Source organism: Papilio machaon, chromosome 5, assembly GCF_912999745.1.
Source record: "Papilio machaon chromosome 5, ilPapMach1.1, whole genome shotgun sequence".
NCBI lineage: Eukaryota > Metazoa > Arthropoda > Insecta > Lepidoptera > Papilionidae > Papilio > Papilio machaon.
The window spans coordinates 8,959,473-9,101,854 of NC_059990.1; the positions used below are offsets into that span (position 1 = coordinate 8,959,473).

The 142,382-nt window shown below is 34.0% G+C and overlaps 17 protein-coding genes across 21 annotated transcripts in view; 8 read left to right on the forward strand and 9 right to left on the reverse strand.

The window, feature by feature from the left end:
• Positions 1 to 35,188: 35,188 nt before the first annotated feature.
• Positions 35,189 to 39,869, reverse strand: LOC106709568 (calumenin-B). Its single transcript, XM_014501389.2, has 7 exons — positions 39,647 to 39,869; positions 39,348 to 39,570; positions 37,737 to 37,896; positions 37,239 to 37,365; positions 36,239 to 36,360; positions 35,766 to 35,881; positions 35,189 to 35,660 (listed from the first exon to the last, which is right to left on the reverse strand). Exons 2-7 carry the CDS (start codon positions 39,563 to 39,565, stop codon positions 35,435 to 35,437), a joined length of 969 nt encoding a protein of 322 aa, XP_014356875.2. The 5' UTR covers positions 39,566 to 39,570; positions 39,647 to 39,869; the 3' UTR covers positions 35,189 to 35,434.
• Positions 39,870 to 40,286: 417 nt separating this feature from the next.
• LOC106709579 (ubiquitin carboxyl-terminal hydrolase 46) lies at positions 40,287 to 45,088 on the forward strand. Its single transcript, XM_014501401.2, has 8 exons — positions 40,287 to 40,509; positions 40,692 to 40,772; positions 42,088 to 42,304; positions 42,814 to 42,894; positions 43,202 to 43,389; positions 43,578 to 43,835; positions 44,356 to 44,499; positions 44,861 to 45,088. Exons 1-8 carry the CDS (start codon positions 40,465 to 40,467, stop codon positions 44,969 to 44,971), a joined length of 1,125 nt encoding a protein of 374 aa, XP_014356887.1. The 5' UTR covers positions 40,287 to 40,464; the 3' UTR covers positions 44,972 to 45,088.
• A 561-nt stretch (positions 45,089 to 45,649) lies between these two features.
• LOC106709584 (60S ribosomal protein L21) lies at positions 45,650 to 46,722 on the reverse strand. 2 transcript variants are annotated; one of them, XM_014501408.2, is made up of 3 exons: positions 46,634 to 46,722; positions 46,306 to 46,442; positions 45,650 to 46,024 (listed from the first exon to the last, which is right to left on the reverse strand). In XM_014501408.2, exons 2-3 carry the CDS (start codon positions 46,432 to 46,434, stop codon positions 45,674 to 45,676), a joined length of 480 nt encoding a protein of 159 aa, XP_014356894.1. In that variant the 5' UTR covers positions 46,435 to 46,442; positions 46,634 to 46,722; the 3' UTR covers positions 45,650 to 45,673. The 2 variants fall into 2 exon arrangements, with proteins under 2 accessions (XP_014356894.1, XP_014356895.1); XM_014501409.2 differs by having other exon boundaries at positions 46,585 to 46,652.
• Positions 46,723 to 46,947: 225 nt separating this feature from the next.
• Positions 46,948 to 51,436, forward strand: LOC106709548. Its single transcript, XM_045677962.1, has 8 exons — positions 46,948 to 47,128; positions 47,208 to 47,614; positions 47,721 to 47,783; positions 48,059 to 48,184; positions 48,718 to 48,922; positions 49,165 to 49,287; positions 49,672 to 49,925; positions 50,446 to 51,436. The coding sequence occupies exons 1-8, from the start codon at positions 47,045 to 47,047 to the stop codon at positions 51,434 to 51,436; spliced, it is 2,253 nt and encodes a 750-aa protein (XP_045533918.1). The 5' UTR covers positions 46,948 to 47,044.
• A 319-nt stretch (positions 51,437 to 51,755) lies between these two features.
• Positions 51,756 to 52,824, reverse strand: LOC106709587 (nitric oxide synthase-interacting protein homolog). The gene is made up of 2 exons (XM_014501412.2): positions 52,053 to 52,824; positions 51,756 to 51,983 (listed from the first exon to the last, which is right to left on the reverse strand). Exons 1-2 carry the CDS (start codon positions 52,733 to 52,735, stop codon positions 51,797 to 51,799), a joined length of 870 nt encoding a protein of 289 aa, XP_014356898.2. The 5' UTR covers positions 52,736 to 52,824; the 3' UTR covers positions 51,756 to 51,796.
• A 205-nt stretch (positions 52,825 to 53,029) lies between these two features.
• Positions 53,030 to 54,583, forward strand: LOC106709606 (growth arrest and DNA damage-inducible proteins-interacting protein 1). The gene is made up of 3 exons (XM_014501449.2): positions 53,030 to 53,389; positions 53,693 to 53,928; positions 54,354 to 54,583. Exons 1-3 carry the CDS (start codon positions 53,086 to 53,088, stop codon positions 54,555 to 54,557), a joined length of 744 nt encoding a protein of 247 aa, XP_014356935.2. The 5' UTR covers positions 53,030 to 53,085; the 3' UTR covers positions 54,558 to 54,583.
• Positions 54,584 to 54,941: 358 nt separating this feature from the next.
• On the reverse strand, positions 54,942 to 79,476 carry LOC106709607. The gene is given in 20 exon segments (XM_045678095.1): positions 54,942 to 55,116; positions 55,420 to 55,530; positions 55,611 to 55,809; positions 56,075 to 56,231; positions 56,530 to 56,678; positions 56,801 to 56,890; positions 57,076 to 57,134; positions 57,335 to 57,519; positions 57,796 to 57,970; positions 58,151 to 58,327; positions 58,711 to 58,898; positions 61,807 to 61,971; positions 63,082 to 63,211; positions 67,769 to 67,898; positions 71,304 to 71,483; positions 75,674 to 75,849; positions 76,305 to 76,565; positions 76,713 to 76,901; positions 77,097 to 77,329; positions 79,131 to 79,476. Coding segments are annotated over 20 exon segments (3,243 nt in total). The 5' UTR covers positions 79,291 to 79,476; the 3' UTR covers positions 54,942 to 54,987.
• A 373-nt stretch (positions 79,477 to 79,849) lies between these two features.
• LOC106709578 (clathrin light chain) lies at positions 79,850 to 84,035 on the forward strand. 2 transcript variants are annotated; one of them, XM_045678093.1, is made up of 6 exons: positions 79,850 to 80,097; positions 80,807 to 80,950; positions 81,560 to 81,671; positions 82,140 to 82,151; positions 82,740 to 82,928; positions 83,871 to 84,035. In XM_045678093.1, exons 1-6 carry the CDS (start codon positions 79,935 to 79,937, stop codon positions 83,875 to 83,877), a joined length of 627 nt encoding a protein of 208 aa, XP_045534049.1. In that variant the 5' UTR covers positions 79,850 to 79,934; the 3' UTR covers positions 83,878 to 84,035. The 2 variants fall into 2 exon arrangements, with proteins under 2 accessions (XP_045534049.1, XP_045534050.1); XM_045678094.1 differs by lacking the exon at positions 82,140 to 82,151 and having other exon boundaries at positions 83,871 to 84,032.
• Positions 84,036 to 84,840: 805 nt separating this feature from the next.
• Positions 84,841 to 86,264, reverse strand: LOC106709591 (phosphatidylinositol N-acetylglucosaminyltransferase subunit A). The gene is made up of 2 exons (XM_014501417.2): positions 86,227 to 86,264; positions 84,841 to 86,139 (listed from the first exon to the last, which is right to left on the reverse strand). The coding sequence occupies exons 1-2, from the start codon at positions 86,233 to 86,235 to the stop codon at positions 84,841 to 84,843; spliced, it is 1,308 nt and encodes a 435-aa protein (XP_014356903.2). The 5' UTR covers positions 86,236 to 86,264.
• Positions 86,265 to 86,645: 381 nt separating this feature from the next.
• Positions 86,646 to 90,799, forward strand: LOC106709549 (alkylated DNA repair protein alkB homolog 8). Its single transcript, XM_045678096.1, has 8 exons — positions 86,646 to 86,793; positions 86,930 to 87,164; positions 87,388 to 87,705; positions 88,027 to 88,186; positions 88,706 to 88,967; positions 89,698 to 89,853; positions 90,020 to 90,184; positions 90,371 to 90,799. Exons 1-8 carry the CDS (start codon positions 86,698 to 86,700, stop codon positions 90,767 to 90,769), a joined length of 1,791 nt encoding a protein of 596 aa, XP_045534052.1. The 5' UTR covers positions 86,646 to 86,697; the 3' UTR covers positions 90,770 to 90,799.
• Positions 90,800 to 90,913: 114 nt separating this feature from the next.
• On the reverse strand, positions 90,914 to 95,012 carry LOC106709615 (TBC1 domain family member 19). Its single transcript, XM_045678067.1, has 11 exons — positions 94,827 to 95,012; positions 94,484 to 94,618; positions 94,212 to 94,386; positions 93,812 to 93,899; positions 93,665 to 93,725; positions 93,210 to 93,440; positions 92,892 to 93,029; positions 92,628 to 92,790; positions 91,746 to 91,855; positions 91,252 to 91,343; positions 90,914 to 91,181 (listed from the first exon to the last, which is right to left on the reverse strand). The coding sequence occupies exons 1-11, from the start codon at positions 94,926 to 94,928 to the stop codon at positions 90,926 to 90,928; spliced, it is 1,551 nt and encodes a 516-aa protein (XP_045534023.1). The 5' UTR covers positions 94,929 to 95,012; the 3' UTR covers positions 90,914 to 90,925.
• A 298-nt stretch (positions 95,013 to 95,310) lies between these two features.
• On the forward strand, positions 95,311 to 97,039 carry LOC106709616 (protein yippee-like 5). The gene is made up of 3 exons (XM_014501466.2): positions 95,311 to 95,496; positions 96,385 to 96,544; positions 96,854 to 97,039. The coding sequence occupies exons 1-3, from the start codon at positions 95,379 to 95,381 to the stop codon at positions 96,939 to 96,941; spliced, it is 366 nt and encodes a 121-aa protein (XP_014356952.1). The 5' UTR covers positions 95,311 to 95,378; the 3' UTR covers positions 96,942 to 97,039.
• Positions 97,040 to 99,518: 2,479 nt separating this feature from the next.
• LOC106709617 (tyrosine-protein phosphatase non-receptor type 11) lies at positions 99,519 to 103,952 on the reverse strand. The gene is made up of 2 exons (XM_014501467.2): positions 103,617 to 103,952; positions 99,519 to 101,916 (listed from the first exon to the last, which is right to left on the reverse strand). Exon 2 carries the CDS (start codon positions 101,814 to 101,816, stop codon positions 99,933 to 99,935), a length of 1,884 nt encoding a protein of 627 aa, XP_014356953.2. The 5' UTR covers positions 101,817 to 101,916; positions 103,617 to 103,952; the 3' UTR covers positions 99,519 to 99,932.
• A 1,592-nt stretch (positions 103,953 to 105,544) lies between these two features.
• Positions 105,545 to 109,923, forward strand: LOC106709551. The gene is made up of 11 exons (XM_045678059.1): positions 105,545 to 105,574; positions 105,644 to 105,895; positions 106,051 to 106,300; positions 106,579 to 106,751; positions 106,921 to 106,966; positions 107,065 to 107,173; positions 107,944 to 108,161; positions 108,346 to 108,419; positions 108,717 to 108,871; positions 109,307 to 109,472; positions 109,687 to 109,923. The coding sequence occupies exons 1-11, from the start codon at positions 105,545 to 105,547 to the stop codon at positions 109,921 to 109,923; spliced, it is 1,710 nt and encodes a 569-aa protein (XP_045534015.1).
• A 746-nt stretch (positions 109,924 to 110,669) lies between these two features.
• LOC106709565 (arylsulfatase I) lies at positions 110,670 to 119,694 on the reverse strand. The gene is made up of 12 exons (XM_045678167.1): positions 119,580 to 119,694; positions 117,642 to 117,801; positions 114,585 to 114,744; positions 113,998 to 114,092; positions 113,693 to 113,760; positions 113,190 to 113,343; positions 112,758 to 112,915; positions 112,403 to 112,551; positions 111,821 to 111,960; positions 111,591 to 111,747; positions 111,237 to 111,356; positions 110,670 to 110,948 (listed from the first exon to the last, which is right to left on the reverse strand). The coding sequence occupies exons 1-12, from the start codon at positions 119,667 to 119,669 to the stop codon at positions 110,741 to 110,743; spliced, it is 1,659 nt and encodes a 552-aa protein (XP_045534123.1). The 5' UTR covers positions 119,670 to 119,694; the 3' UTR covers positions 110,670 to 110,740.
• A 6,304-nt stretch (positions 119,695 to 125,998) lies between these two features.
• LOC106707285 (calnexin) lies at positions 125,999 to 138,170 on the reverse strand. Of its 3 annotated transcripts, none has more exons than XM_045678164.1 (14): positions 138,031 to 138,170; positions 137,686 to 137,793; positions 137,174 to 137,200; positions 136,167 to 136,334; positions 135,689 to 135,838; positions 133,773 to 133,981; positions 131,860 to 132,067; positions 131,045 to 131,165; positions 130,482 to 130,624; positions 129,838 to 129,954; positions 128,432 to 128,572; positions 127,191 to 127,319; positions 126,482 to 126,675; positions 125,999 to 126,127 (listed from the first exon to the last, which is right to left on the reverse strand). In XM_045678164.1, exons 2-14 carry the CDS (start codon positions 137,791 to 137,793, stop codon positions 126,061 to 126,063), a joined length of 1,782 nt encoding a protein of 593 aa, XP_045534120.1. In that variant the 5' UTR covers positions 138,031 to 138,170; the 3' UTR covers positions 125,999 to 126,060. The 3 variants fall into 3 exon arrangements, with proteins under 3 accessions (XP_045534120.1, XP_045534121.1, XP_045534122.1); XM_045678165.1 differs by lacking the exon at positions 127,191 to 127,319 and adding an exon at positions 127,712 to 127,837; XM_045678166.1 differs by lacking the exon at positions 137,174 to 137,200 and having other exon boundaries at positions 126,001 to 126,127; positions 138,031 to 138,169.
• Positions 138,171 to 138,547: 377 nt separating this feature from the next.
• The window catches only part of LOC106709564 (N-acetylgalactosaminyltransferase 6), a 6,567-nt gene continuing 2,732 nt past the window's right edge, over positions 138,548 to 142,382 (forward strand). The window contains exons 1-6 of the mRNA XM_045677930.1: positions 138,548 to 138,742; positions 139,108 to 139,267; positions 139,348 to 139,399; positions 139,477 to 139,788; positions 141,613 to 141,801; positions 141,935 to 142,112. Of these exons, the coding sequence (XP_045533886.1) occupies positions 138,720 to 138,742; positions 139,108 to 139,267; positions 139,348 to 139,399; positions 139,477 to 139,788; positions 141,613 to 141,801; positions 141,935 to 142,112 (914 nt within the window). The 5' untranslated portion in view covers positions 138,548 to 138,719. The remainder of the gene's footprint in view (positions 138,743 to 139,107; positions 139,268 to 139,347; positions 139,400 to 139,476; positions 139,789 to 141,612; positions 141,802 to 141,934; positions 142,113 to 142,382) is intronic.

Consider the following 142,382-nt stretch of genomic DNA (forward strand, 5'->3'; position numbering starts at 1 on the left):
ATCCGAAACAAGATTATCAAATGCACGCACAGCGAATGCAATACGTTGATTCAATATTTGCTCAATGTAGCGTCCCGTTCACTCGTGCCGAATAACACAACGAACTACGTGCAAAGCGATAACAAACATGTTTGTCTGACAACAAAAATCAATTTTAATGTTTTTATCTCTATTACTACTAGATACAACTCAGGTAAGTCTATTCTGGTGCGTGGTTTCTTCTTCTTTTCTTATCTTTCTTAGCTGATCCCGCTAATATCGTTCTTCTGCCGCCCTAATCCAGCAATTTCATCCAAAACGATGCGGACCTACGGATCCATCATCTTAGCTACGTGGACCTTCGCGGCTACCATTTGAAAACTTTTTGTACGTGTTTCTTCTGGTGAGTGTGTGTGCTGGAGACCTAATTTATTTCCCCTTTCCGTTCCCATTCTTTTATTATAAGGAAAGGATAGGAAGGGAAAGTGGAATTGAAGGAAAAGGGAACACTTAGGAACGGGATATATCCTTGTTCTGTGCGACCTCCATCGATTAAGGGTAGGCAACACTTGTTCATGTAGATACTAACTATTATCAATTGAGTTTTATTAATGAATCAAAAAAATGTATACCCTAATTAATTCGATCACAATATGTCAATTCCGCGGCCGCAACAGTGCAAACCTGACCCAAAATGTAATTAATTACTAAACTTATGCGATCATTAATATTTATTAGCCTTAAATTTACGTAAAAATTTCTCACATTCGGATATTATTTCAATAACTTAATGAAGTATTCTATATCATTTGTTTTTCAAAAAATATAAGCTCAAATAAGAATACCAAAAAATACATTCATAGCCTGTTTGAAAATTTATAAAACGAACACATTCTTTTAACTTTATGATATAGTGTAACACAATTGTTACATAACTAAATTTCTGGTTGACCGTGTCCGTTTGACCAGTTCACTAACTCTCAATAGAAAGAATATAACGAGTTCCCAACGATCTTATACGAAATCTTACAGTTGCTGCGGATAACTTGATTTGTGTTGATTGAGGAAAAACTTTAAGTTCCACTAAGATTTCTTTTATATTAAAAATGTTAAAACTAAATACGATTTATGCGTTAGTACATAAGTACAGAACTTAATAATTCATGGTTCAAACAAAGATCGTTGTTCGTCGTTGGAACGTTGGAAGGAATCCTTTTTCCTATCTTTTTATCAATTCTTTGCAAAAAAAAAAACTTGAAATGAATCGGAAGATAAAGTTTTAATATTTAGATAACTTGGAGTATAAAATGTGCAAAATTAATAGTCGATCTATTAAGCATTTAGTTGATTCATCGAAGATGGAAATGCAGATATTTTAAATCCACTTCAATTATTTAAAGCAGCTAAGCTGGTTTCTTTGGAACCGCGCCAAACGGTGATATCCCGTGATATTCTTGACAGGGATTTGCACATCTTAATCTCACTTTAGAAACGACACTAGTCATTTCTTGCAAATTATGAAATAGTTTGCTTTTAATTACATTTTAGGATCATAAATATTTTTTTAAATATATTAAATTCGGTTGATTTATTGTCATAAAACATTTTATACAAAGGTAATTAAAATCTATATATATAAAAGAAAGTCGTGTTAGTTACACTATTTATAACTCAAGAACGGCTGAATCGATTTGACTGAAAATTGGTGGGCAGGTAGCTTAGAACCAGGAAACGGACGTAGGATAATTTTTACCCCGTTTTCTATTTTTTTTCCGCGCGGACGGAGTCGCGGGTACAAGCTAGTAAGTTATAAAGAAATGGTTTGATAGTCAAAATAGTAAATGAGGGGAGTATCAACGAATACCTACGATACTCTAGGCATCATAAATAATAAGAAATTCTAATTTCAAATGTTGAATAAATGTATCACGTCATCTGTCACGTATCATACAATTAACCTAGAACTTACAACCATTTCATTATGACTAAATATTTGATCTATTAACATAATGGAAGGACAGAAAGGTGTTCAAAAACCTTTGTTCCACCTTGTAAATAATGTAGTAATATCAATAAAAGGTGACCTTAGGTTTTGAGATCTTATTTATAGGGTTGCCGTCCCTTTTGTCACTTGTTTACATTGTCTTTATACTTAGAGGCATACTATACATAATGTTGGATTTTTAACAAGGAGTCGTGTTATTTTATTATAATGAAGTGATGCAAGTATTAAAAGAATTAACATATTCCCTTTATATATTTTATTCCTTTCTATTTTATCCATTCGTAAAGTTTTACATATAAAAATTAGATTTTTTTTTTCCTACAACTATTGTTATTATGTATGACGTCGACGAACGCAAACGCACTAGTAAGCTTGTCTTTTACCTATTACATCCTCCTTTAAAAATGCTGCCATTAACTATCGTCTGCTTTATTATGTCATCTGAATATATGTGCATACTATTCTATCAATCTATTGTCTCATTCCATCTTGTCATCTGAAGTTGTGTAGATGTACTGTGATCGTCTTATTATTATTAAAAATTCTAAAATTCCTTACAAACTCCTTACAAGCACCTGAGAAGTTTCGTTTACAATCAATTATTTATCAAGTCTTAAAAGCATCTTGGAACGCCCATCCCAAGTTTTAAACTTTATAATTTAATATACAAACAATTTAAAAGCTATTATGTACAAAGCTTTCACACACCTTTGAGTATTTAAAAATTCAGAACTAAAGCAGAACAGAACTTTAATAGTGGTAGATCCCGCAACAACAATATTTATTGGGTGCACGAATGGGCCGGGTCAACCGGTACAAAACCACGACCACACAGAAGACAGTCGTGAAGTGGAAGTAATTCCGCGTTTCGTCTGATGATTGTGGTGCCGAAAGAATAATTTTAGTCTTCTTTCTTTTAGGAAGTGGATTTGGGGGAAGAGGGGACGCATAGAGAGAAATATCCACTTTCTGTACTTCTTGTTCTTCGTTGAATAAAGGTTGCCTTTATCATCTTCATTTGCAAGTGTCTATGGCAATGGTCGCTATTTCGACGAATTCTGGTGGCCGTTTGCTTGTTTGCCACCTTTAGATAAAAAAAAATGTCAACTGCTTAGTTTTAAAACAATTATTAAAAGTTAAAAGATTTATCTAGCTGTAATAATCAAAGACTGGAAGCACTAATTCTCTGAAGGCTGTATCCACGACGCAATCAGGTTATTCAATTAACCTATTTGGAGCCTAGATATATTATTCACTAGCTTTTACCCGCGACTCCGTCTGCGCGGAAAAAAAATAGAAAAATAGAAAATTATCCTATGTCCGTTTCCTGGTTCTAAGCTACCTGCCCACCAATTTTCAGTCAAATCGATTCAGCCGTTCTTGAGTTATAAATAGTGTTCTAACACGACTTTCTTTTATATATATATAGATTACTAGCTTTTGCCCGCGACTCCGTCCGCGCGGAATAAAAAATAGAAAACAGGGTAAAAATTATCCTATGTCCTTTTCGTGGTTCTAAGCTATCTCCCCATCAATTTTCAGCTAAATCAGTTCGACCGATCTTGAGTTATAAATAGTGTAACTAACACAACTTTCTTTTATATATATAGATAGATGAATACCCAGCCTCAAAAACAATTCCATTAGCTGTTCTGTAATTCAGAAGAATTTATTCTCTGGGTTTATAAAACAGTGCATTTTATGTTATGTTATTTTAAAGCAATTTTTATTGATTTTGGTTTACACTAACATATAAGTTTTCTTCATACATTTTAATACTATATATACAGTATACTATATGTTAATTTACATAGTTGATTGAAAGAAGGGGCCGGTGGGGCACAGGTTGAAGTGCGTGCAATCCACTCGGAACACAAAGGAACCAGTTTATTTGGAATTGTAACATGTGTTCCTTGTTAGAGGCGACGCGTTTAGCGTTTTTAATTTTCTTTAACTACTGAAATTCAAATTAGAATTTAAAAAAAGAATTGAAATCTACTGTACCAGTTCCCTGATCTTTTTCATAATCTTGAGAATGAATCTTGTGGCAACATTTCGTTTTTATTTTGCGTTTTAGAATACTATCAGATCATACAATGATCGTGTTGAAACAAGAAACTAAAAAAGTTGCGAAGCTATAAATCCTACTTTTTTCTTTATCCTTATTCCCTTAGGGATGGAGGTCTCACTTAAGTGTTTTTACCTCTCGTCCCCCGACGCTACGGCTTTATAAATTGACGACATTCGCGCTCCGAACAAATAACACAATAGCTTTGAAGGTCGATTTGACGTTGTTAGACGGTTTGTCGTGCTTTTATTTGCGACAACTCTTTTCAACTTCTATCCGACAATAGAAGGGCGGGATTTACTATCATTAAAAAAGATTTAGTCTGAATATTTAATATTTATTTCATGTTTTGATCATACTATTTTTTGGCAACATTTACAAATGTGTTGCCATCATTGATATTGTTTTTTCCCTGCAATAACTATAAAAATATATGTGTTCTGTTTTTTTTCGAAGTCAATGAAAAAGTACAGATGCCTTAGGTGTGACAATAGAAAATAAGGCAACACATTTTAAATATTCTTGAAATTGTTAAGTAGTTCTCATACGTGATTCATTTTTACGGTCGTCTATTTTGATAAAAATTTTAAAAATGAATGGTACTCATATCTCACCTTCACCATATAAACCATACTTTATTTAGATCACATTATTCTTGGTAAGGTATGTTTGCAGTCACTTACTTCTATCCGGTCTTATATTCCACGTTATCCTGCCTTCGATAGTCCGTCGGACAGTTAAATGAATAAATCTTGTTTTTTTCAGGCTAAGAATTTATAAATAATTTAGTAGAGTACAGACCTATTTCGAATTCAGAACCAATAGACAGGTATCCTAAAGAAATTGCTCTTAAACATGTAAATTTTAGTACCTCCGTACCTTTTATAAGTCATATTTTTATCAAATACTGCTGGAGCACGTATTTTATGTTAAATTTAAATCATACTTTGAATTTCTAAGTAATTAAAATACGGACACGAAATAGTGATGGGTAACAACATTTAAGCGGAAATTGTGGAATTTTTCGAAACATTTTCTGTGAATTTTAGGCGTAAAGCATGTAAATAAATAAACACTTATTTTAAGAGGAAAAAATATGTTTTATACGTTTCTATGTCGTGGTATGCATTTATTTATTAATGTAAAATAATATACTCTTGATGGCGAAAGTCGTTGGAAAAAGAAGTGTTGGTCTTCGAAAAAAATCAACCAACATTAGAGAATACACTGGAATTCCTTATGCAGCCCAACTGTTCCACCTCTCCCAGGATAAAACAGTAAGCTATACTGACCACCAACCTTAGATAATCGGAGAGGCACCTCAGTTACCTTCTATATAAAAGAACACGTGTTAAATTATTTACAAATCATAGTTTTTAAAACACGTAACATTAATAACATCGTGATAAGAACTAACAAGCTTACCTTTTTTGTAGACGTTACATTTACTTTATATGAAAAAGACACTAAGTATAAGAGCGTTGTTTTAATAGATTACAAAATAATAAAGTCTGACTGCGCTGAGATAATTTGCAATGATTTACGAGGTTGTTGTTTATGATTGTTAACGTTGAGAAGTAAATGGATTTCCACTGTAGCAGGGTTAATAGGTTGTATGGTTTAATGTGAATTATGGTCACATCTTAATCATGTCCCATGAAACATCAAAATGATAGTGACAGAGTCGAATACAATGTATGTTGTCACATGGTTAAGCACTCATTTATTCATTATAAAAAACATACCCTACATAATACAGGCGAGAAGTAAAGATGATAGATTTTTCGTTTCTGAACATATACGGATAGTGTATAAGTTCAAAATACACGAGTAGTAAAATTTGTGTATGAGAAGGTCAGTTAATGACTGTAAATGCAAATAGAAAATCTAATCATAACCTTAATCACACTTAATTCGAGTGTTTTAATTTTATAATTAATTTTATACAGCTTTATTGATAATATCTTCGAAATACGTGTGAAATTGTAAGCAGACAACGAGTATTTGTTATTCAATAAATTTACATATTCAATTGTCACAACGAGGACGCTTTATACATTTAAATGGGTACCCTACATCCCAAACATTAGATGCCCAAAATGTGGAGACAAACATGAAAATTGTTTAACGGAGGCATATACATGTATTAACTGCAAAGGTGCTCACATGGCTCTCGATAAATCTTGCCCAATATTCCTTAAAGAAAAAAAGATTCGGAACATAATGAGCCGTCGAAATGTTATGTATAGAGAAGCCTTAAATATATACCTTAGGGAGAAGAAAATATGTTATACAGAGGAAATAACTCCAACCATAAATTTAAACAACGGAAGTAATACTCATAAAAAATCATACAGAGATGTACTCCTCTCTGACAGCAGCGAAGAAATAGATGCAGTGGTAGAAAGCGAAGATCAATACAGCATTAACAGGCAATCCAAGGTTGGAAAAAAAAATAAGAATAAACAAAAAAAGACTAAACGTGATGACCAAAATCATGTAGACATGAAGAATATACCCATGACAAGTGGAGTAACAAAAAATAAAAAGGTATTAAGAACGGAAACCAATAGGAATGTAGAAGAAGATCAACAAAAAGAGAATGAGTCCAAAGTTGGAAAGATATTTAAAAAGGTAAAGAACATAATTTTATCTACAGAGAATACAGAAGAAAAGATATTAGAAATACTAAAAGTGATATTCCAAGAGATGAAAAAAGTTTTCATAAGTTTTATTACGGAAGAAGGTATGATAAACAAACTTTTAAGCGTTTATAATGGATAAATTTCTCAAAGACTTTAAAATAAACCTATTGCAATGGAATTCACAAAGTTTTAGGCCTAAGTTGGTATCTTTTGAAGCTCTTTTAATACAGGAGAAAATTCACATTGCAATGTTAAGCGAAACTTGGCTATTAGAAGATTCAATAATTGCTCTCAAAGACTATAATATCTTTAGAAAAGATAGACGTGATTCATATGGCGGAGTAGCTGTAATAGTCCATAAATCAGTTAAAGCACAACAATGCCCAATCACTACGACTAACACAGGTATAGAAATCATTCATGTTAAAATTTTTAACTGCAAGATTATCGAAAATGTTATTTCTATTTACTGTCCATCTTCAGTTAGAACCACTCCCCATGATTGGTATAGACTTTTTGCCTCGCTTCCAAATAAATGTGTGATAGGAGGTGACTTTAATGGTCACCACACGAGCTGGTCTTACAAAACGGATGTTAGGGGCACTCAGCTTTTTGATAGCTCTTTGGAAAGGGGATTTGTATCCATTAACAATGGAGAACATACTAGAATTAGACTTGTTAATGGTGTTCTCCAAAAATCCTCACCGGATATTACATTCGTATCTGCAGACATTTCTGTATACTTTGATTGGTCTGTAACAAATGAAAGTTTAGGTAGTGATCATTTAATAATTAAGATAAGTGCAAAAACTGGTAACACTGTAGGCGTCATTCAAAAAAGAAATTTTAAAAAAGCTGATTGGAGTTCATACCGTAAATCTCTAATCGACCAGTTTGAAAATCAAGACAGTTTAAGTAATAGTGATGTCCAAACAGCTTATAACTATTTTGAAAGTGAAATTAATAAGGCTGCCAACAAATTTATACCGCTTTCAAAAATCTGCACTGACCCTGAAAAAAAGTTTAAACCAAAAATATATTGGAACGAATCCCTGTCAAAACTCGTAGCCCAACGCAGGTTAGCTTTAAAAAAATTTAGGAAAAACCCAACCCCTTTTAAATTTAACCATCTTCCAAGAAAAAGTGTCTGAAACTGCCAAGGCTATCAAAAACGCTAAGAATAAAAGTTGGAAAAAGTTTTGTGATAGTATTGATGAAAACACTACGAGTTTTATGTTGTGGAATAAGATGCGTTGGATTAAAGGTATAAGTTCACAAAAGCAATACCCGTCAGAAGAAAAATTATCTGAACTTCTGCACAGTCTTGCCCCTGATTCAGTTCTTCCCAATACGCCTACATTTAAATCGACTAATGTAACTTTAGAGTCTAAATTCACTATCTACGAATTAGAAAACAACCTGAAAAAAAAAGACACCTCACCCGGAAATGACAATGTATCTTATTCTATGATTTATAACCTTCCTGAGCCAGCTAAGCATTTCTTGTTAAATTTGTATAATTCTATTTTCTCGTCCGGATGTATACCTACTCAATGGCGTGCCGTGAAAATTATACCGATACCAAAATCGGGCAACAAGGATAAATTAAGACCTATATCTCTTATTTCGTGTATTTGTAAAATATTTCATGCTATGATTACCAAAAGATTAGAATGGTATATAGAGCACAATAATATTCTATCCAATCACACCCTCGGTTTTCGAAAATCCAAGTCTTGTATAGATTGTATAGCACGTTTAGTTTCTCATATTCAAATTGGTTTCTCTAAAAATATTCCAACATTAGCGTGCTTCATTGATATTGAAAACGCTTATAATAATGTTCCTGTTGATATATTAGTTAAAATTCTTGATGAACTTAAAGTTGGGGCACAATTTTGTAAATATATTTGGGCATTCTTAACACAAAGAAACTTATTAATAAACTGTCAAGTAACTAAGGTATCAATAAATAGGTGGACTCATAGAGGTCTTGCCCAAGGCGACCCAATGTCTCCTTTGCTATTCAACATAATTACTTCCGGATTACATATTCCGTCAGAACATTCTACCCTATGTCAGTATGCAGATGATTTTGTAGTTTACTCGTCTTCCAAGAATCTCAATGATTGCAAATTACACATTCAAAATTCCTTGAAAAACCTAGCAATTTCACTTCAAAAATTAGGGTTGGAAATTTCCGTTGAAAAATCAAAATGTATGATATTTAGCAGAGGGATAAGGCGACAAGAAATTAGGTTAGAAGTAAGTGGTAACAGAATATCTCCTGTAGATAACTACAAATATTTAGGCATGTGGATGGATAGAACATTGAAATGGTCAACACACATTAAAGAAATCTGCCAAAAAGTAATAAAATATATAAATATACTAAAAGTTTTGTCTGGATCGGGTTGGGGTATCCACCCGCAACATTTACGTAAATTGTACTTAGCACTTGTGAGAAGTAGATTAGATTTTGGCTGTTTTCTATATGATTCAAGCGCTAATAGTAATATTTCTAAATTAGATAAAATTCAAAATCAAGCTATGCGCATTATTGGTGGATTTATCAAAACAACACCCATCCATGTAATGGAAAGTGAGTTATGCATAGTACCATTATTTTTAAGAAGAAAAATGTTAGGATATAAGTATTGCTTAAAATGTAAATCGACATCTAATAACACTACAATTGAACTACTATGTAAATTAAGCAATTTGTGCCAGTTAAGCTATTGGAGAAAAAAAAGAAACCTCTTTTAGTTGTAATTTACGATGAAATCAAAACAATTAGAACATACTTTTCAGAACAACTTCCTTTGTTTTGTCTAAATACATGGGTATCTAGTATTAACCAAACACATGTAATAAAACCTTTTTTAGATTGTTTGAATAATGCTAAAAGATTCCAGGAGATTAATTCATTAAAATCAAATGTTGAAACAGAGCTAAATAATAAATACGCGGAATGGCAGAAAATGTAAACTGATGGCTCTAAAGGTTCAAATAGTTTAGGTGCAGCTTACTCGTATCCATGTTTAGAACAAAAATGTTTATTAAAAATTTTAAATCCCGTCACAATAATGTCTGCAGAAATGGTTGCTATACTAGAAGCTTTGAAATATGCGAATGATATTAACTTAGTAAAAGTAGTCATTATAACCGATAGCAGAAGTGCGCTTCAACACATTGCTCGATGCACCTCTGGAGTCAGAGGAGTATCGATAGCATATTCCATTCTAGATGAAATTTTAAAATTTCAAACAAGTAACCGAAGCGTAGTACTTCAATGGGCACCTTCACATATCGGTTTAAAAGGCAATGAATCAGTAGACACTTTAGCCAAACTGGCAGTTTCAGAAGGAACAGAGTATGACATACTCCCAGATCACTCTGAAGTATTGTCCCACTATAAAAGATTATGTTTTACACTTTGGCAAGAACATTATGATCGCAGGTCAAAGGAGAAGGGTATCTGGTACAAAACCATCCAGAGTCGACCACCTCGAATCCCTTGGTTTGACAGGTGTCGTTTAGGCAGGTCATTGGTTGTTTTAACTCTTCGCCTTCGTTCTGGACATATACCGTGTGCCAAGTTTGCTTTTCTAATGAAAATAATTCAATCACCTAACTGTGAATCATGCGGCGTGATCCAAGATGTGCAACACGTACTTGCTGAGTGTTTCGTGAACGAAGAGGAGAGAAAAGAATTATTTAGAAAGCACAATTTGTCGAGACTCAATGTTGGCGAACTTCTGTGTGCCTTGGCCCAACCATTGTCGGACCTAGCAGACGGAGTCCGCAGCATGGTGTTGAAGGCCATATAAAATTGTAAATACTTTTTCTTGTTATCATTATTTGCTTTTATTTGTTGTTGTTATTTTCTTGTAAATGTATGTGTAATGATATTGTAAGTTGTTTCCTATGGGACTGACATGTTCATATGAACCAAAGTCCCTATAAAAATAAAGAGAAAAAAAAAAAAAATGGGGTGATGATGTTGATATACGTCAAAAATTATCCACCTTTGCCTATTTATTTCTCTTTTCCATTGATTTCATAAAATTATGAAATGTATTTTGATTTTACTTTAGTTTAAAGTTTATTTGAGGAGTCACTTAACATCAGGTTTGACAACCTCGTTTACTTCTTTCCCTCAAAAGGCAGAGAAATAGTAATAATATTCTGACAATGTCATTCCTTTTTACATTAATGTTAAACAAAATGGATTAAACTCTTTTTTGAACAAGTCACACGGGATGTCGCTAAAAGAACCGCGCTTGTTCAAAAATTAAGAGCGAAGAGTGAACTAATTTAACTGGCTGTGTAGTCGCGCTTTGAAAAAAATTCCGTCGACGAAAAAAGCAAACTCGATTTGTAGAAATGAACTTGTGAGCGCGTCTCACTTAAGTAACCCAGAAAATGTTCCACTTTGCTTAAAATTTGTGCAATTTCACAGTCGGTGGAAAGGACGTTCACGAAAAAAATATTGCAACTATTACGCAGTTAGCAAACCTTGTTACTCAGTATCCTAATTTTAGTGATAAAATATTGTACGAATCCGGAACCTAGGAGTATTTTTAATTATGAATGTCGATTTCTGAATCGCATGTGTTCCCTATGTACAGTTTTGAATTGGGGTTTTTTAAGAAATTTACGTGAACAACATGTTACTTTAATGCAAAGGACTTCTCGTTCATATTTAGTGAGACAGGTTAAAAATATAGGACACCAACTCTAACATTACTAACACTAATCTGAGAACCTAGCACAAATATTTGCGAGAAGTTATTAGTATCGTCAACGATAACATTTGTATTAGATTTTTAAATGGAGCGTAAAATACAACGACACATAACATACAAATTTTGACATATTTTGTGGATGACGTTACGAAAACGCATATCTAAAATATTCATAATAGAACCTTTGCTCGATATATTCTAGAATATGATACCCTACCAACGCTGTTATTTTATAGCTTTATTTACTTTGTATCAAATCAAATAGAGTAACTCAAGTATATTTAATTTGTAGTAGCACACCCGCTGCAACTAGCTCTCTGTGCGATTTGTACAATAATTTAATACCTCGCTAACGACATAATAACAGACATTCCACACACGCTTCAGCAATTATTATTTCCCAAGTGTATTATTTAACCTTACTACAAATTACGATTAATTGTTAGCACCTTGAAACTTTGTGCTGACTCACTTCTACTGCGTAATTTACAATATAAGTTATACTTTAGTAAGTAACAACGTACTTCTAACTGTGGTTGAATAAAACCTTAAATTGAAGTTAATTTCATGAATTATAAATAGATCAATTAATATAGAACTACCTACAAATTCATTAATAATCCAGCTTAAGTCTTATTAATTCAGAATTACGGTTGAAAATTATACAATTTTAAAAATATGAAGTAGAGCATTTTTTCAACTGACAAGGTTTGCTTTACCCTGATACTTATCCAATTCAATGTGACCTGTATCCTAAATGGCTTGACATATTTTGCTCACGTCATTTTGTTCGCTTCTCCGGATCGTCGCGAAGGTGCAGTTAGTCGTTTTTTTTTAAAATGAATATTATAGTTTTAATTAACTATGAGTACGTGATCAAAGTGGATTAGTGGTGTGATACAATCCATACAGATTGAGATTAACAGCGGGCTTTACAATCACGCTATTCGCTAAACAGCAGAGCTTATTTCGCGCACATATTTCACAATAAGCCCGGGTGATATATTAAGCCACCTACAGTGAGAATCAATTTACTCCATTAACCGCACCGACCTCTAATCTCCTAAATCATTATAAATTATCACACCCATCGACCTTTATTACATTTTATTTTCAGTATCCCAGAAATTACCATCGATTATATTTTTTTCATTCGAAAATTATTTAGTACAAGGCATCCAATTCGTGGAAGGTTTAGGGGAAGGCCTATCTCCAGCAGTAGTCCAACAAAGGCTGATGATGTTGTTGACCTAATTCTGTCATATTATAGCGTTCAAATATATCTACGTATCTAAATAATAAAATAAATTTAAACGAATAGCAATGTAAAACCAGTACTTTATAAACGCAAGTACTTACGATTACATGACCTTTTATTACCTCACGTTATTATTGCTAATTGGCTTCAAACTTGTCAAAAGGACTCTTACCGACCTATTTAAACTCAAAAGAAAAATTGCTATTAAAGCTTAAATGGGTATATTATTTGTTTAATAGACTTTAATTAGTAGTTTGGAGTGATCCTCAATCACCAGTAGACTGAATCAGTCCTCCAATGCACTTTCAGCTGAACAAACTATAAAGTAACTTGTGGAGAGTTATCGAAAAAACGCGGAACCGTCACGGGTTTTTTAACATTCAAAAGCCGCTAGTACTTTGAGTTAACATCAGTGCGTCAGCTGTTATAGAATTAACAGAAAATGTTCGATGCTACGCGAATTCGTTGACGCGTAGTCAAAGCTACGAGGCGTATCGCGAGCAAATTGAAACCCGCCTTTGATCTCTGCCTAACACAGACTAGACGATTTAATTACTATTGCTGAATTAATTCCCTACTGTTTCATTTGTCGCTGTTCTCAGCTTCCTAGAACTGAAAAACAATTACATATTATTAAAGTTGCGTTTGTAAGAATCTCGAAAACACTCGCAATGCAAGCGGATACTACGAATTTTACTATAATCCCTGTAAGATATTAAAAGCCTTAATGTTATATTTTATAGACTTTGGATAGTGAAGGATTAAAATCCAATACTTATTAACTTGATGCTAAGTAAACAATCAGCTTAATATCTGCTGTATTAGAAGAACGGGTTGCATTTCAAAACTTTATACAAGATTTTTTTTCTAGAATCCCTATTCTAGTAAGTAATCCGAGATATAGATTTAAAATTATTCAAAATTACCATAACTTGAACGATGCGGCATAAATTATAATAATATTTAAAAGTTTTAGAAAATTAGTAGTCGAGAATGGTAAAGTTGGAGCAAATAACAGTAACAGAAAACGTTAGAGTGAAATTATCAAGAAATTTAATAACGCCGTCGATAAATCTATCCGGCGTTCCCTCGGCGCTCAGATAACAGAAAATAAGTTTAAACGAGAAAAGTTGCCGAGATAGAATCACAAGAGGCAAACAGACGGAGATGCCGCCCAACACTTTTAATTCGGTCGCCTTGCTTACTGCCACCAAATTATTACAACCGCTTCTAACATCGCGAATAACCTTGTAAACTTTGCAAATATTTACACAGTACACACTAACTTAGAAAATTCGTACGTAATACTTGTGTATCTAAATTACTTAAGAAGTTCTTTTCAACTTTAACCGACATATTTTGTCAGTCAGCAAAGACATTGTCCGATACTACAGGGTCGTATAACAACCTATGATATATTCTTTGTCACTTTTTTCTTTAATTAAAAACATCTCTGGGCAATCTAATATGATAAAATTCTTATAAAAATAAAAGCATTAGTAGGTGTAGTTTACTTGTAGAGTTCCTGCTTACGTGTTAAATAGTAGTAAGAAGACTTCTTAGTACGTGATATTCCGTGTCAAGTGACGTCATTCACACTGAGTATACAACTATTAACACTAAGCAAACAACTTCAGTATTTAATTTCATACGCAAAGCTTATGTTCAGATTACACTGCTACGGGTATTTTCTAGATTATATTAAAAGTAAGTATATTTTTCTGTATCGGAATTATTAGGACAGTTTAAGATCACCGATATTCTGTATCGACATAAAAATTAAAAATACAAATAGAAATTTATGGTATGAAAATTTATCACTTATTTTGGTAGAAAAGGGACTGTGACCGCAAAATAATACCCGTCCCACTACCCTAAAGAAGAGTCCCCGATGACCTCGAAACTAATCGTTGCCGACACCTGATAAATTGTTTGAGTGAGTAACCATTTTATATTTATTTTATCTATGCTATTATTGTAAAGAATTTATAGTTTGTTTGCATTAGATAGGCTCCAAATCAAAAAAAAAAACAAGTTCATTTATACAATTGATTATTATTAACCTTCGTTTTTTTACGAATTCGCAGAAATTATTCGCAAGATCCCCGCAGTCAGCGGCTTTCAATAATCGTTTTGGGGGTATTTTGCAATTAAGAGCGGCGGTGGTCTGATCACCTAAAGATTCCAAACTCAATGTAATATCAACTAATTTAATGACGGCACTCGGTTATTAAAATTGCTTAGGTTTCAAGTACGCTTATAACTTTAATTAACCTTTTAACATCGATTTTGCTCTACCATCGAAACCTTGTCTTCATTTAAAAAAGTTGTCTACATTACTTACTGTTATGACTAGTTTTATTCCATTTGTTTAACTCTAATATTTGCCATTTGTATTTTCAATTCATTTGTTTGTTTATTATAAAATAATACATATTAAATTAATGATGGTAAATTTCAATTAAAGCTTATGAAATGCTAATATTTTGTTACGTTTTGGTTAGCAATTACGTTTTATTCAGCGTAAACAAAACCGCAGAGTTCATAATGGACTAGAGCGAATAAATTACGAACAATAAATAAATATTGATAAACGTTTCGTTAATTTATTTGATTTTCTATTACTATTTATTTTCCTTGACAAAACAACAAAACAATTTTACGATATTATATCGTCGTCCCTCACAATCTCTTTGAAATAACAGAGAAAGCAATATGAAGAATTTACAAAGGAAAACAGTGGACTGTAGCTAACAATTGGACATGTTCTATTTCTTAGTTTAATGAATGGTGGAATTAACAATTTGAATTAAAATACAAAAAGCTCAGGGATAAGATTATATAAAAACTTATTAACGCTATCGATAACCCTCTTCTACAGTACACGACTAGAAGATAAGAGAAATAAGTTTGAACACGAAAAGTTGCGACATAACATTACAGAATATTCGGCATTGTTGGCCCTTCATCGCAGTCCCTAATTATTTCATTAAAATTGTTATTACAGTCTTCAAGCGGACATTTTGTTCATGTTACTGTACTAATAGTTGTACAATTCTGATGATAACATGTGAAATGTACCAAAATCTGTTTGTATTGCAATAAAAGCTGTCAAACTGAAACACCAATATAATGTTAACTATGAACGATTCATAAAAAATCAGAGTTTTATGGTTATTAACTGATATGCGAGCTATAAAAATAATGGAATTAATGCCCCGTTTTCTGTAAAATGCAGAGCTTTGTGCTAGTCTGTTTGTAAACCCAGACATAAAACGCTTGTTAAGAATTTTAATCAAAACTGTTTGTATTGTATCATAAAGTAAATGTTTGTGAATCACGTTTACAGCTTCCACGTTAATTATTCAAATAAATTTCTCATTTCTACAATTATTCAATTCGAATTAGAATCGTCGACGAGCAAAGCGTATTTTGTTTGCCGCGAACAAAATTAAATTTGTGCTCGGTTTGATGTAATTGAGTAGGAATCACAACAAAGATATACTGTTATGTTTATTTTGAATAATATACAAAATTCACGTATTTTTTTTAAGTCTACGCAGCAGCCTTTATATTATACATATATACATTGAGCAAGTTGCTCTTGCTAAACCTCTGGCCGTTAGGAAGTACGTTACTATAATAAAAAAAAATTACCCTACGGTATAAATCGCTTCGAAAAATCTCATTCACGGTCTGCCTTGTTAGGAAAATACCGCTCTGGCAAGAGTAGATTATGTCGAACTCGCACTGACTAAAAACCTTACAGTGTTTCTCATAGTCATGATGGCCGGGCTACGGAAACGAGTTAATCGCCCTAACAACTTTGTCGAAAAACCGTGGAAGCCAGAACAACGGGTGTATCGATTTTATAAGTCTCCAGCGATCCATCTGGTCTTAGGCTCCGATGCCTACGCCAACAGCTGCAGAGTGGTGCGTTCATTAGTCCACATACAGCCCTACCGGGTCGCATCAGCGGTGCAACCCCACTGAGCCGTGGAGAAAAGGCCTCCTCTTCCTCAGCGACACCTCGTTGTCTGCGGAGACGGGAAACCTCCCTTCAAGACCTCGCAGATACCGACACGTTTTCAGAGTTAACTCAGAGGAGTCCACTCCAAACGTCTACCCACGGCCGGCCCTGCACCACGGACCGGCCCTGGATTCCTCTTAGCTTCACCGTGGGGGGGCCAAGTCACATCCACGACAAGGCGGAACCCGGTCAGGGGGTTCATTCACGACCCTATCAGTTATTATAAATACTCAAAGTTCGTTCATCCTTCCGTTCGCAATTTTCAATGGAAATTGTCGACATTTTACGCATCAGTTCGTTTCTAATTTTCCGACATTGTTTTAGCGAAATCGGTATTTGATTGCTTCGGAAATGGAAACTCCATTTGACTAATAATAATCGTTCCGACAAAATTTTATATGAATCTCGCACGACACGGGGAAAATATTAATACATGTACTCAAATATTAATAGCACAATATACAAAGCGGAAGCGATTTTTAATAAAAAAAATAAAATCTAACAAAGCTTGAAGCAATGAAGGGCTTAATATTTAAATGTTTGGATGAAAGAAAAACTGTTTTTTTTAAATAAAACGAACAAACGATTTAACAGTTGTTAAGTGAACACATGCTAACATTTCGCATCGCATAGTAATAGAACTCATTAAAAAAATATATAAAACTGTTTTAACATAAATCATTAGGCACAAATATTTATGTTTAAAATTAAATGTAGCTTCGATTTCCTTTCCCGTATAATAAATAATTTCAGGTTCAATTAAAGCTTTGGTCATTGACTTGCCAACGGCTGATTTCACCCGCACGTCTCGCTTAAGCCTGACTGATATATGGATTAAGTCGCCGAGGAATCCATTATCTGTGTTAACAGACTCGCCGTATAATGCTGTGTGCGCAAGGATTTCGTGTCTACAAATATCTGACGAGCTTTTAAACATATTTGACATCTTTAATGCACTTCGTCTCTACTTTTTATGTAACTTGAAATATTTAAATCTTACTAATATTATAAATGCGAATGTTTAGATGGATGGATGTTTGTTTGAAGGTATCTCCGGAACGGCTCAACGGATCTTGGCAATGAAATTTGGCACAGACGTAGAACATAGTCTGTAAGAACATATACTTTTTTAGTTTTTTTTAATGCCGCGCGGACAGAGTCGTAGGCGACAGCTAGTTAAAATAGAGTTAGTATATAACAGAGAAAACTTGTTAGTAAATTTAGCTTCGTAACATTTAAAGTGAACGCCGCAAAATTAACCGTAAACGTTGTTCTTTAATTACATTGATTAATGAAATTAACTATTTAATAGTGAATGTTTTCCCGCACAGATTGTTAAATGTAAATAAGTTCATTTGTTTATTAATTAAATTAATTCTAGAGTCGATTAAATTCTATTTACTAAAAAGACTGGCTGTTATGTGAAAAAAAACTTCTTCATTTGTTTGTACAAACTATATTTGTACAAAATGATTATATGCAATTATAAAATAAATAAAAAAAGAATTAAAACATAAATATTGATTTCCAAACAAACAAATATGAAAACCCGAAGGTAGTATTCATGCAACTGGTTTCAAGTTGTATTTTAAGAGAAATATAAGCAAACAATGGATTTTAATTAGTTGAATTATGAAAGCATTACTCTTAAAGAAAGGTTAGGGCGGTCTTTTTGTGGTAGCAACACAAAAGACAATAAGTTTAAACGAGAAAAGTTTCCGAGAGCGAGCAAACAAGCGGATAAAGCGCTTTAAAATTTGACTGCTCGTCAAAAATATTATGAGGCTACTTTTTACCATTATTCATATTAATTCTAAACTATTACAATAAATAAAACATATTAATAAATGTTTGTAAAATATATGAAATTGAAAAATTAATTCTGGCTGAATTAACTAATCATTACAAAGGAAAGAAAAATAAATATTTTTACTTTTTTTCAAACAGATGAAATGAAACATTATATTCGCTTAATTATACACGTCAACATTATTTTGATTTTTTTTTACATTGTTAGTATTGGCCATTACATTTGTGGCATTTTGACTCGAATGTCCCCGTGCTCAGTCTGTCTGTCAGTTGAGTGATGTATGGATTAACTTATCGAGAAATCCATTGACTATGTTAACAGAGTCGTGTATTAATATAAAAATGTTCACACATTTCATATATTTCAAAAAATAATCTAGATTTTTTGTATAATCTATTTGTTGTATAATTCGAAGATTTTTATGATTTTTAATTTTACGCTAGCTGTCTTACCCGCGACTCCATCCGCGCGGAATTAAAAAAACTTAGGCTACTTATAGCCTATGTGTTCTTCCAGATTACGTTCCGTGCCCAAATTCATCAAGATCCGTTGAGTCGTTAAAGACTATTTTAATGATTCTCTAAAATTTCATAGTCTTTAAAAGTCGTTCGTTGAGGTAATTATAATTTATGCTCTATAATTGAAATCTATTTCTTCTTGTAAATAGATCTAATAAGTTAGATATTTGAACTCCTTGAAGACTTCACAAACAAAGATGAAAACTTGATCTGTAAGCGGCCCGTATCACGTTTCGTAATTATATATACTTTTATTTGCTCCAAGTATTAAATAAATATTTTTGCAATGTACGTAAAACAATCTGTTTGAAATACGCGCTCTTTTTATTTACATTTTAAAAATTTAATTAAGGACTGCTTGTTATATCTGTTAACTTATACATTTAGCATATTTTTTACACTGTTTCATTAATCCAAGTTAAATATTCTTTACTTTTTTTTTAATTCGATTATGTAAACATTAACCTAAATATTAAACGAGTATCGTCGTAATGACCTTAAAAAGCAAGTTAAACTGTTATAAAATCTCACCAAAAACTTGAATGTAAAAAAATCTACTTTCACATTTCAAAGGTAACACGGCAACTGAGGCGGCGTCTTGAGAAATTAATTAAATAGTAAAGTGCTAAGGGTAGGATGCGGTAAAGTAAAAGAAGTAAAAAATAATTACGTGTAATTATACATCGTTCGGTGAGCGCAAGAGGCTGTTGTAATAAAAAAATGTCTTGCCCCAAACGCTTCCGGCGCTCACGTTGATAGGTCCTGTGTTTTTTCCCTTGTAATTAATTTGTCAAAGAAAAATTTAAACTTCCTTACTCTCTTACAAAATAACTTCTTTTGCTAATTAAAATCTATATTTTAATGTAAAATTTTATTTTATGTATACTAACAAAATTTAGTTATATTTTATTACTTCTAGAATATTATGGCTAGATAACATTGGAAATAACCAAAGGTGGGCATTAACTCGTTAATCCGTTAATCGTTAATTAACGAAGTTAACATTTTCCTTAACGGATTAACTTTTAAGTTAAATTCAAAAAGTGTTAACGCTCTTGTTAACTTCCGTTAAATTCTACTTCCGTTAATTTAGTCCGTTAATTGTTACAATAGACACTTATTGACGTGTTGTCATTTTATTTAAATTATGCATCAGACTACATTCGTAAGTTCGGCTATGTTCGGCGACCGTCGGCGAGTCGAATGGTGAACGAGAACGAGAGAGAACGAGAACGAGCGAGTGTGATGCATGTTATACAATACACCGAGCGGCCGGGATAGACGTGATCAAAAGAGTACCACAGAATCCTTGTTCGAAAATAGTGACGATTTAAACAAACTTACCTCTATCAAATATTGCGAAGTTTAGGCGCTAGACACCTTCAAAGTTTATTAATTATTTCCTATTTCCACAAATGTCTCGAAAAGTCTTTATTACATTTTATTCACATTAAAACTGGTTTTCATTTATTTAACATCACTTTTTTTAGAACAAGACTTTGTTATAAAATCAATATAAGGTTCGAAAACACTTTACTCTTAATACAATAATTGTTATACGTGAGACGCAAAATCTATTAAAAAAAGATAAACTCTGCGTTGAATAGCAATCAAAATAATCGAGAGTGCATTACTCTTCAACGTCGTACCTAAAATACAACTAAACTTTGTTGCAGACAAAATGTTTATTTTAATTTTGGAGTTTAAAGACAACAAAAAATATTAAAAAAAAATAGTTTATGGTTCATTCGAAAAAGCGTACAAATAGGATTTTTTTTGTCATTGCGTAGATAGGAAACAAACAATGAAAAATAAATTTAAAAATTCGAAAGACGAAATGTGCACGCAATAAACGTTCCTCAAAAACAAAAGGGATTTAGGTGTTTATTACCGTCGTTTGTTTTTTTGGGGCTTCTTCATAGTCAACGAAAAATAATTTTACATTTTAAAAATATGAACAAAGGATCAAATGGACAGCCGCACAGAGAATACGATAACGAACTCGATGGATTTATGGCCCCAATCCTTCTAATGGTCGGGGATGCACGTGCGCTGCGCAAAGACAATAGCGAAGATAATTTGTTTGTTTACAAAAAAAGTATACGACAAAACGAGAAAGAATGAGGAAAAAGATAAAATAATTATGTTAGTGAAATAATGTTAAACTGTGTTATACTAAATTTAATATATGAAATGTCGCCACAAAAAGACATCGATTTTTTTACGTATATCGAAAGTTTATTTTAAAATTAATCGAATGTCGTTGAAAATAATCAAAACATATTCTTACTAATTAACTATAACGATTTTATAGGTGATAAGAAAGAGAGAAGACATCACCCGCGATCGGTTGTTTTCATTATGTCGTGTAACTTATGCTCTATACACTGAGAGTAATTTAACTTGATTTAACATATAACAATAGATCGGACGATAGATCATTAGATGATAGAAGTTATCGAAGGCATCTCAGTTGTATAGTTTTATGTGTTGAGATGTATCACTGGATTGGTTATATAGTTTATTTATCTATGTTATGATAAGTTTCCTCTGATGTTAGAAGTTTTATTAATAAATCTATATTAATAAATAAAAAGTACGTAAAAATGATAAGTCTGTTCGTGGGTTCTTAGCTAAAATAAAAAAAAATATATGTATTACCAAATTATACATAAAATTAAATGTTCAGTTGTTGGAGTATGAGCAAATGAATATCCGGGAGCAAATAGTAACAGATAAATGTAAATACTGCACAAAAGTTTTGATTGTTTTTTTTAATATTATCACATGTCACTGTAACTGTTTAATAGAAAATTTGTGTTGTCTAAATTTAGTTAGCTCTCTAATTCCGTGACGTCGGATTGTCGATAAAAAAATTGACTGAAAAAGTCAATTGTCCATCATTGTCAGTGTAGTATATGTGTGTAACTAGTGCATGCTATGTCATTATTATGGTACAGGCATTAGTACATCGCTTCTACTGTCTAAATTATATTTTAGTATATTATACTAGCTGTCGCCCGCGACTCCGTCCACGCGCAGTTAAAAAAAACTTAATAGGGTTATGAAAAATACATGTTGGCCGATTCTCAGACCTACTGAATATGCTCACAAATTCATGAGAATCGGTCAAGCCGTTTCGGAGGAGTACGGTGACGTTAACTGTGACACGAGAATTTTATATATTAGATAACTAAACTATAGATAGGATTAGCGATCGCCCGAGATTTCGTAAGCGCAGTAAAAAAATAGCCTAAGTTCTATTGAAAGTCTCGACAAAATCGGTCCATACGATTCGGAGATTATTCGTATGGCCATTTCCCGCTTGCGCCTTATACTCGTAATATAAACAAAAATTAACTTTAACTGTTAACTTTAACTTGCGTTAAATTTTCGTAAATTAAACGCTTTAACGATTAACGAAGTTAAATTTTTATTTAACGAATTAACGATTAACGAAGTTAACTTTTTGATTAACTGTGCCCACCTATGGAAATAACTATACATGGGAAATGACCTTAAGCCTCTGCGTTAAGTATATATTATACGTAATATTCGGGTTCATTTTAGTAGGTCGTATGATTACTTCGTACTATAAAAGGCTCACGTAACACAAAAACTATTCGTACCCGATGAATCTCGCTACCATTTTACGGGTTGACGTTAAAAATTTGTAATTTGATTACGTCCAATTTTTACTGTCTGCTGCTCGCTGAGTATTGGAGTCGCTGTGTGCATTTATTGCATTAAAATGGTAGCAAGTTATTGGAAAAAAATATTTCTACGCATCACTAATTTTTAGACCATTTTTGTGTTAATATTAGATACTTCATTTTTGCAGAGTTCTTTAAGGACCATTGCTCATATTGTTCCATTCAGAGTATGTCACAAAGTAAGTGTTGTAAATTACATTACTTAAATAGTTAATATCAAACATAGACGTGCCTTACACAGTTATTACTGAGCTTAAGAAATCAGGCGTTCAATATATGCGACTCTTCGAAAACCTCGCGTTAAATTAAATAGAAAAATATTTTAGCACACTTGTAAAGGTTCAATATCATAGAAAATAATATGATGAGATTACATTTCACATCAGATCGCACATCTATTGGGATCAATTTTAATCTAAATTCCGCCGAGCCGCTTCTTTGAGTCGCAAAGCTTCGCAAAAGCTCGCTCCAATCCACTGATTACGGATCCCGTCATATATGTTTATGAAGGAACTCGGGACATGTAATTGAAATCATTTCATATATGATATCACATGTTTCCACATCTACATCTGATAATAAAATTAATATTAAATATTTCAAGCAATTCGAGTAACAAGAAATATTACGTAGATATTTCATTTCTACTTCTGAAACGGTTTGAACGTAACTTAGTTTACAATGTAATATTAATTTGCACATATTTTGTATTCCATTCAAATTGAAAAATATATATATATCTTTAAAAATACATAAAGAATACACTTTTTTTGCTGAAAGTCAAAGAAGCAAACCAAAAATCAATAAAGGCTTGAAACACAAAGAATTCCGCTCGGATTCAATTTCGAGTTATAAATGAGATAACCGAATTACTTTGAAACGTTTTGCAATCCTTTGTTCGCGGTAAATATTTAGAGTTCGCTGGTGATATTCATTAAGCCGGTACTAATTGAACAAAGTCGCTTTAGTGCCTCTAAATTTAATTCTGTTTGTTCGTTCTTTACTGTGAAAACGTCATTTTTATTTAGACAATGTTCAATGATACACTGTTCATAAAAATGAAGCAATCCCTAGTTATTTTAATTCTTCTAATTTATTTTCTATAGGTGTTCTACAAATTGCTAGACGAGAATACAGCTTCAGTAGCCATTTTTTCAATGGTTAGTACAAGAGAAATATCAGAGAAATTCGACAAGAAATAAAAAAACATGTGTTGTTACCAACAAACAAAAAAAAACATAATACTGTCTCTGTCTCTTCAAGTATAATGAAAGGGATGACATTCTTTTATACGTAGAAACTAAAATTAATACATAAATTGTGTTTTTAATTCAAACAACAGCAAATCTCCGAGTCATGTTGGTGTTACACATATTAAATCTAAAATTTAATTAATACAAGTTTAGTTAATTAAGTATTCACCTAAATTAATTAATTTTCTTTGTTCAACAGACGTTAAGTAGAAAGATTTATTACTTTTAAGCAAAGTAACTTGGACGTTTTGTTTATTTGTATAAATTCAGAAATGTTTTATTGTAAAATACGCCGCCACACGTACACTAATTAATTGGTGACTAAAGGAGGCTACCTAATATTTACTTTGATAAATACTTTACCTATAAAATTTACGCTTTTATTTAGTAATCTTTAAAAGACTCCTAATGCGGTGGTTAGTGCTCACATATATTTAGGAGGTTTGAGATAATGAATCGATCGCACTTAATTTCAATGATAGATTTTTTTTTCTTTGTAAATACTGCTCACGTTTTTGCATCTTTCCAGTCATGTATGTATATAAACTAACAAACAGAAGTAAAAACAAACTGGTAAACAGTAAACAAGCGCTGCGGTCGCGCTGGGTCAACGGGAAAGGGCAGAAGTAAAACGAAGCGCTTGAAATGAAATTAAATTTAGGTGTTGAGGTGTTCCGCAAACATCCGCCGCTCTAATGAGTCCCCAACTTTGTTTTCTTTTAACATTAATTCAAAGATTGTAAGAAAAAGTGATAAAGTTTAGTTCGGTACGCGCTCTGCTTTTTGTTTACCGGCAACACATTAGATAAAAATATACAAATCTGAAATCCTAGTATTTTTTATGAATCATGAGTAATTTTTTTTTAATTAATAAACCTAAAAGTTTTAACAAAATTATTCCATTTGTGACGTAATCAAGAACTTAATTTTATATTTATTACTGTGTCTATCTGGGATATCTCAGTAAACACACGTAAAAGTTTTTTCACAATTTCAAGCGTAATCTTAAAAAGAAGCAAAGTTTAAAACTCATTAGAGGGAGAGCAATGCTGGCGGAGTGTATGGTTGTAAACGAATTTCAACTTTAAGCCAAAGTCTTACTTTCAGATGTTGTCTTTATACTTTTCGTCTCGCAGGACACTCCGACTTTGATACACTTTTCACTTTTGTTTTTTAGATATTTAAAATTTAATTTTATGGCAAAAAACATTTTTTTAACATGAATAACGACTGTTTTTGTAAACTGAAGAGTAATTTCATTCGATATCTATCGATATCATCAGTGAAAATCAAGATAAAGCTCTTTTAAATCCCAATAATTCTAAAGCATAAAAGTATAGTAAAAAAAATACATGTCTCAGTAAAGGATTACAATAAATATATGAGCAGTTCACTTATTGCACAATCCGCCACAATTCAACGCTCAAATTATATCGTGTATTATAATTTTGTACGATTGTAATGAGATCAGTGGATTTTATTACAACGAACATTATTGTTGTTCAGCTTTATTGTAGTTAAAGGCTGAATATTTTAATCCCAGCATCAATTTATACGCTATAGTCGCTTGATTTTCATCGCTTCATATACACCACGTTGTATGTACCTATACATGAAAGAAGAATTACAGATAATGTAAATTTTATATTAAAATTTTGATAATGTAAGGTGTAATTTTATATTTTTCCACTGTATCAAGTACATTAGCTCTTGTAATAAAATTGTCTTATGGAAATGTAATTAAAGAAAATATTTTTCACAGTATTTATTGTTGAGAAAAAGGCAAACTTTTTGTTTTTTCTTATTTATGCCTCTTCACGAATTCTGAACTCATAATATAGAACTGGTAATTTGATGTAAACAAATATAGCATTCAAAGTTTGTCAAAGTTTTACCCTCGAAGGTGCAAAATAACAATAGGGAATAGGGAATAAAGGTATCAGATATGTAAGATTTATGTGAATGTTTTGTAATTTTAGTATGTTTTTTTTTATAAATATTTTATAATTAAATTTTTAAAAATTAGTTTAATTCATTGAAAATGCTACCCGAAGACAGTATTTCACACGGACGAAGTCGAGGAACCAACTATGTTATCAAACTTTTGTGCTCAGACTAATGTAAGAGCAGAACGATTTTTGGGATATGGAAACGAAAAGCCTACGTCTACACTTTTGCAATGGGTATCTAACACTATAGTTCGGTGCTTAATATGATTTTATAATAAGAAAATCCAAAACTTATATCCAAAATCCAAAGCTACTTTTAAAAATATACCTTCTCATTTCGGGGATTGTCAACATAGCTAATAAAAGGTTTCATGCGACCGCAAATTTATTAACCATTAAACTTAAGTACAACTTAGTAACAACTTAGCAAAGCAAGAAGTTCAGAGTATGTATGGATGCACATAGCGCACCAACTTACAAACTATGAATACACTTGCGCACCCTTCAGGCAATGCTTATCTTATACCTCGCTTACATATACCTCGGAAACCAACTAAGTCTACGAACTCATTATACGAATTACGAGATGTCTAAGAACATTACCTTTTTACTCATACAATTAATGTCTGACTAGTTTTCCATCTTTACGTCGTAGAGGTGAAGAAACATAACCGCGATAGAACTAACAGCTTTTTTTTAAAAATAAGGGGGCAAACGAATAGCAGGAACACCGAGGTGATCAACTACACCCATGGACATCCGCAACACCAGAGGAACTGCAGATGCATTGCCGACTTTAAGGAAATGGTATGCTCGTTTCTTGATGGTCCTTAAGTCATATTGATTAGGTGCTACTTTTAGTACTCATTAACTTTATCGCAGTTACGGAACCTTTCTATAATATAATAAAAAAATGAATAACGAAACATTTATCTGCTTATAATATTGCTATTTAAAGATATGCAAGGATATACAGATAAAAAAAAATTGTTACCAAAAATAACGAGACTATATAAAATCTGTTTCGTGTAACTTTTACATGATATTAGGAGTTGATTAATACTTTCTTGACTATATAAAGTTGTAAACACTTCTTACAAACTTCGCTGCGACCAAACTCCACCTGTGGTATCACTCAGAAAGTTTCATAAATTAACAAACTCGGCCGGAGAAATGTGAGTGAGTGTGGAAGTCGGTGCAAATTACATTTTCTTAGTCGCAAGACTTGTGACGATGAAGTTTGAAGACTTGCCTTGCGTTTGAGATACAAGTTACCATGAATTTCCACTTAAAGAAGAAAAAAAATCTTTTAAAAACCTGAGCTACCAATACGTCTTTGTACTAATATTTCTGTAGTTGAACTACATTGTTACTTATTCGGTTTATAAATAAAGAAGATTCGAGAAGCATTTCTCCTATATTCGACGCATAAGCTACAACTGCGACACAGAACTTTACATAGAACATTTAAAAACACCCAAACGAAAAGTGGAACTGATTCCGTCCCATAACCGAGCATAACGTTAAAATAAAGATTCAATCAGTCTTGATTTAAATATTAAATGAAATACATACTACGTTTACTTAAATTAAAATGTTTTATAATTTAATCTAAATTCCATGAAAGCACTCGATTTCTCCCAAGCTCCTGCAATATAAAATTGATTTTCCCCCACTTATATCGGAATGTTTTCAGGTACTTGATCTCATAGCAGCTATTTCACGAGACTACTTAATTTAATCTCGTTGAAAAAGCATATTAAATTCCCCTTTTAAGTAAAGATTTAAAACATTTACATAATTATTATATGTTACGGACTTATATCAAGTTCTAGTCTTTTTCTTAAATTTCATTATAATCTGTGTAAATGTGTAAAAACAAATTTAATGTTATATATATTAGGTCCTTACATATGAAATTGGCGTTTTGTATGGGAGGAACAAAAAGTCGAATATTTTTTAATATAATATATTTAATTAATCAAAGTATGAACCATTATTTTCTATGCACTTTTGCCATCTCATAGGTAGTTCATTGATCCCTTTACTAAAAAAACCAGTCGGACGGGAATCAATAAAATCTTTGAAGGCGATTTGGACTGCCCCATCGGAGTTGAATTTTTTCCCTTGCAAGAAGTTATCCAAATTTCGAAAAAAATGGTAATCTGTTGGAGCAAGGTCCGGGGAGTACGGAGGATGTCTTAGACTTTCCAATTGAAGCTCTTCTAATTTAGTAGCCGTCTGTTGCGCAGTGTGTGGTCTAGCGTTGTCGTGAAGCAGCAGTGGCGTGGAGCGATTGACCAGCCTAGGTTGTTTAGCCGCTAGCTTTTCCATCATGGTTTGCAATTGCTGACAATAGACATCAGCCGTAATAGTCTGGCCAGATTTGAGAAAACTGTAATGAACAATACCGGCACTAGACCACCAAACGCTTACAAGTAACTTTTTTGGGGTTAATTTTCGCTTGGGGCAGGATTTGGCTGGCTGGCCAGGATCCAATCATTGCGCTGAGCGCTTCCGATTATCGTAAAGAACCCATTTTTCATCACAGGTAATGATTCGGTTTAAAATACCTTCATTATTGTGCCGGTTTAGTAATGTAACGCAACAGTCGACGCGCGTTTGCCGGTTTGCTTCAGTCAATTCGTGAGGTACCCACCTTTCAAGCTTTTTAATCTTCCCAATTTGCTTCAAGTGAATTAAAACAGTTTTATCACTAACATCGCAGCCTGCAGCTAACTCGGACGTGGTTTGCGATGGATCCGCTTCCACAATAGCCTTCAACTCTTCATTATCAACTTGAGGCTCAGGCCGTCCACGGGGCTTGTTCTGCAGATCGAAATTTCCAGAACGAAAACGTTGGAACCAAAAACGAACTGTGTTTTCTTTTGCAACACGACCGCCATACACATCATTCACCCTTCGAGTCGTTTCCGCAGCACTAGTGCCACGGCGGAACTCGTACTCGTAAATAATGCGATATTTTAAGTTTTCCATTTTGTAAAATGAGTGACGCAAACAGAAAAAAACAGAAGAAAAAAAACAAATGAATGACGGTCATCGAACCACAAATACATGAGTCTATAGCTGTACAAATTTGAATTTGGAATTCCTTACCAAAGAGGTGAAATTCGTGATTAAAGTGGCCAGTACGAAAAACGCCAATTTCATATGTAAGGACCTAATATTTGTACATAAGGAATAAAGACGGAAAACTATGAAAGACCCTCTATAAACCACTTATTCTAAAGTATGCACTTCCATAAAAATAAGCTTCGTACCATCAATATCAACGACTTACGACCGAATTTCCCTTGAGCATGATTCACAAGCCAATAAGGATAGCCGACTCAATACAAAATGAATATTACCATACAAATTCCCGTTCTTATACAAACTGAGCGACTCTGCCTCGTCGTAAGTATCCTAAAATGTGGTACAGCTCCTTTGCCTTGCAAATGTTTACGAGAAATATGAAAATATAGCTCGGCTTGACTTTCATGTACTCATAGTAAAGAAGCATTTGCAATTGCCGTCCCCAAATATCACATGAAAGCTACGGCAGTCTTTTGTTCAATTTGGTTTGTTTTCAATGCCGTGTTTATTGCTGTCATATTAGTATGCGTTCTAGCTTTTACTTTAATACGAACTGAAAATCTGCTAAAATTCTGCGTAATATCTGTTTTTTTTTTTTCAAATAGATTCTCTTCATAAAAGAGGTCCTTTCATCTGTCTTGTGCCAGTATGTTTTTTCACAATTGTTTCAACAGTGAAAATTCACAGCTCATAAGATAAACATAAATACATAAACTCATTTTCCATAAACTGGTTCAACGAACTTTACTCAATCATTCGCACAATCTCCCCTACTACATTACAAATGAAGTCTAATGAAAAATAAAATTAAGTAAAATATTTTAACAGCGAGGACGGATCGGTGAATAAAAAAAGATTCAAAGTAAGTCGCGAGACACGGAATAAAATTAAATTCGAGTCAGGAAGATCCGCGAAGACTCACTCGCTCTAATGACTTGCCAACAACTTGTTTCTTTCCTAAGATTAAGTCAAAAATTGCGACAAAACTTTCTTTTTGTACATGACAGCGTACTTCGGAGAAAAACTTCTAACTTGGTATTATTTATCTTTCCTTACTGTGTCATTTTTTTTATTATTTCATACAGCGTATTGGTAAATTGAAATTTCATTATTTTTAATTACTAATAGTACTTTTTCGCTGTATTTTTCTCCATCATCTTCGCTCTTCTGTTCAGAAAATTAATATAAGTAATTAATATTTGATCGTTCCCATCATTTGTTCTCTAACAACGGGAGAGACCGCTTGGCATTAATAAAAGACGAATTACTCGTTTGTCTTTTGTTCTGACACAGATAAAAGAATGACTTTTTCGATATATTATCTGTACTCTAGATAAAAAGCATGGCCACACATCGCTTTCTACATTCTGTATTATTCCTAAAGTATGAAAATTAGGAATAAAATGAGTTTATTTCTCGATTATGCATACATTTTTGTTCAGTGACAAATGAGATTTGAATCCACAATTCGACCATTGATAAACCATCATAATCTACTTGTAAACTTAAGATACCTAGAGGTGGCAAAATGTTATTATTAAGTTCATATATATAAGAGAAATTTGATTCATTTTCCTCTTTATATTTTAAAAATTTAAACAGATAAAGATTAAGTAAGGCTGTGTAATGAGCGTTGAGCGGCTGTAACGTCCATTGTCTTGCAGTTGTGTGTTCCAGCTTCATAGAGGGCGCTGCTATTCAGCACAATGGCGTTGGCGCCCAATCGATTTGTTGAACACAAAGGAACAATGAAAAAGTTGATTAATTATTGCTTAAATTTTTATTCTTCTGTAATTAATTTAACAGGTTAGCTATATTTTTAGATTTATTTTTTTCAAAATGGGACATATTATTTATCTTTATTTAAAATAAAATTACTTTAACTGCTGCATTCAGAGTAGTTAAGTGGTGGTCTTTAATTTAAATTTAGACAACTGTGAGTACGGAAGTAAGTGCAACTTAATACTTTTATTTCGTGTCGAAGGTCAATTTTAGTCCTCTTCCCCTTTCCATCCCTTTCTTTAAGGAAGAGATAGAAAGGAGAAGTGGATTTGGGGAATGAGGGAACACGTAGGAAGGGGATATGTCCTCTTTCTGGTTGTCTTCTGTCGATTAAAGAAAGGTAACGTATCTGCAAATCCGGTTGTCTGTGGGCAACGGGCTCGCTGTTTTAATATACCTGGCCACCTGCACCTTTGCTGCCGTTTACAACTTACATATAATAATAATATTATAAAATGTTTATTTAATAACGCCTGATTTAGAAATTATTTTATCACACAAATGACTACTTTTTTCCGAATTCTTTTATATCAACAGTGACACAAAAGTGACATCTCTGGTAAAAGTGGTCTTTACCCTAATGGAAATAACGAATCAACGAACATTTGACAAAAGCTTTGGAAATCGAAAGCCCTAATGCTGAGTACACCTGTGTGATTTTAACATCGTCGTTTGTACTGTTATGTTCGTAATGCCAAACGTGAGAAGGAAAAATGCAACATTATAAAAGTTTTGTTGTGGGTTTCCACTGTCAAAACACTTGTGTACAAACATATTGTTATGCCATCTTGCTCTTTGAAGAACACAAAGACAATATTATATTTTGGTACAAAATACAAGTATTGCAGCAGTGGAAATCAATGTTAAATGCATTTTTAAATTCTTTTGAGTCTATTAAGTATCTGAAACTTTAATTACGGCACTTCTTTATTATGTAATACTTCCTGGAATGTATTAAATGTTGAGTAACGCAATCTCAGAAAAGTAAAGCTGTTTTACGTAACTTTCCTTAATTAAAGTCATTTTTCTAAATATTTTCCTGCTATAATTTTCCTTATTAAAATCTTTTCTGTTGCGTATTATTAAATACTTAACTAAAAAAACAATTAGTTTCAGAAAAACAACGTAAAACTCGTTGAACCTATATTTAAATTTTTATTACTAATTAGGTAATTAATAGGTCGTTCGGAAAGTCATTTCGTTTTATCTCGACTTAGGATTCATGTATTTTCGGCGAAGATGCACCACGTCCTGGAAGGTCGGCTGATAAAAGCATTATTAAACATAAAAACTAGAAACAAACATAGAAATAAACATAGAAAATATAAATAAAAATGAAATTAATTAAAAATGGTATTTTGTACAACGCAACGTCAACTACATTGGTGACTGTACTTTACTGTTTATTTATTTATAATACAACTACGTCCAAAAAAACTTACGATTACAATATTAATCACAGTACGATAAATTGTAAATAGATTAATATGAAATCCCTTTTCTTATAACTAAGAGTTATAATGTTAAATCAACTGCTCAATAACTCATGAAAACATTATCTCCTCATTTTTGTGTTATCTAATATTCTTGCCGTTACTGTTTTCAATTCGGAACCAGTTACTTTTTACATTGTAAATTCCTCCAAAAATATCTCTCCGATGAGAAATGATGTAAAGAGAAGGCTCATACTGTATTATTCATTCGCACATAATAAGTGTGATCAACAGGATATAACGTTCTTTACGTGCATTATTCGCGTAATAAATGCAAATTACGCGCTCACAAAATTACGCCGCATAAAAAGTGGCGAAACAAATATTTTCTTACTCGGCGTTAACATTTGAAAGGCAAAGGAGTCGTTCCATATTTTTGCATACTTACATCACGACATAACGCCTGTTCATATAGGAAAGGAAATTTGTATGATAATATTCATTTTGCATTCACTCGGTTATTCTTCTTCGCGGCTTGTTGTGGATTGCGCTCGAGGGAAATTCGTTCTCGTGTCGCGTATTGATGCTGAAGATATAGCGCTAATGAAAGAGACTAACTCGAAGTACTCCTGACTGAAACAATGTTTACTTACTGTCCACTGTATTGAAGCCTTGTAACCTACAGCATGCCTTTATATTTACCTACGTTTGTAGGTACAGTATTATTTTTTTACAGGTGACAGAATAAAGAAGGTAGTGACGACTAAAACGACGAATGATAGTACAATTTTTTCAAGAAGCGAGCGTATCACCATCTCAAAGGTCGGCAACGCATTTGCGATTCCTCTGGTATTGCAGATGTCCATGGGCGTCGATGAACACCTTGGTGTTCCCACTGCTCGTTTGCCCCCTTTTTTTATAAAAAAAAAAAAAAAAAGAAGAGAACCTGTTGTATTAACTGTTGTTCAACAGTTTCGTAGATCAGTATACAGTCAGGGAGATAATGATGTACACTTCAAGAGATTTTTCTTCGTCCTTATTTAATGTATTCCAGTATCTTTACATCTGTACCTTACGTGAAATATACGCGTCGCGTAATTGTCATTTCGACGGGGCCTGTATCAATATCAGTAAATAAGAGTGGCTTAACCGAGGCGTAGAGAAATATGCCAGAGTGTTATATGTTGGTATCCACGCCTCGCCTCCCTCCAGACTTTATTGACGACTGCCGATATATTCTCCGCCTGGCCTCTTAACTTATCGAACGTCATTCAATCACAGTTTATAAAATATCATTCTATCTAGAGTTTTAGTGGTAATATTTAAAGTGAAAGATAGAAACTTTACTGATCTGGCATCTGTTGTAATAAATTTCATATATCCGAGATACTGTTAAGGTGTTTACGAAATAAGTATATTATGCTAAACTTAGCTTGCATACTATATGTATTTTGACATGTTGGATCATTACTTTAAGTTGGCCCCTATAGATTTTTTTTATATTACAAGGTGGCAATTGAGCAAACGGCCACCATAGAACGAAACATCCCCAGTTGCAGATGCGTCGCCTACCTTTAATCGACAGAGGAGAGGACGCACATGAAGATGACATATCCTCTAGCTATGCGTCCCCTACTCCATTAAATCTACTTTCCCTTCCCATCCTTTCCTTAAGGGTGGGAAGAGAATACCAGTGAATTTAAAAAAAAATCAGACAATATTATGTTTTTGCAAATGTATGGGCAGAGTAAACGCGTGGTAATTTTGATAATTTTTAGTAAACTGTTCATTACCTAGATTATGTTTTCGATAAAAAATAAACTGAAATTCCTCATAGGATAAAGGATTCTAGGTAAATAAAATAAAACGATTTTTTATTAAGATCATTTATTAATCTAACTAGAGCATAAACAATTCCTATGTTAAATTGTACTTGACGTTAGTAAAAAAAAATGTTTAAAAATATAAAAATACAGATTAAACATGAAAATATTGTTGCCATCATAAAATATATTATATCAAATTTATTATTATATTAGTATATTTATCTATGAAATGCATAAAATAATACAAGGTTTAAAAAAAACTTGAAAAAATATATTTACCATTATTTTATTATTCAAATACAAGTTTCTAGTCAAACGGATAAAAAAAATATCACAAAATATTAAGTAATGCCATCATTTACGTAAAAAAATGGATAAAAAATCCAACAAAGTAGTTAATAAAAAAATATACCAAATAATGGACAATTACAAAACTAATATATAAAAGAAAATGCTTTGGTATCATTAGAAACTAGGTAATGTCTAGATTAAAGTTGGCTTAAGAGATTCTATAAAACTAATTATGGCAGGTTTTATTTGATAGAAATATTAAATTTTAAAATATTTGATATCAAAGAGATTTATTTTAATATTAAATCTATTGTAAAATAACTTCAATTAATAGTAAAAAAGCTTGAATTAAAATGTTTTTTCATTTAAAAAAAATGTATATTCGAGTAACTTTTACTTCATTTTTTTATTAGTTAAATGTAATTTGAACACATTTCATAAGATGTGTTGGAATTATATGTAATTTACGTGCATTTTTTTTTATTATAAATTTATGTTTAACATAAAAATATCAAAACGAGATAAAAATATAAATGAATATGTTTTACAATAGAAGTAAAATTTAAAGATGTAAAACACGTTTTACAATTAAACATTATTAAAAATGGCAAAAGTACATAACTTTAGGACCAATTTTTCCATTATCAAATATTTGCAAAAGCTTAATAATCATAGATAAAGTAGATTTTTTTATCAATTTCAGTATGAATTACTTTTAACTTGAACAGTTACCAAATTTTATTATCAATTTCTATTGTAATTTTATTGAAAAAAAAAAGTTGATAACAAAAAAAAAGTTCTTAATAGACATTACAAACTACAAAGTTTTAAAGGAAGCTATCTGAAAAATTTCAAAATTTGGTCCTTAAATTACATTTCCGTAAATCAAATAAACGATATTCAGCTTGCCTCATTGAGGCATAAACGAAATTATGACAAGACTCGTTCAACCACATTGAGGCATAACCGAAATTATGACAAGACTCATTCAACCGCATCGAGGCATTACGGAAAAAATTACATAAAATATTTAGAACTCATCATGCCTCGCTAAGGCTTCACCAAAGTCAGTAGCCTGGCTACCAACAAAGAGATCATACTTGTCGAGGATCTCTGCCTTAGTGAGCTTCTCATCAGCGTCTCCATCTGCCTCGAACACGAGATGCCTTGCCTCTGCCTCCGCGTGGTCGAACTCTGGCGGTGCAATCCAATCCTTCACCTCAGTCTCATCCATGAAGCCATCCTTGTTTGTATCCCTTTCAACGAATTCATTTTTTACATTAACAATTATTACTTTAGATAAAATTACTTTAAAAAAAATATTAAGATTATATCTATTAATAATATTTAACTTATCTTACCTATAACCTGTGAACTGTTCACGTTCCTGCTTCACCCAATCAGGTTCGTCTTCTTCATCACCATCTTCCGGTTTGTACATGTCTCCGATGTACTCCTCCAATGACACCTTGCCATCCTGAAGTCAATAAATCTGAAGTTTAAGATGCTGGACATATTTATGAGTGTTTTTTTAATATATTTTGCTAACACTATCTACACTCCGATATTTATCAATATTATAATAGAAATAAAACCTGCATTAATTTAAAATTCAACACATCAATGGGGTTATGTATAAGGGCCAAGTAACGAATTGATAATTTTTACTTTTAATCTTTTTTTTATGTTAACAACATGAATTAAACACAAATACACATTTCCAGGTGTAAACGTCTTTTGTGCTGAAATAAAAGGGCATATGCGGACTATTTTCCTACATGGTTGAAACTTTGAGAGTCTCTCCTGTAAAGTTGTCAAGTACAATAAGACTTACATTATCCTTGTCAATATCTTCCATAGTCTCCAGTACGACAACATCACGCATACCCGAATGGTCTTCAGGATGCAGGAAGTATGCAAACTCAGTCCTGTTCAGAGCATCATCTTGGTCTCCATCTGTTAAAATTTTATTGATTACTGTGACAAATCACCAAAGAAATAACCTTTTTTGGGGGGGGGGGGAATCTTCAAAAGATACCCTGTCTATTGGGGGAAAACGTGGTTATGTGAGACTTGACCCACTAAAACCTCTGTGGCCATTCTCAAGTCCAACTGGTGAGATTCCCGGGATCTCCAAAGGAATGCACTATGACTACCAAAGTAATAACCTAGAAACTTGTTTTAGGACATGTTTAACTACAAAACAAAATAGCAGGGTTAGATCCCACAACCACTTGATCAGCAGTCTGTACAATAAATCATTAGAATAAATACATCTAAATCTTAAAAATATTATCCAGGAAAATCTATTAATTGAACCTTGTAAGTCATAATCCTTGGTGAGTCGAAAAAAAGCCCTTCCCTTCTGCCGACCCGTCATTGCCTACCTTTAATTGACAGAGAACAGGATGCACTAAAAGATATTACCCTTTCTTATGCATCCTCTCTTATACCAAAGCCAACACCCCTTCACATCCCTTTCTTATATGAAAAGGGTGAGGAGAGGGAGGACTTAGGCATCCAACATCAAACTAGATGTGGAATGACTTCCACTTCACACCTGTCTTCTGTGTGGTTGGGATATTATACTACTTGAGATAGCCCGTTTGTACAAAATACGTTATTGCGAGCTCCTTAACTTGCTATATTATTATCTCGAATGAAGTCAAAGACTCAATAAGACAAAGATTTTTGCATTTCCCTTGACATTTGAAATATCAAGAAGAAACTAATAACCGTGAATATCCACAGCTTGTTATTTCAGTTCTGGTTAGAAATTATACAAGTTTTACGATAATGGAAAACCATAATTACACTAAGAAAAAATAATTTACCAGCATAATGCCACCTCCTGCGATCTCTCTTCAACAAGTTGGAGTAAGTAAAACCTTCACTGTTGGGTGACTTCAGCTCTCTTTCATCCATTTCGTCCATAAAGCCATACACATTCTTTCTGTATGCCTGTAATTATAAAAATATTCATTACTTCAAGTTTAGCAATATATTAAAAGCTTAAAATAAAGTAAAAATTATTTAAAAGTAAGTTATAATTATTTTTGGAAATATTTAATTTTTCATTTCTACACAATAATTTACAATTTTTTACTGTTTTTTTACACAAAATAGTTCAACGTTACTAATATTATAAGTATGAAAGTTTAGATGGATGGATGGATGTTAGAAGGGCTCAACGGATCTTGATGAAATTTGTCACAGATGTCGAAAATAGCCTAAAAGAACACATAGGATATTTATTAATATTTTTTTAACTCCGCGAGGAAGGAGACGCGTGTGACAGCTATTAATAAAATAAAAATAACAAGTTACCGCACCTCCCAAGGAAGCAGTTCATCATTTTCAGGGTTATGTTGTTTCCAGTGTCTCTCCACATCCTCTTCAATGTACCGTTTTTGTGTATATCGAATCCAATCCTTCAATTCCACAAGTGTCACAAATCCATCATTGTCCGAATCAATCTTGTCAACGATTATTCTAGAAACATAATGTTACATGAACGGAGTATGTTTAAAAATATGATAAGGAGGTCAGTGACCTTACAGCACTGCATGAAGAGAAATATAAGGGAAATAATGTTTCACGTAATTTGCATATTATTGGTTCACAATAAACATAACTTTTATAGTTTGTAAAGAATAACTGTACCAGTGAAGTAGTAATCACTAACTACTAGCGTTGAGAGCTTAAAATGTTCTATTTATAATGTTTACTTACTTATTTAAATTTTTGATGTATTGTTTAGAAGTAATTTTGAATTATTTAGTTTATGTTATATTTAATTTTAAGCAATTCCTCCCAAATATGGCTGGTGACAGGTTGGCCGTATAAACTAAAGCCATAACTGTAAGGTTTATAAAACCTTGTGTGCCAATCCCACATGAGTGGGAAATGGCCAAGGGGATGATGAATAAATATAACTTTTATACTGAACTATCTTTTTATTTCAATAAAATCTAATATATAAAATTCTCGTGTCGCGGTGTTTGTGGTTAAACTCCTCCGAAACGGCTTGACCGATTCTCATGAAATTTTGTGAGCATATTCAGTATGTCTGAGAATCGGACAACATCTATTTTTCATACCCCAATTAAGTTTTTTTTAACTGCACGCGGACAGAGTTGCACGCGACAGCTAGTATAATATATAAGTTAATACTCATTATCATCAATTTTAATGAAATATAAATCCATCATTATTAGATCATTTCAATCTATTTAAACTAGTAATAGCATGCATTAGCTTGTTAATAAAAATAACCAGCATAGTCCAAGAAAAATATTGAATAAAAAGGAATTTAATGCTTTAACTAGCAATACATTTTATATCATGTTTCAGCTGTTTATAGCTGTATATTAACACAGTAATTTTACACCTACACACAAACACAAATGTGTGATTTCATTATAAAAAACCATTTATGCAAACATATTGTTATCTCTTTTTTTATTGGTGACAACAGAGATAGCAACATACTTAAATATGTATTACTGCAGTGGAATTTCACGGTAAGAATGTGCAATGTCTACATGACAATAGTTTGCTAGTTTATTTAACCCACATATAGGTGAGATATGCGAGGTAGAGATTAGTCTTAGAAACTATATCTTATCAAGATTATTTGATGTATAAAGAGTTAAGTGACTAGGCCCATGCTTGCTACCCATTGATTTTTTCTAATAGGAAAATATGAGGATTTCTAATAAGCCTTATTCATATATTAAATATGCCAATAGTAAATGCTGTTGGTAAAATACCCCTTTACTAAGTTGTAAAGAAAAATGTTCAGTGGCTGAATGTTTAAGTGGAAGTATAGCTATCAATTTTTAAATTGAGGTCAAGTAAATGACTAGTTAAATTGTTACTTAACTGACTTATTTTCGAATAAAATGATGTATCTAATAACCACATATCAAATTAAACCTTACCCAAGTCTCCGCTTGCTTTCTTCAGGCGGTAGTTGATCGAAACTTTTGGCCTGATCTTCTCCCAAGAACGCGTCGTGGTCGAATTGCTTATTGTGATGTTCATTCCTAAAATGTTCCTGGTCCGAAAGATGGTCCATCAGCCGTTTGGTTTCCTCGGGACTAGGAACACCAGCAAACACAGCTGATATAGCCAAAACCACAAATAATGTTGTCTTCATTTTGCCTGTGAAGTTCAAATTACAATGAAATATATTTGGCTTAATAAATTAATTAAAACATACCAGTGTGCTTTGGCGTACCGGAGTTTCCTACTTGCTAAATTCGTTCTGGAATCAATAAATTAGTCCAATCACCGGCTATAAAACATTGACCGCCACGTCAATTTTCAACACGTAAACTTCCTGTCTCGATCACAGATTGAATAGATTGTTCCCTACTCTCAAACAGGGATCTCGAACTATCGACTTTATCTCGATTCCGATTCCACAAACTAGGATACCGGAAGACATTCAATATTCACTCACTCACGCAGCGCCGGGCCAGGGCAAAGATTATGAAAGTAATGATTTCTAAAGTTGGTAAATTCTTGGATAAAAGTGTGATTATGACTATTTTAATATGAAAAAAGTGAAAAAATGTTCAGTTTTTCATTAAAAAAAAATAGATAATGATAATTGACAAATCTAATTATTAGATTATTACCATTTGATAACCACCTAAATGTTTTTGAATTATTCTATTCTATTACGCCGTTTTTAATTGACATATGGAGCAATTAATAAAGATCCATTTTTTTATTGCAAAATAAATGTAACCAATTATTCGTTACTTTAACATTTTTTTTTAGTTCTCTACCAAAGCGAATTTTCCTAATATAGTCTGTACTTGTTCTGTACCATTCTGTACTCTTCACTTCACGACAACTAGAAACTGTCAGAAAATTGATTGATTGTCAAGAACATGATTGACTTGACTTTTCGTTTTCGTTTCTCAGATTAATTTAATTTCATCTGAAATAATAATTATGTTTCCAGACACAACAGTGATCACATAAATAATATTTTTGGCTCCCTACATTGTGTGTTCCATACAAGAAGTCGCTAAAAACAGATTGCAAATGTCAATATGTCAGGATCTCGGCCTTAATTTCCAACAGAGAATGGTAAGAGTATACACGTCCAAATTATTGGCCAAATACAAATGCTTACTATTATCAATTAATGTTTTTTTATGAATCACTATTACATGAAATTATATGAGTGTTAGCATTTAATAATTTGTTTATATTTACGATTAGACATAAGTATCGGCGTAATGTATGACATAAGTAATTCCTAATTTCAGGGCGCAAATATATCACAGTTAGAAAGAGATATCGGGTCAGAGCAGTTTCCACCTAACGAACATTATTTTGGTTTAGTTAATGTAAGTATTTTTTTAAAAGTAGTTCTGCATTTCTTTAGATTAAGCAAGTGCCATTGGGTTCCTTATCCAATGTAAGGATTTCAATGGTACATTATATTTATAATCTACAACTTTATTAGGTTTGAATAGTGTACTAATACAATCTGATTGGAATAGACATTGGCACTGATTAGATTCATCATAACATCTAAATGCAATCAAAATATGTCTGAAATTTATAAAAAAAACTGTCTCTTCTACTAAAGTTGCCAATTCATTATTTAAAAAAATAGTTTTCCCACATTAAGTCAACATCATGGCTGGGAAAATTAAATGCAATAAAAAAATTGTATCCTTATAGCTCCAACGGTTAAATACTTATATAAATTGTTATTTTCTAATATATGCAATTTTAAACATATACATTATTTCTTATCTATATGATGTTCTCAGATAAATCTATCTTTGTATATCATATGATAAAACTATGCTTCAAAAATTCTCTTCTGATTTATATTTTTATAGTTGTAGGTGATAAATTATCACAATCTCATCTTTGGAGAATTTTTTTGACGTCATAGAGTTTTATTTGTTTGGAATAAATTGTAAAATGTGTCAAACTATTAATAGATATAGCTATAAATAAGATCATAACTCAAAGACTTACTGTTCAATACATTAATAGGCATCTGAACTAAATTATGAGGCCTAATGTGTCCTCTTTCCCTACCCACTCTTTTCTTATTAGGAAAGAATGAAAAAGTGGATTTGGTGGAAGAGGGGACGCATAAGAAGGGGAAATATCCTCTTTCTGTGCATCCCCTTATCCATTGATTAAAGGTAGGCAATGCATCTGCATTTGCGAATGTCTATTGGCAACGGTCATCTCGCTATTACGGTGAATCCAGGTGGCCGTTTGCTTGTTTGCCTTTGATATAAATAAGATTATGTAAAATATAATTCCAAACATTTAAGTTCAATCAAATGATCATTATTGTATCATATTGTGATATCTAATCAAAGGTTATGTAAAATGTTAATCTTGTTATTTGAGTGCTTATAAGTGCTTCAATTGTTAATTGAACAAGTTATATCTACTTAACAATAACAACTTCTGTGTTAATTTAAATGAGATTAACTTGTATTTAACAAGTTTGTAAACAATGTTTTTTACTTTTTATGTAACGATAGACCTTTTTGATCTAAATAGATCATAATCTTTAATAAAAATAATATATTTACTGTAATTGCTGTATTTAGATGTAGGTAAGCAAAGAAAACAGATCAAAGCAATAATATACCTGTGATACATAATATTTATGTTTTTATTTTTCAGTTTGGCAACACTTGCTATAGCAATTCAGTGTTGCAAGCATTATACTTCTGTCGGCCTTTTAGAGAGAAAGTACTTGAATATAAAGCAAAAAATAAAAGAACAAAGGAAACACTTTTAACATGCCTAGCAGATTTATTTTATAGCATTGCTACGCAAAAGAAAAAAGTGGGTTCTATAGCGCCCAAGAAGTTTATAGCTAGGTTAAGGAAAGAAAAAGGTAAGTATCACTTATCCTGGATGATGGTTTGATTATTCATGTAAATCTGTTAATACTAAGGTAATGGTATAGATAAAGAACATGCTAAGGAATATGTTCAATCTTACCTGATTCATCAAGTTAAACATAGGTCAATCTTTACGAGTCTAATCACAAAAAACTTAATAGTTTAAGATTATACATATGTAATCCCTTTTATCGCACGCTGTTATTAGCCCTAATGCCAAGCGCGGATTTTTCACCAATCATAATTTTGCAATGACTTCCGAAATCCGATCCTGACAAATAAATAATAAATACTTATTACTGAAAGAATAAGTATTTAGTTTATTATTATTGATACATATTTAAGGGTTAAAACATATTCTTTTATAACCATTTTGACATCCATAATATCAATGAGCGCCAAAGGGTTGCAACACATGTTTAACTAAACCGTATGTAACTGTATTTTTTGGAGTAATACAAAATATACTCTATATAAAATAGTGTTTTCTTTTTTATTGCAGAAGAGTTTGATAATTATATGCAACAGGATGCCCACGAATTTTTAAATTTTTTAATCAATCACATAAATGAAATTATTTTAGGTAAGTTTTCTTTAATGTTACCTAAATGTTACAAATTCACAGTAACTTTGGCAAAGTAATATTTACTTTATTCAAGAAAAACTTTTAGTATAATAAGCTTAATCTATATCTATATATATAAAAGAAAGTCATGTTAGTTACACTATTTATAACTCAAGATCGGTCGAACTGATTTAGCTGAAAATTGATGGGGAGGTAGCTTAGAACTAGGAGACGGACATAGGAACTTTTTTATCTTGTGTGCATTTTTTTTATTCTGCGCGGACGTAGTCGCGGGTTAAAGCTAGTAATTGATATTTTCTTTTAGCGGAACGCAATCAGAGTACATTGAAAGTGCATAAACCTGCGGGTGATGTGACTTGCAACGGGTCTGTGCCACAGAGCGCGGAACCAACCTGGGTGCATGAGATCTTCCAGGGCACCCTCACCAGCGAGACCAGGTGTCTCAACTGTGAGACTGTCAGCAGTAAAGACGAGCATTTCTTCGATTTACAGGTGAAGTATACATAAACTATTAACAGACTAAAATACTTCTAGAATGTTTAAGCAATATTAATAAACTAAAGTAGAAATTATATACGAAAATGTCTTTAGTTTTGACGCTTGAAAACTATTCAATTAAGTTTTATTTCGTCTCCAAATCAATTGTAAGGCTTTTCACTAACAACATGTTTTAATTCCAGGTGGACGTTGGTCAGAACACAAGCATCACTCATTGTTTAAAGTGCTTCAGTGACACGGAGACATTGTGTAATGACAACAAGTTCAAATGTGACAACTGCAGTAGCTATCAAGAGGCTCAGAAACGAATGCGGGTCAAGAAACTGCCTCTCATACTAGCGCTTCATCTCAAACGGTTCAAGTACATGGAACAATACAATAGACATATCAAGGTCTCCCATAGAGTTGTCTTCCCTTTGGAATTGAGGCTTTTTAATACTGTAAGTACTCATAAAATTAGTAGTTGTCGCCCGTGACTCTGACCTATAAATTAGTAGTCTATTTTTTTTCTACCAAACATTAATCCATTCACATTTATTTCTAATAACAATCTTACTAATAATATTAATGAATAAAGTAAAATCTTTTTAAGGAAATTGTACGAACTGATAAAAGTGAGATTTTAATTTAAAATGAATATTGGTTGACTTGGCGGGGGCATGGCAATGCCATCAAAGTTATTTTTTATGAAAAAATTCTTTGATTATGGTTGAGTGTCTAGTCAACAGTGTTCTCTAGTCTTTTTAATTGTATGTTTGAAATCTTATGAAGTGCAAAAGTACAATAATTTTTAAGTTTGATTTGCCAGTAGGTATTAGATTTCAGATTCGGAATTTTTAGTTTTTTTTCATAAGAATAATATAGATAATTATTTTAGGAACATTATGATTATGGATATATATAAGAACATATAATTAAATTTATCTGTCATGCAACTGAACTGTTGTGTATGTACGTTAGTCAGATGATGCTGTGAACCCGGATCGTCTGTACGATCTGGTGGCGGTGGTGGTGCACTGCGGCTCCGGACCCAACCGCGGACACTACATCAGCATTGTCAAGAGCCACGGCTTTTGGCTGCTCTTCGATGATGATATGGTCGATGTTAGTATACTTATTTTATATTATTATTAACATACTGTACAAGGAAACCATAGTTTTATAACACACTAGCTGTCTCTCCCTCGACTAATTTCTAATTAGGAAATGATGGGATGGGAAAGTGGATTTGGCGGAAGAGGGGACGCACAGGAAGGGGAAATATCCTCTTTCTGAGCGTCCCCTTCTACGTTGATAAAAGGTAGGCAACGTATCAGCATTTGCGGATGCCTATGGGCAACGGTCGCCTCGCTATTTCGGCGAATCAAGGTTGCCGTTTGCCACCTTTTGATTAAAAAAAGACTGAAGACATTGCTTTTGAAGAAGTTTAGTCAATATTTTTTCATAGCACATTTGTTTGTTACAGAAAATCGATGCATCTGCTATAGAAGACTTCTACGGCCTAACTTCTGATTTACAGAAATCGTCCGAAACCGGATATATACTCTTTTATCAGTCCAGAGACGCTAGTTGTTAAGTTATACTAGTTATAGTAATTTATATATAGTATATTTAAGTTAGTGGTCAAAGGATAGTTGAACTGAGATGCCTTGTTTGTTAACGTTGAAACGGCACAAGTTACTGAGATTGTTCTAATATTCCAATCATTGATTATTCATATTTAGTAATTCATTTTGTAAATATTTCATCGTTCGAAAATTAAAAATTGTGATTTTCTTCAACGTTCTGTTTTATTTTACCAACTATTAGTATTCAAACACGTCAGCAATCTGGATAATATATTTTTTGACCAACCTTTCCATTTTACCCATTTTTTTAACTCCCTTTAAGACTTTTACTATAACTTACAAGCTGCTGACTGCTCAGAATTAAACAGACTTATTAAGTAGCCTATTTGTTCTCCACATGTATTCCAAATTTTATTGAGATCCATTCCGGAGATACCTTCAAACAAACATCCATCCATCTAAACATTTATATTAGTAAAATAGTTTGATATGATTAAAAAAATGTGTAAGGTAGTTTTAATCTTTTTGGTAGCTCAAGGTCATCACTGCTGTGGACAATGACCTTCCCACATTTATGGCCTGTTTGTGTTCTGTTCTGCGAAGCAACTCCTGTGATAATCTGAGGTGACAAAATATTAAAAAAACCCAATACCTCTAACAATATGTGAAAAATAAAAGGACAGTGATACTTAAAAATAGTTTATTCCAATTTAAGCTACAAACTCATATGGAATAGGAGCCAGTAAGATTGGTTTCTCTGCACCGCTAACAATGTGTGCTGCTTTCGGTGGCTGAGGCTGTCTCTTCAGCTTCACAATTTTGCCAGCCGACTTGGCTTCCTTCAGGAGCCTCTCGTTTTCCTTCACACGCTTCAAGAAGTCTTCTCTGCACTTTGAGTGCTTTACGTGCTCAACACGGATGTTGATCCTCTTGGGTAGAATGCGGCCACGGACTCGCTTGTTTACAATAACACCAAGAGCGTGGGCCGTTACATTGTAAACACGACCAGTCTTGCCATGGTAGACTTTGTGAGGCATACCCTTTTGAACTGCGCCATTTCCCTGAAAATAAAATGAACATTAATTTCGCAATTAAGCCATTATTACGCGTTGCTAGAAATCCAGGACAAAAAAACTGCAAAAACATATTTAATCTCAACAAACTTCTTTTGATTTTGGGCTGGTAATTGTCGAAATATTAATAATATAACATATATTTATAATATTAATAACAGAAATTCATATACTATTTACAAAAGTCTAAATTCAAGAGGTGGGCTGGATGTCTTATGGGTTTCAAAGTAAATTTACGGTAACCTCCAAATTCAATCCATCATACATACCCTTATGTCAACGATGTCACCGACTTTGTAAACTTTCATATAAGTTGAAAGTGGGATGGTTCCATGTGTTCGGAACTTGCGGGCGAACAAGTCCCTTGTACCACGGCGGTAACCCTTGGAATTCGTCATCTTGACGCCTGAAATCAAACTTTTATGTTACTCGTACACACAATGCACGTGGCCTCACTATATTAAACTTTAATAAACAGTAATATTGGCTTGAAGTATTATTTTTGAATAAATTGTTTGACGTAAATCAATAAAAGTTGTAAAACATACTGTTTTAATTATTTATAATATTTTTAAAATGATTATTCTCAATATTCACCTCAACTTTACAAGGCTTGGCTATAGAGAAAGAAAATAGGTTAGTTTGTCTTTGATCGTCAAATTAAAAACTTGCCATGTACTTGTAAACTTTTGTCTTGGTTTATTAATTTTAAAAAGAAGATCAAGTTATTTCAACGAAAAGATATTAAACTAAACTTAAATTTTTAGAAAATTATTTTGCTAATAATGAAATAGTTATCATTTGGATTTTTTTAATGTCCAGGAAAACACGTTCAGTAACGTTCAACATCACTATCTGCGTGGGGGATACATAAATTATAATTACCGAACAAAAATTGTAACGTCAAAAGTACACTACATATTCTCTATTAGGTTTTCCTTTTAATTATTCTTACTTTTTACTATGAACTAAATGGTAAATAACAATTATTTTGATTAATACAGAACTATGAACTCATCATCAGAGAATATTATTATCAACTCATGTCAATATATGCCTGTTTACCTGATACAAAATCCCAACTTTAATCAGGTACTTGAAGTGTGTTTATCATATTTTTGTTTTATTTATTTACTATCATAATACAATAATATCTTTCATACACTTTCAGGTTAAATCATTTATCTTACCGCAAAACAATGAAAGCGCACAAAATACCGCTACTAACAACTTGAAAAGTTTTTATGAAAATAGCGGCAAAATAGCAAATAACCTCGATGAAAATGTGGAGCATAAGCCGAAGATACTGAGAAAAGTTGACAGCAGCATATTCGGAAACAATTTAAAACTAGCTAGTTTCCTTGTACCTAAGAATGATAAAAGTAAACAATATAATAAACCAGTAAATAATGTCGTATTGAAACCTGCTGTAGCTACTCATAAGACAACAAAAAATATTGTTACTACCGTTACCAAATTGGACCCAAATAGAAAGATTGTAAAGTTAAAAAATATCCCAAACAGTACTACGACCACATTACAAACAAAGAAGTTGCCAAAGATTAAACCAAAAGAAAAGTAAGTCAAAGTTGAATTTTTATATTTCTTCCAAAATGTTAATGTTGTTGAGGTATTATATGTACAAGTTATTTTAGGGCACTTTAACACCCTTTATCTTTTTCAGCGGTCAAAACTTAAACAAACATACTTCAGTACAATTAATAAAACTTGGAGATTCATACCACAGGTATTTAACAAATATACATTTATGAAAATGAAATAATCATCCCTTATCTAAAATAAATGAATGTAACTTCTTAATTTCAATAATAAAATATAAGGTACAAAAAATATTTTTGAAACTCTACCATTTAAGATTTCTTGGTCATTAGAGAAAGTAAAAAAAAACAAATCATGTAAACAGTGAATGAAAACATGGTTTTACAACAAAAATTAACCATTTATTCACATATAATAGTGATTATATTCTTAACGTTACATTTGCCTTTATATATTTTTCAGTCTCAACGAGTTAAATGACGATCAGAAGAAAATAGTGAACCATGCTTTGAAGATATTCAGCAAGCCTGAGAACACACCAAAGGAACCTGCTTATGATCCAGTGACTAATACACGATATATATACAAGTATGTCAAAATTATATACTTCAAATTTTTACTTTAAATTATCTTACTATTCATCATCATCAGCTCACTATACGTCCCCACCAAGGGGCTCGTAATCTACCCCAAGTTTGGGGTGACTAGACCATAGTCAACCACGCTGGCCCAATGCGGGTTTACTTCACAAATATCTTTGAATTTATTCTCAGATATGTAGAGCATCACAATGTTTTCCTTCACCGTAAAAAAAAGTTGAATGTACATAAATAAAAAAACACATTAGTACATGGCGAGATTCGAACCCAGGACCTGCAGATTGCAAGTCAAGTGCTTAACCCCTTAGCCACCGATGCTCTTCTTACTATTAGCAAACAATAATTCTATAATTGAGGGTAGTTGTAAATATTAGAATTGCAAGTTGTTGTTTTTCAAAAAATGTTCAATCCAATTTAATAAGTAAATCTAATCTAGTCTAAACATTTGCCTCCTTTTAATTATTTAAACATTTAAAAAAGATAGAGAGAAAAATATTTAATACCATATTATTTTCATTCTAGAGTGTTATCACCAAAAGACTTGACTCTAGTTGGTAAGAAAAACTTATTATTTACACAAAAGAAAACAGACACAAAAAAAGAAATAATTAAAAAGGAAATTGAAGAAGATGTATTGAAAAAGAAGATTGAAAAGAAGGAATTAAAACCTATTTTTAGTCAGGAAGTTTGTGATGAACCAACTGTTGTTCAACCAGTCATTTTAGAGGTAACATTTGTAATTTTAAAATTTATAGCATACTAGCTTTCGCCCGCAACTCCGTCCGCGCGCAGTTAAAAAAAAAATGAAAAATAGATGTTGGCCGATTCTCAGACCTACTGAATATGCTCACAAAATTTCATGAGAATCGGTCAAGACGTTTCGGAGGAGTACGGGAACGAAAACTGTGACACGAGAATTTTATATATTAGATTAAAAAGATTGGTTGTGAAATTTAACATTTATTGCAGACAAAAGTGACAAGAAGTGGTAGAAAGGTAAAACTTCCAAAGCACCATTCACCCGAGGAAGAGACTCCGCACAAGCCAAGGAAAAAGAACGGAACCATTGTTTCTTGTTTCCAATGCTCCTCAGTAAGTTCTGTTTTATTTATTTTGTTGCTTCATTATATTTGGCAAAAGACCTTAAGACCTCAACCTTTTAGCAGCATTTAGTCTTTTTTATCTACAACTTGTGTTTATTAATATAAACTAACTACTTTTACTTTAAATCTATATCTTATATATATAAAAGAAAGTCGTGTTAGTTACACTATTTATAACTCAAGATAGGTCGAACTGATTTAGCTGAAAATTGATGGAGAGGTAGCTTAGAACTAGGAGACGGACATAGGAACTTTTTTATCTTGTGTACATTTTTTTTATTCCGCGCGGACGAAGTCGCGGGTAAAAGCTACTTACAAATAACATAGATAGACTATCAGTGTTAAATCTCTGTTTTTTTTTTTTTTTTTTCAGGAATTCAGTAGCTTGTATCGTCTTCAGAGGCACTATGAGAACCATCCGACACATATACCAGCAAAAGTCCACTCTAATCTGTTCCACTGTCTATTGGCTATCATCAAAAGTGGTTCAGAAGAAGACCGAGCTAACATCTTCATACAACAGCTGGAGCAGTTGATTGCAAAGTTCAAATCACTTCTGCCGTGTTTGTTGAAGAAAGTAGATGGAAATGAAGGCAAATTGTGCAATATTAATGATGATATTGGCAGGTAAATAAATAAATAATCTACTATTTGTTAGGTTATATTATCAGATGAGGACAGACAACATTTTTAAAAATAAACCTTTAATATATAGTAAAGAAAAAAAAATAAGTAACTAAAATGGCGACTATATTTTATTACATACTAGCTTTTACCCGCGACTCCGTCCGCGCGGTATTAAAAATAGAAAACGGGGTAAAAATTATCCTATGTCCGTTTCCTGGTTCTAAGCTACCTGCCCACCAATTTTCAGTCAAATCGATTCAGCCGATCTTGAGTTATAAATGGTGTAACCAACACGACTTTCTTTTATATATATAGATAGATAATGTATGATATTGTTATCATTTATGTGACCTTTTCTTTCCTTTTTTGAGAATAAATTCTTTAAACCATAACACTATTATTAAAATGTTAGCTTTAGCTATTACTTGTTTAATGTTTCATTTAAATTGACGTTTATCATAGTTTATAACAATTTTATGAGTAATTTTAAAATACATTAATGCATTTCAAATATTTCTAGACTATTTGGTATGAACCCTGGAAAATACAATCTAAATATGGATGCATTGAGTTGTGTAAAAGACAAAGAGGGACATTGTAGACATAATCCCGCAAAGACCAATCAGTTCAACTCGGAATTAGGCAATCCATCACAGATTTGGACAAATAAAAATGAAGAACAATGTAATAATGAGAGCAAAGTCGATGATTGTGCACGAATAAACTCAGTTGTGAAATGGCCTACGGTATCTAAAAGAAATTGGAAACAAAAATCGCAAAATACAAATGCAAAGAAAATAAAAATAGAATCGGAATGTGAATCTGCTATTGAAATAAAAATGGATGATCTTATAACATTTACAGAAAACGTCACAGAATTACAACCAACTAATATACCTTGTATACCAAATAATTTAAATAATGAACCTATAGTTAATAAAAATCTTAAAAATGTAAACGAACCAGGAAAAAAATCCTCTCATGTTCAATTTCACAGCGCACATTTCGACATTCGATCATCACCTATAAAACAATCATCGACTGTTTTCTGCAAATTCCAAATTGATCCGGAAAAAATTCCAAAGTATGAAGTGCAAGTGATAAAACCGCTCGGAATAGAAAGTAAATTAAATGAAATACAATCAAGTGAAACTCTAAATACAAATATAAGTACAATATTTAATGATTGTATAGATATACCAACAAAAACAGTTAGTGATAATAATTTAGATTTTGTGAACAAAGACTGGACTATAGATGTTACGAATGAACAAAGTGAAAATGAGATGAAATCAAATACATTAATTGAACCAGCTTTATTGCATATGATAGATGATAATTTAAGTAAAAATTGTATAAATGAGGAAAATGAAAATGATTGGGAAAATAACCATGAGAATCAAAACCAGTCAGTATTAAATTTTTTAGAATCTTTAGACAACGACTGTCTATCGTATCCTACGACTGAAATAAGGAACAATGCGGCTGATTTCCAACTGGACCTTTATTAATTTAACAATTAGAATTAAGCAAAGATTTGTATTGCAATTAAAGATATTTTTATTTTTTTAATTATAAAAATTGTATTTAATTTGATTAATAAAAATGAACAATGAATTGAAACATACTTATTTTTTATTTAAAAAAATATCTTACTTTTCTGCAAAAGTAATTAGATAAATGGCAACATTTTTCTATATGACTAGTTCTGTAATGGAAGGAGACAGGTACAGAGACTTAGGACTCATTTTAAATTAAAGATGAAACTATTTTAAAGATTATATATTTAAAATGTAAACATAAATTCAAATTTAATGACACTTACACATAATAAACTGTACTTCCATAGCAAATCAGTAGTACTAAATATGTTATGCTTGTAACACTGGCCTTTCGTTCTTCCCTTCAAGATTTTGATTAGTAAGAGCATATCCTGTGCCACCTCTCTGCAATGGTATGATGTCTTTCTCTTTCAATTTGTCACCAGTAAGTGGGTGTAACCAGTCTTTCTTTATTATCTTATCAACACACTCCATTGTAACAACATGTCCTGTAGTCCTATAAAAATTCAAAATTAATTTTACATTAAGAGAAGTATATAAATATTAATATAAAAAATATATTAACCTGATGATAGCACAAGGAACAGCATTACTTAGTATGTCATGTGTAACAGGACACATGTATCTGTTCTCTTTTGCAATCAATGATTTCTTGTCATCAGGATCTTTTACCAATGTCCAATTCACTTCTATTAAATCCTTCATTTTAAGTGGTTTTCCACTAATAGGGCAGTACACTGTGGGGTCAGGCTTTTGTATTTTTGATAGTTTCGCATCAGGTAACTGTGAAGGCACCCAGAAACTGGGCAGCTCCTTATGCTTGCCGTTTGCCAGATTTGAGACTGAACTTGATGAAGAAGGTTGACTACTTGAGCTGGAATTAGAAATATTTTTCTCTCTGCTCATAAATTTTATTAAATTAGCCTCTTTTTCAGCATCCGCTAGTTCTTTTTTCTCAGCTTCGTCTTTTTTAAGTTGTTTCTCGTACTGTTTCAATTTTCTTGTGTATTCTGTTTTCTTTGCAATTATGTACTCAAGGATAGCTTCTTTGTCAAATAAATAACCATCTTTTGTAACGACGGGGTTTCTGCAAGGCTGCAGAGTCAAGCTGCAACAATCGAAGCTCTTTACAGAGTCTTTACCAACTCTTTCGCTTTGAGTACCATATCCCGAAGCAGCGGCGTCTTTCTTTTTTTCATGATAAGTGTATACAGCTCCAGCTGTACAATTTCTGGCATGTCGAGTCATTATCAAAATATAACGATCGTCACAATTATCACACTGATCTTGTAAAATTTGTGTTTTTTTATAAAACTTGCAAAATATATTTATTTACAAATCACCCTAAACTCCAATGACAACTGTCAAGTGTCAAGAGAAAAAAGAAAATGGGTGAAAGAAAAGTTAAAACAACGTTTCGTTTCAACTATTGATGTACATGCACAGGCACAAGCACAGTACCAAGACATCATCGCTTTATATTTTATCTATGCTTTTCTCCGCTAAATGTCAATGTCAAAAAATCACCAAAAAATATTTGTTTTCATAATTTATAACCTCTAGAAATATTTGACTGAATAAATTTATACAGAAACAAAATGAATTTATCCATAAGACCAAATTTCCTTCGATGCAATCTAATAGCATCGCTTCGTAAATATGCTACAACCTCTCCAGAAATTGAACAAAACGAGCAAGTTTTGATAGACGACACAGATGATGTCCAAGCAAGAGAAGCTGAGATTGAGAAGAAACGGAACAAGTCGAAGCTATCGCCGGCACATTATAATCTTATAAATGGGCGAAGACCATATGAAACACCTAAATCTACCGCTCACCTTACCGTTAAGTATAATCGTAAAATGTACGGCATCTATGGTGTTTCAAGTGGTGTCAATCCTAGTAAGTATATTCTTTACAATACGCAGTATAGTTAACATTAAAGTTTTACTAATTTAAGGAAGAAAAGGATTACTTTCTCGCTTTACCTTACAAGGATTCATCAATATTAGCCTGTATCTATTTCTATACAAGTATTTTACCATTTGCCATATTGCTCACCAAAGACCAAATACAATTTGATATTTAATTATCAATAAATGATTAAAGTTTGTAATCTCAAGAGTTTAAGTTCTATTAACTAGACCTTTCTACTTTATTAAACATATCTTTTTAATCTTTTGTAAAATGTAAAAATATCTTCAGGTCTATGTTGGCCTACAAAGGCTGAAATTCAAGAAAAACAAGAATATGAGGCTGTTGCTTATCCTTATACAATAAGAGAAATGATTGATGCTGCAGCAGCTAGAAGGAAAGAAGAACAAGCTCGAATTGAAGAGAGGGACAAAGCAGTTGCTGCCAATTTTGAAAAGCTGGATCAATGGAAGAAGGAGCTGAATGCCAAGATTGCTAAAAAAACTGCAGAAGTACAAGCTGCTAAGGTAATTAATCTGTTAACTTGTAAAAATATAACATTTTATAGTTTATTAGCTTGTGTCTGCGACTCTGTCTCCATTGAATTAAAAATAAAAACTTATTAGCCTATATATTCTTCCAGAATATATTCTACATCTATGTCAAATTTCATTTTGAGATCCGTTGAGCCTTTCTGCAGATACCTTGTAACAAACATCCATCCAAACATTTGCAATTATAATATTAGTAAGATTCAAGGTTAGTTTAGTCACGGGTGAAGTACACATACTGTACTTTTTCCTCAAACAGAATAGATTACAGTAAGCCATGCTTAAAGTTGTACATTTCAGTAGGTTAAACATACATATTTATGTCCAATAACTTATAAAAAAGTAAATAAAAAACTTATGTATCAAGACAAAATATTAAAAAAACGAATGTCTTTTTTTAGCTGAAAAAGGAGCGCCTTGTTGAAGAAGTTCGAAGACACTTTGGCTTCACTTTAGACCCGAGAGATGAGAGGTTCCAAGAGATGTTGGCCAAGCGGGAGAAAGAACAGAGGAAGAAGGAGAAACAAGCAAGAATGGAAGCCAAAGAGAAAGCAATGATTGCTAAATTGCAACAGAAAAATGTGGAATTAAATGAAAAAGCATAATCACAGTGGAATTCGTTTTTAATTGTAGTGTATACATTATTATAAAAAAGATTACATAAAATAACAATTAAGTGTTTTGTTGTATCAAACATCATGTTCATTCAAAGAGTGGCAATGTACAGTGCCAGTGCCATATTTTTGACTCATGTATACTACAGAACCCAGAAGGGAGAACAGATCATGGATTACTGGTGTTATCCTGGCGATTGGCGTTGCCAGCCGATGTTCTAGGCTAGGTCTAGGAGGGTCTAGAGGGTCACCTACCATGAATATGGTCAAATTCGAAGTAGTTTCAATTATCTAAGGGTGCCTCCACATAGCGATGCCATGGTCCTGGCATATAAAGGTAGAATCAAAACATAAAGTGTTGTATAAAAAGGAATTTTAATCTTCGTAAAAGTGCGGTACAAAAGTGTTTGTCGGACGTCAGTCAGTCGCTGTCGTCTGAGGAGGCGAGGGCGTCGCGCGGGTTGGGGACGTGGCGACCGCACGGAGAACACACCAGCGTGTCTGACGAGTCGCTAACCACGCTTACCACACTGCTGTCCGCGCTGCGCTCCTGTGTACAGTTATTTTAATTGTATCCTCGCTTCGCTATTTCGGCGAATTCAGATGACCGCTTGCTCGTTTGCCACCTTATAATATAAAATAACTAAGCTAATACAGCCCAGTCGGAATACAAAGGGATCTTCGCAAACTAGCTTTATCGTTCGTAACGTAATTGATAAAATTGTGTATCGGGCGTAAAATACACTGACGAATATTATCCAAATTTGGCGATGACGTTACGAATATCCCTTAAATAAAATAGTAAGCTCAATTGGACGTTTTATCTCGGTGACCTGTTAATCTATCTTTTTACCTTCTTCCCTTTTTTCTGCGTCGTCATATTATCGTCGAATTCGTCCTTGTCATCTGAGCAAACGTCTCTCGTGTCTCCCATTTGCCTCTCGAACATGTTCGGACAAACGGCCTGAAAACACAAATATACACAAATAAATAATCATCGTATACTATGTCTAATATTTTTCCTGTATTCTGTAAGAAACCTACCGCTTCGAGTCTGTCCCTCAGGTAGTGCGCGTCGCCCAGCAAGTGCGCGGACTTGGTCATCTTCTTGGCTATGTCGCTGTCTGTGAGCTTGGCGTGCGTACTCTGCGCCTTCTTGGGCGGCACGGGCGCGCGCGGCTCACTCTGCTCAGAGTCCGGCTCTGTCACCTCCGCTATCTGAGATGTCTCTCTAACGCATTGCCTGACAGAGTGACATACAATCATACCGAAATCACCAGGTTGTTAACAAATTATATGTCTAATTGCTACACAAAGATGACCCGTAATGAATATTTAGCGATTGTGAGTGTGGCAGTATGTGTAGTCACTGGTCACTTACAGATTGAAACCAATTTCTTCATTTGTGAACTCTTCACCTATTAAGTTAGTAGAATACCAAACCATAATTCGTGAAATCGTTAGTCACTAGAATTGGAAAGCATATTGTAAGTGGGTTATGTACTCACCCATGGCACTGGTTGTTCTTAATAAAGGCGTATATATCCTTGAAGGCCTGCTGTATATAGGAGAGCGTGCTCTGCTCTATGGGCACCGACAGCGAGGAGCCTGAACTGCTCGACAGTTCGCCCGACACCGTGCTTGGCGCCAGAGACTGCTCCGATCCTGAAATACGGAAGATATGTTCACCATTATGGTTGGGTATTGCCAAGAGAGTGAGGCATCTGACTCAGCGGCTTGTCAGTTTTCCATAAAAAAATAGGACATATTGAAAAGCATTTAAAAAAAAAAAACCTTTTTAACTACTAGCTCCCTTCCCCCAAAGATAAATCGGCTGGCGACGCAAATGTTGACCATATAGAAGTTGACACAGTTAGTTCGTAAATATAGCCCCATTCTGCTGGTACAAAACGACTGGGGAACTTATTTCTTTCAAGTACAACTAGAATGAGGTGCAACATACCCGAGGAGTTGGCGGCGTTTGCCCAGAGCCGCACCTGGTGCTGTTTTAGCTGCTTCATCTGGCTGACCAGCTGCAGGTTCAACTCCTCGAGCTGTTGCCGATGCGAGATCTCCTCCTGCAGCTGCTCCTCCAGAATTTCCGCGTAGTCTCTACCGTGTTAACACGCATCAGTAAAATTTTGTTTCACAAATTAATTGGCATATAAAATTCTAAACAAGACAATTTCTTAGGATAAGGGTCTGTCTACATTATAAATCATGACATTACTTACTTCTCTTTCTTCACTATGTTTGCTTTGTTATTATATTTATTAGGAATATTTCGCACGTTGGACACGCCTCGGTCCTTCACCATACCATTCCTATAATGAGGGTACTTGGTCATCATTTGCGTAAGAAACAACTGTTAAAATGCTATCAGACAATAGAATTCCACTTCAATAGTCGAATGGGAAGGAACGAATTCGAATCTACGACTCGATTCTGTAACCCTAACTATTAGGCAATTAGCGTTTAATATCAAATGTCTAAATCAGTAGATACTCACTTATTTGCTACTGATTTAATTGATCTTCCATCGCTGGAATTACTGGCTAACCACGAGTACTGTGAAGGAAAGCAACTGTTAATAAAGTATTAAAAGATTCTAATTTCATGGCTACCAGGGGCATTGAAACTGGAAGAAAACGTGCATAGGAGCAGTGATCTGTCTAAGAATCTAAAAGTCATCTTCAGCGTAAGCTCTCTACTGATACTCTGCTATCAAGTTTGTATGGCACGTTACAAATGTGGCGCCAGGTGATTACCTGTCCCCCCTCGCCCGCATTGCGCTCATTGTTGCGCAGCGCAGCGCGCAGCTTGGCGGCGCAGTCGGCGCCCAGTTGCTCGTTGTGGCGTACATCCAGCACCACCAGCGTCGTGTTGGACTGCAGCATGCGCAGCGCCAGCGCGCCGCTCTGCTCGCTCAGACCGCAGTTCTGAACGTCCAACGCTATACAAAAAGCGTGTTGGAGAAAGCGGATAAGCGGAAGGACAAGATTATGTTCAGTTCTATTTCTTCGGAGGTATTCAATTGAGAACTTGCAGTCGTGAATTCTCGAATATTGTCATATCCTAGCTCACTCTTCGAGCTTATTTATGGTAGATTTAGAGATTTAGAGCTAGAATTATTGGTAGATTTTAAAAAATCTGAAAAAGATGATTAAGCTAGGAATTTCTCAGATGAATTGTAATGAGAATTGAACACAAATATCTCAATCCATAGTACCTTTGATCCACAAGTCGTCGGCGAGTACATCGGCAAGCGTGGCGAAACCCCGATCTGTGAGTTGCGTGTTGCCGCACAGTGTGAGGCGGCGAAGACCAGCCATCGCGTCCAGCTGCGGCAGCCGGTACCGCAGCGTCTGCACCCAGTTCTCGCTGTACCGATGAATCTTCTGATACTGAAACAAACAATGACATATTACTTAGGCTTTCACGCCTCAATTGCACTTGATCCTTCTAATTCGGGTCGTCACCAATTTTTTATCGTAGGTTACAAAAAATGACAACAATTTGAAATTAATCTTAGTCCAGACAAAATCTCTCTTACTCTTAGTATAACTGATAGTTGTTTAACTAACTTTCAACAAATCAGCCAAGTAGCTGGCGCCTTGCGGCGTAATGTCACACCCTGATAGATCCAAGGTGAGGATGTTGGGCAGACAGCGCACTGCCTTGCAGACGGCCAGGCAGCCTGCGTCGCCGATTAGACACCGCGGCAGATACAGATGTTGGAGGGAATTATTGGATAACACGGCCTGTAGATCAACGAAAATAGTATTGAGAACTTGGTACTTAAGACATGGAAAACCGCGTTCTAAAAAACATTATTCTCCCATTAATCCTCAAATATATTTATATTTGTATAAGAGATACGACAACATTTAAAACGTGTGTAGCTGCGCGCTTCAAAATGTACCGGACTTGAGTCGTTTAATGTTTACGATCAACAGACTACTAGTAACAGTCCCTGAGTCTCGTACTAAATCTGCATTAAAGGAATCCTTAACTTAGTCGTCATTTAACGACTTAAGTGCGGCAGACTTTATGTTTATCCGAAATAGTTGAAAATAACGTATATAGTTAACATCTATGACGTATTCTTGGTTTATGTTATCCATTTATGTTTGCATTTCTTTACCTCACAGAATGGATTTAAGTATGGTATCTTGAGCGGCAAGCCCTCGAGGTGCAGTGTGGACAATAGCGTGGTGTCTACCAACATCTGATTGATCGCTTCCATGAGGTTGGTCAGCATGAAGTTGGTCAAAATGACCGCTCGTTTCGTCACTGTCTTTGCCAGCCGCTCGCAGTCTATGTGCTCCAATACTGGACATTGTTAAATTAAAACTCAAATGATAGCTTTAAAGAAAACATATAAAACCAGAAAATGGTAAAATTAAAAACGTTACAAAATTTCTTAGATCTAGTTTTATTAAAATTATAATTACGTTTATTGGGTGTCATCAGTTCCGACTAATCATATTTCAAAAATCTTTGAAGTTTATTATGATAAAACAATTTGAATGTTCTCCCCTATCAAAAACATGGGGAAAATGTGAACAGCCATAGTTATTACTGTTTCTTGATTTAGTTAGGAAGTTAAATATGTAAATATAACATTATTTTTGTCATTATGTATTGTGTAAGTGTTGTGTTGTGCGTGCAAGTCATTGCCAGATTAAAATATTCCGATAAAATACTTTTTAGAATGTAAGAATGCATGATTTTATAAGCAATTCCAAGCCACAAGGATCAATTATTTGTGTTTATTTAGTCTACCTGTTTTAACCTGTTGCCGGCATCGTATTGAAATGGAATGAAGACTAAGATCACAACTGAGAGCGTTCAGAATTGGCGCCCATTCTGAATATTTGATCCTGTCAACACAGAAGTCTAAAACTTTTCCATTTTTCGTTGGCACGACGTTGTTCAAGGGCGTCAGATTCTGAAGTTTGCAGCACTTCAAATAGCATTGATGGAATATCCTACTACTCTTCGAATCGACACCTTTCCCTACCATCGCGTTAAAAAATAAATAAATAAATCATCAAAAACACCACCAGTCCGATATCTGTGGATATTTTGTTTAATAAATAATGATTATTATAGTATAAATTCTCTAAAAAGTTATCTGACAGTTTGATTTGAAATTCGAATTACAGTGACATTGACAGTTTTTTTTTTTATCAACGTTATTATGGAAATAACAACCAGTAAAAAAAATAAATTATTCAAACTTTTGTGAGACATTATCATTACTAATATAAAAACGGCTAAAATTATCCGGCGTCGGCACCGACTATTTTCGAGCCCATCGAGGGTCCTTCATCAGGGTGAGTGGGACTGGTTTTATTTCGCGGACGCCCCCCGACGGGCCTCTTTATTAGTAACAGTAAATAATAATTAAAAATGTAGCTATAAAAATGATTTCACCTTTTACCATAGCAAAGAATAATTAAAATCCCTTGTTTTTCCCTATAAATGGTTATTTTTTTAATAGTATTTAGTAAAAAACTTTGCATGGGATTTCCAAAGCCTTTACAAAAGATTTTGCTTTATAATAATAGCTTGAATGTAAATTTTGATAGAGTACTCTAATATAACCCTCTTTCATTTAAAGCCAATATTTTATTACAACAAATTAAATTGTTTGCTAAGATTATATGCCAATTGCTTACAAAATGACTATTAAAATAATCAGGATAATACATAAAGACATTTAAATAAAACACATTTAAAAGATTTTTTATAAGTGATTTATTAAAAAAATTGACTTTCGTCCAATATATAAATCTGTAGTGTGACAACAATACGACAATACAAAAATAACGTACTGCTTTAAAACAACTCTGTTTACTTTGGTATACCAGTAAATAAATATTAAAAAAGGCAGTGTTGCCATTACACAGTTGAATTATACAGTCGTAAAAACAAAACCTCTAAGAGACCGCACAAACAAACAATACTATATAACCTTGTCATAAAACCCATTTAAAACTATAAATAACATAATATTGCAAAAAAATGATATATTTTGGTAACAAGCAACATTGGTATTGTTTTACAAAATTGTAACAGTTTATGTATTTTTAATCCCTTCAAGGGAATTTGTAAAGGTACGTTTTCACTGACAGCTTTCATTATTTTTAGTGGATTTTTATTCAAAACCTCGGGAATTTCAACTTCACTGGATTGCTTTTATAAAAAAAACGTATGACAAAATAAAAATAAAATCAAACTTTTTTGTACAAAAACATAGTATTAGCTTCGATAGTAAATAATCTCTGGTTTTTATATTGGCAACTATTTAATTGGAATTCATTATGCTTTAGTGAAAACGCACCTTAACAGTTTAAAAAATGTTTGTTATATTTATAAACGTACATGGCAATGTCATACATTTTAAGAGGTACATTTAAAAAAATCTTAGTCTATATTGCATTAATACTAAATTATTAGATTTTAGTACAGTTGCATAAACGATAAGTAAAAGATAAAAAATTTATAACTTTAAAATTTATTTATTTAAAAGCAGAATTTTTTTATTCAGCTTGTAACAGTAATAAATATATTATTTATATTTGTTAACATTATATATATATACTAACAGAAAAATATAAAAAAAATACATAAAAATACTGCAAATTTTATATAGTTGTACATATATAAATATATATTTTTATATTCTTACATTAGATATGTTTGTAAAGAATGGAAGTATATGCAGTCATATTCTCACTTTCATTAAAAAAAAAACTCATTTAAAAAAAGGGCTCAAACATTTTGATTGCATTTTTTCGATTTAAGAACTTTGGTTAATTTTTTTTTTCATGTTATATTTCTGTTTTATTTTTTGTAAAAAAATTATTACAAAAAATGTAAATAATTTACTACAATTGTTTCAATTCTTTTCGGCACCCATGTTTGTAACATAAATAGTCAGTTAAAAGACTCTAAATTACAATGAAATACAAAAATGTATACTAAAAAAACTTTGTCACACTTGTAATTTAATCTTATATATCTGCCGTTTAAATACAAAGGCGAAAAAAAACTCTTAGAGTATAATAACATGTTCCCCCAAGACATTACCTCTCTCTCCTGGATATATAAAAACACTCTAAACTCTTACAATACCCTGAAAGCGTACAATTTACACGAGTTAGGAACCCTTTAAGGAAATGGTAATTTATTCTTAAACATTCATTCACCTGCCTTTCAATCGTATAAAAACATCAGTTATCTTCAAATGCTGTGAAGTTCTCGATCCTTCTATCGGACTCTGGTTGGTCACCGTCGGAGCTGGAATACGATCTCTGAGCGGTCCACTCGCTCTCAGGGTCCGAGAAGATGTTGCGATCCAGCAGATCATCGTCTAAATTATCCAGATCGAGTTCATCTGAAATTATTAATTGTTTTGCTATCGACTGCTAAACTCAAAGTTGTAATTGAATGTTTTTATACAGAAACTACCTGCCGCCCGCGACTCCGTCCGCGTGCAGTTAAAAAAAACTTAATTGGGGTATGAAAAATAGATGTTGGCCGATTCTCAGACTTACTCAATATGCTCACAAAATTTCATGAGAATCGGTCAAGCCGTTTCGGAGGAGTACGGTGACGAAAACTGTGACACGAGAATCTATATATATAAAAGAAAGTTGTGTTAGTTATACTATTTATAACTCAAGAACGGCTGAATCAATTTGACTGAAAATTAGTGGGCAGGTAGCTTAGAACCAGGAAACGGACATAGGATAATTTTTACCCCGTTTTCTATTTTTTATTCCGCGCGGACGGGGTCGCGGGTAAAAGCTAGTTTTATATATTAGATCTATCTCTTTATTTGATACCAAACATTTTATAGGCAACAATAATTTTTTGCAATATGTTACGTCTTTATAATACGAAGTAGGAAAGTTTATAAAGATAAAATTGTATACTCTTACAAAGATAAGATTATTACAATTCTCTTACTGATAATATGCTATAATGGGAAATTGAATTATATACTAGCTGTTGCCCTTGACTCCGTTCGCGCGGAATTAAATAAAAACATAATAAATAGCCTATGTGTTCTTCCAGGCTCTGATATATATATGTGCCAAATTTCATCGAGATCCGTTGAGCCGTTTTGGATATACCTTCAAACATACATCCATCCATCCATCTAAACATTCGCATCTATAATAATATAATAGTAAGATATAAGATTTTAAATTTAATCTTGCCTGTAATAAATCAAATTGTAAGCATAAAGTCCTTCCAAAAGACAATATGTTTTTGACAATTTTTCGTAAAATATTAAAGACCGTTTTGAAAAAAAATAGAAAGAAAGTACGATATATACATGTAGAGAGTTGAATAGAAGATATGGGGTACGAAAGAGAGAAAAAAAGGAAGTTTAGTCTTAAAGTATAGAATGAATGGGCTAGACATATCGCCATTTAACGAGATGGGATCGTATTCATAAAGTGCTGGTTTCACTGTAAAAATAAATGTATGTTTTCACCTTCGTTGGCGATGAGGTCCGAGGACCAGTCGTTGTCGAACTCGAGCTGTTTGTTGAGGTCACGCTCGGTGGGCGACTGCACCGCCTCAGTGTCCGCGTCTGTCACGTCGTAGATCTCTGTCATCTTCATCTACAACAACGACAACATTATTGTGTTTTCACTGTTTGAACACTTGTTAGAAAATATATTATCAAGTCTCTTATTTACGACCAAAAAAATTCCAAAGCAACAGCCAACTCCTGTAGAAATAGATAGGGAAGACGAAACTGTCAAGGATAGAAGAAAGGAATACTGTAAATCTCAGGATTAAAGAGCGTTATTGTTTTCAATAGTTCGAGTAACAGTGGTAGACTCTAATAACAACAACATCTGTTACACGAATGGGCCGACTCACCCGATAAAATACCACGATCACACAGAACACAGGCGTGAAGTGGAAGTAATTCCGTGTACAGTCTGATGAATATGCTTTATTCCTTCCCACCCTTTTCTTATAAGGAAAGAATGGCAAGGGGAAGTGGATATAATGGAGGAGGATATGCTCGTTTGCCATCTTATAACATAGTAACTGTCGCCCGCGACTCCTTTCGCGAAGAATTAAAAAATCAGACCCGTTCCGGAGATACCTTCTAACAAACATCCATCCATTTAAAATTTCTCATTTATAATATTACTAAGATTAAAAAAATGTAAACACAATTTGCAGTACAATCTGTGCGTCGGAAATAATAATGTCCTCAACGAATACAAAAAAACAAGTGACTCAAATGTGATTAATAACGCAATACGAACTTTAACTGCGTGATTAAAATGTACCGTTGTAAACAATACGATGTATATGGTTTATAATTAGTTACAAATTATATGCACACTGGAAACATTTCAAAACATAAATACGTGATGTGATAGCTTCTGTAAATTACACAAAAATACTACCCATACAAATTTAGTGTCGCAACTTTTTAGTTTTAAAATTCTATCTATCGTTTTTTTTTATTTAGAAAATATTAAATAATTGTGCATAGTTAATAAAACTATTACTAAATTAAAAAAAAATAGTATGAATCCAATGACACCTCACTCAAAGTCTCAAAATAGGACTTACAAACAAACCCACGGACATAAAAACTTACATACACGAGAAAAACATTACCTTCCTGAGTCAGTCGGGTAATGAGTCAGTCGAGTAAAAATAGACATAAAGTAGTGATGCAACGGAAGTGTCTTACCGGAACCAGAAACGGAAACAGATGTCAAAAATAAATTTTAGCAGAAACGGAAGCGGAAACAGAAGTGTAAATAATAAAAAAAACATATTTACAATTTTTTTTTTTTTTGGTAAGAACAGTTTGTATTCGTTTTTAATTTATTGAGGCATTGGATATCGGTGTCCTTTAGCCTTCAATATATGTATTTTTACTGTGCTGCAATAAGTTAAAACACGTTTTTTTTATTTATTTTCAGGAAACAAAATTACACTATTTACAAATTAATGTTCGCCAAACCACTCGTGTTGATAAACGACAAATATATTTCTTTATTAATACATTCACTGCTGATCACTCGGATCCGAGTGGGCAGAGCTATTAGTAGCGGCGCCTCCCCCTCGGATCCGAGCGAGGGGCCCGTTCACTTTGTAGCCATTAAGCCGCCGGGGTTTGAAGCGAGTCCATGTTGCTTTGTGTGGCCACTCTGGCAATATAGTCAACTAACGAAAAAGAGTATTAGTTTTATTCTTACAGTGTTATAGTGATTAGTACCACGTACGTACGGAGGCAAACATAGAAATATCTTGTATCACATGAAGCTAAATCTGAACTTTATGTTATGTATGTAATTTTTTAAATATATGTATATCCTGTATGTGTGTATACGTGTGTGTATGTGTGGGTGTGTATGAAATGTTACAAGATCTTGAACCGAGGAGATAAAAGCTGGTTTTGATTAGTATCCTTACATGTTTTACTCAATATTCTGGAATTTTTTGAAAAACTTGACTTTGTCAAAATATTGTAACATATTAGTACACAGAAATGCAATCGTGGAACAAATATCTACATACGAGTATTAGTGAACTAAACTATTGCCATCCCTAGTGATCAAAATGATGATCCCTAGTGCTCAAAATGATGATCCCTAGGGCTCAAAATGATGATCCCTAGCGCTCAAATACAAAAAACATTATTAATTTATCTATATGTTCAAACACTCCCAGATATACTATATAAAAATTCACCATAAAAAGTTTTGGCTCCCAGCTGTTACCTTTTTTTATTTTGTAAACAGCGAATGCGTTAAGTATCAAAAACACCAAATCTAGTTTAGAAAAATATATAATTATTAGGCACTTGACTTGCGATCTGCAGGGCCTGGGTTCGAATCCCGCTATGTACCAATATGCTTTTCGATTTTGATATGTACATTTATCCGACGTTCCTACGGTGAAGGAAAACATAGTGATGCTGCCTGCACATATCTGAGAAAAAATTTAATGATATGTGTGAAGTCAACCCGCTCTCGGCCAGCGTGGTTGACTATGACCTAGTCACCCCTAATTTGGGGTAGGCTCCGAGCCCCTCAGTGGGGATGTATAGTGAGCTGATGATAATAACGATGATGATATATTACATGGTTATCACTTATTCAAAAGTACATTTAATAACTCGTAAGTATGAAATAGTCACATTTTGCCAGTTGTCAAATTTTATATGGACAACAACTAGACAGTTTACTCCAGCAAGAGAAACTGATTGTTTCAAACAGCATGCAGCAGAAAATATTACGAGCTTAAATTTACGAAAAATACGTAAACAAACAAAATGCGACAAGTGCCGAAAGGCCGCGCACGGACTGCGCATTTGGATCTATCAGCCGTCGTAAAGTTCCGTTTTATCTCCGTTATAAAAGTTGCGGAAACAGAAGCAGAAACGGATGTTGAAAAGCACGCGGAACTTCCGCACTTGCGAAAACGGAAACAGACATCCGTTGCATCACTAACATAAAGCAAGCCATAAAGGCGCTAAATACAATTATGTACTTTAATTTCAAACCATTATTATTTATTATAAAGATATATCGAAAATTAAATTGAGTTTATTATTTATTAAGTAATTAAGTCAATAATATTATTTGTTTAAAATATAAGTGTAAGACAATACCAACATAACAATCTCAAATTAAAATAAACAAAGCAACAAAGGCGTTAATTAAATAGGGTTGTCACATGAGTTGCGGTGTCAACAAAGATGGACAAAGTTTGTTAATAATCTTGAAATTTACATAAATCAAAGTATGCATCAAACTAAACACCAGAAATAGTAATATCACGTTGGCCGCTTAAAAAGTTACATTTATATCTAACTACGTGCGCGCGTCTTCGTCGCAGACGACGACGCAGAGTAGAGTAGAGTACTGGTAATATGGCAGTAGAAATGACAAAATTTCTCAAACGCGGTCAGGAACATATATGTATATCATAAAATAAAAAAGCGATTCAATAGAGTGACAGCCCTAGTGTTATCTTAATAGATTCGCGGCACGTCAGATAGCAGATGTGTGTCGCGCAGCTGCAGTGGCTGTTAAGACGCACTATTTCCTGAGCTTTCGATTAACCTTCTTATTGATAATGACCTAGTGATTGAACAAAACAATGCACTTTGTACGCATCAGTAGTTTTCAGATATCTTGGCGGCTCTTATCTTCGTTCAAGTCGCTGCTGTTGTTGCTGGAAATTTAAGAACTATGGCGGCCTTTTCGATGGAGCAATTTCCGGTCCATCTCTTGTGCTTTCATTCTCTTTATCTCCTGATACAACACAACGTCCCCTTTCTGCTTTATCTGAAAGTCGCTGCGCAGAAAACATTCTGAGGTGTAGCGGGATGCGGGGGGAAGGCAATGCGCAGCGCGCCGATGGCCTTGGACCGTCAGGATATTAAAATTATATATATTGAAAAGAACAATAATTGTGGGAAATCTATAGTGATTGAAGCATTGATGGGCGAAGTAAAAAAAATATTCCACAACAAAACTCTTTAACAGCACTAAAAGATAATTCGGGGAAATAATTTTTCCTGACAGTGGGGAATGACCGAATTAACGGTCCGTCAATTAACATTAGTGGATGGTCGTGTCATTAGTTTTAAAAAGAAACGATCTCCATTAATCCATGCCTAACCATTTACTTAAATGGCGTGAAAAAAAAATTTAAAGACAAAAAGGGAAGTAGTATCTGCCACATGTTGCTAGTCCCACGCATACAACGGAAATAACAGAAAAAAATAAACAAACAACAATGTCAATAGATAATGTGATAACCCGCGCTCGGGTGCGAATATCGGACGATGCCACGTCACGACTGTCATTGGGAACAGATAACGTCTGACGTATCAGTGTTGCCATCCTAATATGCTAATATCCCGGATAACACGATATATAATAGAAGTCCTAAAAGTCATAAAAGGAAATCAACGAGGCAAGTTAAATTTTATCGTAGACTGCTCGTAAAGCCACAAGTATCATTGTTAATTTCAGAAAACTTCCATAGATTTTCTGCGTTCATTTTTAAGCAGTTCTTATTATTTTTCCACGTTAAGTTAAAGATTTACAATAACTCAATCGCTTAGATCCTATTTTGTAATAGTATGATTTTGTTATTTTAGTCAATGTTTTTATTGCACCATTTTTTACCTTGTTATCGCTATCCAGATAGTAGTAAGCCAGCAGTGCGTCATTATGTGCTGTCACGTTGAGGATATGTTCGAAAGTGTCAGAATCTGCCACCACGTCCCCGTAACTCACCCTGACTTCACTTGCACGTCTGTCAACAAAATACAACTTTTTATATATACTTATAATTTTATACAAATATACAGAGTGTTTTTAATTTAGTTGTTAAGTGTTAGTAATCGAGTCAAGTTGTGATCAGTCACCATGGCAAAACTTAAGCAACATTATAACTTTCTAGCTGTTGCTCGCGACTCCGTCCGCGAGAATTTAAAAAAAAAACTAAGGTTGTTGCATTGCATGTTGTTCGAGACTATGTTTTACATCTAAGCTAAATTACAGCGAGATCTGTTGAGCCGTTCTGGAGATACCTTGTAACAAACATCCATCAATTCATACATTCAAACATTCGCATTTATAATATTAGTAAGAGTATTAATGTAATTGATAAAGAAGAGATTTATATTAGAAAATATTAGAAAAAAAAATACGTATTAAAGACTTGGATACCACTGGATCCATCATACCAGTGAGGGTATAAAACTGCTAGTACATACTACTATACTTTACGTTTTAGCATCTGCATTCGACACAGTACTTCAGAAAACACACACAGTATTCTGTTAAATGTGTCGTTGGGTGATCTAATTTTAAATAATTGACAAAGAGACTAGTGTTAAAATAATTGAGTTATTAACTTTTAACAAAAATCATAAATATTTTCCTTTAAATAATAGTTTCACAGAAAGGTTCATTATTGGCTCCCGCAAGGATCTCATCTCAGTCCTATATAATTAAGCCATTCTTCATAACTTTGAATTTACATCGAATGACTAAACTCTTATCACACAGTATATCTTATTTTATTATTTAGTTATCTTATAAGTTCAATCAACTGCGCTATCTGAATATAATGAAATTCGTAGTCAAGGTCGTAACCGGACGCAAAATTTAAGTAGATTATGTACAAAAACATTGTTGATTAAATACAGTCATATACGTATATACCTAATCCACTTAAGTAAAGTACACATTCTTTTTTTTATATAAAGAAAAATAACGTATACTCATTTATCGCGGTGGCGTAAATAACGCAATTAATTACGATTGCACTTACAGAAAACATATCTTTATATCATTTATTTTATCGTCATCTTCACAAATAAGTTTATTTACAAAGAGGAACTGTATATCTTATTTATATTATAAATGCGAATGTTTAGATCGATGGATGAATGGATGGCTGGATGGATGTTTGATTGTAGGTATCTCCAGAACGGCTCATCGGATCTTTCTGACATTTGGCACAGATTTAGAACATAGGCTACTATTTAAATTGTTTTTTAATTCCACGCGAAGTGAATCGCGGGCGACAGCTAATATTTTAATAAATAAGGATAATAAATAATAATGTGGTCTCTTCCTTGTTTGTGAAAAGGCAACAATCGGTATATTATTAGCATATAACATTAAGTTCGTCTTCGTAATCCTTTGGATACAAGTTAATTTGATTTGAATACACAAGCTGGCAATGTTTTTGTGTTGTCTATGTTGCCAGTGTGAATACTTGTTGATAGGACCCCCCCCCCTGACAAAGAGCAAAGCTGTGACGTAACGCAGAGATAGCGCCAATTACTACAACTGACACATGACCTCGCCCGTAATGAATGTGACTTTATCTCTGTAAATTCACAAACTATGCTACACAATGAAAACTTGACGTTGTATGTAAAACTTGTATTTTATTGTAATGTATTCGACTGCGAATAGAGATTCTAAAACCCAGGATAATCTAAAGGATGGATGTTTGTTTGAAGGTATCTCCGGAAAGGCTTAACGGATCTTGATGAAATTTGGCACAGATGTAGAACATAGTATGGAAAAACATTTCTTTTTCATTCCGTGCGGACGGAGTTGCAGGCAACAGCTAGTATGCGTACAATACGGAATTGTTGTGATACGCGATACATTGTTAGATAGGATAGTGAAGGTCTTAAAAGAGATAGATGGATTAAGTGAAATGGAACATGATTAGAAAGAGATTAACATATTTATTTTTCCACCAGGACACAAAAATGACTTTATTTTTTTAACGGTTTAAGGTATCGAGATGGTCGTTCGATAACAATATGCGTTATTTTTTTGTCGACCAGAAATCAACGAAATTTGGCCAAAATGGGACTTAAGTAGTTTTTCACCTACAGAGACGACATTTCTTGTATGCATTAGAATATTTGAACTCATTTATCAATTTCTAAACATTATTTAACACAATTACGTCCTAATTTGACGCAAATAAGATAATATTAAAACTTTCTAAACCCCTTCAAGGCTAAATATTAAATAATCTATTTGATAATAATAACCCACTGACACGATTATCTATTCTGCAAAAACAATTATTTTCAACGCAAAAATGATATGCGTTAGTTCATACGCAGTTCAAATTCTACGTAATATGGAATTGTAAGTATTAAACAATGTTTTAATCTATTTCTCGACAAACAAGTGGCTCCAGATATGCACATAAACATCCGCAATATGCAAAAATTACAGGTTTTCCCAGACCTTATAATTAAATATAAGAGTATAACTTTAAAAGAAAAGCGTAACATTAAAAAAGAAAGGTATAAAAGGAAAGAGTGAAATAATTAAGAATTACTAAGACGTTAATGCTCAGTGGCTTTATGTATCCAATTGTACAACTATAATGCCTTTTCATAATAGAAAAAGAAAAAATCAAGGAGAGAGATCACAGCCCTTAGGAACAAGGAGACGAAGAGTAAAGCGGGAAGTGAGAGGATCTTTTTAGATGGAAATCCGTAATCTTTTTTGTTTTACGTACGTGATTAATTCTTTCTACTTATGTTACTTGTCTATCAAACACTACGTTTCAGTGCATTTAAACAAAGAAGTTATAAACGACCAAAGTTCATTCCAACAATGTAACAAAATCAAACCTGCCTATTTTATACCAGATAAGTGTGACTTTGTAGATACGCGTTATTATCAGGCAATTGTTCAATTTCATCATTATTTTTAAATATTAATAAAATTTGATGTCGAATTTTGGAAATTATTTAACACTAGCTGTCGCCCGCGACACCGTCCGCGCGGAATTAAAAAAAACTTAACAAGTAGCCTTTGTTTTCTTCCAGACTATGTTCTACAACTGTGCCAAATTTCTTCAAGATCCGTTGAGATACCTTCAAACATCCATCCATCCATCCGTCCATAAAATCATTAGCATTCATAATATTAGTATGACAGTATGAAGTATAATATCATTAAACACGAATCTTGAATATAAAATTACTCCACAAGAGAATTACTGATGTGCTATAAATGTGGGTTTCACCATCAAAACACTGCTTTAAAAAAACATTTAGCTAATATTTTTAACCTCTGAGTATTCACGATAAGAAGTGTACGAGTTCGAGTTGTAAAACTCCTAATTCTATTCAAATCCCTAACATTGGGTAGGCTCCGATCGACTTACCTTCTGTCCAATCTGTAGTCTTCTGTGTCCTTCTTAGCTTCTAGGGCGAGCTTGTAATATATCCTCGCGGCTGCATCAGAGCGATCGTGGGCGGAGTAGACGAACGCGTGCAGCTGACGTAGCAAGCTCCAGCTCAATCGCCACAATGATTTGCTCATCTTCGGCGTACTGGTTACGAATCTGTGCCAACAAAGGTATTCTATAGAAATAATTCAACACAACAGAGATCTAAATTGAAATTACGAAAATCTTTACATTTCCTTTTTTGTACAATAGAGGACATTTGTGGTCATTGCGATGCCATTTTTTATATTATAATGTGGCAAATGAGCAAGAAGGCCACCTGAATTCGCCGAAATAATGAAACGACCGCTGCCCATGAGCATCTGCTTCACTGCTAAATCCACCTTTTCTTCCCATCATTTCCTTCTAAGAAAAACGTGGACTAAAATAAGGCCTTAATTAACATCAAAATTCCCATAAAGTCATCGATTTTATTAATAAAAGTGGCACCAAAATTAATAATAATTTTTCTAATTTAGTTCTTATCTTGTATTAATCTAATTAAATATGTTGGCTACTAGGATATCGAAGCAAGGTCAAAGTGTCGTATTGAATCACATACGTCACCAAGATAGTGTGGTAACGCGGAACGGCGATCACTTGTGGTCAGATAACGTGTATGCTCTTTAACTGTCATTGGCCACAAAAAATCAATAAAAAGAATTTAGAGACGCTATAATTTTTATTACTAATCACAGAAGATTCCTTTCAAAGAATATTGTAACTAGTAGGTAGTATATCATTAACATGCCCAAAGCTGGACATAGGCCTTTTCTGCCTTTGTTTGCCCACTGTTGGACATAGCCCTTCTCTGCCTTTGACTGTCCACTGCTAGTCATAGGCCTTCTTTGTCTTTGTCTGCCTACTAATAGTATGATAATAGTATTATGGTATAAAGGCCATAAAGCTGCAAGAAATCTAGCATAATTCTTTAGCATATATCCTTAGACTATGATGAAAAGAATAACATATTCTGGTGTTTAAAATTTAGAAGACAATTCACATTATGTATAGTTATAACAGAAGTTAATTTTTCGCAACTACCCGCAGTTCTTAAGGCTAAATGTAGGTCTTTTTCGCTACGCATACTTTGATAAATTATAAAAACATATTAATGAAATTCAGCGTATATGAAACGGGAAGTGTTCGCAATTTGGAAAAGGATATGATATCGGGCGTCGGTTATACATTTCGATAACATTTGAAGGTCGAACTGAATTCGTCGGTGGGTAAACAATGAAGTTTCTAGAAGCCTTACGTAAAACTATTATATCATATACAATGTTTCATTTCTGATAATTTTGATTTAGTTTTTTAATATTTTAGTTGTCCAAAACGTTTTTTTACCATTTATTATGGTTAACGCAGTTTTGGTTTTCTAGAAAATACTAATGGCATAAGATAAAAAGAAGATACATTACATAATCTCAGTTTACGTCAAATAGTTTACATTGTAATGTTTTTTTATTTTTTATTTTATTGTACAATGCTTATCAAGCAATAAGTTATATTACAATTAACTACCAATTAGCAATAATTGCTTCATTATATTTATAATAATAAAATGCACTCCCATGCAAATACATGCATAATTTGGTAAATGTTTTATATTGAATATTGCTATATTATCGACGTGTATATCTGAAAAAATAAAACAAAAAACGACACTATACATAACAACACTGCATTCCCTCTAATACAAACATTATTTTAAACAACCAGAAACCACCACCAACGGTAAGAAAACATTCAAACAACACTGGCAACACAGACAACACATATCAAAATGTCAAAACCAGGCCATAAAATCCTTAAAAAAATCAAAATGCCAAACGTCAAAATTCTAACCTAAAAAATATACCAATTAGCGACTTTAAATGGCAGAATAAGCCTCGAGGCAACGTATACCATCACCGGTTGAACCAATTAAAAAAAAGCAATCACTGACCTAGTCATAACGTTGTTGTGTCGCAGACAGCGGCGCCTACGCACGCGGACATTGCCCATTACCGCGTACTGCAGAGCGTGCGTCTCTACTTTATCACCGATATAACTAAAAAAGCGATCACATTTTCATATTTATGTACACAGTGCGAAAAAAGCCGTGAGAGAGTAAGGGCCGTTTTAATCCAGGGTTAAAGGGTGAGTGGCGCCAGACTGATACAATATGGTTAAGACGGCCCCGGCGGGAGTGATCAATTTTTGAGACCCATGATGGAAACCCACAAGGCGCCTGACACCAAAGCGCCAATAGCCTAATCATTGATATATTCCTAGGTTAATAATTATATGCATATTGAATATCTACATCTGCAAGAGGCAAATGAAATCTTCACAAAAATGTAGTAATATTAATTTTCGTAAAAAAATATTACAATCTAAATAGGAAATAACTACAAAACAATGTTCTAGACTTATTTTAGATAGGATTACATAAACATGTAATGTAGAGTATCTAAATAGGAAAATAAAGCAAAAAAACTAAGCTCCATGAATTGCCTTGATAAGTCTATACCCAATCAATACTAAAATGATAGGAATTATACAAGCCAAGATCATTTTGAAGCACAAAAAAACTACTCAACACATATTGACCGTTATCTAAAGAAATTTCGATGTATGTGTTGCAATCTATCTCTTAATACTTCTCACATACAACAAAATTATTGTATCTAAAAATATGTCGCAAAAACAGGACACACGATAACCTGAATTGAAATTCACCAGCCAGTAAACCAATGACACAGTTGCATCTAGTAACAGTTCTAGTTTGCCGAAAAAAAAATGAATTACACTTAAATAAAGAGAACAATTCCGATATGCCGTTGACGTCAAACTTATCTGCCTTCGAAAATGTTATAAAAGTTACAAAAACGATAAGAGACGAGGTCATATAACTCTGTTGAAATATAGTTAAAAAACAATACACTATATTTAGTCAAATGTAAACATGCAATGCGCAAAAACGATTGCTTTATCCGTTCGATCAATTCATAAAAACATCCTGAGTATTTCCTGTATTTCAACAACAACATTTCAACTTTATCGTAAGCTATAAAATTCTAATAGTGTTGTGTTTTTGGAAATACATTATTTATAAGTCATTGTTATGTGTTATTTACTGTTATTATAAAATATGCTATCGTGTAAACTATTATGCAAAATGTCAAATTAGTTGTATACTGTGAGGATGTTTGCAGTTGCAGTTGTTTTTAAAAAAAATACAAACTATCCGGCTCGAAGGATCATTCAAATCAATTTCACATTTGAATTGCAGTTAACACGATGATATAACTTCTCCAATAACTCTACAGAGTATAAATCAGACATATAACCAGAACAGGTTTTAAAATCTAATTATCACCAAGAAATAGAAATGGCAATACGAAAGACTTTAATCGAATAAGCTTTAAAGAGTTATTCGGAAGGAAAATTTTGGACAGATCAGTAATTGTTGAGAATAGAATATTTAAGACACTATGAAGTCGTAAAACAATTTTTAAATGCATCTCGAATTATTTGGAGTGAGGAAAAAATATAAACATAACTTCATAACTCGTCAAACACAGAACAAGCGCATATTATTTATCACAATTAATTTTATAACCAATTTCTACATTACTTGATTTCTCTATCGAGTAAAAGATAACTTGTACACATAATATGACGTCACACAACCAATGATATATTGTATAAATGTTTATTTCCTATTTACTGTAAGAGCTAACACAAGATAGAAGTAATTTAATATACGATATAAATATTTGTTTTAATTATTAAACTTGTTCAAAACATTCTGAGGATTAAAATATTGAACAAAAAAAAATTATACACATGTACATATGAATTTAGACGTGATTTTATTTATTATACTTTGCTTTACTAATCAAAAGTGGTAAAGTATATTGAACCTATTGAAGTAGAAAAACATTTATACAGCTTTCTATGTTACATTGTACAGTCAGCAGCATAAATAAGTACACACTAGCAATCGCTTGCGACTTCGTCCACACGCAATTAAAAAAACATAATAAGTAGCCTATGTGTTCTTCCAGACTATGATTTACATCTATGCCAAATTTCCTCGACATGCGTTGAAACATCCAATATCCATCCATCCATCCATCCAAACAACAGAAAGCTTCAGAAACTTTTATACGCCTTTAGTTTTCAAAAATATGTATATGCATGTATTCGTCCTTATGCTTCTTAATATTTGAAACCAAAAACTATGATGTTTTGTAAATTTTGACATATTTATGCAGCCGACTGTACCATGAGTAAATGTGGTGTCAAATTGCACTCACTTGGTGAAGGTGGCATAGAGAATGTCAACCGGGACCCTGTAGGGCAGCGTCATGAGGGAGATGCAGCGCATGCCGCGCCTGCGCAGCAACCAGCTCGCCAGCCCGCTGTTGGCTGAGTCGATCGCATTCTGGAAGATGGTCATCACCGTGTCCGGAAGGTCGTCCACTAACGCGTCCTAACACAAATTTTAAATTAACTTTTCAAGTATGTCAATCTGTTTAGTCGGCATGTTAAAGTTAAGGTGTTTTCCTTCTGCGTTATGTGTCTTCAAAATGCACTATCACTTGTCTCTCATAATGTAAAGCAGCCTCAAAAAGTCTCCCTTCTCAGTGGAGTTGGTGGAGTTAGTACTAAATAAAACACTGAGGTATAGTACAGCGAAGACAAATTTAATTAAATCGTGAAGTGAGGTCAATCCACCTCCGCGAATCTTTACACCGCGATCTACAAAGACGCTGCACGCCATCTATCGTTCAACTAATAACTAATATTAAATGATAACATTGGACACATAATTTCTTTGAACATTTGTTGTGTTTTTCTTGTTGTTATTTGTATCTTTTCACGTCCACTTTCAAATTTTCTTTGATACCTTCAAGAATAGAATAGAAAAGCGTTAATACAACCAACCTGTCTATGCGTTTTACATTCTTCACACTCGGGGTCGTGTTCGTAACTATCGTCGAGTACATCTTGCAACTGGAATGTGGTCTGTACAGCGAGACAGCGGGTGCAAGAGATCAAGTTATTTCTATGCAGGAAACGAAGCGCATCATCGAAGCCCTGCTTACACATGTTGCTTAGAACCTCCGGCTTCGGCGGGAATAAGATGCGCGCGAATCGGTTAATGTTCTGTTTCGATAACTCGATACTTGTGTTTGCCAAGTTCACCTAAAAACACGCCTTTATTAGCTTCGCGCCTATATGACAAAATCATGTAACATAAAAAAAATAAAGTATGAAAACGACAATTCTATAGAATGATAGTATGAAATGGTTTTCTGGTGTGCATAGTATAAATATAAACTTTATACTGACGTGAAACAGCTGCGAGCTAAGATCGCGCGGGCAAATGTCGCTCTCTCCGCAGAAGGGGCTGACAGTTACAGTGTTCTCGTCGAGAACGGGCAGGTTGTCGCTGAAGCCGCCGTCCATATAGCGCACGCCATGGAACCGAGGCGGCAGCATCCCGCTGAACACTGGCACGAAACACGATGCCAGCAATGCCTGACAGAACAATTTTCTACCGTTTTTTTATTTATTTAATATACACCATTGTCAATTTGGGTTTTCCCTGTCAACATATTTATAAATAAAATATATTATCACCCCACACTTTCTATTTAAAAAAGTAGAGACAACATGTTTTAATAACAGTGTGACGGCAGTTAAATTTCAAGGACATAAATACTATTAACTTACTTGCAAGAGGTCTTCCCTTGTAGGAAACTCTGAAACGATGACATTCTTGCCATCGTAGACCCTGGTGAGTGAGATGTGTAGTCTGCCGCTAACTAATTTATGCACATCAGGAGGCAAATGCCTCTGCATGCTCGCCAGGAGCACATTCTGAATGTTAAAGGAGGGACTGAATGGTCCAAGAGACCCAGCCCTCGCTTCTCCCACTATCCTTAGCACATCACTAGTTATTTCACCTGTAGAAAATATGAAATAAATGAATGATTAGGATCTTTAGACTTTGTACTTGATTACTTTACCACTAAGACTACTAATGAAAATCTAATCTGGTATTAACTTGAAACATCTTGACAGCTCTAAAGATGACTCTCTGTATAGAACTAAAATTTAGATGTAGCGGGCTATAAAGGGTTGCAGGGGGAGCCATATTGTGCATCGCGCAATGACCTTAAGCCACCAAAAGATTAAAAACTTTAACCTTCTAATTTAAATTTCATAAAAACAAGCATTATATATGTTTGCTAATGTAATCATGCAAATGTGAATGTACACTTACAAAGACATGACGTACATGCTAATTTTGATAAAAACTGAAAAGTGACAAAAAAGTATGGTCAATGTTTATCTTGAAATAATCTTCATCTTACTAATAAAAGCAGGCAACTGCCCCCCCCCCCCTGCCCTGGTGAAGCTTATACTATATTGCAAAGTGAAAATTAATTCTATCAAATGAAAAATCTCTTTATTTTTCATAAACATTTCCAACACACCAGTTAAATATTATTTCAACCTTTTAAATACTACATTATTTTGATCCTACACTATGTAGTGCATGGTATGTTATTTGGAATGTTTTCAAGAAATTTTCCAGCTTTCAGATTAGCCGTATGAGTTATCATGTGAAGTTAGATAAATATATGATATGTACTTTTCATGCACATTACATTAAAAAAAAAACACTTCATCATCATCAACCTGCCCTTATCCCTATGTAGTGTTGGCACAGTATGTACTACTCCTCCATACATCTCTATCAGCCGTTATATCTGAATTCACCCCCTTCTTACACATATCCTCTTTCACACAATCCATCCATACTTTCTTTGGTCTTCCTCTACGTTTATAACTATCCACATTCAATCTCATTAATTTTTTGTTTATATGATCATCTTGCTTTTTAAAGAAAACACTTGAGATCTATATATATAAAAGAAAGTCGTGTACACTATTTATAACTCAAGATAGGTCGAACTGATTTAGCTGAAAATTGATGGGGAGGTAGCTTAGAACTAGGAGATGGACATAGGAACTTTTATATTTTGTTTGCATTTTTTTTATTCCGTGCGAACGGAGTCGCAGGTAAAAGCTAGTATTAAATATATTTGACAACTATGAAGCAATGTCCTCTCTTCTTACAATCTGTATTTACTATTATTATCAGGTTGAGACAGTTCTTATCATAATGCCAGTATTATTAGTTGCCAACCAAAAAAAATAACAATTTACATTTAATTTTTATTTTTTTTATTTTATATGAAATATTTCCAGTAGTTTGTTTTTTTTTAAACAAACAATTAACATAATAAATATTATTATACTTTATGTAACAGATTAGAAGTGACTTACAAAATGTACACAAAGTAAAATATAATAAACATAATAATTACTATGTATTACTGATAAATATACAGAATATATAGATAAGAAAAACTAAACTAGCAGTAACATAATAGTAATAGCATTTACTACTGAACCCTCTAGTGATAATGCGAGTTAACTAAAACTTTCAATTTATCTCAAAAGCTTTATATAATATTTCTATATACCTGGTGGTTCTGTTGATATAATTTTCACAACAAACCTGATTTTCTTTTACTATAGTTACAGACAAAATCTAATAAATAAAAAACAAATTTCTGTTTAGATAAATCAAAAATAACTACAGCATTATAAGTTACAAATTAGATTTAAGTAAATCAGTGTATTTGTATAATAACTTACTGGTTTCTTTAAAACTTATTTATTGCTCATACTCACCTATAGGAATATCACAAAGAAGTGCACAGGCTGATATAGCACCAAATGAAGCACCGGATATTTTTCCTAACAATAAATGAGGAGCATATTTTTTAAAACACACAGCAACACCAACATGGTAAATACCAAGAAAACCACAACCCGCAAACGACAAGTTCATTATTCACGCATACAAAATGTATAACCGAATACTATCAATGCATAAAACTAAATAGGTCGCTAATCAGATAATTTATCGACAAGTAATCAAGATATAACTAATCACAAGAATATCGTTATAATCATCTGATTGCAATTCCCATTTAATAATACCAACACGACAGTCACCAATAAAGTTCAAATATAAATAAACAATGTATGAAAATGTTGAGAATTGAGAAGTATTTTGACGAAATTAAACATCAAAGAAAAACGTCAGTAATGTCAAAGTCAAAATGACAGTGGCAATAAATTTTTGAGAAATGTCACGACCGTAGACAATTCGAACAAAGACTAGATGGTTGTTAGAGGCAACAATTTGCTTGCCTGCATGGCGAACAACTACTTTTGTAATAGCGATTTTAATAACGTACATACAATAATAACTGATTACATTTCGATTACTTTTAAATATTGTTTAGAAGAAAGTTATTCTTCTTAATGATTGAATGAAATTAAGATTTGTCATTTTGAATGACATTGTCATAAATTTTTCTTTCGCTATGGTCTATGTCTATGGTTTTAATTATTCCAGCGACATTTGTTTGACGTCAACGATTCTTTTTTCTGTGTAAAAGTATTTTATTTTTCAATTTATTGTTCGAAATGGATGACTTCGGTGACAATTTCGTTCAGCCAGAGGTAGACCCGGCAGCAGAGTTTCTCGCACGAGAACAAAATCAGCTGGCCGGCCTGGAAGACGAATTGGAAACTAGTGCTCCTCCCCCAATCGTTGCTCCAGCTTCAAATGGCTTTGAGGATTTTGTCGGTAAAATAAAATTTCCAGTCTATTGAATTACATTTATTCTAAGTAGTTTTGAAAGAAATTAATTTTTTTTTGAGTAATTATTGATACTTTTTATTATTTCATTTTTAAAAGATTGTTAATATTTATTAGATATTCCCCCTTTTATTATTTTCTGTAATATTATTGTTTTAATTTAAAATATTTATAAACGCTAGCAAAAATTCCTATTGCTCCTACGATTAATTTAGCAGTGATTAACTACTAAAGTAATATAATGCAGAATAGACTGTAATTAAGTAATTATGTAGTATATTATTTTGAATTATTGGCTATGTGCCTTTTTGATTTTTTTATTTTCTTCCATATAAATGTATGGCATGTATATGAGTATTGATTATTTTAAAGGAATCATAACATCCTCCCACTTTGCTAAAAATAAGGTAGAATAAAGAGAGTATGTTTCAATAAGACTACCCATTTCAAGAAGAGGGTAAATATATATTTTCATTCAAATTTCAAATGTCCTTCCTAAAAAATTACATAATGGGGAATCACTAGATTAGATATAGTTAGCCAGCAGTGACCATACTTTTGCCATTATGTTTATTTAAAAGAAATATCAATTTCCAAAAATTATACATCACCAAATTTTGCCTTGAATTCATTATTTTAACCTGATTGTCATACCAAATATCTATCAAGATACAATTTTATTTTAATTGGCTTACAGAAATTCCCAGTTCAGCAGTTTATGAATCTGAGGGTCTGATGGATGCTGAGCCGGCACCCACTACTGTGTTCAGACAGGAGAGAGAGGAGCCGGAGAAGATAAGAATATGGCGTGAGGAACAGAAAAAGAGACTTACTGAAAAAGGTTATATAATTACCAACCATATCTTTGAATGATTACTTAAATGTGACTTACTAAATATGTCTATAACTTATTCATCTATAGTATACTTTACCAAGATTTTAGTGAATAAAAAACAATCAATAACACTGTATAAAGTATAATTATATAAAAATAATGCACCATTGGCTGCAGAATTCCATGACTCAACAACAAATTATCATGGTTACAGAGAATATATTGTAACTCTAATTTTTGGGAAAATAGAATTAAAATGTTTTTGACCAGTATTTTGGTAATGAAAAAAAAAATGGCTGGATAATTTATATATTAAAAAAAAATAGTATCATAGACAGCATAGTAAGAATATCTAGAAATATTGAATGTGTTTTTGAATTTGTGGATGATAATTATCTTAAATATTTGTTAATTTTTTTTAATCTAGAATGATTGGAAGAGAATTTACATTATTTTACTTTTAGACTTTTGCTACATTCATATAATTTTTTAGCTTTTGAATGACTCATTTCTTATTGTTATGCATTTAACAAAATGACTCAATGATTTAACAATTGTATTGAGTCATTTGTTTCATACAATGTACATTTTTATAATAACTGTTCCATTTTTTAGATGAAGAAGAAGAAAGGAAAAAAGAGGAAATGTTAAAAATTGCAAAGAAAGAATTAGAAGACTGGTATAAGACGCATGAGGAACAAATTGCTAAAACCAAAGCTGCTAACAGGTAAAAGTTGTTGAACAGCGACCAAAACTTAATGTCTAGAATTTCTTGCCATATATACCTAATATTCTAGTAGAGATGTCAATTTTATATTGACTATAGTTTTGGTTTGGTAAGATGCGCAATATGCACATAATTATATTTTTGTATGATATAAATGGGTTTTTTTTATTTATTTAGATATATATAGTAATGAATACTGGGCACTGGTTATCTTCTTAATATGTCTGATTTAATAATATACTATTTGATTATTATATTATCCCTTTATTTTTAATTTATTTTAAATTTGAATTGGGTCAAGTGAAAATGCATGCAGCTTTTATGATGATTGGGAGATATAAAAATTTACGATTTCCTTTTTTTTATAAACACATTGTTTATATACTTTTTATATATTTATATTATTTAATGTTAGGTTAATTCTGGTTATAATTCTAATAATTACTATTTTCTTTTCAATGCTGTCAGGGAGTCTGCTAAGTGAGTATACAAAAAAGTAATTTCAATGTTTACTAATATTGGTGATTGATAACATTTTGGTATTCCTTCATGAGGGGTGATGACAGTTTTTTTAACAATGGGTTATAATGTATTTGTTAGTTATGTCTATGTTTTGAAATACTCTAATTTGGTGTCATTATACTCTATGGTTTCATCATATTCTTTGACACATTCTTCAGTAAAAAATATTACTATTACTTGTCTACTTTAGTTTATTGTTATTAATTCTTACAAAATGTGTAATTCCTTTACTTTATGATTTGTTTTTTAGACTTTAAAAAGCGATTAAGGTACACTTTATTACAACAATGTTGCACTAGAGTTGTAGACATGTCTTTTACGTTTGAGATTAGCAAAAAATGAGGGACTTCTATGACATATACCTCAAAGCACATACATGGTTACACTTGTAATATTTTATATCCAACATATTTTAATATAACTTTAATTTTAGATACAAAATTAAAATTATTTTACAAATAGATCTAAGATATGCTATGTAGAAGATCATAAGAAACATGTCCTTGCTGTATAGATCTTATTTTTTAATTTTACTTGCCGGTGTAGAAATGCTGAGCGAGCGCTGGCGCGGGGTTCCGAGGGTGGGTCAACGGAAGGTGGGGAGTGGGCGCGAGTGGCGGAGTTGTGTGACTTTGGGCCAAGGCGCGGCCGTGACGTGGCTCGTCTGCGCTCCATAGTGCTGCAGCTCAAGCAGGCCGGTGTCAGGCCTAACTACCCACCGCGCACCACCAAAGTGTAAGTACAAGTCCTTTCATACAAAATCACAGTGGAATTTAACTACTAGCTCAATATGAGACTTTATATTAACATACAGAGTAAATAAAGTAATCATCTGCTCATTATACGTCCCCACCGAGGGACTTGGAGTCTACCCCAAGTTAGGAGTGACTAGGCCATAGTCAACCACGCTGAAAAACACATTGGTACATTGCGGGATTCGAACCCAGGACCTGCAGATTGCAAGTCAAGTGCTTTACACCTGAGCCACCGACTCTAATGCATACAGAGTATAAATATTTGTTGTCACAATATTATGCAGTGTTATAAGAACAATACCTTTTAATTGTTTCTATGAGTTCTGGATATAATGTTGTTTATAATGGAGCTGAAAATTTGTCTAACTACTTACAGTATTGCGGATAACAATGACGAGGTAACAATTTCTTAGATGCATACAGTTGAAAGTAATCAAATATGTGTTATTTAGCTAAGCTAGATTAACATATACATTATTCTCCGGGAAAGACATTTATTTGATACATGGCTCTTGTAAATATATATCATGTATTTTTTTCCTAATTTTCCTTATGAATATCCCTCTTATTAATGCTACTTTCATAAGAACAGTATAGTCAATGACAAATTATTCTTAACATACCCCTTTATTATCATGCAAAACCTAGTAATGTTATGAATGTGCAAGTTTAGATGGATGTTTGTTAGAAGAAATCATCGGAACATCTCAACGGATATTGATTAAATTTGGTACAGATGTAGAACATAGCTTGGAAGAACTTAGGCTACTTGTGAAGTTTTTTTTTCGCTCCGAGCGGACGGACTCATAAGCGACAGCTAGTGCTAAATAAATTGTGAAAGTATATATGAAGTCTAAAAATTATAGTTACGCAAAAATCATTAAATTTTTTAAATTTGTAATATTTATTTTGTTTTTTACAGGGTTTAAACTGTTGGGACAATATGGATGGAGCACTGTTAGAAGCCTGAAATATTTGCACATATAAATATGTCAGTCGTCTCATTATTTGAAATTATATTAATTTAAAATGTGTTTATTGAAAAATGTTACAAGATGTGCTATTGGTTAACAAGTATTTATGCTAGCTAACAGATTTGTTAATTAGTAAATGAAAAATTATTATAAAGATGTATCATTCTATCATAGCATCGAAACATATAATATAAATCATTCCAAACTAATTTGTTTATTATTTATCTAGTTTAATTTATACTATGTTCCAATTTATAGAAATAAAGAATTTATATTCTAATAATGGCATCAAAAAAACGTTAAATGTTTTATGTTATATTTATCAGAAAATAAAAGCAAACTTTGTAGTTTCAAAAGACATCAAAACTTTCACTTGAAAATGCTAAATTCAAAAAATCCATCAATTTCCTGTTTTTTGCAAACTTTTTTGTTGTGTGAATTTTTTAAGAAGTTGACTTTTGTATGAAATTGTTCACATTGTTTTGTCTATTTCACCTTTACCTATATTAATGTAGCATGGTTAAAAAATATAGGTACACATCAGTATGTATTTGTCAATATATTAAAAAAACAATAAATTACCCTGTAAAAACTACACAAATTAAGATTACTTAACAATTATCACTTATTACAATTTTTTTTTTTTTTTTCATGTCTTGCATTCCCCAAATTAAAAATATATTTGTACAAAACCAGTCTCATATTAATGATGTATTCAAAAATATGTGCGCAAAAAAACTACAGAACATATTATGAAAAAAAAAAATGGGACCCATCTGCAAGCACTTCCTTTCGATTAAAATAATTTTTATCAAAATCGGACCACCAGGGGCGGAGATTCGCAGTGACAAACATAAAAAAAAATCAGTCGAATTGATAACCTCCTTCTTTTTGAAGTCGGCTAAAAATTAACTTCATTTATAACTTCAAATCTTTAGCAATGTCAATATGTTTCCTTTTATATATTCTTTCAGCTAATTGCAGTAATAAATACATTAAACTTATGACTAGTAAAAATGGCCAAACACCACTTGTCAAATAACTTCTTAACTGTTGACCCAATGGTTTATTTTTATTTAGTAAAATTTTATTATATACTATCTCAGTTCTACTTGCAATATCCATCCAATTGTACATTTTTCTTATCATTCTATTACATTCATATGGACATAGTATATGTCCCTTTTTTAAATCATTCATAGCTAATTCAATACCTTTAACAATACTATTAATATTTGGTTCGGTTAAGTAAATCATATTTTCAGGTAAGACTTCAGGTATACCTCCCACTTTAGTTGATACAACTTTTAATCCACATGATGCAGCTTCCACAATAGCCATACAATAAGCTTCAGTCAATGATGTATTGAGAAATATATCACCTTTGACCAATGTATCTCTGACTTCTGAATGTTTCAAACTACCCAACAATGTGACACAGTGTTGAAAGCCTTTTCTTTCTCTCACTTCTTGCAGTAGCCACATCTTTGGACCATCACCAGCAATTATAAACCTAAGTTTAGGATATCGAGGGCACATGTCAGCTATCACTGCAGCCATTAAGTCTACTCCTTTTCTATATACTAATCTAGATACAATGACTATTGTTATCACATTAGGATCTCTTTTACTCGGATCTGGGGTAAAGTTGTAAGCATCAACTGCATTAGGAATAACAGAAACTTTATGTGCTCTAACTTTTGCTCTTAGAACTGTATTCTCTTTCCCAGTATGTGACACACATATACAATGATCACACTCACACAGGCACATTTGTAAATATTTATTAGTTAGAACTGCTGAGGTGTCTGCAAAGCCAAATAGACTGTGATCAGTAAAAACCGTCTTCAAACCTAGCAACTTGCCTATAATTGAAATTTCATGTGCTAGAACACTGAAGGCTGAGTGACCATGAACAATTTCAATACATTCACGTATTAATATGTACCGTACTAAGGCTATATTACAAATCATGGTAGGCAAAACACATTGAGCGTAAAATACCTTTATAGGTAAGTAATACACTTTTAGGCCACCTGTTAGATATCTTACTCCGACTCTATCTCCGTAGCAATGAGTAATTACAACGACTTTATGTCCACGTTTTATCAAACATTGCGACAAATTGTAAATATGCTCTTCAACTCCTCCTGTATTCGGGTAGAAGAAATCTGAAGCCATGCAGATCACATGCCGCTTCTTATGATTTGCTGTTTCCTATTTGAACAAAAAGTTAGTTTAATGATAACTATAAGACTAATAAACAACAAGGATATTCGTAATCCTAAGTAATATTAATAATACCTTATTCATGTTAATGAATTGTTTTAATACTAAAATACCACTTTGTTTACACGAAAAAAATTATTTTGTTTTGACATTTGTTTTTTTAAACTGACAAATATTTGACTTTTGATGAGTCAATATTTTCATAAATTAGTTGGAACGACACACATTCTGATAAAAGCAATACAAAAGAAGTCATTTGCAAAAAACTCTGATAAATTGGTAGCCTTGAACAGATTGAAACTTATAACATCATCTTTAATACAGAAACATTATTATTTAACATCCATTGTTGGCAATTTACTCTTTGCTTGGAAAAAGCGACAAAATGTCAAAATCATATGTTTTGAAATTGACAAAAATTAAAAATATGTCATAACATGTGCATGTGGTATATATACCAGTATATATCATATACATATCATATCAGTATATGGTGATGCATGGTTTGAATGGATTATTATCAATAAAACGTTAACATCTTCAAAAATGAATGAAACTAAAAAAGTGCATAAGAAATGCAAAAGATATGCGGCAAGATTACAATCTTCAAAAGGTGTTATTTGTTGTGATAAGCCTGGAATTGTAAGTTTACTATTTATCTTACTTTAAACTATGAAACTATTGAGTTGATTTCATCATCGTTCAAAAAACTATAGATTTCAATGTTATGTTTCTACTAAAAGCAATCTATACTCCTAATAGTTTGTTATTTTTTCAGAATATTATTCTTTGCAATGTTGGCCAAGCAACTGGACTATTGAAAGATGACATACTAAATCTATTGAATACATTGCCATCAGTGAAACTAAAAAAGTTTATAGCTGAAAAGGGGGAGTCTTATTCATATTTGGTGTTTGATAGTGAAGCGTGTGCCTTAACTTTTTATCAAAATTACAATGGTAAAAAGTGCTTTAAAGACGACACATATTTGTATATGTGTTTTGTGGAAAATGGTAATAAAACGGTAATTTTATAGTGTAACTTTATTGTATTTTGATAAATCAGTTTTTGCATACAAAAAAACTTTTACATTGAATAGCAACTAAATTTATTTCATTTATTAATCAAAAATGTAACAATTATCTGTCACATAATTGATGAAATAATATTTAGTCTAATCTTACAGTTGTAGTAATTTAATGACAATGAAAAATTATTTTATTATAATTATTTTAGTGCCAAATACAGAAATTATATGTCCATACAAAGATCCAGAAGGCCTATGTATCATAGAGGAATTTATTAGTAAACAAGAAGAACAAAAATTAATAGAGGTTTTTGATTGGGAGAATGAAAAACCGAATTTGAAAAATCGTCAAGTGAGACATTTCGGTTATGAATTTCGTTATGGAAGCAATGATGTAGATTTAGATGCACCATTACCAAACAGAATACCAAAGGAGTGTAATATTTTCTGGACAAGATTAAAAAAATATAATATTAACTTGGAACCACCTGATCAACTCACTGTTAATAAATATATTCCAGGGCAAGGTAATTTTTAAATCATAATTAAACTTAAATAAAGCTTTATACAATTACTAGCTGTCGCCCGTGACTCCATCCGCGCGAAATTAAAATATTAACCTCATTAGTTCTTCCAAACTATGTTCTACATCTATGCCAAATTTCATCAAGATCTGTTGAACCGTTCTGGAGATACCTTCAAAGAAATATCCATCCATCCATCCATCCATCCATCTAAATGTTCGCATTTATAATATTAGTATTAACCAACATTTAGTAATATTTGTAAATATAAAAAAAAATATTACAGACTTACTGGACTGATCTGATTTCTAATACTCATTCAAGGTATTCCACTCCATGTGGACAGGCACAGTCCATTCGGCCCCACAATACTCTCCGTCTCGCTCGGATCCTCAGTAGTTATGGATTGGAGACATCACAGTGGTTTGAATGTACCCATGGTTATTCCATCAAGGTCTATGCTTATAATGCAAGGAGAAGCGAGGTAGGAAATTTTCTTTACTTCCTTGATACAAGATGTTTGAGTATTTAACATATTTAGTGCCCAATTTTCTTTCATATGAAAAAATAGAGGCTACAAATAATATAAAGAATTTAATCACTTGAAAAGCTCATTATACATCCCCGCGGGGCTCGGAGCCTACCCTAAAGGGGTGACTAGGCCATAGTCAACCACGCTGGCCAAGTGCGGGTTGACTTCACACATATTTTTGAATTTCTTAGATATGTATAGGTTACGAAATTTTCCTTCACCGTAAGAACGTCGGATAAATATACATATGTAAATCTAAACTCGAAAAACACATTGGTACATGTTGGGATTCGAACCCAGGACCTGCAGATTGCAAGTCTAGTGTTTAAACTCTAAGCTACAGACGCTCTACAATTACAATTTGCTTTATATTAGTTCTATATTCCTTATATTTTATACGTTTATTATGATTTTCATTGAATATTCTAATAAATCTATTTTAAGAGTAACTTATATTGTTTCATATAATAGGTATGACTGGCAACACGGCATACAGCCTCGAACCTGGGACCCGATCATTGATCACCGTACCCTTGAGGATGGACAGCATGTTAAAGTGGTTACAAGTGAGACTATAAACAGGGAGATGAGGATATCTTTAACTTTCCGATGGACAAGGCGGGGTAATTGTGATTGCATATACAAGACCCTCTGTGATACTGCGGACAAAATGTCTACAAGTGATTTGGATGATATTGTTGCTTCTAATCTGGAGGAATTACATGTACACCAGGTATCTATACATAATTATACAAAATATTGTAGTAATTGTGTCCAAGTCCCATCGTATCGTCATCAACTTTGTATCAATATTTGTACAGCGCCACCTATCGGGAGTAAAGTACATCAAAAATCTCACACTAATATTGACGTAATTGTTTTTTTTTCTCTTTATTTTTATAGGGACTTTGGTTCTTATGGACATGTCAGTCCCATAGAAAACAACTTACAATATAATTACAAATACATATACAAGAAAATAACAACAAAAAAAACAAATAATGATAACAAGAGAAAGAATTTACAATTTTATAAGGTCGAACACCATGCTGTGGACTCCGTCTGCTAGGTCCGACAATGGTTGGGCTAAAGCATACAGAAGTCCACCAACATTGAGTAATTGACGATGACGATACGAAGGCTCTTGTCGCTAATATTTGTGCTAGGTCCACTGTTCCTTTAACCAAGTATTGCTGTGCTATTCAATAAATCGTTAAAAAAATTATAAATTACTAGCTTTTACCCGCGACTCCGTCCGTGCGGAATCAAAAATAGAAAACGGGGTAAAAATTATTCTATGTCCTTTTCCTGGTTCTAAGCTACCTGCCCACCAATTTTCAGTCAAATCGATTCAGCCGTTCTTGAGTTATAAATAGTGTAACTAACACGACTTTCTTTTATATATATAGATTTCTTTCAATCTACAAAGTGTAAAATGAGTGATTAGAGTGTGGTGTGTGTAGGTATACGAGCAGATATCACGTCACTTCAGCAGCACGCGGCACCAGGCGTGGCCGCAGGTGGTGAGGTTTGTGCGGGACACGCCCCCCGGCGCAGTGCTGCTCGACCTCGGCGCCGGCAACGGAAAGAACATCCTCAAACGTACTGATATACTGCAGGTAATCTCACACTATCTATTGCAGTGTTAACAACCCTCCGATCTAGAACCATACATTAGGCTGTCTTCACAATTCTCCCGTAAAGCAACGGCTAATTCAATTTTTTAGGTAAATCGTGCAACTTGCAAATTATCGAGAGTCCATTGCAATATTTTTTTTTATTTAGATAGCAGGTGAACGTAGTAGTGGCTTGTTGAATGAGTGCAAGAGCTACATAGGTGAAGTGCCGGCGGCCGATTGTGTCAGATTAGACTTGCTCTATGCGGGGATCAGGGACGGGAGCGCTGACGTCATCATTTGTATTGCGGTCATACATCACTTCAGTAGTCAGGTTAGCTTATAAAGAGGAAGTTAAAACACACCATTAGAAACATTTGCTGTCTCAAATTGTCCTGGAAAAAAATCTCCTTTAATGTGTTCAAAGTACTTAGTAATATTTTGAAACATCCGGCTCGAGGGACCAAATGTTTGATTCAATAGACATGACGTTGTTTATACAATTTTTCTTGTATTTCAGTCTAGACGAATCCAAGCAGTTGCAACGATAGCTCGACTACTGCGTTCGGGAGGTCGCGCTCTTATCACCGTCTGGGCTAAAGATCAGACAAAGTCGAATTATCTGTGCAAAAAGAAAGAAAATGTTTTACACAATAATAGCACAGTCGAAGTGGCCGGCATTAATCTTCCTGTGCACGAGAATAGAACTCAGTTTCAACATAAAGATTTACTTGTGCCTTGGAAATTAAGAGGGGTAAAAGAAGATAAACTAGCAGATAAACCAGAGAGCACGCTGTTAAGGTTCTATCACGTGTTTGAAGAAGGCGAATTAGAGCAATTGTGTGTCTCGTCCGATTTAATTGTGGAAAAAAGTTTTTATGACGAAGGAAATTGGTGCGTCGTGTGTAAAAAAGCATAGACTTTTAACATATTATTGTCTTTTAATTAATAAACATATAGTTTCTGTTATGTAAAATAAAATATGACGTAACAAATTAAAAGTAAAAATAATATAAAATATACCGATTTTATTTTAAACCAATAAGAAAAGTGTAACAATTTTTTATCGGATATTCTAAGGTTTCATTAGCGCCAGTTGTAACAACGGAACTATTGATATTGTGGACAAATCTGCTAACACGGCGTCCACATTTTGAATCGTGTTTACTTGAAATATATTCTCTTTTCTGAAACTCAAAATGGCGACCGCAAGCAGTGGCAGAATATCCAAAGAATCGTAGCCCAAAATGGCGTCCCATAAAAACAGCAGCTGATCCGGGGGAAGATGTCCACTAAAGGCTCGCATTAACCATTTGAATACAACTCTTACTCTAAAAATAAATTTATTATAAATATACATTTGATTATTAATCATTTTACACCTATTTTTACTCTACTTACGGATGGATGTTAATATTTTTGAAATGTATCCAAAGTAAAGGTTCGTTTGCTTCCAATAACCTTTCATATAATAAACAAAGTGATACGATGCCCTGAAATCAATATAATTAAGTAAAGGAACAAACTAAATTCAGCCTCTAAAATGCAAGAAATTATATTATTTGTTAATTTCATCAGATCGCATGCCTATGGCAGCTACTGCGAACTTCGTTAATTTATCATCGGACTGGACTAAACAAATTGATAGCAAATCAGATTCAAATATGACAGTAATTGACGTTTCTTTTTCGACTTTTAATTTTTTAATTCAATAAGGCATTGGATATCGGTGTCCTTCAGCCTTCTTGACTGTTTATAACTGTTGCCTATGATTAGTGCGATTTAAAATTCGATTACATCTATCGATTATAAACATTGAATAAAATGGGAATAGATGTTAATTTCTGTTGTATTACGAGAGGACAGTTAGTTCATACTAGTATAAAATGTATGACCTGCGGGTGTGTGGAGATGTTGTGCAGACGATGCCAGTATCGGATGTAGAAGGCGCGGAAGGTGTGGTACAGCTGGACCGGCTCATCGTACAAATAGCAGAACGGAGTCGCTGCTCCCCGCACACGACAAGGAAAAATTTACACTATCGTAAATTTAAAATGTCACATTTTTAAACGAATGTGCTTGTATATTTGTTTTTTTTTTTATATTATACGGTGACAAACAAGCAAGCGGCCACCTGAATATTCCGAAATGTCGAAGCGACCGCTGTCCTTAGACATCCGCATTTGCAGATGCGTTGCCTACCTTTAATCGGCGGAGTAGGGGACACACGGAAAGAGAATATTTCCCCTTCCTCTTAATAATTACATTATTGTTTAATAGAGAGAAGGCAATATTATACAACGCCCTACGCGTACAATATAACAACGCCTTCAGGGCACTGTTGGGGCTGCCGCGCCACTGCAGTGCGTCGGGGATGTTTGCAGAGGCGCGGGTTAATGGTTTCGCCGCGATTCGGCGCAAGCACATTGCCTCCCTGATGGAGCGGGTGCGCGGCAGCCGTAACACTATCCTGGAGGTGTTTGCGAGTCGCGTGGATAGCCCATTGTGGAAGCACTGGGTTAATGCCCATGTGCTGATATAAAATATATTGTATGTACAAGTTATTGTTTTAGATATAAGTTATTACTAACATAGTTTTTAAGTAAAACACTGTACTAACAATTAATGGATGTTTATCTGAAATAAATAAATTATTATTATTATTATTATTATTAATATTGTAATACAAGTGACATCGTTATAACAAATTGCTTTCAACAGTGTTAACTGTGTATACATAAATAAATCATTGTTTGCCATTTTCCAAACAAACTCACCGTACATAGAGAAGCCATGGAATGGTATAATTCCACTGGGCGGGAAGACGGTGGTGTTGTCGGGCGAGGTCTGCTTGCCCTTGATGGTGACCGTGAGGGCGCTGCCCACGCAGCCCTTCAGCTGCTGCAAGATCTCACCGTCGCGTGAAAAGCAAAGCATCACCTGATAATTAATACGAGATTTTATTAAAACTTATTAGTTCGTATGCTTAGATTCGAATTATTTTAATCCGTTGTTGAAAGGTGAGAAGTATATAAAAAAACCTGGTAAAGCAGATCTTCGAACACAAAATACTGGTCATCGTTAGAAGCTGTGAGCTGCACATCCTTGAATATTAGCTTGTCTATCATGAGGTCCACCTCCAGCACGCTCTTCTTTAGTTGATTAAAATTCGCCGTTTGCTAAAGCAAATAGGTAATATAAATAGTGTTAAACATTTTCAGTTGCAGGAAAGAAGAAATAACGGAATGACATGGTTTTGGTAGGATCCCGAACTCTTTCCGTCCGGCAAAATAAACGCTTTTCCAAAAGATAAAAGATTTTTTTAAACTTCTGCCTTTGAAGTCGTTTATCATTCTTACGTGTGGCGTGATTTCAACGCCCAACACTTGTGCCCAGAGGCCGGCCCGGAGACAGTGCGGGCTGCCGCGTTTAAGAAACTCCTGCGCGACGGGCGCGTAACGCAGCGCTGACACGCGCGCCCCCAGCGCCGCGCGCTCCGCCCCCAGCGCGCCGCCGCCCACCTCGCACCGCGACTCCGGGTTAGCGCCCAGCAGCGGCTCCCCGCTCGCCCACTCGGGGTACTCTTTGCGCTACGTCAAACGTTTCATTTTTATACTAATGGCAAATTAACAAACTCCAATGTCGATTTATTCTTCAATTGTAGCCTTCAAAAGTGATAAAAAACGTAGCACAAGTGGCAGCAACAGTTACAATTAGAAGCCGACTGCATCGGGGAGTACCCGGTTCCTGGGCAGCCGCCAAGCTGGTGTCACTCGCGTGTCTTGTGAAAAGTACGTAATTTTAGCTAAGTTACCAACTGATCCAAATTTTTCACTTGCAGTGGTAGATGCGCGAACTCCCACTTCGGCTCATCTCTGTAATAATAGCAAAAGGTTCTATGAGTACCAGAATTGATGTAGTGTGCGTAACATTGTGTTTCATTCTTTTTTTTTTAACTTACTCTCTTGTAAACGGTACGTAACCGGACAGCGTTAACAGAACTTCTAAAAAATCCTTTGGTGCGTACACGGGTCTGTACTTCGAAAGATCTGTCAAAAGTAATTTAAAACTGTTCAACAATTTAATTCAGCTTCTTTAAGATTTAATCTTTGCTTTGAATATTAGTGCTATAGTATGCAGATTGTATTGCAGATGTCTATGGGCATTGGATGTCTAAAAAGCGAAGCAATCGCTTGCTTTGCTTTTTAGGCGTATCCAGGTGGCCGATTCCTCGTTTGCCAATTTATGATATAAAAAAAAAAACACTATACAAGCCTCAATCAATGTAGAGGACTTCATTTGACTGGAAATCTCTACTTATCCTGATTGAGGGTGTATATACGATCTTTAAATATTCTTACCCAAACTATATGTGCTAAGTTCGTTCCATTTCTCAGCAAATTCATCTTGTTCGCTCTGGGGTCGCAGCTTAGCTAACGAAGTTTCTAAGTCCGAACACATAGAATTCAATGATTTATGTATTCTTTTTTCCCACTGAGAACTAGCTTTCGACAAACATGTCAGGGGGTCTAATTTCTATAAAATATTAGGGAGATAAATTTCTATTGTGAAAAAACATTTTCACATATATCAACAAAAACATTGAAATAATGTTAATTTTGTAAAAACTTACATTATTTTTACTTTGAGTTCGTACCCAGTGATAAACTGTATTTCTTAGTTTTGTGTCTAAACCTTTTTGTTTCATGGCCTCTTGAAGGCTTTGTTTAAAATCTTCTTTTTTTACGTTCGGAGAAGAAACTAATTTCTGTAGATTAAAAGAAAATAAACAATAGGCAGTTATTTTATGTAAGTGGAAGGAATTTTTGCTGTAAAATTGAAGTATCGAAAGAACTGGTTGCAAAAGCGTATTAGTTGTGAGCGCCAGTAGTAGTAAGTAGAAGAAGAAGAACTTGAAGAAGTTGGAAGGCTACCCGGTTAAATACGTTAATTATTATAAACGACATTACGTTTACCTGTATGTCGCTGTAGAATGATTTATAAATGGATAGATTTTTTATTTCTTCTGCTAATTTTAGAGCTGTGCTATGAATAGCATCTTCTTTGATGCCTTCCATTTTTATGAATTTACAAATTTAATTTATATTTACTAAACCAAATCAACCAATAAGTAAAACACAGTTCAATGAAGTGTTAAGACATCGTTGCCAAGCAATCAAAACAATATTATCACTGAGAGTAAATTATTTCGAATAGGACAAGAATAATTTAAAATAACTTATTATGTGTCTATACCAAAATAGACGTGATAGGAAAAAGTTCCTAAAAATAACAGGAAACGCAGGAATATGCGTATTAATTAAAGTAGGAAATTGAAACTTCCCATTTACATTTTTTTTGTTGGCAACACCAGTGCGACAGGCAACAATGTGAGAAAGTGAGAATTGAAAAACCAAAGTAAGTGATCATTACCTGTTACCTGTCATTGACTTTTCATCAGTTGTGTTTTGCTGCCACTTGCTTTGTCTGTTGTCAATTGTCATTCAGTGTTTTGAAAACAAAGAAAAATGGGAAAAATTTTCCTTCACCATATTGGTGGGACTCGCTTATTTTCATGTGCCACTTGCGACGTGAATCTCACCAATCGTGCGGAGTTAATCAGCACCAGATTTACTGGAGCAACAGGTTTGTTCGTTTTTCATTCAATAACAACATATTTTATAACAACAACAATTAAATTATCAATCAATAATTTAATCATTAGTCAGGAATATTTATATATTTTTGGACCTGAAATTTCCAAAGTGGGAGAAATCATTTTTAATGCTGAATAACTGAGATAAAACCAACACTAAACATTCAAATCAATTACCAATGAAAATTTTTACCCAGCTATGTACATTGTGTAAAAAAGTAATGTTTATATGGAAGGTTATCAGTGGGTTGATGCACTGCTGAGGGAAAGGGATTTTTGAATGACTGTTTTTACATTTTTAACATTACTGAAATGTATACAAACTGTACTTGGGGTAGGCTCCGAGCCCCTCGGTGGGGATGTATAATGAACTGATGATGATGATACAAACTGTCCTTTATTTTGTGTAAATCAAACCATTTTCAAGCATTAATATCAATATTTTATATAAATTTAATTATTCTTGGTAAAAATAATTGCTTAGCAGACTATTTTACTTATTTTACATTTTTAAAGGCTATTTTTGGAGCAAACACATCACAGTCTTCCATTTCAAAAGTGAAATAAAAAAAAATACTGTAGACTTTCACAAAGCCAGAAAATTTGCTAGACCATAGATCTTCTGATTTGTTTGCCTGAGAGCCATAGAACACAGTAATTGCCGTAGCATTGGCAACACTGATGAGTAAAGCCATTTCTATGGTTAGTGTAAAAATTGCAGACATCCTAACAGCCAAAAAATATTTTTTGCGTTTTGAATTTCTATGAATATTTTACGAAGATTTTTGCTGCTAATATGTCTTATAAATAAAATAGGGAGGTTTGTTTTCTACAGAATTAAAAAACTTTCTGTACCAAAAAATTTCATACCATTACAGGAAGAGCATTTCTGTTTCACAAAGTAGTGAACCTAGTATACTCAGAGGTCCAGGACCGCGTGATGCTGACTGGGCGGCACATGGTGCGCGATGTCTCCTGCAAGAACTGCTCCAACAAGCTCGGCTGGGTCTACGAATTTGCTACTGAAGAAAACCAACGGTATCTAATATCTTCTATTTGTATAATTTTTTTCACAAGGTCAATTCAATTGGAAGATGACATGTCATTGATAGTTGACTTGTCAGCTAGTCCGCGATTATTATTGTGTAGAAAATGAACCAATGAACAACCAATGAACTGTCATCTTAAAAAGGTGTTAAAATATAATTTTCATTTTTGAATGTTTTCAATATGCAATTTTCAACGTATACAATTTGACAGGGCAAATTACAGAAGGCATACACAATTAACCAATGATAATAGCACCACAAAAGTTTTTATAGTCAAACTGCTGTTTTCTTGCTACAGATACAAGGAGGGCCGCGTTATATTGGAGCGGGCACTGGTGACTGAAAGTGATGGTATTGAAGAAATTCAAGTGAACAATGATGATTGATACTGTAGCAATTATATTGCAGAAAATATTGTTTTTCACTATGAATTCTCACATTATTAATGATAATTGGCAACAAAAAGCAATATCTGATAAAAATATTTTTTTTTATTTATGTATTTGAAAAATGAATATAGTGAAAAAATATTTAGAGCTTAAATTAAATTAATTTTGAGACAAAATCATTTATCTATCAATAAAAATCATAGCACTAATATTTGGTATTTTAACCCTGGTTTAAAATGTTTAAATGTAATAAAAAGAGTAGTCTGTAACAATTTTTCTAATGACAAGAGTTTTAATCCACTGACATCTACTAGACAGGTTATAGCTGTGGTATTTTGTGCCTAATTGATTTCCGCCATATTGGCTCTGATTGTAGCAGTTGTTAGCAGTGTTGTAAACTAGAACTATTTATAGATAAAATTAGCCAATAGTAACTGTAACTGGTGCTTTTAAGTCAGAACGAAGCAAAAGCCTCATATAAAAGCATGATGATTGATCAAAAGTTGAACTGTCAAAGAGTTATAGGGTAGGATAAAATATACTATCATTATAATGATTTTTTAATATGCATCTGAATTTATATTGCTTATACAAATTCGAAGGAATTCTAACAACGTAAGGTTCGTAAAAATGTTCCAGTTAAATACACATTTGCAATATCACATTTTATTTATTATTATAACACAACATATATCTTTTGCAGATAACATAATTTTCATTTGTGTTTCCTATGCTTTACATAAGCAGTTCTGATTTACAAATTTAAAGATAAATATAAATAAAATGCCAACACAAAATAGTATAGGACGGATCGAGTAGTGGAATTTTGAATATTCAACAATATATTATTTGTTCAAAATTTAGCACCATGATAAAGTGATACTGTAATTTTACAATATTTCTAAAAGAACCTGCACATCATGTTACATTACATATTACATTATTTTGTAAGGGTTCATTTAAAATGTACGCAGATGAATAAATATATAATTATTGTCTGTCAGATAAAACTAAATGTTAATATTTGCACATACCTTATGTTGTACATTTAAAATTAATAAAACTAATAAAAAATTGCACTTGAAATATTTTGAACAGCATACAAAATATTCATGTATAAAAGGAGCGTTTAGAGATTTCTTTAACTGTGGGTTCTCCTTTGTATTTATAAATATTGTCATCCCTCACATACTCGTTGAAAAAAAAAACTTGAGAGGTGTCAAGGGACACCCAGATGGAACGAAGTTCCTTTCAATTAATTAGTGAAGGAACCAATGTTTATTCTATGCATAAAAAACTTAAGTCTTCACAAGAAGTAAATTTTATTTCTATGAATTTTCGTTATATATTGTCACGTCGTTGCCATGGTGATATAGCAAAAAGTGTCGTGACAACTTTTCGTAAGAATTTTTTCCGTCTAGCCCCCTTTCACAACGCGCGATAAGGAACTTCGTTCCAACAGAGACAACAATATGTGTTCATACAAATGTCAACGTCAAAACCCACTATAATAATTCCACTACTTGATGCCAATCCCTTCTCCCGGCGCATTTATCTTATCTCTACACGACTGACCTCTATATATGGACAGGCTATAAACCATAATATTTTGTGCCTATTCGATTTTCGCCATTTTACCGTTGATGGTTGCTGTTCGCAGCGGTGGTTAGCAATCGAACTAATAATAGACAATGAATTTACTATCAGGAATATCAACAGGCACATTTATGTTGGAACGATGCAAAAGCTATCATTCCAAGCAAAGACCTATCCATTTATAGAGATCAGTGCTCTGCACTCTGAACTGAAAATATACTTCATAAAAATATCGCACCAACATCTGGCGGGCCATGGGCCAATTTATATACAAAAAAGCACCTCATTACATTTCATTGTTTAAAATATACAAAAAAAATAATTCAAAAACTGAAAATTGTTGCATCAATAGCAAAGTCAATACATAAAAAAAAAATAAGAAAAATAGCTTACGTAAAATATGTGATGTGTTTGTTATTAATATGAATGCAATTAAAAATCAAGATCACTAAGTAGTAAACAATCGGAATAGAATTTAATTATATTCTCTCTTTAACGTTTTATTATCTCAATTACTAGTCAATAAATTTGTAAAATAAAAAATATACTCTTTCTAATTCAAAATCGAATTCGAGATCACATTGAAGCCAATCTCCTGGCTTCTTATAGTACACATTAAAGCAAACATTTTGAAACATTATCAGGTCTCAGTTTTGTAATCATTTTAATATAACAGTTAAACAATTTTTTGATATAGTATCTTTTTAAACATAGTTAAACCTACTAGTGATGTGTATTAAGATCTTTTAAATTGATTTTCTGAAGTTAAAAGCGACTAATGTAAGTAAGCAGCAGTAAGTATGAAATTTTACATCTCTTTCTGTTATTTAAAGTTACTTAATAAGGATATGTCCAAAGTTATCTATAAATAAATAAAAAAAATCAGAAACATGTTCTGTTTATGATAAATATGTACATAACAAATTTTAACTGTGAATTTCCAGTCGGAATTCCTTAAAAAAATCTGTTCATCATTCTGTTTCAAATAAAGATATTTTGTAGTGTTTTCGCAATCGAAAGCCACAATAAGGGTTAGTTTATTTCAAGTAACAATAAAAAAGTCATCCGATAATTGTGTTTTTAAAAAATTAAACTGAAAACTTTTTCGCATTATATCTCCTATATAAATCAGTTCTAGGACGTGTAAATAGCGGGGAAGTTGCGTTCTAACTTGAATTTAATATCTAACATTGAATCCTTGAAACGATATTGAAAGTGCTATAGCTAAGAAGTACTTTTATGCAAAGACGGAAATTGATCGCTTAAGGAATATGTATTAGAAATTAGTTGTGAATGTATACGTGAACGGACTATAATTTTAAAATCTAGGAATCCCTACATTCCCGACAGATAAAGCTTTCGATAAGAATGATTTCGCCTTTCTGACACGATTCATAAAAAAGGTACGGGCTGTGATCGCAGCCTAGGAGAGTCCTTTTTGGTTTCGGGACAGGTAAAGAACCGTTGCCTTTCCGTCTCTATGAACTCCAGGACCGCCATATATATGAATTTGTATTGGGCCTCGTTTTGCACCATACCGGAGCGCTGGTCCCTCACCATCTGTACGGTGCGGTGTATGTCTATTTCACAGTCGTACCCCTCTTTCCTAACCTGGTCCAGGATCATATCGATGACGATGAAGGTGCCGGTGCGGCCGATGCCTGCGGAGCAATGCACGCACACCACGGCCTGAAGTGGCGCGTCCGGCCCTGTCATTATCTGCTGCAGACGGTGGTTCACGTCTAAAAGGATATTCAGCACCCGCCCGGGCTCCGAGGGGACGCCATGGTCCGGCCAAGCCGTGAAATGGAAATGGTAGATCGTTCGTTTTTTATCGCTTTCGTCTTTTTTCGTCACGATGAAACGTCTCAAAGTGTAGTCTGGAGTCGAAGATTCTGATTCATTAAAAATAGTATATTTCTTAAAGACTTCTGTCTTATTTAGATCCGGCCAGTACCGTTCACATTTAACTTTGCCGCGTTCGATTTCCTTTGTCGTCATTATTATGATGCGGACGTCCTCCTGCCAAATCATAGACCAGAATTGGTAGATTGTGGTTGACAGGCAGCCTTGTGTAGCGATGTAAAGTTTGTTGTAAACGTGCTCGACGGCTCCATTTTCCGTCGCGAGTCCACTTTTTGGAATGGTCGTGTTAACATAATTAGGATTCGGTCGAAGAACGAACGATGGAATTATTTTGCGGATACCGTTCTCTTGACTTTTTATCGTTTCTTTCGGCTTTTCTTCTGTGATGATGACACTGGTATGATGTGGCGATGTCTTGTCCTTATGTTTGGAATAGGCTTCGCGCGAAAAGTGAGTCTCGAAGCTTCCGTTGGAGTCGGAGTCGGTGCTCTCGCATCGGATGTAGTTGGCGTTGATGTAATCCGCACCAGGCGGGGCGTCGGGTGGTATATCGCGTAAAATGACGCGCGTGTGATCGAACGGTATAATGTTTTTGTATCTGTTCTTTCTAATGTTTTCTGGTTTTGAACCTTCCATTCTATCGAACAATTGCAAGTTTTCCATCATCTGTAATGTTTCAAATTCTTCCCAGAAACCCTGTTTGTACGCCATGCTCTCGATAGGACCCTCATTTTCTTTTTGTAGTTGTTTGACACGAGTTTGAAGGTGTCTAGCTTGTATTCGAGTAGCATTAAAAGGTTGAATGAGTCGTAATACTTCGCCTGTGGTTTCGACCATTGGATAATTGCGGTAGTGCTCTATTAAACTTACGAGATCATCGAACTGTTCACCTCCGCCGACGTCATATTTATTGTTCTTTCTCCTTATAATAACGTGCGTGACGCGATCTCGCGTTCGCACAGACAACACGAAGTCTCCGGGCTGTCTCTGAGACTCTCTGACAAGGAAGGATCCATTTTTGCCGTTCTCTAACATCATTCTCTCTGCTTCTTTTGCCGTCAATTGGCCATGGTACCAACGCTCGGTGGTTGGATCTGCACAGTTCAGAGGGATTTTTAACCTGATAATGTTACCGTTTTTTTCACGCAACTGTCCTTGATTGTCCATGTAGTGCTGGACAAGTTCCGATAAAGTAGCGAATTTTTCTCCACCGTAAAGATCTAGAAACTCACCATTATTCTGTATTTTTATGTGCGTTACCTCGTTACCCCTTCGCACAGAGAGTGTAAAGTCTCCCTTGTTGCTCATGCTAGGTCTCGCAAGGAAGAAGCCGTCCTGCCCGACGTCCATTAGCAGTTTCTCTGCATCTACTCCGTTCAGGGACGGGTGGAACCATCGTCTTGTTATCATCTTATATTTATAAAAAGCACCAAATGTACACTTACATAAACTACTAATTCAACATTAATAACTTTGTTCCTTTTTTCTTCAATGCATTTTCTCCTATCATCTGGAAAGGAGAATCATATTATAAATAGTATATGATGAAAAATATGCATGTAAATAACATGCAACTAAAAAATGCAACGAATAGTAAAATTCACAGAGTGAAAATTTATCACACAAAAACTTGTCTTAACTTTCAGCTTATGAGTTAGAACAGAAAAAAAATTATTTTGATAAATATTAGTAACATTGGGCGGTAAAATTCGAATGTTTAGATGGATGGATGTTTGTTTGATGGTATCTACGAAACGGGTCAACGGATCTTGATTTAATTTGGCAAATATGTCGAACATAGTCTGGAAGAACACATAGGCTACTTTTAACGTTTGTTTTTAATTCCGCGCTGTCGGAGTCGCGGGCGACAGCTAGTTATGTAATACATGAAGAGAAAACTGGTCTTTTTTTTAAGAAAGAAATATCTAGCAAATTAGGAAAATAAAAAAGGCTAAAGATCTGAAATGCTGTATATGTTTCAAATTCAATTAGTTTAGCTAATTAAACATTTAAAAAGGTTGATGTTCTTAACAATGATTGAAAATAAGCAATACAACATAGCGAGACAATGCCAGGTAGGTGAGGAGTCAAAGGACTATATTCTATAAGCCATCAAATGCGAGCCACTCATGGACAGTTGACCAGTACCACTTTATATATATATATTTTTATATACCCTTTACCTTTCTTAGATTCAGTCAATCAAAAACCACAAATGTCTACAGTGCAGAACTATGCTCAACAAACTCTAAAACCCTAGGAAAATGTTCTTACACAATCAAGCCATTTTTCCCCCGTGATAAAGACTTGCCTAAACTGTTCTATTTTTAGTTTATCAATTAGAAATGATAATTTCACACTGTAAAGAAAAAAATACTAAACATAACCATTGTTTATGTTTGCCGGACAGACCACAGTTTATTTTATTATTTTTTGTAAGTTCTTACATTGTAGCCTTCTGTGGCTTTAACAGTTTGAATGTTTTTAGAATCATTCCATTTATCTTTCCCGGAGTATAATTTCCTTACGAGTCACTCGAACATGCTTGTCATACAAGATTTTTAACATCATCTTTCTAATATATTATTAGTATTCTGTTCGTCTAGTTGAGGGAAATTGGACTTGACTCAATATTTACACCACTTGTTATTAATAATATATTGTTTTATTCACTCTATCATACTGCCTCAACTTACCAACATTTGCCACACTTTTCCTTTACTCTATATTTATCTTAATATACTAAAGTGTTTATTTCTGTATTTCATTCCATATGCAATAATGATTTAATTCATCACTTTATCATTAGTCAATTTTGTAATTTTTATTTATGATCGGTTAAATTTTAATGATCTTCGGAATATGTTTTAATTTTATTGTTTGATTTAAAATCGATAATTCATTTTTATATGTTTACTGTTTGAATTGTCTAAGATAAACAATTTTATATTACGGAAATATGTCAAAAATTAGTGCAAAAGAATTTAAAATTATGCCTAAACTCTGCATTTACCTAATATTAAAATATATGTGGTTGAAAATGATCGTATATATCGCCATGGCGCGTAATAATAGTATTATGACAAATGTACACACGGTCATCTACTACAGACATACTTATGCATAAGTTACTACACAAAGGTATAACTTTAAATTCAGTATTTAACAATTACAAAGTTCCAAATTTTAATTTTATTAATATTCTCTTACCTCCTAAAGGCACTGGAGCAGCGTGCAAATCGCTAAATTCCTTAAAATACGAATTATAGCGATCGTACTGTTGTTGCTAAGCTGACTTTAGACTTTTTTGTTATACTGTTGTATTCAAGGGCGTATACACTAGTTTAGCGATGCACAATTACTTCAATTAATTTGCAGCAATATCAATAGATATCTATAGGCATGTTACTGGGGGTAACTAAAATGATAAAAAAACTTATGAATAAATGCCAAAAAAATATTTCGTTCCCTCGGTTGCCTAAAGAAATGACACAACTTTTTCCGTTTTTTTTTTCCCCAATCTCCAACTTCACTATGTCTAAAATGACAGACGTCAGACGTTGACATTTCGGCAGAAGACATATATCAAAGAGTATGTATATATGAGAAATTGTAATTGCTGTTGCCAATACAAGAATAGTAATCCATTTTTCTGGCCAGGCTAATAAATCTTAAAATTCTACGCGAAAAACATTTACAGAAATACAATTTTAATGTATTTCTATTGCGACGAGTAATTACATATTTTCTAAAGAATGTAAAACACCTCTTCTTATAGGTCTTGTATCAAGCTTGGTATGTAAACTAGGCAATATGTTTAAAAGACTGGTTACAAATAAATTAATATATAATGCGATAGAATAAAATTACAAGTAAAACAATTACTTTTAATTACAAATCAAAACACTATTTTTCATTTGCCACCGACTGGTTCTTTTGGGTTCTACCAAAATAACTAGATATAACTTTCCTAACAGCAAGACGTCTGTTTTGAGAAGAGTTCTCGCCTTCATTATGCGCAGTTTTATTCCAATGCTCCGCAAAACTTTGTCGCCTAAACACTTTTCCTAAAGATTGCCATTTTTGTTCAGGACTAATTTGTTTCTCATCGAATGTTTCCTTGCTTCCAGATGGCCGTTCGCCCTATTAAAAAAATATTTTAATGTAAAAAGATTGCAAGCACAAGTCGACAATATTATAAATCTGTTACTTGAATAACTTAGATCTTTGGATAAGTAAATGTAGGCTATTTACTCGTAGTTTTTTCATACATGATAAATAACCGAACTGATCAAAATTTCACATAAGAGAAAAAGAGGAAATTGTAGATTGATATTATTGTTCATAGAAGCAGATTCAGTTCATAGCAGTTATCTCTATATCTACAACTTATTTAATGTGAAATCTTGAACGTTTGTTTAAGTCCTGGTAACAATAAATCTTTTAACACTTGGGACATAACAAAATTATACTAAAGCGGTTATTGTGAGAGATAATTCATTGTATTCATACTTACATCGTTTGATTTGGTAGAGCGAAGCTGACCACGAAAAAAACTCGATATAGATTTCTTCCAATTTTTATGATGTTTAAAAGAATTCAAATCTAAGGTACCGGGCCCATCTGCCGGCACTTTATTTTTGTTATACGTTTCTTCTTCCTTTTTTACCGAATCCTTTTGATACTGTGTACCCTCAGGGCACAACATTTTTTTACTAATATTAGTGCTTTTTATTATTTTGTTTATATGGTAAGTATGTTTAAAAACGTTTAAAAATATTTGCAAGTGTCATAATATTAAGGGCATTTGTTTGAGTTAGAAATGTCAAAATCAAAAATGGAAGATAAGCGTTTTAATATTACAAATTGTTATGAATAGGTTAAATAGACTTTCGAGTTATTTTTCTATTTTACGTTAAAAACTTTGTGCTCCTGGAAATTCAAAAAAAATTGTTGACGGTGGCAACCCCATTCACCTTTATAGATAAGTTTGTTTTTACAGGCTTTACAGATATCATACTTTTGCCTTTTTATGTACAAAGAAAGAGCGGGAAATTGAATCAATTTTTTATGAACTTTACAATTAGTTAGTAATATTTCTTTAAATGCAATAAGATAAAAAACAATTAAAATTAACTATGCAGGCTTTGGCTGTGTCTGCTCCACAGGTATTTAACTGATTTTATTAGAAAATTAACTATATGATTATTTGTAATTGTGTTTAATTGCTTTTACAGGATCTGATTAAAGTGTTGACAAATGAAGCCAACGAAAATTATCTTGGCTCGGTCACTCTATTAAAACAATTGACGGTTGCTGTTGTAAGTACAGTTGTATATTATAAGGATGCTTTTCCGGAGGACAGCTATAATATAGAAAAGTTTAGAGAACTTAAATTACGAATATTGAAGATGAAATGTCGAGATGAATCTGCTCAATTCCTGAGCACAGCGTTAATAAATGCTTTCGACGCATTTGATAAGAAATATGTAAGTAATTCTGTTTGAAAATTAAATATTGAAACTACAAAACCGAACCTCGTTCGATACACTTACGGCGAGAACGCTATTGGGAGTTTTCATAAAGGGATTTTATGACATTATGGCTAATACTACGTAGACTAGAAATCATCTGTATATTTTAGCTACAACGCCTAGCGTTGTGTTTCTACGATGACGAATGTAGGCCGGAGAATTTGGTGGACTATCACATATTTGAGTACACGTACCACGAGGCGGGTGCGAGCTTGCGCGTGCAGTCGGGGCGCGGTAGCAAGCGCGGCCTCGACGACTGCACTTACGCCATGCTGCAGAGCTGCATCGTCTACAACAATGGCTACCAGAAAAAGTTGCCAACATCTTTCGATATAAGCTTGAGACTTTATTACAACGAAGGTAAATGACGTACACCAGGTTATTATATATTGGCATAAAAACATTGTTCGAGTGATACTTTTTACGAGATTTCTCTTAACTTTTAGCTTGTGTTTGATATCGAAGTATAATTGAAACATTATGGACGTTTTTGTTGAAGTTCATCGATGTCGGTGTTAGTTTAAATTGTCGGTAACTGTCGTCGCTAAAAGGCTGTAGTTTATCGCTTGAAGCTGTACATGTAAGCCGATTCTGAAAGTGCTTGTTAGTTCTTTTATCCTATAAAAATATATTTATAGCGGCACCGGAAGACTACCAAGCGCCAGGTTTCCATTGCGGTAACGAGTTCGAGGATCATTTGTCGCAACTGGACATGTCGACTTACTTGTTAGGGCAGGTCGACACGCCTTACCATGGCTTACGCGTCACCTCTTTCTTCAAGGAGGACCTGGGATCCAGTAACGAGGCTATCGTAAGAATAATAATCAGTCCAACGTTAGAATAAGCTAACATTAGCTACATTGGTTAATAAGTAATATGGCTTTATTATGGTGTTTTTTTTTAATTCCGAGCGCACTTTTGGCCTTTTGCGTTCTGAAATCGACACTTTATTCAGTTGATAACGTAAATTTAATTCTCAGGCCTCGCAAAATCCCCCATTGATGACACAAACTCAAGATATTTCCGGTAAGTTATTCATACACTCATTATAATGATATCACTACTTCATTAGTTGGTAAATATAATTTTAATTTTTGTAATTAATGATGATCACTGCGGTGCAGCGTCTTCGTCTCCAGTGGGTTGTGCAGGGTTGAAGGGTGTGCTGGTCTGCCCCTGCGGCCTCGACAGTGACGATCTGACGCGTGACGTCACCTCCCTCATCACTTGCGAGTTAGTTATAGAACTATATATGAATGTCTGATGTAGCTATACTAGGTTTCGCACGCGACTCCGTCTGCGCGGAATAAAAAAAAATAATTTGTAGCCTATGTGTTTTCCAGACTATGCTCTACTATGCCAAATTCATCGAGATCCATTGAGCTATTCTATAGATACCTTCAAACAAACATCCATCCACCTACACCAGGGATACGCTAAGGGGTCCTTAAAGCATTGCTTATTTTCACTCTGTCTTCTTTTATCGACCTAAATTAGAATGAATAATAATTGACCTTAAGTGGATAATTTGGCCATGGGGGGTCTGTGGTAACGGTTCATTTTGGAAAAGGGGTCACTTGTCCAAAATAGTTTGGGGATCCCTGATCTAAACATTCGCATTTATAATATTAGTATTATGTAAATGTGTAACATGCCGCAGTGTCACATGTGGCTGTAGTAAAGTGATCAAGGAATGCAGTTTGCTTCACACCAAACTAAGTTTCATTAATGGTTCGGTCATATCCCGGCCCGCTAATTACCGGAAAAACTCTCAGTTTCTAATTATTATCAAACGTTTCAGTATTAACATTGTACTACAATTTAATAGATTAATCACATTTAATACTGCACTTAGCGTCGATTGATCACTATGGGAGATCCTTAGTGTAGTTTAATCATAGTAATCTTGATGACCATTACTAAAGCTCACTGAGTCTGGGTGATAGCAAGGTTCGCCATAGGACATCATATCATCATCATCTATCTTTCTTGGTGTAACTTAGTTACTGCAAGACGCAGCAGCACGCGGTATGCTTTGGTCTATTGAGGGGTGGGAGCGGGGGCGGGCACTGCTGTGCGACATGCGCAGACGCAGACCCATCTCGTCGTCCCACCTGCCCCCGTCTGGCCACACTGCACGACAAGAGAGAGGTACCACCACTTACAACTTACATTATCTTATACACATTGACTACAATTACATATGAATTAAGTAATTGTGGTCACTGATTGGTACTCTATTAAAATGTATTAATAATAATAATAAAGCCATTTATTTCCATACAGATAAACACAAAATTAAAAAATGAAATAAAATGTACAAAGTAACTTACTTCTATTTGCAATTTTTTACAATTCCTTAATTTAAAAAAGATTTTTTTTTCTTTTAATAAACTAATCTTTAGGAACCCCTCTTCGGGTTAAGACCTCCTCCAAAGACGCCCATTTCTCTCTATCCTGCGCCACCTGTGCCCAGGAAGTGCCGGCTGTTTTCTTTATTTCATCCTCCCATCGTGTAAATAGGTCTTCCTATACCTATTCTTCCTTTTGGTCCATTCTATTAAAATGTATTAAAAGATTCAAAGTTTGTGGTGGCTCGAGGTTAACTGCAAAGCGGGTGCGGTATAAACGCCGCCTCCACATTATTTTACGCCCTGACAATATGTAATTGTGTACTGACCATCGTTTTATACTATTCCGATCCTTTGTAATGTTTGAATGGTATACTACAGGTCACAAATATTAGGCGTTATTTAAAAATAGATTAAAATCTTAGCTTATCCAGAAGTGCAGAATGCGCCTGGTGCTGGCGTGGTGCAGTGCGCGCGGCGCTGTGAGCCTGGCGCCGCTGTGTGCTCTGGGCCTGGCGCAGCGCCATGTGCTCCGTATGCTGCACTATCTGCGCACCAAGCATGTGCTCGCACACGACGAGTATGTCTTCACATACATACATACGTACATACGTACAAGATCGATAGATTGTCTTCCCTTTCTTGTATCCATCCATTATTGGAAAGAAAATACAAATCTTCTATTTATACTAATTTTTCGTTAACGCCACAAACCTTTTTTTTGTCTAGTATTTTCCAAAATCCCCGTTTTGATAGTAGACGTTGTCACACTAGCGAACATGGTACCGTTTTTATAGTATTAGGTGGCAAACGAACAAGCGGTCACTTAAGTTCGCTAAATCAGCGAAGTAACCGCTGCCCAAAGACATCCGCAATTGTAGTTGCGTTGTCTACTTTTAATCGACAGAGGAGAAGTCACACAGAAATGTGCTGTCAGCTATTTCTGCTTCCACAAGCACTCGATACTTTCGTGACTATGAACATACTAACAAATAAAACATTCTCGAACGTTCAGCTGGAACGTACCGCAAAAAGTGAACGAGCCGCGGCTGCGGGAGTTGATGGCGTCGTTCTTCTCCGACCTGAAGTCGGACGTCGTGGAGCGGCTGCTGGAGGAGACGTTCGCATCTCAGGAGAGCCGCCCGGACTCCGCGCCGGACGTACTCAGCCCTTCACAGATGGTACAGCTCGTGTCAATCATCTTGGCGGCTCTAGTTCCCTCACATCGCGTTATTAAGTTTATTTTTGCGTATTTTTAACCTCACATTGTAACCGTCTGCAACTTAAACAGTTTGACCGATTTAGAAGATTGAAGTGGTGTTGGTCGGATATTAAGAGTATCGTTTGTTCTACTGATTTATTAGCTTTGTTAAGAGTTATTGCCTGTTATATCAGGCGAGTCTTCGCGAGGCTACAGGCGTCAGTCGCGTGGTCAAGTCGCAGCCGTCGACCGCCGCCAGCGAGCTGCTGCAGCAATACCGGGAGGCTTTGACCCCCACCCTGGGGGATGATCCCCTCGCAGACACGCTGGCCGACATGGGCCTCGGCAGCAACAAGCGGAAACTGGAACCAGACACCACCACTCTCCGGTCCATGGTCAAATCTAAAAGATCTCGGAGGACGTTTGAGTAATCTCATTTCTGGAATGCATTTTTTTAGTTGGTTTTGTTTTAATGCTGCAAAAGACTTGATTAAAGATATTTATAAATTTTTGTTTTTTTTTTATTTAACTACTAGCTGTCGAAATTTACGACGGGTTTAAACCGAACGACTGATAAAGACATCGTTCTGTTTCTTCAAAGGGAAATAAAATTAAAACGATCCTTTTTAAATTAACATTTAATATAACAGTTTAAAATATATCTACGTAATTATTTTTTTGTCCTTCAACATTATAAAAAACTATAAACAAGATACGAGATCTTATGGACAAACAGATTTGTTATTTTTTATAGTTATTCTTAAATTAACAATCTAAATGCATTTATTGAAAATCATACAATAAAAGCCGAAGCCTCAATATTATTTTAATTTCTTACAACTTAGATTAAATTACAAATTCATACAACAATTACTACTACATTATTGTCTTATTTTCTCTTATTAGTAAAGGAAATCAATGTTTTTAAGTTTGTCCATCTACCATACTCAGATTTGTAATTAAGGGAACATTAAAGCTACCATTAAACGTTTCTTAGTACAGCAATAACGTGCTTAAACGAAGTATGCTTATTAAACCATTGATCAAATTGTAACTTTGTTACGTTGTTCTATAAAGGTCTGATGTAATCCCGAAAAATGTGACTATTTTTTTTTTCAAAATCAAAACTATACGCTTACACTACTATATGCTATCACAGTATTTATAGTGAGCGATAAATTGGCTAAAATGAACTAGGCACAAATTAGCACCACTCATAGCCAGTCCACGTATAAAGAGGTGAGTGAATTAAATGAAATTGAAGGGCTTGGTGTGGCAATGGCGCTGCGTGGGGTCGAGGTCGCAGGAGAGGGGCAGGTAGTCCCCGAAGTTGGTGTAGAGATGTCCCCACAGGCGGGGGTCAGCGCGGGGCTCGCGCGCGCGCACCAGCGCCGGCACCGACGTGCGGTTCATCAGCTCCAGCTCCACCAACATACGGCGCAGTATCACCGGCTCACTGAAATATTACATTTCTTACCCAACAAGTAACTAGCGAGTAGCTTTCTATTCTTCAGGGCGAGTGTCATTTAAATTAAACTAACTTTTACCAGCGACTCCGTCCGCGCGGAATAAAAAAAATGCACACAAGATAAAAAAAGTTCCTATGTCAGTCTCCTAGTTCTAAGCTACCTTCCCATCAATTTTCAGCTAAATCAGTTCGACCGATCTTGAGTTATAAATACTGTAACTAACACGACTTTTTTTTTATATATAGATGATGTTAGATTTGTGAGAAGATATTTACAGATCCGCCAGGTTCCTCCTCTCGCAGGGGTCCTCCTCGATGTTGAAGAGGCAGGGCGCGGCGAGCGGCCGGCAAGGGATTGGAGTTACACTCGCGTTGCAACGCAATGTCGCTTCTTTTCTGTATTAATTACATGACATATATTAATACGAGTAACCACGAGCTATCCGCAGCCGGGAAAAAAACTTATTTACTACGAAAAATACTTTAAAAGCGAGTAAAAGTAAGAAGGCGCGTTTTAATCAACGATTGTAAGACAACTGTAATAATTTTTAACATGAAAATTATAAATAGTCTTTTGAAATTAAAGTATAAATTTTTGAATTAGAAATTAAAAATTACAGTACGTGGTACCTGAGAGCTAAAATAATGTTATCAGCGGGCAGCAGACCGAGGTGTTGCAGCGCGCGGCCCGCGTCGCTGTCGCGCACTTGCCCCGGTGCGTACTCGCCCCCCTCCCCCTCCCCGCTCGGTCCGTACCAGTCGTCCCACGCACCGTTGTAATTCGTACCTTAAAACAATAACAATACTAACCGTGGGTTTTCACTGCTGCGACACTGGTATTGGCACATTGAATAAAATACCTTTGTGCAGTTTCCACTGGTCCACCGTGATGGCGGCGCTGCCATAGATATCGTCAATGTTGTGCAGCACAGAGGTGCGCGGGGAGGGCAGGTCTCCCGACAGCGCCTCCCACTGGTTCATACCGTCGATAGAGTCGCAGCTGTACGTACATAATATAACAAAAATCATTTAAATTTATGTAGGATTGAACTATTATAACTGTGTCAAAAACTATATCGAGGGGTGAAAGGCTATTTGTTTTAAGCGACATTTTATATATATATTATATAAGGCTATTTGTTTTAAGCGACATTTTATATATATATTATATAAGGCTATTTGTTTTAAGCGACATTTTATATATATATTATATATATATAAATGTCGCTTAAAACAAATAGCCTTTCACCCCTCGATATGGTTGTCAAAAATGCAGTGTGTGTGTCACTGACCTCTATAGCTACTGCTGCTAAAAGCGCGAGTTAATGTTATTGTCAGCTTATTTTGACTCAATATACAAAGACATATTATGTCAAAAATACCGCGACTATGCAGTTATTGCCTGTTCAGTTGTATATGTAGGTGAGTGGTGTTAAGTGCACCTATAGTTGGCGCCCGCAGCCGCCAGCAGTGTGGGCAGCCAGTCCACGAGGTGCAGGCGCTGGCGAACAACGCGCGGGGACACGCGTAGTCCAGAGCTCCACAACACGCCCGCGCCGCGCACACCTCCCTCCCACAGAGTGTTCTTCACCTGGCACACAGGGTCACCTCAACATCATATGGCAATTATAGGTGTGACTACAGAAATTACATACAAGCACACATATTTAAATATAAACACAACATCTTAAATACTATGTCATAATTTTTAGAATGAAAAAAAAATAGTTTTCGTTCGTAAACTACAGTAACGTTTTCTTGTATGAATTATGAGGTTATAAACTTGTTGGTACTTACGCCCCTCAATGGGTAGTTGGAAGCGGCGTTGTCGTTGAAGCCCGCGGCGGCGCCCCCGTTGTCCGTAGTGAACAGGATGATGGAGTGCTCCAGCATGTTCCGCTGCTGCAGCGCTTGCACCACCTTGCCCACTGACTCGTCCAGCTTCGACACCATGGCTGCAGTGAGAATTAACATAAGTCAGTTCCCTTCTTAACGGTACCCATATATCAGTTCCAACGAAAGAATAGAAAGAAGGATAGACGATAGCATGGATAAATGAGCTTTTGTAGTAACAAGTTACAAGTAATGTAAATTTCAATTCAATCGGAAGTGGAAGGAATCGACACTTCTACAAGTTTTAAAAATAACGTTGAAGAATTCCGTAGCATTCTGAAGTCTGAAGTCTACACTAGAATTTTTTGAAAATAAGATCGAAACGAAGTGTCGTACCGGCGAACTTCTGACGTTGGAAGGGGCGGATGTGCCCGAATTTGTCAATGGCGGAGTCTGGCGCGCGCAGGAACTCTGCGGGGTTGCCGCTGTGCACCGCCGAGTGCGCCACCGTCAGGAACAGCGGCGCGCTCGCGTTGTGCGACATTATCACCTGACACCGGCACTTTGCTTTACACACGCTTTACACGCTTTACACTCTTTACACGCTTTACACGCTTTACACTCTTTACACGCTTTACACGCTTTACAGTACAACACATTTATTTCCTGCCCAATACGGTGAAACGTCACTCGACGCTCACAATGCAATTAAGGCGAATACATGTCATAAAATATGTGCTGAATTATCTCTTGGTGGCAGTATCCTCTACAATATTTGATCCTAAATGGGAAGCCAATTTAATTCTTTAACTGAATGACTCTTAACAATGTTAATAGAAATAATATTTTGTAACCGAATGAATGAATGAATCAATAGTAAACTATCTCAAGCTATTTACCCTCACTGCTTCGTTGGTGTAGACGTCTGTCGCGTACTGCCCGAACAAGTCGTGAGCCACTTCAAACCCTGAGGACATGTCGCTGAAAATTTATTATTGCTTCAGGTGTAAAATTTTGGGAAAGTAAATACCCTAATTTGACATTATACTAGGTTTTGTATGAAATTGTATTTTATTGATAAAAATATGCGTCTCATTAGTAACAATAAATAAATGATTTAAACCAAGTAACAAATTAAAAGATAAATTTATGAATTGGAGGGGGATTAATTCGAATTCATAAAATAATTTATGTTATCACTCACCACGTCTGAAATCGAATCCCCAGGAGCCGAATTCAAAAGACGTGTGATCGTACATGTCTATCCTGCCCGTCCAAAACCCGAGGTGAGTATCGAACCTGACAACAATATTATTTGAATTTTAATTCATTCACTCAAATGGTTGCTGGTAACCATCTTATTATTTAATTAAAAAGCTTAAATATATTGTGTGTTCATACTGTAAAGTGAACCGAAACAGTAGCGAAGTGAAACTTGCAACACATCTAGTTACGAAAAAGAAGCTAAAACGGAACGCAGTTTTCTCCAGATTACAAACGGTTAGTCATAATGAGTCTGTCTGCAGAAGTTAGTGGCGTGTTCGCGGCGCTATGAGCAATATTTATATCATTTACCCTAGCTTGCCCACGACTGTTTATAGAAATAATAATCAATTGTAAAAGAGCTCGTAGACCTTTAACTTTAGATTAAGGATGACGCTAGTACAGTCGTCAAAATGTCGTTGCACACGGCATATCGAATGTTAGTGACTGTTCTATTCTTTTTTGGGTAACTAATCTGTAGTCGTATATTACTTTGTGTAGAAGGGGAAAAGGGTGAGTGGGTATTACCCTCTGTTGAGCGGTAGGTAGTCGCGCTTGTAGCTGCCAAGGTGCCATTTGCCGACGAGGTGTGTGCGATAGCCAAGCTCGCGCAGGTACTCCGGCAGCAGCTTCTCCGACAGCGGCAGTCCGCGCGGCTCCGTACCGTAGATTACGCCATGCTGCATGCCTGCGGTATCAATAAGCCGGATGGAATTTCCCATATACGAATCAAACGACAACATCACTCGCCTAAATGATTCAATTCTTTTGGCTACAGGCGGTCACAATTGATGTACGCAAACCAACATTACAAGATATTTACGCGCGAGAAACATTACCCTCCTGAGTCAGCCGGAAAAAAAATAACTGACGAATTTCGTCTTCCAAATATATCACATATATTACGTTTATTTGGAAGACGAGAACCTGTTGTATTGACCGTAAATAGAATGTGTAAGCTGGAACTCAAGTTTAGAATGAATAAACTACTGCGTAAAAAGTTCATTTCCATATTCATTGTCGTTCATATACGTGTTAGCTTGTTATTTACTCTGTTACCCAATAGCTTACGTGATTTATGCTTAGTTAACATAATCGAGGAACAAAATGTAATAATTCAAGTTTTTTCGAGTAAGAAACTTCAAGCTGTTTGTTATTTTTATCATATATGATGAGGTCATTCATCTAAAGCCCGTTACACACCTTTACTTGTAACAGTCGAACTGTAAAGTTAAAACTTACGTTTGTAGGCAACATTTTAATGGTCAGTTAATCTGTATGATGGGCCTAGCACAAATATTTATAACAATTGCGTTTGTGACGTCATCGTCAATTATGTCAAAATTAGTATGTTTATGGTGTACTAAATTCCCGATAGACGCTCAAAGGGCGCTTCACTTATTTAAATATAAATTTTGTTGATACGATGACGATGGTCACAAATATTCGTGCTAGGCCCATAGTTCTATATTTTGCATACACTCTGTGATAACTGAGGTGCCAAAGGATTATTTTTTTTTTCTCTACTTTTCCAACCTCTTCTAATAATATCCGATTGAGAAGGCGCAGAGAATATTATGTTATGATAAATATTTGTCACTTAAATACAGTCGCTAACAAAAGCCGCTTTACGTTTATAAGTTTACCTATTAGCGTCCTTGGTACAAAACACATAAAAACAAGTTATTTCAACCAGCTTTACGCATAATTAATGAACTATCTTCGTTCATAGCGAAAGTTTTTCAACTTAGAATACCTTAGTACCGTTAACTTTAGCTTCTACTAAGTATAGTAAAACTTGTGTCGTATTTAACCACTAATAGTAATGTATCATTAATTTCTTGGCAATGAGATTATATCTTTCACAATCTAATAAAAAAAAACTACGTTACTAAATTCTAATGTAGCTTTCTTCTAATGGTAAAATATTTTTTATAATGGGTCCAGTAGTTTTTGAGTTTATTTGTTACATACAAAATTACAAATCTTTCCTCTTTATAAGTATAGATAACAACATTGTGTGACCTATCTGTCACATTAATTAGTTGATAAATGTATCAGAATAATTGATAGCGTCATATTGAGTAGACAATGTCCGACATTTAATGCTAAAGTAAACAGTAAATATAATATCAGAAGTTTAAATAATAAAAATTATATTAAATTATACAGCAAACAAAAAGAATATATTTGACTTAGCAGATTTTTTAAGGTAGATTATTTTAACGTTCTTAGAATACCTTGATGTTTTTTTAATATCCAACGGTTTGGCAGCGTATCGAGTACAAACATAGAGACAAAAAAGATGGTAATATAAATATATATTATATATATTTAATTTATATATGGTAATATAAATCTTAATATATATAAATCTCGTGTCACAATGTTTGTCCTCAATGGACTCCTAAACCACTTAACCGATTATAATAAAATTCGCACACCATGTGCAGTTCGATCCAACTTGAGAGATAGGATAGTTTAAATCTCAAATTATAGTCGCAATTTTAATTTATTGCTAATTATTTGTCTGTTATTATTTGACAGTCACAATTATCTGTTAACTCCAAATGATTCTAACAGATGTCGATACCTTTCGACTGGGTTGAGTAAGTAATCAATAGATGGCGCTGCTATGGTAAATCTACGAACGTGTCATATAAGCTTATTAACTGCGCGCAGACGGAGTCGCGGGCGACAGCTAGTATATTATATATATTTACATTTAATATATTATATATATTTATATTACCATCTTTTTTCCGTTAGCATCGTTTTATTTAGACCGTTGACCTTATAACTTTCTTTAACATTCATAAATATTTTTGCGACGATCTCATGATAATATTATAGAAAGAACAATAACGTTTTTGTTTATCCTCAAAAGTTACTCATAGAAAAACATTAACAACTTAAGGTCTTTTTTATAAATACCTTTACGATTTGTAACCATGCAGTATTGTGTATTATACACGTAAAGGTAATGAAGCATTGTTTTAGTACAGTAACGTACAAAAGGGTTACGGCCTATAATTGTGTTGTTACTTTTTTTTAACGGGTGATTGTATTTATGATATAAGTACAGTCATGTACAATATTGAAACAATTAATTTTTCGGATTTTAATAGGATCAATTGTTTTTTTATTGAGCGTATACTGATTAGTAAAAACAAAAGTTTTTTTTGTTGAGCATCGACTCGAATGATCCAAAAGCTAAATAAATAGTAAGGAATTATATCAGCGAAGAGTTTCGCGGGATAAGATATCCATTTGACGTGGAACAACTCCTCTACATTCAGATATACTCGTTTACATTATTAATATCGCATAAATATATTTAAGCATACAACCATAATTATCTCCTGAATACGTATTTATTGGCACACCCTCGCACTGGTTAGAAAACCATCGATTTATATTTCCTACATTAGTTTATACAGCAAAAAGTAAAATTGTGAAAGACCTAGTCACGCAGAACCGCCTTTTCTACAGCTTGTCTTGTATATTTCGACTCGCGAGACTATAAATTTTGCTTGCAGCCAATGGCTTGGGAAAAAGGATGTTAAAATAGTTATATGCACTTACCAGTGTGTATGGGGTACTTGCCGGTCATGAGGGCGGCGCGTGAAGGCGTGCAGATGGGCGTGACGTAGTAGTTGTTGAGCACGAGACCCGACCATGCCAGCGCGTCGATGTTCGGCGTCGGGATTTGGTTAGAGCCATGGAAAGATACATCGTTCCAACCCTGGAACACCACAAACAATTTTAAAAATGTTTAAAGGTTTATAATAAAAGGTTTCAAGGGTACGAAATCTTACTAGAATTATAAATGCTACATTTTAAATGTATGGATGGGTGTTTGTTATTACGTATATCTTCAGAATTGCTTAACGGATCTCACTGAAATTAGGCATAAATAGAGAACTTGGTCAGGAAGAACACATAGGCTACTAATTTATTTATTTAAATTCCGCGCGGACAGAATCGCGGGCGACAGCTAGTTTATTTGCGTCTTAATTGCAGCCTTAAATTAGTAACAAAACATTTTTTTTGTTTCATAGCAGAGTTAACAGTTGACACAGTTGTTATAATTAGGTTTTTATGGGAAAATAAACCATAATTTTTGGTTTTATGATGCTCGGGAAAGCCTACCTATACATTTTATATCAACTCATTTGCAAGAATTTAAAAGCTATGGTGAAATGTTCCAAATTATTACGCGTCTTAGTTTCTCTATCGATTGTTCAAAGTATTGGATAAATGCCAAGTGACGTCACTTACATCTTTCAGATGTATTTTAAAGCAAGGGTGCAAGGGGCGCTGGAAGCCTGGACGCCAGGACTTAGTGGCGCCCGGGCACATAGCCTTGGAAGGCGCCAACTAATGAACGTATCACTTATAGGGGTGCTAGGCTGACTTTAGAACCGGGCGCCTAACACGGTTAAGACGGCCCTGACATCTTAAATAATACAGCAAGTAGCTAAAGAAGTAATGTGAACAAATAATTTTTAAATCAATAAATTAATTTTAGTATAAAAAATCATTAAACTTTATAAACAAAAATGGATTTCTCCACTTTGCTATTTTGACAGTTGGGTTAATCGCAGACCCAGGATTATTAAGGGTACTCTTCTGAATTTAATTACGGCAATATCATAACAATTTTTTGGAAAAAGGCGGGAGTCATATTTTTAAAGTGAGCTCAACTGTTATTTGTTTAAGTAAAAAATAGGTGTAGTTGACAAGTTAAACTAGTTTTTATATATCAAAAATCCACGGATTGCCTCCAAAGTGAAGACTGGCCTCCACAAAACAAAGTCTTGCCTTGTAAACCGTTACGTCATTTGAATTGCAAGTTAGACAACACCGTTGCAATACTAGTATTTTGGTTCATAATGTTTTCAACACATCTTTATATTCACCGTGCATACAGTGCTGTTGTTTTTTTTTTTCTAATAAATACGTCCAAATTACTGTGTTTTAAAGAAATTGGAAGTCGATCGAGTTGATCTACCAATAAAATCAATGTCTATGTTTTCTATGCGTACCTAAAACAATGTTTAGATTTTGATGAAATATAGGACTTTTTTTAGAAAAACATAAAATGAAAACTTTAATTCGATTTGACGAATTTTTTACTTCCAAAATAGCATATTATACTTTTTATATATTTTGCTTTGCCTTGGTAAAGCATGCCTACATCTTACTAATATTATGAATGCGAAAGTTTAGATGGATGGATGGATGGATATTTGTTAGAAGGTATCTCCGGAACTTTGGCACAGATGTTGAACATAGTCTGGAAGACTTGTTTTTTTTATTAATTACGCACGGACGGAGTCGCAGGCGACAGCTAGATGATTATAAATAATAGAATTAACTATTGTGAGCTTTATAGTTCCAGATAGTCTCAATTTATTTTTTATTTTAATATGGAAAAGGAATGATAGATAACTTATTTTCTACTACTAAATTACTTACTAAATGAGGTATTCTTGTGATAAAATGAATATAAAAACGTACCAAATCGTCAGCAATAATGAGTATGATATGGGGCCGGTCTGACGCACGACACAATGTCGCCAGAGCTAAGAGACACAAAACACGCGTCATCTCGTCGCCGAGAGCGTGCAACGACTGCAATCCAGAGTATAGTAAATATATACACTAGTAAACAAACTAGATGCGTAAATCAGCTCTGAACCGGTTCAAAAGTTCACCTCACATTACGTTGAGCTACAGCTCAACAAAAACATTGGCAGCTTACGACTCAGTGCAATGAACTTACAATAACTAAGAAAGCCGACGAGCCGTGAGTCAGCCGGCGTAATTATGCGCTCGTGGCTTGTTGAAACATATCGTGCCTCTTATCAATGTCAATTAAAAAACAATGTCAAACAAAATGCACTAAAAAGAAACAAAATAATGACATGAAAACTTCTTTCTTTCTTTCTTCTCTCTTTCAAAAACCCTCTAAACTCTAAAGAAAGTTCTCTTCTTTCTTGTAACAAGTCTATATTGTATAATTATTGTTATTTCGCAGTCGGTGTCGGCCTAAGTAGGGACATAAATATAAGTTTATATACACTTAGCGGCACAATTAACCGCCCACCCTTTTAAAGTGGCAAATTTTGATGTTATCGCAGTTGTAAGTTATTGGGAATAAATAAGTCAAGTGTGAAAGAAATGTAGTGACGAAAAAATTACAAACTACCCACTTACCTTTGTTTTTTTACGCATAAGTTGTGTGAAAGGATAAATATCGAACTTCGTCTCATTATCGTTATCGTTGCCATACTGCTTACATTGCTTCAGTGGCATTAAAAGTAACAAATTTGAGTTTGTTTTGGTTTCGTAACTTAAAGCTAGTGTTTGGATATCACAAACATGCCATTTGATGCGAATTCAGTGGCGAGAGCCGTCGCTCTTATCGACGAAGGGTTTAGTCAGCGTTAAGTGGTGCGGAAGCTTGGTGTCGCACGTACCACCTTAAGGGATGCAGTGAAACGGTTTCGGGAAACTGGCTCTTATGAGCGAAGACCAGGACAGGGCCGAAAAAGTTGCACCTCCTTCGTGACGACCGATTTCTTGTGACCAATGTTCTAAGAAATCGGTTCACTACAGCTGTTGAGGCACGAAACCAACTTCGTGAGGTTTGCAATGTTCAAGTGAGTGAAAGAACAGTGAGAAGAAGACTAGGAGAGAATGCCCTTGGAGCTTTTCGACCATCTCGAGTGCCACAATTGCTCGTAGGCCACCGGAGAGAAAGACTTCGTTTTTCCCGAGAGCACGCCGAATGGAATATGCAACAATGGAAGAATGTTATGTTTACTGACGAGACAAGAATATGCTTGCACGGTCCTGACGTTCGCCAGCGTGTATGCAGACGCAAGAATGAAAGGTTTGCACCATGTACTGTTGTGGAAACAGTAGGTTACCACTAGTGATGCAACGGATGTCTGTTTCCGTTTCCGCAAGTGCGGAAGTTCCGCATGCTTTTCAACATCCGTTTCTGCTTCTGTTTCCGCAACTTTTATAACGGAGATAAAACGGAACTTTACGACGGCTGAGAGATCCCAATGCGCGGCGCGAGACGCGCAGTCCTTGTGTGTCCTTTCGGCACTTGTCGCATTTGTTTGTTTACGTACTTTTTCGTGAATTTAAGCGCGTAATATTTTCTGCTGCTGTTTGAAACAATCAGTTTCTCTTGCTGGAGTTAACTGTCTAGTTGTTGTCCATATAAAATTTGACAACTGGCAAAATGTGACTATTTCATACTAACGAGTTATTAAATGTACTTTTGAATAAGTGATAACCATGTAATATATTACCATCATTATTATCATCAGCTCACTATACATCCCCACTAAGGGGCTCGGAGCCTACCCCAAATTAGGGGTGACTAGGCCATAGTCAACCACACAGGCACAGCGCGGGTTGACTTCACACATATCATTGAATTTTTTCTCAGATATGTACAGGCAGCATCACTATGGTTTCATTCACCGTAAGAATGTCGGATAAATGTATATATGTAAATCGAAAAACACATTGGTACATGGCGGGATACGAACCCAGCCCCTGCAGATTGCAAGTCAAGTGCCACGAGCCACCGACGCCTAATAATTATATCTTTTGCTAATGTAGATTTGGTGTATTTGATACTTAACACATTCACTGTTTACAAAATAAAAAAGGTAACAGCTGGGAGCCAAAACTTTTTACGGTGAATTTTATTATTTAATAATATTTTTATTTTTAAGTTTTAATATTTAAAAGCCTCCGTTTGTCAACACGTATTTTAACTTATTGCAGCACAGTAAAAATACATACATTGAAGGCTAAAGGACACCGATATTCAATGCCTTAATAAATTAAAAACGAGTACAAACTGTTTTTATCAAAAAAAAAAAAATTTGTAAATATGTTTTTTTTTTTCATATTATTTACACTTCTGTTTCCGCATCCGCTTCCGTTTCCGTTTCCGTTTCTGCTAAAATTTATTTTTGACATCTGTTTCCGTTTCTGGTTCCGCTAAGACACTTCCGTTGCATCACTAGTTACCACGGTGGCTCTATCATGATATGGGGCGGCATTACTTACAAAGCACGCACCGACTTGGTTATCTTCGAAAGAGGTGGAATAAATGCTCAGAGGTATGTAACAGAAGTGTTGGAACCTCATGTAATGCCATTTGCTCCAATTATTGGCGAAGATTTTTTATTAATGCAGGACAACGCTCGCCCCCACGTTGCTAGAGTTGTTACCGCGTACCTGGATACCGTCGGCATTCGAAAATTAACATGGCCATCCCGGAGCCCAGATTTAAATCCTATTGAACACATATGGGACAATTTAAAAAGACGTGTTCGAAGCCGCATACCAGCTCCAACCACCATAGATGAATTAATACAATCCGTGATTGAGGAGTGGCAGAACATTCCACAAAAACAGATCAAAGATGTCATCGACAGCATGCCAAACCGTTTGATGGAAGTCATGAGGGCTTGAGGTGGAAATACGCACTATTAGAATTCATTTATTCAGCAGATTTTTTATTTTTAAGCCATTTCATCGCATTTGTTAATTTACGGTCAAAGTGTTTTTCAGACTTTTTTATAAATAAAGGTAATAATTAAAAACAATATTATCTTTCATTTTACTTCAATATACCTACGTTATAAAATAACATTCACAAGTAAGGCCACATTTTTTTTTTCACCAAAATCGTAAAAAATCAAGGTGGGCGGTTAATTGTGCCGCTGAGTGTATATAACAAGAAATAAAATTTTTTGTTTTATTTCACAATTTTTAGTGAATTTGAAGTTCAATTACAAATTTCCTTAATACGTATAAGGACATAAATAAGACAAATAAAGAAAAGGACTTTCCTATTTAATATGTGTGTACTTCTATTCAATAACTAATTTAGAATGCACCAGAAAACCACTTATCCTTTAAACAATGAAATAATTATCAAAATCGGTATACAAATTGAAAATTAACGAACTAATACATCGTAGCGTGCCTTTAATTTTGTCCAGCCGCGCGCCGCACTAGCATTTTTCGAATGCGCGTAGTTTTTAATCATTTATTGTCTTCCAAACTATTGATCAGAATTACATAGTTTAAAGGCTAATGTAATCTGCATTTAATACTCTAGCCATTAAACATATTTATTTTGATAAGGATTCATATCGAATATAATATAATAGCGCCGTAAGCTTACGACGCTGTTTTTCGTGTGCATTTTAATCGAAGTTTGTTCACAATAACATGGTTTTTGTGAGACATCCATAGATGATAGATATATGCCACCTGAGACTTTTATTTAGCAAATTTAAGGATCTATAATTACTCCATACATAATTTTAATGTAGGTCATATAGTTTGACCTACGTAAGCCCAGAAAGCAAATTTGTGCTATTCATTGTAACGCGATGTAGCATTTTTCGTTTCCGCGTAATTTTATTCTTACGATATCTCCTAAACTATTAGACAGAATGATATACATAGTTTTAATTGTAAATATAATCTACATTAAATTCTCTTGATAATGAACATGTTTATGTACATAAGGGTTAATACTGAACTTTAATAGCGTCGGAAATAGGGCATGAATTTAATTAATGTTTTCTTAAAGAAAAAAATGGTTATTGTGAGAAAACTATAAAAGATAGATATATGCTATCGCGGACTTTTATTTAGCACATTTAAAGAGCTACAATTCGCCATACATCATTTTGATGTAGGTCTTATAGTTTAGCCTACGTAAGCGCTGAAAGCAAAAATGTCCCTAATTTTCGCAACAAATTTTAAAGCTATATTCAAAATCTACTAGTCTTCTAGTTATTTAAAAAAAAAACAAAAAAATGGGACCCACCTGCAAGCACTTCCTTTCGATTAAAATAATTTTTATCAAAATCGGTACACCAGGGACGGAGATTCGCGGTAACACACATAAAAAAAATTCAGTCGAATTGATAACCTCCTTCTTTTTGAAGTCGGCTAAAAAGTCATTGTCGTATTGTAGTGTTTCAACTTTTTGATTTCCAATTTTTTTTATATGTAACTCGTATATTTGCAGTCCTTGGTAGAATAAAACAACCAATAAATAGTAAACGCCGCTAGTAAAAATCTCTGCTATATTTTAATGTAGCAACTCAGTAGGCAAGTGCCTCCATTTTAATCAATGGAACAAGGTTCGAATTTAAAATGTTTTGTCATAAATTATTTTGACATTTCCATTAGTCTGATCTTTGGTTCTATTTTTAATCTAGATCATGAATTGTACATAGCTGTAATGCCGGTTATAGCGCTCTAGCGCCCAGTTTTTATCATGCTTTGGAGGGGGGTTTAAAAGGGTAACACAGTCGCATACCAGTGGCGCCATTTTTTGTCCAGCGCTGGGCGATTGCCCAACCTTACCCTACTCTAACGATGACTCTGCATAGCTATAATTCTCTGGTTAAGTTTACTTTCCACTATTTACTCAAAAAACTCTTTCTAATCTTACGACTACTAGCTTTTGACCGCGACTCCGTCCGCGCGGAATGAAACAAGATAAGTAGCCTGTGTTCTTACAGACTATGTTCTACATCTGTGCCAAAGTTCATCAAGATCTGTTGAGCCGTTTCGGAGATAGTTTAAAACAAACATCCATCCATCCATAGTAAGGTTTTCTATTTTTTTTTCTGTTAATCATATTCAGCAATACATAAAGACATGTTTTAGTATAAAAGATGTAATAAAACAAAACAATTTGAATAGAAATATTTTATTAAATCAAACATAAATGCCAGTCCGCTGACTTGTTCCTATCTCACACAAAACCTTACATACACACAAAATACCCCAATTCACTAACTATAATTATATAATACTATGTCATATAAGGTTTAATGAATCCAAACTGATATCTTCACAGAATGTCAATTCCAAAACATATATATTTGTTTCACAGATTAAAAAAAATATTAAATGAATATTTCATTATTATTTTATTCAATATAACACTCGTAGCAATTTTTTTTTAATTATAGTTATGTATGTATACTTCTATACAAACAGACAGACAGAAGAGAAAGCAGAAATGTGGAAAAAAAGATTTGCATGCCGACTGATAGTACTCGTGAAATTAAATAAAAAACTAAACAAAACTATAATTAGGACGAATATCTTAATAATATGTGATAAAAATATTAAGTTCAACATTTGTTCATAACAGAAAAGAGAGAGTTACATTTACATCGCTTCTTTGGTAATCAAAAAAGGAAAAAAAAATAGAAAGATAAAAAATAAGCAAATAAATTTAATTTCAATCCATTAAAAGAAAATTTACCAATGTTTATTTAATCGTTTAATTTAATATTTAACCGACGTATTCGTAAACCAAAGTTCAGTCCACGAAGGAAATAAGGAATAACAAAATAAAAATAATCAAACAAAATGCACATCTCTCAATAAGCCATCACTATAATATTTATCTTATGCACATATTAAATAAAATATGTCGACATATAAACAACACTAAAACATTATAAGCCGCCAGTAAGTGTGAACGCGACGTCCGAGTACAGCTATCTCGCTCGCACTTGTTAATTAAACTACTATAGTGATGTAAAAGATTCATTCTAAATATCGATATTATGACGCTTGACTATTAATTTTATTGCGAATTTATTTGTTATAAATAATGTCTAAATATATATAGTAATATAAATTAGCCCTAATTTATTGAGTTATAAATTATACAATATAGTTATATATTAAAAATACGTTTATAAATTTATTACTATTGAGGACAGATCTACTTCACTTAAGTATTCTATCATAATGTAATATAACTGAAATATAGAGATGTTACATGTCGATATAAAGTATCGATAAATCGACAAAAGAATGTATTTAAAATGTTAGCTATAACAAATATGAGTGCAAATGAAACATGAATTTGTACCCAATCAGTTGGTACTCAATAAATTAGGATATAAATGTTTTAGGATTACTCCTTGCGCGGTTTGCGCTTCCTGTGACCGTCGCCCGCGCCCTCCGTGTCCACGCCAGCCTTCCTAACAATAGCACGATTCATTTATAATCAATAATAATAATAACTCTTTATTGTACATTTTACACATCTGTTGTGTATTAAAGGAGCCAATGATTTTCCTTACATGTTAAAAGTATGTATAATTTTTGAGTAAAATGAACAGTTTAAAACCAAAAGAGAAAAAGTAAACCATAGCAATATGCGTGAGTGTGTGGGTGTTTGTGTGTGTGTGTGTGTGTGTGTGAGCAATACAAATTAACAACATAAATAGTTATTTTACAGAAGAGGTCACCATTTATCTATGATAATGTCTTTAAAGCAATAAAGTAACATCATATAGTAATTAAAAGAAGTAGAATGCGATGGTGTGACTTACTCTGGCTGGTCAGTCTCGTGGTCGGAGTGTGGGGGCGTGGCTGGGGGCGTGGCGGGGGGCGTGGCGGGTCCCTCAAGGTCCGCCTTGCCCCGGGGCGCGGCCGCAGCCTCTGCCCGCGCCTCGCCCTCGCCCTCCGCCTCGTGCGGGTCGTCCTCCATCATCGCGTCAGTCTTCTTGTACTCTACGTCTGGCTCCTGTATATGTATAAAATCGATTTTATTTATTGAACATTAAAATTTTTTGTTAATTTCAAATCACCGCATACCTTTGCTGAATTCCTTCTTCCATGAAAACAAAATCTGATGTTTACATAAAAAAATCGACATATAAAAGTTACATATAAAAGATCGTCGGTGGCTCAGGGGTTAACGCACTTGACCTCCAATCTGCAGGGCCTGGGTTCGAATCCTGCAATGTACTAATGTGTTTTTCGAGTTTCGATTTACTTATGTACATTTATCCGACGTTCTTACGGTGAAGCAAAACATCGTGATGCAACCTGCACATATCTGAGAAGAAATTCAATGATATGTTTGAAGTCAACCAACCCGCACTTGGCCAGCGTGGTTGACTATGGTCTAGTCACCCGTAACTTGGGGTAGGCTCCGAGCCCCTCGGTGAGGACCAATACGATAATTACACATGTGTATTTGCGTGCTATCTGTGTACATAGATGTAAGTACACAGTGTGAGGTGTGTGTATACTCACAGATGTGGCTGAAGGTCCGCAGCAGAGGTAGCAGAGTGCGGCGAGCACCGCGAAGGCGAGGAGCGCCGCGGCCGCAGAGAACCAGGGCCTCTCGCCCGCCCACCGCAGTCCCCGCTCCATCATACTCTCCTACACACACTGGCCTACTCACACTATCCGTACCACTATACCTAGACCTAGACCTTCTAGTCTAGCCTACTATATGGGATACGGTTATAAACCACAATAGAGCGATACAATCATTTCGTAAAACTAGCATACGACTACAATCTCACCTGATTTCATATTTTTAATATCTGACATTTTCTTAACATTAATAATTAAAAACACTAGCATCAACTCGTTCCAAAACCTTTGGTATACGAAATAGGAATATCGGACCTTTACAAAATATAAAGGATTGGAGGTCTTTAAATCTAATTATACACCAGAAGTAGTATCTTAGCTCGTAAGGCAATCTAGCGTAGATCAAAGATCTTAAAGTCTATGAGTTGTTTAGCAATATTCTAAATTGAATTGACCTCTCTGGCCCTGCGCACGAGGTAGGCGATGTAAATGGAGACAGGTATGGCGCAGTAGACCGCATACATCGCCCAAAGACCAGGCTTGTAGTTGGTGGCGCGGAGCAACCGGCCCCATACAGTTTGCTGATCCCCCCCCCCACACACAAGTATTTATATTCTACATCTGAAGATATCTTTTATCCATACAAATCACCCAAACATTCGCATTTATATATTAGCTATCGCCTGTGACTTCGTCCGCGCGGAATTAACAAAAATATAATAATTAGCCTATATGTTCTTTAAGACTGTGATCTACATCTGTACCAAATCTCATCAAGATCCATTGAGCCCTTCTGGAGATGCTTTCAAACATCCATCCATCCATACATCCATTAGTAAGAAGTAAGATCACAACTTGGAGGAGTCAATTCTATCTAATTTTAAATTATATCTTTTCTTTATTTATGTTTTCAACTAATAATTAAAACAGACGTATTTATAGAAATTTACACATTTGAACTTAGGTTAGAATTTGTCGAGATAAGTGAGAAATATCCATAAGTTAGAAAAATATCTCAGTCACTTAGATTCTCGCTTATCCAGGTTCGACTGTTTTAACAAATCCTATCACCTCAACCATACAAGAAACAGTTTAAAGCAATTATTTTGTTTAACAAATACCTTATCTAGATAAAGTTCTAGAGATAGATATTGTTAGAGATAGTGTATACTCACAGATTCACTGGAGATCTTAGCACGTTTGAGAGAGTAAGTCTGCTGAGTCCAATCTGTCACAGCTTCCATATCATCGCTGATGATCAAGTTGTCGAAGAGCAGCATCGGAGACATGGACCACAGTTCGAAACCAACCGCATGCTGGAATTCAACACATGAAATATAGACTTCAATAAAAATAAAAAGTTTTGTTGTAATCTGTGGCACAATATCTAATATATAAAATTCTCGTGTCACAGTTTTCGTTCCCGTACTCCTCCGAAACGGCTTGACCGATTCTCATGAAATATTGTGAGCATATTCAGTAGGTCTGAGAATCGGACAACATCTATTTTTCATAACCCCCCCCCATTTTTAAACTGCGCGCGGACGGAGTCGCGGGCGACAGCTAGTGTCTATGTAAAAATGTCTATGATTGGTTGTTGCGGATATAACATTAATGAAGAGTAAACGTGATTACTTTCTCCGTGTCTTATTACAATTTAACTTTGCAAACATTCTAAAAGCCCATAATAAATAACATGAGATAAAACTGTAGATAGATATTACGGTCTTCCATTTGACATACTTCTGGCACACCCGCTAGTATACTAGCTTTAGCTAGACTTCAGCAGAATAAAATAAAATGGTTGCAAAATGTCTCTAGACTATGTTCTACATTTATACCAAATTTCATAGAAATCCATTTCGATATCAATTACTAATAACATCCATACATCCATTTAAAAATTCCCTATTATAATTATACTAGCTGTCGCCCGCGACTCCGTCCGCGCGCAAAAAAAAACTAAATGGGGGGGGGGGTTATGAAAAATAGATGTTGTTCGATTCTCAGACCTACTGAATATGCTCACAAAATTTCATGAGAATCGGTCAAGCCATTTCGGAGGAGTTTAAGTTCGAACCCCGTGATACGAGAATTGTATATATTAGACTAGCTGTCGTCTGCGACTCCGTTCGCGCGGAATTAAAAAAAAACAATCAATAGCCTACTCATACTATATCCATCCATCCATCTAAACATAAGTTGAATGTCCAGTCAAAGAACTAACTTAGGACTAAGGTACAACAAACTGGTCACCATAAGAGCTATAATTCAGTACAAATGTATATTACTATAACAAGTTATCAACCTTATTGACAGAGAGCCAAATAACAAGTATATATTACTAGCTTTTACCCGCGACTCCGTCCGCGCGGAATAAAATAAAAAAAAACTGGGTAAAAATTATCCTATGTCCTATTCCTGGTTCTAAGCTACATGCCCACCAATTTTCAGTCAAATCGATTCAGCCGATCTTGAGTTATAAATGGTGTAACTAACACGACTTTCTTTTATATATATAGATAAGATAAATGGGTAGGAAATAAACGTCCCCAACTGTATTTTAAGTAAAAGTACTCACAATGGGCGTCATCTTGAAGGGATTTTCGTCGTAGAAGTAGTGGGGGTTGGGGATGCGGCGGGGGCTCCATTTACCGCGATAGTTGGGGTTGGGGATGAGGGGTGCGCGCCACACACCCTGCAACACAACATAAACTTACCCCCCAGTTGCCACAAACACAAAAAAAAAATCACACATGAAAAATAAAAAAATAAATTATCTATGGTCATAATTAAGGTTCAAGTGTTAGAGTTAGAAATAACTATTTCAGCAAAAATAAATTTTATAGAATTATTCGTACTCGCTAAAGTACACTTATTGTTGGTTTCTGAGACCAAAATTGCCTTCATTATATTTAACAACATTTTTTGTAACATAATAAATTAACAATTAATTATAAAAACAATAATTTAATGATAAATATTTTTTTTATCATAAGATGAATCAAGAAGAAGCCAACATCTGAATTCGCCGAAACAGCGAAACAACCTTTACTAATAGATATCCACAATTGCAAATGCATTACTTACCTTTAACTGACGGTGAAGATATCGCATATAAAGAAAAAAAATTTCCTTTCCTATGCGTTCTTTCCTCAGTCAAATCAACTTCCAAAGAAGACAAATATGACGCAAAATATAATGTTATATTTCAAAGCAATGTACCTTATAGTTGGGGTTGGGTATGAGTGGGGGGCTCCAGGGTCCGCAGCCGGGGGCGGCGGCGCAGGCGGGGTTGTCCACCAGCGGTGCCTCCCACTCTCCGTCCATCTCCTCATCCCAATCTGAAGGCTTCTTTGCTTCCGGATCTGGAAAAAAAATCAAATTTATTGTCCCTCAGAATACTTATGAGACAAAAGTATTTACAAAATAATAAAAAAAAATCAATTTTGTACTGAAAATGAAAACCCAAAAGTAATTTTGAACGCTAATAAATCAGTTTCGATTTTATGTAACAAATTAATAGGTTTTTCGTGATTTTGTATAATTTCTTTAAATGTAAAAAAAAACTACAGTCAAAACCGTTTATAGCGACATCGTTTAGAACAACATACCGGTTAAATTGACCAAAATCAAAGGTCCTGGCTGAATGTTATATACATATCTTTCCTATTAATACCTGTCACCGGTTGTTACAACTATCGGTTTTTACGACTCAATATGAGTAGTCCCTTCGATGTCGTTATAACAGATTTTGACTGTATTTAAAACAGTAAATTTGTAGTGACCAGGTATCATCTCGGGAGCGTCGTCCAGCCAACCGTCAGGTTTTACAGCATTCGGGTCCACGATCTGCGCTGGCGCCTCCTCATCCCAATCCTCGGGCTTCGTCGCGCTCGGATCTACGATCTGGTAACAAAGAAAAAATCTAGACTTCATAGTACTAGAAATAATGCTAACAAAATTAAATACAGTAATAAATTGATAATTTTTACTTTTTTTATGTTAAAAGCTACATCTTAGTCTAGTTAACAACATGAACTAAACACAAAGATACATTTCCAGGTGTAAACGTATTTTTTTGCTGAAGTAAAAGGACATATGCGGCCTATTTTCATATATGGTTGAAACTTTGAGAGCCTTTTTTGTAAAGTTGTCAATTTAAAAAAAAAAGGAAAAAAACTTAGCCCTTATTCGTAGGAGCCATTGATAAGTAGCAAACATGAGTTATCTCTACGTCATAGAATGTTCCAAATAATCAGAAAATTGACATTATTTTATGACACTTGTATGAAAGGCTATTTGTTTTAAGCGACATTTTTTGCGATATTGATTATTTCACCCCTCGATATATAGAAAAACGCTAATATTTAAAGGTTTTCCATTCCTCATTGATATCTATAAATGGACAGGCGATTGTTTGAAAACGACAGCTTTTGCTTAGTTCTGATATCACGTGACAGCTAATTATCTCTATATTATTAGTACAAATTTCAACCACTTCTAAAAACCGTTACAGCGCCAAAATGGCTGAAATCAAATAAGCACAAAATACTATATCTTATAGCCAGTCTATTCCTGCTTTAAGATTGTGTGAGGTTACCTTCTCCCTCTCGTCCCAGTCTTGAGGCTTGGTGTCATTTGGGTCGTCGATCTCCTCTGGGGGGTTGACAGGGGGGGTGAAGTCCTCTAGCAGGGAGCCCGCGTTCACCTCCTTCTCGTCCACGAGCACACTGTACGTATTATCTGGACGCACTATCAACGTGTACAGATGAGGCTCCTTGTCCTTGTAGATGTCATCCAGACGTTGACTGTACGAATATACTAGTTAATAAAACTGATAGTCCTTGGGTTAAAAGTCATAAATTATGCAAATTAACAAAGAAACCTTTTATTTAACTATAATTAATTAAACTTGTACAATATAATAAATAGAAATGTAGACATATTATTTTTTGTTTATTTTTATCTTACTAATATTATAAATGCGAATGTTTAGATGTATGGATGGATGGATGGATGGATGTTTGTTTGACGGTATCTCCAGAACTACTGTATGGATCTTGATTAAATTTGGCACAAATGTAGAACATAGTCTGGAAGAACACATAGGCTACTTATTAGGTTTTTTTAATTCCGGAGATGGAGTCGCGGGCGACTAGTTTTAAATAAGATTATATATAGTCGAATTTTTAATTAGACGAAGCTAGCTGACGTTTACTGTGTTGTCAGTTTATGATGAAATATAATAGTGTTGTGACAAATTGAATGATTGAAAAAACTCCTGAATGAATGAAATTTCTGAATTGAATTTTAGTCGTACTTTGTACATACCAACGAGTTTTCGACGACTATGTTCCTATAGTATCTACGTATACTGAATACCGAGTGTTTTTAACATTAAGGAAAACATTGCGAGGATAGTTGTAAGACTTTCCTATTCACTACATCATGTAGTTGAAACTATAGATGTATGAAATATAACAGTTATAGGTAGGTAATGAAAATAAAAAACATCGTTTATTACATTTTTAATCATCATCAGAAAAAAAATCATCACTATCGCTTTTGGCGACATTAATAATAAATCTGTCTGAAACATTATCGATCATGTGGTCGAGACCATACATTTTACAAATAGAAATAATATTCTTTTATAGTTTGAAACGATTATTCACACTCATTGTTCATTCATCTGATTGAGCGAGAACTGAACGCATCACTATAACTTTAAATGTGGCAACATTATTTTACAAAGTGACATTAGCTACTGTCAGTTAGCTTCGTCTAATTAAAAATCCGACTATAGGACTTGTATGACGTAACTCATAATGGGACATTGAACATACATAGATCTAGAATAATGCATAGGCATAATCTTTTTTTTTTTCAGAAATAAATTGGTTTGTATTTACCCAAACTAGTACTAAACTTTAAATAGTAACCGATAAAAAACCGAAACCTCGAAGTTGATCGCGTTAGTGCCAAAAGTTAGCTAGTCATCTGTTTAATTTTTTTTTTACTTCATTCTAACGATTTTTTTAAATATATTCAATTTAAATTTTAAGTAAAAATATTATTTGAACTGTCTTTAAAAAAATCACTTATCTATATATATAAAAGAAAGTGGTGTTAGTTACACTATTTTTAACTCAAGATCGGTCGAACTGATTTAGCTGAAAATTGATGGGGAGGTAGCTTAGAACCAGGAAACGGACATAGGATAATTTTTACCCCGTTTTCTATTTTTTATTCCGCGCGGACGGAGTCGCGGGTAAAAGCTAGTTTTTAATATTTTTTTTGAGTGTAATTGGACGGAAGTCTTTGCTATGACTACAGGCCTTTTAAGTAAAGTATATTTTATATTTCTGTGGTATATTTAGTACGAATGTCATACATGTCATACAATAATGAGGAGAAAAACTACCTTTTATTCACTATAGATTCATATCTATAGTGAATAAATTAATCTATAGTGAATATTACAAATGTAGACTAAACTGATGTATAACATACCTAGGTTTCTTGCTGTGCTTTTCCTCAATGGTGCCATTCTTCGGATTCTGGTGTCTGAAGATGAAGTGCAATTTGTTATCGTTGCCGCACTTGTCTGGACCAAACATGATAGTGTAGGGCGTCTGGTCGTGGAACTTCCGTAGGTCGGCTTTGGTGTTGGTGCCACGGGAGAGTAACTTTATGTACGCACCCCCACAGTTTTGACCCTCCTATAATATACAAATATTTATATTGACTATGAATACTGCAGGAGACTATTGGTCAATGAGGACCCTAATTTAGATTTCTTTAACTAAATGAATTCCTTAATGATTCTGAGTGCGTCATTTAGAAGTATAAAGTAGTGTTTGTACAATAAATGTCCAAATATCAGGAATTATTTCTCTTTTTTTGTTCAAATTGAACTGTGAATGCATTAATCCTTACTTCTTATAAAACCTAATGTTTGGATGGATGAATGGATGTTTGTTTGAAATTTAGCATAGATGTAGATCATAGGCTACTTATTATGTTTTTCTTTTAATTCCGCGCGGACGGAGACGCGGGCGAATGCTAGTCCTATATAAATACTGAATGAAATTAACTTAAAGGTTAATTAAAACCTTAGCAATGCATATTGAATACAATACATTATAATAAATAGGTAATTGAATGTATTGTAACAAAGAGAGCAAGTTTTGGCGTTAGTCCAGATGACGTGAGAATAACTACATCATTGCATGAACATATTTCATTACAGTTTATTGCCTTTTCGTACCAAAAATAACTTGAATACAACATACATTGGTTATAATGTAAGTATTTTTAAACACAAGAAATAATGTTAAAACTTTCGCCTTTTTGCGCTAACTAGTCCCAAACAGTGGTTGCTAAAGGATCGTTATTCAATCATAAATATTAAAGGATTAAAAAAATAGATTTGTGCTCTAATTCTAAACATTTCACTCTTCATCTGTTCGTGAAATTTTTACATATATTGATGACAGCAAACTTCTCAAATTACTCTTTTACACCAACCATAATTTTGTTAAATACATGCCAACTCTTTTATATATTTTTGCTGTTATATATTTAACATACAATGTTAGCAAAGATAAACAAGTGGATGTTAAAATTCCTAAGTAAACCATACAAAGGTGTCAGTTATAATCTGTCAGTTGTAAACTGCAGGAAAACTTACTGTATAGCCTCACTAGGGCATAGATTATAAAGGTAAGTCAAAGAACGTCCTAGAACAGTAAACTAATCCAATAAGAGGTGATGTCGCTCAAACTACGAGCTAAATACTGTACTATAAGGTCATTATTGAAGTCACATGTAGTCACGTGTAAATGATGAAATCTTACTAATATTATAAATGCGAATGCTTAAATGGATGGATGGATATTTGTTACAAGGTATCTCCGGAACGGTTCAACGGATTCAATTCGGCACAGATGTAGAACTTAGACTAGCAGAACACATAGGCTACTAAAATATATTTCAAAACTTTTGTTTGACTGCTCCTTGTATAAATCAATCGCAGAATTTCAAAAAGGTAGTCTAAATATGACCGATTGCATCAGCTACCTTCCCGTCTAAGTCCCGTCAAAAACAGTCTAGCCGTTTCGGAGATTACCACGTTACATACACGGCCTTACAGACATGACAAGGATTTCAAAAATTGTCTTTTTTGTTCTCAGCAACGCAAAGACATCATGTGTATGAAATATGGAACTTTTATTTTGACATTAACACATCTAATGCTATATGTATATGATGTGAATTCACAGGGTAAGTTGTTGGCACTGAATGTGTTAGATTAATTTCTAATATGTATTTTAGTAACAATAATAATTTCAACCATGGATAGGTTAATGTAAAAATTAACTTGATTAGAATATTTAATAGAGAACATTGAGTATAATTGACATTACCTGCATTGTAACTTCATACTGTACAATCAGAGGTTTATCTTTGAATTCAAAAGGTTTGTCCAACAGAGCAGAGATGGCAGCATGCTTCGCTTCCGTAGTCAAAACTAATCCCAGATCATCTTTCAGGATACGTCTTGAGGGTGCTTGAATCTAAGATAATATATCAGAATTTTAGGCATCGTATTTTTGATATGAAACAAAAAAAAAAAGATGGTAAAGGAATTATATTTACAGCAAATTTTTCAATAACTGAATTATGTACATATGTATGTACAATGTAATTTTAAGAACTATGTCCAACAGAAGATGAGTTTGTGAAAACTCAGCATATGTCCAATGGATTTGATCAATCATTTCTTTCACAAATCATAGGTCAAATTTAATGATAAGCAAATTAAGCAAAAACATGCTTAAGCCATGGGCGACAAAAGTATGTACTTTTGCCTTCATATTTATTAGATATATAATATATGCTTACCTCCCACTTCCCATCATACTTTGCAATGTTCTCATCGACCCCTAGTTTCTTAGCTTCTGATTTGATCCACTTTTTCTTGAATGCAACCTCATCATCAAAGTGTTCAGATAAATATACATTCTTTGAGTTTATATTTGGACTGTGGTATTGTTCGGTTTCTTCAACGGTCTGTCAAAATATCATGTAAATATATAAAATTATGATGAATTTAATTTTTTAAGAAACTTGTATTATAGCTGAAGGTAAAAAAACTTAAAAATAAAGTAAACTAAAGTATTAAACTGCAAATAAATTACATCAAACATACATTAAAAAAATTATTTTCAGTTTAAATGAAGACATTTACAGTTAATTTATATGCAAAGGTCAAGCATTGCTGTGTACTGCATACAAAAAACTATGATGCAAAAATATATTGCATGGAATTAAGTGCACAAAAATTATAACATATTCATAATTTTTATGTGCATATTATTATTTTGCATTTTTGATGCAAATAAACACAAATGAATAGTAATTTGCGTGCAAAAAATAAAAAATAAAAACATAGTTAATTGTGTAAAACATTGCATCTACAAAAAAGTACAAAACAATTACAAATAAATAAATGTTAAAACTTTGTGATTTTTTAATTAAATAAATCACATCCAAAACCTTTCATACGAATCCTTTTTTCCCTCAATTCTTTCAAAAGTAATATTAAAGAAAAACAGATTCTTTATTGAAAAATAAATATGAGAAAGTAATAGGTCTTTCGGAAAGTCATTTCGTTTTTTCTCGACTTAGGATTCATGATTTTAGATGAAGATGCACCATATCCTGGAAAGTCTGTTGGAGCTGATAAAGGATTATTAAATATGGAAATAGACATAGAAAGTAGAAATAAAAACGAAATAGCTATCCAAACAACACAATAGTAAAATTAAAAAGTAGTGTAGTAAACTGCAAGGAATGGGACATCTAGATAAGTGTAGAGATAAAGCATTAGAAACAGTAAAATATATTACTCTTATCTGATTGCCATAGTTAGATAGCTAAATAGGAACAAGAAATAGTATCAGAAGTAATGTTTACCCACACATCACACAAGTACAGTCACTAACAGAATTAATTAAAACATGAAAATGGAAAAAATGTAAAATTTGTTTAATCAAAAGCTTTTTCTACTGCCTTAACACACCCAATATCGCAGGAATGTTTTCGTAATATGAATTCAGGGTGAGACAGTGGCACTGAATATGTTTAACAACACAGAATATGAAACACTTTAATAATTTCTAGGTCAACATCAAAAAACCCATATGTTTAAATTAAAAGAAAAAACCCTTTTTTGTCATGTCAATCAAAAATTAATTACATTGTTTTAATGTTTTAAAAACATTTTATTATATATTTATTTTATTTTAAAACGCATATGTGTTATAAATACACAAATACAGGTGGTTAATTTGCTACAAATATTATATCATATTTGTACTTGAACATGTTACAAAAAAAACTAGGTCATTATAATACTAACCTCAACCGTTACACCTTCATCATCACTGTCGGCCTCAGATCTTACGATCGCGCTGCCAAATAACACCAGCAATCCACATATATACACTTTTCGATTAAATAGAGCCATCTGTAAAATAATGCTTTATTTATTCTAAAAAACTTTGAATAGAAGTGAATCGTTCAAATCTTCGATTTACACGCATTAATTCAATTAAAACTAAAGCCGACGACTACAATTATTGTGGGAATGATATACAATTCGAAATGCGGGCATAAATTACCGGATCTCGGATATCCTCAATAATCAATAACAAAACTTAACCCCATAATAACATTTACTGTTTTCTGTTATTTATTTCCTTACCGTGCTCTATAATTATTGGTAAGATTGCTATTAATTCATAAATATATTTGTTATGTCTGAAATGAAAAGCCGAAGACGATGACAAGCGAAAACTGACTGAAAACTGAAGTTGAAAAGCGAAATGTGTTTTATTCCGGTCCTTTTAACAAAAAAATCGTTTTATCTGTGGTTGATTCCAATTGGTCTTCACTTGTTCTCATTTCTAGATTGACCAATAAGAAACAAACAGTTGTCACTACTTGACTTCTTGTCAGGTTCCCATTATAATTTTAGAAAAAAATGCTATTGTTTGTAATATTCTGTTGAATTAATTTAAAAAGCCTACTACCAAACTTACTGTAATCGTCTCCTGCGTTAAAACGTTAAGCTACACATTCGGACAATTTTTTTCTCAATTTGGTCCAGTTCAGATAACATTTTTTTAAACCATATCCATATTTGTCTATGGACATTGCCATCATGTTTATCTCGCTGCAGCACAGATTGTCATTCTTGTTATTCAGTCGGCGGTCTGTCCTGTCACTGTCAAAGTCAAAGTAATCTTTGGTTTATATTAAAGTGCTGATAAAAATAAACAAAATCGAATTTGTGTATGACCATGATTTAAAATTAAATTGAAATGCAAATTTTACTTGTATGTCCTATTAAAACTAATCTATTCATTGGATTCTAAAGTTTGTCATTTGGTTATGAAATTCGGGTGGCTGTACCGGTAAGTTTTGTTTGGAACCTTTATTAAAGAGTTGTCTAATATTATAAAACTTAGAGTACCTTGGATTGAATTAAATTACCTAGTTAAACTTAAATTAATTTGGCTTATCAGAAGCAAGTAGATAGCATGAAACAACTTGAATTAAAATAAAAAAAATAATCTTTTTGTTATCAATCAATAAACGTCATACTAATTTCCTTTAAATTTTATCAGTTAGATTTACTGATCATACAGAAAAATATTGTTTTAAGCTTTCAGTTGAATTTTATACTTTTCTACTTAACAGTCTTTATTACCCAAAACTTCCGATTCTAAAATCTAATTAAAAACAAAGTGCAATATCCTAATATAACTTATTGTTTCAGCTCTATGATTGTGATGCGTCGACAATTCTTAAGGTTGCTAAGACTAAGAAACCTCCTTACTATAACCTTTTTAGTTATCTTACTGTATGTAATAAAGACTTTTTATGATAATAAAAGTAACAGTGGTCAAACTGATTATTTCATTCCAAAGAGTTTAAAGGTAATAAAATATACATTTATGTTTTTAATTTTAAAATCCATATGGGATTATGCCTAATAATGTAACTGTACTTCTTTTAGAAAATAGACTGGCACAATTATACACAAATTGAATATGAGAAAAAACGTCAAGGTGAGTTATTTTTCTTTTATTAATTGATTGTAGTGCAAATTAGTGGAAAAAGGGTCTAAGTACAGAATGTGTTGCAGGAATCGGTGAGCATGGTTTACCGGCACGGTTGCCTGAGTCATTGGCATCACTGGAGGAACAATTGTACTCTGTCAATGGTTTCAACGGAGCATTGAGTGATAAGATCGCTTTAAATCGCTCATTACCTGATATCCGTCATCCGGGTTGCAAGGACCGCAAGTATATAGAGTCTTTGCCAACTGTGAGTGTGGTTGTGCCCTTTCACAATGAACACTGGAGTACGTTGCTGCGGACAGCTTATAGTGTTCTTATTAGATCCCCAGAGTTTCTCATCAAGGAGGTATTCTTAGTTGACGATGCAAGCACGAAAGGTAAGTTGATTTTCATTTACTCCGGTTACATAGATATATAAAGAGTTACGAAAAAAATATCTTAAAGTTGGATTGTGTCTAAAGTAGAACAATACTGACACTGGATCCACTTAATAAATTTCAGTGTTCATTTACATTTTTCCAGTTGTAATCCAGCTCTGGATTACATTACTGGAATTATGTAAATCTAAAATCGAGAAACTCATTGGTACATAGCAGGATTCGTACCTAGAGACCTGCAGATTTACAAGTCAAATGCTTAACCCCTGAGCCACCAATGCTTTTGACATTATTATTCTTAATATTAAATGGTAATTACACATGTCCAGTGTTTGTACAGTTTGTTCAATACAAATATGTAAGCTATTGTTTCTGAGTTACGCACACTGATAAAGGTTTAAGAATAAAATGCTTTTATAATGTCACCTTGGTAAAAATAGAAATTCAATATTATTTATTCCATCAAATTAGTAAACCATATTTTCTTATGCGACATATCATGCGGGTTTCTTAGACCAAAATGTCTGTATAAAACATCGTCATCCCTGTCATTAACTTTGACAAAACAGAAATATGTTTTGAAAAGAGGTTTTAGTCTCTGTAACCCACGGTTCTAAATTTGATTTTGACGAGACAGTGATCATTCGTAAATCACAAAACGGCGCTTTGTAAAAACGGTGTTAAATCGGCGTAAAAGTTTACATACAAAATTATAATTATTATAAAACAATTAGATTGATATCTTAAGAACGATAAATATCTTCATCAAATAACTTGATAAGTAATAAAAATAATTTTATAGACTCGTTTGTATTAAACGCCGCCTAGATAATGGCTATTTCTGTATACTCACTTGAATGTCTAAGGGCAAAAACCTATTATGCTTGTATCAAGGTTAAGCAACCATATAATTCCACTGCCTGTACAGATTTTTATGTCTCTTTTTTCTTAAAGAAAATGAACGGGATGACGATGTATTTGTGCAGGTGACTCCACAATGGGAACTCATAATAATGTGTCATATTTCTTTTTTATATAAATGAGAAATTTAAAAGAGGTTAACTATAAATAAATAATATTCACTAGCTGGCATCAAAACATAATTAGTAGACTATGTGTTCTTCCAGACTAGCATAGTCTAGCATCTATGCAAAATTTCAGTGAGATCTGTTCTAGAGATACCTTATAACAAACATCCATCCATTGATCCATCTAAACATTCACATTTATAATATTAGTAAGATTTTATCGGTTATTAGTTACGCGGAATTATTAAGTGTAAATAATTATTTGTTCATGTTTATTTTGCACTACGAATCGTCTATACGTTATCGGGCGGTGTTATTGTTACAAATTTGAATCATCATCATCCTTTCTTTATATATGTAGAGATTTCAATTATGGTCATAAAAAAGACGATTTATCGTGGGTTACTGAGACCAAAATCTACGTTTAAAACATATTTGTTGTCTCTGTTTTGTCAAGAAAGGGATGACGATATGTTTTAAAAATATTTTGGTCTCAGAAACCAACGGTTAGTCACGTTGATGAATATACTCTTAAACCTGCGACGTGTAACTACAATAATAATAGAATACCTAATTTCGTTTGTTGCGTTAAATATCTATGATCGGTTAAGTAATTTTATTTTAACTAAAAGCGGATAATCTTTATCAGTGCGTTTATCAACAGCGTCGGTAACTTTAAACGTTACAAATAACGTAACTACCGTATATTATAACTACCGAAACATGTACAGTATGTAGTGAGGTGCGGGAGCGAGATAGCGTTATTTTAAACGTTTCTATTTATAACTGATTACAGATTTTCTAAAGCAGAAGCTAGAAGACTATCTATCTGAGCATCTACCCAAGGTTAAGGTGGTGCGGCTAGCGACGCGGAGCGGGCTGATAACCGCGCGGCTGGCGGGCGCGGCGCGGGCCACCGCTGACGTGTTACTGTTCCTAGACTCACATACTGAGGCTACTGTCAACTGGTTACCACCATTACTAGGTTAAAATACCAACTTACACAAGCAAATAATATTCTTCTCCCTACTACCTTTTCTCATCCGACGTATAAGTCGTTTTTCTCGTAGTTTATAGGTTATTTTTGGTTTCCTAATTGTTTCGTATTTGTATTGCAGAGCCGATAGCTTTGAACTACCGCACTGTGGTGTGTCCGTTCATCGACGTGATCGCGTACGATACGTTCGAATACCGCGCCCAGGACGAGGGCGCGCGCGGCGCCTTCGACTGGGAGCTCTTCTACAAGCGACTGCCCGTGTTGCCACAAGACCAGCGGAACATGCCGGAACCTTTCCAGTTGGTGCCACATTTTATACGATACACTTTAATCTTTATCTTCGAAAAGACAGAGTTTATTATACTTTATACTATTATAAATGTGAAAGTTTGTATGGACGGATGTTTTTTACTATGTATCTCCAAAATCGCTTAACTGGTTTCGATGAAGCTTGACACATATAAGGCACATACAAGTTTTTTTTTAATTCCACGCAGACGAAGTCTTGAGCAATAGCTAGTGTTTTGAGAGTGTGACACTTGCCATGCTACATACATTCCCGTACTGAT

Excerpts from the sequence above, each read along its gene's own strand:
- LOC106709587 (XM_014501412.2), bottom strand. The coding sequence starts at position 52,735 with ATGACTCGACATGCCAGAAATTGTACAGCTGGAGCTGTATACACTTAT. Across the intron at positions 51,984-52,052 it reads GTTCCTTGTGCTATCATCAG|GACTACAGGACATGTTGTTA; the intron begins GTTAATATATTT and ends GAATTTTTATAG.
- LOC106709615 (XM_045678067.1), bottom strand. The coding sequence starts at position 94,928 with ATGGAAGGCATCAAAGAAGATGCTATTCATAGCACAGCTCTAAAATTA. Across the intron at positions 93,441-93,664 it reads TGAAAAATTTGGATCAGTTG|CGCAAAGAGTACCCCGAGTG; the intron begins GTAACTTAGCTA and ends CGTTTGACGTAG. Across the intron at positions 91,344-91,745 it reads ACATCTCCACACACCCGCAG|GGCATCGTATCACTTTGTTT; the intron begins GTCATACATTTT and ends TATTGATTTCAG.
- LOC106709616 (XM_014501466.2), top strand. The coding sequence starts at position 95,379 with ATGGGAAAAATTTTCCTTCACCATATTGGTGGGACTCGCTTATTTTCA. Across the intron at positions 95,497-96,384 it reads CAGATTTACTGGAGCAACAG|GAAGAGCATTTCTGTTTCAC; the intron begins GTTTGTTCGTTT and ends ATACCATTACAG. Across the intron at positions 96,545-96,853 it reads GCTACTGAAGAAAACCAACG|ATACAAGGAGGGCCGCGTTA; the intron begins GTATCTAATATC and ends TTCTTGCTACAG.
- LOC106709551 (XM_045678059.1), top strand. The coding sequence starts at position 105,545 with ATGCAGGCTTTGGCTGTGTCTGCTCCACAG. Across the intron at positions 106,301-106,578 it reads GAGACTTTATTACAACGAAG|CGGCACCGGAAGACTACCAA; the intron begins GTAAATGACGTA and ends ATATATTTATAG. Across the intron at positions 108,420-108,716 it reads GCGCCACCTGTGCCCAGGAA|CTTATCCAGAAGTGCAGAAT; the intron begins GTGCCGGCTGTT and ends TTAAAATCTTAG.
- LOC106709584 (XM_014501408.2), bottom strand. The coding sequence starts at position 46,434 with ATGACGAATTCCAAGGGTTACCGCCGTGGTACAAGGGACTTGTTCGCC. Across the intron at positions 46,025-46,305 it reads GTGACATCGTTGACATAAGG|GGAAATGGCGCAGTTCAAAA; the intron begins GTATGTATGATG and ends TTTTATTTTCAG.
- LOC106709617 (XM_014501467.2), bottom strand. The coding sequence starts at position 101,816 with ATGATAACAAGACGATGGTTCCACCCGTCCCTGAACGGAGTAGATGCA.
- LOC106709579 (XM_014501401.2), top strand. The coding sequence starts at position 40,465 with ATGTCAATATGTCAGGATCTCGGCCTTAATTTCCAACAGAGAATG. Across the intron at positions 40,773-42,087 it reads ATTATTTTGGTTTAGTTAAT|TTTGGCAACACTTGCTATAG; the intron begins GTAAGTATTTTT and ends TTTATTTTTCAG. Across the intron at positions 43,390-43,577 it reads AGCATTTCTTCGATTTACAG|GTGGACGTTGGTCAGAACAC; the intron begins GTGAAGTATACA and ends TTTTAATTCCAG.
- LOC106709548 (XM_045677962.1), top strand. The coding sequence starts at position 47,045 with ATGAACTCATCATCAGAGAATATTATTATCAACTCATGTCAATATATG. Across the intron at positions 48,185-48,717 it reads AATACACGATATATATACAA|AGTGTTATCACCAAAAGACT; the intron begins GTATGTCAAAAT and ends TTTTCATTCTAG. Across the intron at positions 49,926-50,445 it reads ATTAATGATGATATTGGCAG|ACTATTTGGTATGAACCCTG; the intron begins GTAAATAAATAA and ends AAATATTTCTAG.
- LOC106709549 (XM_045678096.1), top strand. The coding sequence starts at position 86,698 with ATGAATGAAACTAAAAAAGTGCATAAGAAATGCAAAAGATATGCGGCA. Across the intron at positions 88,187-88,705 it reads ATAATGCAAGGAGAAGCGAG|GTATGACTGGCAACACGGCA; the intron begins GTAGGAAATTTT and ends TTCATATAATAG. Across the intron at positions 88,968-89,697 it reads AGGAATTACATGTACACCAG|GTATACGAGCAGATATCACG; the intron begins GTATCTATACAT and ends TGGTGTGTGTAG.
- LOC106709578 (XM_045678093.1), top strand. The coding sequence starts at position 79,935 with ATGGATGACTTCGGTGACAATTTCGTTCAGCCAGAGGTAGACCCGGCA. Across the intron at positions 80,098-80,806 it reads TGGCTTTGAGGATTTTGTCG|AAATTCCCAGTTCAGCAGTT; the intron begins GTAAAATAAAAT and ends ATTGGCTTACAG. Across the intron at positions 80,951-81,559 it reads AAAGAGACTTACTGAAAAAG|ATGAAGAAGAAGAAAGGAAA; the intron begins GTTATATAATTA and ends TCCATTTTTTAG.
- LOC106709568 (XM_014501389.2), bottom strand. The coding sequence starts at position 39,565 with ATGAAGACAACATTATTTGTGGTTTTGGCTATATCAGCTGTGTTTGCT. Across the intron at positions 37,366-37,736 it reads ATGAACTGCTTCCTTGGGAG|GCATACAGAAAGAATGTGTA; the intron begins GTGCGGTAACTT and ends TTATAATTACAG. Across the intron at positions 36,361-37,238 it reads CAGGAGGTGGCATTATGCTG|ATGGAGACCAAGATGATGCT; the intron begins GTAAATTATTTT and ends AAATTTTAACAG.
- LOC106709565 (XM_045678167.1), bottom strand. The coding sequence starts at position 119,669 with ATGACGCGTGTTTTGTGTCTCTTAGCTCTGGCGACATTGTGTCGTGCG. Across the intron at positions 117,802-119,579 it reads TCATTATTGCTGACGATTTG|GGTTGGAACGATGTATCTTT; the intron begins GTACGTTTTTAT and ends GTGGTGTTCCAG. Across the intron at positions 114,093-114,584 it reads TACCTACCGCTCAACAGAGG|GTTCGATACTCACCTCGGGT; the intron begins GTAATACCCACT and ends TATTGTTGTCAG.
- LOC106709606 (XM_014501449.2), top strand. The coding sequence starts at position 53,086 with ATGAATTTATCCATAAGACCAAATTTCCTTCGATGCAATCTAATAGCA. Across the intron at positions 53,390-53,692 it reads TTCAAGTGGTGTCAATCCTA|GTCTATGTTGGCCTACAAAG; the intron begins GTAAGTATATTC and ends AAATATCTTCAG. Across the intron at positions 53,929-54,353 it reads CAGAAGTACAAGCTGCTAAG|CTGAAAAAGGAGCGCCTTGT; the intron begins GTAATTAATCTG and ends GTCTTTTTTTAG.
- LOC106707285 (XM_045678164.1), bottom strand. The coding sequence starts at position 137,793 with ATGGCTCTATTTAATCGAAAAGTGTATATATGTGGATTGCTGGTGTTA. Across the intron at positions 137,201-137,685 it reads ATGAAGGTGTAACGGTTGAG|CTATCTAACTATGGCAATCA; the intron begins GTTAGTATTATA and ends GTTCCTATTTAG. Across the intron at positions 136,335-137,173 it reads ACTATGGCAATCAGATAAGA|ACCGTTGAAGAAACCGAACA; the intron begins GTAATATATTTT and ends ATATTTTGACAG.